Consider the following 144,179-nt stretch of genomic DNA (forward strand, 5'->3'; position numbering starts at 1 on the left):
ATGGAAAACTGCCAAAAACCCTTTATGAAGCAAACATTTCTCTAATTTAAAAAAAGGGCAGAGACGAAACCGACCCTGCAAGCTTTAGGCCAATTGCGCTTCAAAACTTTGATCGTAAAGTAATAACTAAAATCTTGGCTACTAGATTGAACAAATATTTGGCTTCTATCATCCATCTTGACCAGACAGGGTTTATTCCCAGCAGACTCTCTTTTTCTAATGTCAGGCGGCTGCTCAATACTATTTACTCTGATTTTAGTGGTACTAATGGAGCTTCTATTTTGTCCCTTGATGCACACAAAGCTTTTGATCAGGTCGAGTGGCCTTATCTGTTCGAGTCACTACGCAAGTTTGGATTCGGGGAAATTTTTATCTCTTGGGTGAAACTGATATAAGCAAAACCGTGCTGTTCTGTACTGACGAATGGTGATCGGTCAGCCCCTTTTTTTTTGCAACGCTCGGTTCAGCAAGGCTGTCCATTGTCTCCGGCGCTCTTTGCTATTGCACTGGAACCTCTTGCTGTAACAATAAGAGAGCACCCGCAGGTAAAAGGACTTCAGATTGGAGGGGTGGAAACGCTTATCAGTTTATACGCGGACGACGTAATATTGTATTTATATAATGCTGAGGAGTCAGTTCCCCCTCTTCTTGAGTTGATTGAGTCTTTTGGTAAAATATCAGGTATATACGATCAACTGGTCAAAGAGTGAATTTGTGCCTCTTTCCAGTACTTATTCACCAAGTATTCCATTCAGAATAGTTAATGATCATTTCACCTACCTTGGTCTGACCATACCCAAGGATCCAAAACTAATAATTAAATTAAATTTCGCAGAATTTATTTCAAAATTAAAACAAAATATGTTGTAAAATTCTTCCCTTATCAATGATTGGACGCATAACCTCAATTAAAATGATCTCCCTTCCCAAATTTCTATACCTATGTCAAAATCTCCCCATTTATCTCACCGCAGCCTTTTTTAAAGACCTGGACTCAATTATCTTGTCCTATATTTGGAATGGCAAAAGTGCCAGAATTTCGAAGACACACTTACAGAAGTCTAGATCAAAGGGAGGTTTGGACCTGCCTGTATTTAAACACTATTACTGGGCTGCCAATGTTAAGACATTAATTTTCTGGCAGCAGGGATCCCTGGATAATCAGACGCTTACAACCCCTTTGTGGCTTAAGATGGAGGCCAACTTTGTGAATAATTCTTCATTGCCAGCTATGTTATTTTCCAAGTTTGAAAAGCCAGAGTCCTATAAGAATTTATGCTTTGTGGTAAAACAGTCAGTAAGAATTTTGAACCAGGTTAGGTGCTTTCTAAAACTACCAAGTACATCAGTACAAACACCTATATGTTTTAACCATTGTTTTCTGCCTCCCTGGCATGACATATCGTACCATGAGAAAGAAGGGCTTGGTTTCAGTTAATAATCTGTACATTGACGGTAAATTTGCGTCATTCAACCAACTGAAAGGAGAATATAATCTCCCTAATTCCCATTTCTTTCGGTATTTGCAGGTTAGACATTATACCCAATCAAAAATTTAAGATTTTCAAAATCTACCCCTGGAGCATGAAATTTATGATATTTGTAAGAGCCCTCCTTTCACCAAGCATCTTATTTCAAGAATTGTACGTCTATTTGATGACTGTATTGTTGCGCACACTGTGAAAACTAGGGATACTTGGAGGGAAGAGCTAGGTTTGGAACTATCTGAATCCATGTGGAACACCTGTTTGTCTAATATTCATTCCTGCTCTATAAACAGCAGACATCAATTAATTCAATTTAAGATTGTCCATCGCTTACATTATTCCAAAGCCAGATTAGATAGAATATATCCATCAGTTTCCCCAGTGTGTGACAGATGTAATATGTCAGAAGGTACACTGTCCCATGCTTTTTGGGCCTGCTCTTCATTGGCAAATTTTTGGTCTAGAATATTTGACTGGTACTCCAACGCATATCAAAGACCCCTTCAGCCCGAGGCTGGACTTGTTATTTTTGGCTGCTCACAAACAACAAGGACAATTCCAACTATAATGCAGCAACCATTGGAACTGGGATTGATAGTTGCCAAGAGACTGATATTGAAGGAATGGAAGTCTCCCACTCCTCCTTCCTTTCAGGCATGGGTCATTTATATGCTATCCATAATACAAATGGAAAAACTCTGCACTAATCAAATGGACAAATTTTTCCGTTCTTGGAACCCATTCTTAACAAATTTTGAAAAAGTTAAACTACAGTACACTAATTGTGTTCCTGTATTAACAACCTTTCCTCCTGCCGCTGTACTAAATGTGACTGTAAACAACTGGCAATAGCTGCATCTGAGCCCTGTTTGTTTGTTTGTTTGTTTAATTTGAAAATGTAAATAAAATGTTTAAAAAAAAGAAGATTATATTAGAAGATTATACTGTATTTAGTGGCTGTATTTTAGAGTAATAATTAATTTTTGTCATATAGCAGTAATGTTAGGGATATCATGTCATAGTAAAAAGGTGTCTGTGCTTCATACATCAGATGTTTCGCAGCTGTTTGAACATATAAAAAGAGTGATAAAATGATAAAATAATAATAAACATCAGGAATACATTCGCTGGACGTCACTCTGACAGCAGATGTCTCTGTGATGTACGTGTGCTATCTGGGTAAGTACATCAGATTCTTGTTGTAGAAATTTTAATACTCATTGATCAGTAATAGTCATTGCAAAGGAATGCCCCTGTATCTAAGGAATGTAGAGGGGGAGGATCTGCTTCTGTTGAAGACCTTAATAAAAAACAATTCAGCCCTCCCTGACAGCATCTGAGTAATTCCTGTGTCCTTCTTGCAAGAATAAATTCTTTTAAAAGACTGTTTGATTCAGAGTGTCTCTTATGCAGTGATAATGGTTGGTTAATAATTTTTTTGCCTCAACAATCTGGTGTCAGAATAGTGGGATTCCTTGGAAGTTTCTTCTGGACCTGAGAGCGGACGGTGTTTGACCACATGGACTGAGAAGTTCCAGCTATACCTCGTAAGCTTCAGAGAGAGGGACCGACCGCATCAGGGCCAGGAGAAACTCCACTGGAATCAAATGAAAACGAACCCGTGGCAACCCATATATCTCTGATAAGAGACGACTAAATTAATTTCTTTTGGTATAAGAGTGAGTGAACCATAGTGGCTGAGACTGTTTTCTGTGGTGCGAGTACAAGAGGTTCTCGAGCAGAAACTGAGACCTACGAACAGGTCAAGAGGTTTTCTAAACAGAGACTGAGTTCTCGCAAAAATGGTTTAATTAGGTTAGCTAAAATACTGAGTGCTGGAACGTACTCCAGAGAAAGATTTTGAGTAAAACGTAATTAACAAAGCACTAGGGAGTGCACCCTTATCTGATCTTGGGTTAAGAAATCAGATCTGTTGGAGACGTCCGACAGATTATTAGATGTGCGTAGAACGGTAAATCCACAGAGAAACAGAAACAGCCAGTATGGGGAAGTCTCAAAGCAAGCTTGCCAAATTTGATACACCGGTTTTCTGTTAAATGAGAAAAACTATAGCAGGACATAGAGAAACTGATCAAATACCATGATTTCCCCAGGGAGGGAACACTGTGCACGACTAGACTGAGAGTGGTGCGAGAATCAGTGGAACAGGGCAGCGAGGCACAAAAAGGTTGTTGTGGCTGCGTTCAACATGTGTGTAAAAAATGTGAACAGACAGTGGGCTGTTGGCTTAAGGAAGCAGATAGAAGAGAACGAAAGCAAATGCAGAAAGAATTAGCATGTAGGATTGAAAAGTGTAGGAAAAAACTAAAATAAAATGTGTGAAAGATCTGTTTGTGTGTCAGCACCACCAAAACCGACTAATGAAAAGTATGTTTGTGTTTCCCTACATGCAACGGCGATTGTGCCGGTGCCGCCGGTGTATAATCATCACTATCCCGTGGCGGAGCTGAAAGCGCTGAAACTGAACCCCGACCTCGACTGCTCTCCACCCAGAAGACAAGCACCACAAGCTTCTCCCGACTCGGACAGTGAAGGAGACCTGAATGAATTTTTTTCTGAGATCGCGCAAGCGGTGAAAGCAAGTTACATTGAATGGAAGAGCGGGCGGCTGACCTCCACCCTGGCGCACGCTGCACACGCAGAGGAACAGCTGCTGACAAAGGAAGACAAAGTCAAGGCAAAGGGGGAGAAAGATCTTCAGCTGGCAGTTGTGCGACTACAATATGTCAGCACATCGAAACCGCAGCAGAAATGGGCCGACAAAAAGAAGAGAGTCTACAGAAACCAGCGGAAGTGGAATTGCGGCTTGTGTGAGACTGATGACCATGAGTTCAGAGAATGCACAAAATGCAAACTGTGCAAACAAGAGGGACACTGGGCTACAGACTGTTCGGGGAAGAAAAAGGCAGACTAAAGCAAGCAGAGCGGAGAGCAGCGAGGAGGGGGTCGAGCTGAGGGTGATCAGCTGCTGGCTACAGAAAAGGGAAGTGAACATTTTTTTAACCACACACACATACAACACGCACACATACACTGATTTCCATACTGCTCTCTGCAATGAAGACAATGCTTGCAAATCTTTGAATGTGACTGATGAACATTTATGTGATAATGTTTCGGATGAATGTTTGAGAATGTACAAAAGTTCAGGGTTTTTACAAATGCAGAGATATCAAATGTTAGTTGATGGGACATTAGTAGTTCTCTTACGAGAGGTTCTCTCATATTGCGTAAGCTAGCTTACGCTACGGGAAAGATGAATCTTTTCTGAGCTATTGAAGCCAAAAAATGATCCTTAATTTTGTATCCATTGTCAACGCAGTGCGGCAGCTGCAGACCTTGAGCGGGCTAGCTAGCGAGCTCATTGGTTGCTCTGCGGCAACTGCTGCAGCCTATAGACAAGCTTGGGGGAACTCGCATCCAATGAGAGGCGTCTGCGCGCTCACTGCATCAAAGCCCGCCAAAACGGGCGTGACTAGAGTGCATATAAGCGTAGTTCATAGGCTGGAACCCTGATTTTCATCTCTTCAGCGAAGCTCTTCGCATCACTGAACCGGAAGCCGCGTCGCCGTTCGAGGGGCATCAAGCAAGCGTGGACAGCGCTCGAAGAAGCCGGCCGTCTTCGCCACCTTCAGCCGTCCTGCGAGCTACGCCATCCGGTGACGTATCCTTTTTAAAAGCAAGCTAGTTCTTAAAGAACTTCACAAAAGAGTACGAGCGTCTTTTTTAAGATGCCTCGCTCCACTTGCGCCTCATGCCGCGCTTCTCTCAGCACCGGAGACCGCCACATCATCTGCGCTCTCTGCCTGGGACTGGGGCATGCAGAGCTCGCCCTCGCCGAAGGCGGATGCGATCTCTGCGAGGAGCTGCCGATGTCGACCCTGCGGGCTCGACTCGAAGCGCTCAGGACCGAAGCCGCAGCGCCACCTTCCGTTCAGCCGCGCAGAAAAAAGCGCCGCTCTCAAAGGCTGCCGGAAACAGTGGTAGAAGCGATTGCCTCGCGCCTCCTCCTCCTCGGCCCAGGAATCCAGCAGGACCCGTGCCGGAGTCGAAGGGGAACTAACACGCCTCCTCACACAGGCCGTCGACCGCCTCGGGCTCGAGTGGTCACCGCCCCTTGAGCAGGCACCCAACAGACTTGACGGCTGCTTTCTACAGAGCCGCCGCCGCGCAGCACCCGCTACCCGGGCCGCTCCCTTCCTGCCGGAACTCCACGCCGAGCTTTCCAAATCATGGAACGCACCTTTCTCGGCCAGGGTCCGATCCCACGTCTCCACCTCTCTTGCTTCGGTGGACGGCGCCACTGAGAAGGGCTACGCTTCCATCCCTCCGGTCGAGGATGCGGTAGCAGCACACCTTTGCCCGCCCTACGCGAGATGGCGGTCTAAACCAGTGCTCCCGTCTAAGGCCTGCAGAACAACTTCCGCCTGTGTTGGCCGTGCCTATTCTGCCGCCGGCCAAGCTGCATCTGCTCTGCACTCTATGGCCATCCTACAGATCCTCCAAGCGGACCTTCTGCGGGAGTGGGATGAGGAAAGCAGGCATCCAGAGGCGGTTGCAGACATACGGAGTGCTACGGACCTCTCCCTACGCGCTACCAAAGATGCAGCCCAAGCTATAGGGAAGTGCATGGCCGCGCTGACTGTGACTGAGAGACATCTGTGGCTAACGCTAGCCGACATGGGAGAAGCAGAGTGCTCTACGTTCCTCAACGCACCGCTCTCTCCATCCGGTCTCTTCGGCTCCGCGGTGAGTGGTAGGTATCATTGACCGGTTTTCAGAGGTCCAAAAAGCCACACAAGCCATGAATCTCTTTCTGCCTCGTCGCGCTAGCTCCTCTGCAGGCCGCTCACGTAAGCCTCCTGCGCGAGCCTCTTCACAGCGCCCAGCTCAACAAAGCCAGACTTCTCAGCGTCGACAGGGCGGCCGCCCTCGATCGCGCTCAGACAGCCGCCGCAGACCGCCGCCCCCCCGCGGGCCTCGGACTAGAATTGCGCTGAAACCTGAACAACCGAAGTCCTCCTAGCTTTGTTGACAAAACGACGGATCAGTCCCGCTGCGGCCGGACCACCGTCAAAGCTTCGCCCCCTGTCAGTCCCCTTCCTTCAGGCTACTACAGTGGTAGATTCAGCAGCCAACAAGCCGGTGTTAACGCCCGCTTGCCTGCGCTCAAACGCCGTTTTCACGGCGACCCGCCGTTTTGCGCGCTCACTGCATCAAAGCCCGCCAAAACGGGCGTGACTAGAGTGCATATAAGCGTAGTTCATAGGCTGGAACCCTGATTTTCATCTCTTCAGCGAAGCTCTTCGCATCACTGAACCGGAAGCCGCGTCGCCGTTCGAGGGGCATCAAGCAAGCGTGGACAGCGCTCGAAGAAGCCGGCCGTCTTCGCCACCTTCAGCCGTCCTGCGAGCTACGCCATCCGGTGACGTATCCTTTTTAAAAGCAAGCTAGTTCTTAAAGAACTTCACAAAAGAGTACGAGCGTCTTTTTTAAGATGCCTCGCTCCACTTGCGCCTCATGCCGCGCTTCTCTCAGCACCGGAGACCGCCACATCATCTGCGCTCTCTGCCTGGGACTGGGGCATGCAGAGCTCGCCCTCGCCGAGGCGGATGCGATCTCTGCGAGGAGCTGCCGATGTCGACCCTGCGGGCTCGACTCGGCGCTCAGGACCGAAGCCGCAGCGCCACCTTCCGTTCAGCCACGCAGAAAAAGCGCCGCTCTCAAAGGCTGCCGGAAACAGTGGTAGAAGCGATTGCCTCGCGCCTCCTCCTCCTCGGCCCAGGAATCCAGCAGGACCCGTGCCGAGTCGAAGGGAACTAACACGCCTCCTCACACAGGCCGCCGACCGCCTCGGGCTCGAGTGGTCACCGCCCTTGAGCAGGCACCCAACAGACTTGACGGCTGCTTTCTACAGAGCCGCCGCCAGCAGCACCCGCTACCCGGGCCGCTCCCTTCCTGCCGGAACTCCACGCCGAGCTTTCCAAATCATGGAACGCACCTTTCTCGGCCAGGGTCCGATCCCACGTCTCCACCTCTCTTGCTTCGGTGGACGGCGCCACTGAGAAGGGCTACGCTTCCATCCCTCCGGTCGAGGATGCGGTAGCAGCACACCTTTGCCCGCCCTCCGCGAGATGGCGGTCTAAACCAGTGCTCCCGTCTAAGGCCTGCAGAACAACTTCCGCCTGTGTTGGCCGTGCCTATTCTGCCGCCGGCCAAGCTGCATCTGCTCTGCACTCTATGGCCATCCTACAGATCCTCCAAGCGGACCTTCTGCGGGAGTGGGATGAGGAAAGCAGGCATCCAGAGGCGGTTGCAGACATACGGAGTGCTACGGACCTCTCCCTACGCGCTACCAAAGATGCAGCCCAAGCTATAGGGAAGTGCATGGCCGCTGACTGTGACTGAGAGACATCTGTGGCTAACGCTAGCCGACATGGGAGAAGCAGAGTGCTCTACGTTCCTCAACGCACCGCTCTCTCCATCCGGTCTCTTCGGCTCCGCGGTGAGTGGTAGGTATCATTGACCGGTTTTCAGAGGTCCAAAAAGCCACACAAGCCATGAATCTCTTTCTGCCTCGTCGCGCTAGCTCCTCTGCAGGCCGCTCACGTAAGCCTCCTGCGCGAGCCTCTTCACAGCGCCCAGCTCAACAAAGCCAGACTTCTCAGCGTCGACAGGGCGGCCGCCCTCGATCGCGCTCAGACAGCCGCCGCAGACCGCCGCCCCCCCGCGGGCCTCGGACTAGAATTGCGCTGAAACCTGAACAACCGAAGTCCTCCTAGCTTTGTTGACAAAACGACGGATCAGTCCCGCTGCGGCCGGACCACCGTCAAAGCTTCGCCCCCTGTCAGTCCCCTTCCTTCAGGCTACTACAGTGGTAGATTCAGCAGCCAACAAGCCGGTGTTAACGCCGCTTGCCTGCGCTCAAACGCCGCTTTCACGGCGACCCAAATAAATCTGGTAAAGAGCAAGCATGCCATATGTGTAGAAAATGTGCCCACAACCCAGTGTTCACCTCTACACACAAGCATTACACATCCCGTGTCCATACCAGAGAGCAAACATGTCTTATGTGTAGAAAATGTGCTCACAATCCAGTGTTCACCCCTACACACAAGCATTACACATCCCGTGGGCTCTATCACGGCACACTCACATAAAGCGGTTACTGAACCGCTCGAGTGTTAGGGTTAATAAACGCACCCACGAATCCGTGCGCGCCCATTCTCTGGCCGCTCTGTCACACGACCAGCCTTATGTGTAGAAAATGTGCCCACAATCCAGTGTTCACCTCTACACACAAGCATTACACGCTCCGTGTCCCCATCAGAGCACACTCAAAAGCGGTTACGAACCACTCGAGTGTTAGAGTCAATAAATGCGCCACGAATACGTGCACGCGCCCATTCTCTGCCCGCTCTGTCACACGGCCAGCAAACACTTCTCTGTATGTAAGTCCCGTGTCCGTGACTATGCTTGCGTATCACTTAACAGACGTGACTCTTTCCCCATTCACCTCAATCGGAAGTCACTCACAGAACAGCCTGTCCATGCTGTCTGCGAGCAGTCCAGCATAAGCACAGTAAGCGCTCACACATTCTGTTCAGCGCGCTGTGTGCGGCAATCAGAGCGATTTGGCCACTCACCCTCTAACATTACGCTTCAAAGCGTGGGAAGATATTCCAGGGATATCCGAATGGGTGTTAAGCACAATAAAACAGGGCTATTTGCTACAGTTCGATCGCCGTCCTCCTCGCTTCAGAGCGCGGCTCGAAACTACTGTGAACACGGAAGCAGCGTGCATGCTTCGTTCAGAAATAGCAAACCTTCTGTGCAAAAGGGCCATAGAGAGAGTGGGGCGTGACTGAGGAGAACTGTCCTGTGAGACAGAAGCTCCGTATGTGATTGTGCCGCCTCCCCTGAGCGAGTCGGGGTTTTACAGCCGTTATTTTCTTGTTCCCAAGAAAGACGGCGGCCTCAGACCAATATTAGATCTCAGGGTTTTGAACAAAGCGCTTGCAAAAAGATAGTTCAAAATGCTTACAACCAGCAAACTCCTCGCGAATGTGCGCCAGGGGGACTTGTTTATTTCTCTCGATCTGAAAGATGCATACTTTCAGATTCAGATAAATCCCCGTCACAGGCCATTCTTGAGATTCGCCTTCGACGGCCAGGTTTATCAATACACCGTCCTTCCGTTCGGCCTGTCCTTAGCACCACGTACTTTCACGAAATGCATGGACGTGGCGCTCGCACCCCTGCGGAGTCAGGGTTTGCGAATTCTGAACTATTTGGACGATTGGCTGATTTTGGCACAATCACATACAGAGCTTCTGTCTCACAGGACAGTTCTCCTCAGTCATCTGAACAGTTTGGGCCTTGCAGTCAATTGGACCAAGAGCTCACTACAGCCCAGTCAGACAATTTCCTTCCTTGGAATAGAACTAGACTCAGTGGCAATGACGGCTCGCTTATCTACACAGCGCGCGCGCCGTGTGCAGCGACTAGCCGCGTCATTTCAGATGAACAGCCTCACACCTCTGAAGAAGTTTCAGAGAGTGCTAGGCTACATGGCCTCAGCCGCAGCAGTACTTCAACTGGGTTTACTGCGCATGTGAGAGAGCCTGCGAGGGCTCTCCGGTTTTCGGCCTATGGTCAGTTCAGGAAAAGCTCATTCACATAAATTGTTTGGAAATGATAGCGGCCGAGTACGCGCTCATGCGCTTCCTCCCGATCATTCAGGGTCACCACGTCCTGGTCCGCTCGGACAACAGGTCTGTGGTATCCTATCTAAACCGTCAGGGCGGTGTCAGATCCAGGAACCTCTTCCATCTGACGAAACGCATACTGAGTTGGTCCCAGCGCCAACTGCGCTCGCTGAGGGCGACGCACGTGCCAGGCCACCTGAACGACGGCCCAGACAGACTGTCCAGAGACAATATTCCCCAAGGGGAATGGTCCCTGCACGCTCAAACAGTCCAGACGTTATGGCGCATATTCGGCAGAGCAGAGATAGACCTCTTTGCGTCAGAAGAGAACTCTCACTGCCCAATATTTTTCTCGAAAAGCGAGGACACGCTGGCCCAGGACTGGCCCAACCGCCCGCTTTACGCCTTCCCTCCCATCTCGCTATTGCCACAGGTAATGCAGAGGATCAGGGAAACGCGCCATTCGGTGCTCCTCATAGCCCCGTGCTGGGAGAATCAAACATGGTTCCCGGAGCTTACGCAGCTGTCACTGACAGCGCCGTGGCCCATCCCAGTGAGAGCAGATCTCCTCTCGCAAGCTCGCGGAACAATCTGGCATCCCCACCCAGAGCGCTGGGCGCTACATGCGTGGGTGATCAACGACTACCCGTCGCTTTGCCAGAAGGAGTAATAAACACCATCATACACGCTAGAGCCCCCTCCACGAGAAGACTCTATGCGTCAAAATGGTCTGTGTTTTCAAAATGGTGCACCGACAGAGACCTGGACCCACGGACATGTGGGGTGTCGCCGCTGCTCGTGTTTTTACAAGAGCTGCTGGATAAGGGCAGATCCCCATCCACACTCAAAGTGTACGTGGCGGCCGTTGCGGCGTTCGCTGAACCCCTGCACAGCCAGTCACAGGGTAAAAACGAGCTGGTCATCCGCTTCCTCAGGGGAGCTAGAAGGATGAACCCTCTGCGCCCCCCATCGGTTCCTATCTGGGACCTTTCTTTAGTTCTCGAAGCTATGAAAGCCCCCTTTCGAACCGCTTCAATCCGTGGATGTGAAACACCTCTCACTTAAAACCGTTTTTCTAACTGCCCTATCATCAGTTAAACGGGTGGGAGACCTTCACGCGCTATCTGTCAGTGCTGTGTGTCTTGAGTTTGGACCAAGTGACTCCAAGGTCATTTTAAAGCCTAGACACGGCTACATCCCCAAGGTGGTCGGTACTCCTTTCAGAGCACAGATCATTTCCTTGTCAGCGCTACCAGCATCTGATAGCGAACGCGACGCCAATCTCCTTTGCCCAGTCAGAACACTGAGATTGTATACTGCGCGCTCCGCATCTTTCAGAAGCTCTGAGCAGCTTTTCGTTTCGTTCGGAGGGCGCACCAAAGGTCTCGCCGCCTCGAAACAGACACTGTCCAGATGGATAGTGGACGCTATTGCTGCCACGTACGCGTCAAAAGACCTACCATGCCCGCTAGGCATTAAGGCTCACTCCACTAGAGGCATGGCCTCCTCGTGGGCATGGTCCAGCGAGATTTCCATTCACGACATGTGTGGCAGCGGGCTGGGCTTCCCTCCACCTTTGTCAGATTTTACAATCTGGAAGTACCCGCTCTGCAAGCTAAACTGCTAGCGGTTTAATACGCTACAGCTCCCCTGGTGAGCTGCATTAATGGGACACAGTCCACACAGACCGGCACCGCCGCTCTGTCTATGTGCTTATGTACTACACACACACTGGCCCGCACTCTTGCCGGCCAAATATTAATTCCCCACTCACAAGGGCTCCCCCGGGTCCCCCTTAATTCCCTGGGGCTCATGCAGTGGATGCTTGGTGCGCACGGCGCTGACAAAGGGTTCCCGTGAGCGTAAGCTAGCTTACGCAATACGAGAGAACCTCTCGTGAAGAGAACGAATCGGTTACTAACGTAACCTCGGTTCTCTCTAGATGAGGGAACGAGTATTGCGTGAACGGCCGTGCTCGCGCCACGAGCGATTTTTCGCTTCATTCAATGAAAACCAGGGTTCCAGCCTACGAACTACGCTTATATGCACTCTAGTCACGCCCGTTTTGGCGGGCTTTGATGCAGTGAGCGCGCGGACGCCTCTCATTGGATGCGAGTTCGCCCAAGCTCGTCTATAGGCTGCAGCAGTTGCTGCAGAGCAACCAATGAGCTCGCTAGCTAGCCCGCTCAAGGTCTGCAGCTGCCGCACAGCGTTGACAATGGATACAAAATTAAGGATAATTTTTTGGCTTCAATATCTCAGAAAAGATGAATAATTCCCGTAGCGTAAGCTAGCTTACGCAATACTCGTTCCCTCATCTAGAGAGAACCGAGGTTACGTTAGTAACCGATTCGATTTTTTGGTAGATTCTGTGGCTGGCCATTCTATGATACGACCATGTGACTTGGCATGTGTACCAAAATTGACAGGTTCAGTGCATGAGAGCACTTTGGCCTCGAGCCATTTGATTTCTGAAAAATTCACAGTGCCCTTGGAGTGTGAGACGGTGAAGGGGAGAACATTTAAACATGCGTTTCTGTGTTCACCAGCTTGTCCGGTACCTCTAATGGCCAGAGATTTAATGTGTGAATTGAATTTGACACTTACGGCTTTGGGATTAGCATTGAGGAAGAACCACAGATATGTTGTTCTAAATTTGAACCGTAGTGGTCATATGAATGGCATGTGAAAAATGATGATTGGGCAAAAATGATCTTGAAATTGGCAAAAGATCGAACAATGTAATTTAACACAGAAAATATGATGCCTGACCAGTTGTATTGCATTTACATTTTACATTTACATTTATGCATTTGGCAGACGCTTTTATCCAAAGCGACTTACAGAGCCCTTATTACAGGGACAATCCCCCCCGGAGCAACCTGGAGTTAAGTGCCTTGCTCAAGGACACAATGGTGGTGGCTGTGGGCTTTGAACCAGTGTACTTCTGATTACAAGATTACCAGTTATTTGCTTAGACCACTAAACCACCACCACTCCATTGCACGTCACATGTTGTAATTGAACGGGAACCACAATATGAGGAGGGGTGGTTTAATGGGGTAGAAAATGAGACTGTGAAATTTGATACGATTTTCTGGACAGAAAATGTGTGTGTGCGCGCTCTCAGTTTGCCTGACAGAAAAACAAATGCAGTTCTATTTGATAGCAGGAGACGCTGCGCCACACTTATCAGTGACCAAGGCCAAAGAGCAGCTGTGGGCAGATCCGGGCCCTTTTGTGAGAGAATGCATGAAAGCAACAAATTGGGCTGAAATAAGTGCAGAAGTGAAACACAGCAAAAGTGTAGGAGCATTTATGTCAAAATGTGATTTTGAGATTGAAGTACAATATGTGGATGATTTGTTGATCTGTGCATGTGATGAAGCTACGTGTGTGGCTGACTCTGTGTCCCTTTTGAAGCACCTAGAAGGAGAGGGACACAAAGTCAGTCTCTCAAAATTGCAGTTTGTGAAACAGGAAATAAAGTTTTTGGGACATGTTATCAGACCAAACAGTAAATCCATCTGTGACAAACGTGTACAGGGCATAAAAGATGTGCCAAAACCAATTACGAAAAAAACAATTATTGTCATTTTTAGGAATATGTGCTTATTGTCGTACATTTATTCCTAATTATGCCATTCTTGAACAGCCTTTACGAGCCCTGATGACAGGGAAAGGGCTGAGGTCATGTGACAAGCTTGTTTGGACAAGCGAATCCGAGGAGGCATTTGCTTACATGAAAGTACAAATGGCTCTGGCTCCCACTTTGGGTCTGCCAGATGTAAATGGGTTTATGACTTCTGTTCTTTTGCAGACTCATGGAGACAGACTGCGACCTGTGGCATATTTTTCAACCAAACTTGATGCAGTAGCAGCAGGTCTACCACACTGTTTGAGGTCTGTGGCGGCTGCTGAACTGGCAGTACTGGCATCCAGGGAATTTGTGGGGTATTCTGATTTAACTTTAATGGTTCCACACACAGTCTCCATGATTTTGCAAGGACAGAGAATGTCACATTTATCTACAGCCCGATGGCTGAGGTACCACACAATTTTATTGGACATGCCAAACATAACTGTTAAAAGATGCACAACTTTGAATCCTGCCACCCTCCTACCCACAGAGGAGGATGGCGTGGAACATCACTGTTGTCTGTCAACGCTTGAACAGGTGTGCACACCGCGTCCAGATCTATTAGACACGCCATTAGACAATTGTGACAATATCCTCTTTGTGGATGGTTCGGCTTCCAAAGATCCACAAACAGGAAAGAATAAGGTTGGTTACGCAATAACCACTGAATTTGAGGTCGTGATATCTGGCAAACTGCCATCAAATTATTCAGCTCAGGCAGCTGAACTGGTTGCTTTAACAGAAGCATGTAAACTTATGGCAGACAAATTTGTGACAATTTACACAGATTCACGTTATGCCTTTGGGGTAACACACGATTTTGGTGCTTTATGGAAGCACAGAAAATTTCTGAAGTCAGATGGTCGTCACATATTAAACGCATCTCTTGTGTCTGAGCTTTTGGAGGCCATTCTTTTACCAGACTAGGTCGTGATTTGCAAATGCGCAGCGCACACTAACGATAACAGTTCAGTCTCAACAGGAAACGCACGAGCAGACGCGGCAGCGATGGAGACAAAAGAGACTACGTGTGCTTTGATATCTGACAATAACCTCGACATTTCTTCTTGTTTACAGAGCATGCAAACTTTTTCCACAGGTGAGGAGAAAAACAAGTGGAAGGCGTCTGGCTGTAGTTTTAAGGAGAATGTGTTGATGAGCTGTGATGGCATGCCTTGTTTACCCAAGCAATTCTTTCCTCATTATGGAAAGTTGATACACGGGTTAGACCATGTATCAAAAGCGGGGATGGTTGCGCAAATGAAAGAATTGTGGTTTACAAAGGGTTTCACGATATTTGCTGAAAATTTTTGCAAAAGATGTGTCATTTGTAACACACATAATGTGGCAAGAGGGATAAAAACACCTATAGTATCTCAACCACCATCAGGGGGGCTTTTTGAGCATCTGATGATGGATTTCATCAAGTTAACCCCTTGTGGGAAACAGAAATACTGCCTGGTGATGGTTGACATGTGGTCCAAATGGGTTGAGGCCTTCCCAACCTCGAAAGAAGACTCGGCAGCAGTAGCGAAATCTCTTTTAACCAAGATTGTTCTGAGATGGGGAATTCCAAGAAAAATCAGCTCGGACAATGGGACACACTTTGTCAATGAAGCAATAAAGCAGGTGGGTCAGTTTTTGGGAATTGACATGAGAACACACTGCAGTGGAGGCGCTTTTGAGAGGGAGAATCAAACAATCAAGAACACATTGGATAAGTGCTGTGAGGGAACTGGGCTCACATGGGTTAAAGCACTCCCAATTGTGGTGATGTACACCAGAATGAGAAAAAGAGTCAAAATAAATTTAAGTCCATTTGAAATACTCTTTGGTAGACCACCATTCATGGGAATAGAGGGGGGGAGACAAAGGCTGCCATCAACAGATCTGTGTGAGAATGACATGTTGAATTATTGCAAAGAAATGTCTTCTATGTTGTCCAATGTTTGTGTTCAGGTGAAAGCCGCTCAGGGGAAGGTTGCTGAAACCTTCCTGCATAAAATCAGGCCTGGCGATTTCATTGTGATTCGTGACCTGAGGAGAAAGAGCTGGAAGGCGAAAAGGTGGCTGGGACCATTCCAAATGCTACTGACGACTCACATGGCAGTGAAGGTCACAGAGAGAGCTACGTGGGTTCATGCCAACCACTGCAGGAAAGTTCCGCCCACATCGCAGGAGAATCAGCAACAGGAGGAGATTGCACCGAGTGAATGTCAATAAACGCCGAGGTCAAGTTTGAACACCAAGTACCACTATCAGTGGAAGAGCAAGGCCATCCACAGAGAATAACTCGGCCTGTGTGCAGAGTGAACCCCATCGTGCAGTAATCATCGTGAAAAGGTACAAACTGAAAAGAATTCAAGAACAATGCGAGACTGTTTAAAACAGGATGGTCTGACTGCAGGGTCAGAATCAACGTGAAGGACAGAACAGCGGACAACAGCCTTCATCAACGTCATCAACTTCACATGCCCATTCAGCAAGCCACAGGAAACTTCACCTGTAGCAGTGTGGGTGTGTGGCAACAGGGCATTTCACTGGATGGCAAAGAAATGGTCAGGGTGTTGTTATCCAGCTTTGATGAATGTGGGTACATCTGTGTATTTGCCAAATAAGGCACCTGGGGTGGGAAGACAAAAAATAAATGTTGAAATTTTGCCTGGGGTTTTACCAAAGCACTATGCAGGGTACACATTATCTGATCCGTGGACTACGCCTGGAGCAAATATGGGGTGGTAATTGTTCTTAGGGGTGGGTACAACGGTAACAATTAATAAGATAAATGGGCTAGCATGGACAGTATTAGCAATAGCTAATAGCACAGAAAATGCTTTGACAATGATAAATGATGAAATGAAACAGTTAAGAGATGCAGTCATTCAAAACAGGTTGGTTCTTGATATGTTAACTGCCAAGAAAGGGGGAGTTTGCAAAATGTTGGCAATATTCCAGATTACAGCGACAACATCACGAATGTAATTGAACACATGAGAAAAGCCGTACAGGAGCCAGAACATGTTGAGAGTACATGGTTTACTTGGTTTATTAATCTCTGGGGAGGATGGGGGTATTGGCTGTTTCAAACTGTGTTACCAATTGCAGTGATAGGATTGTTGATCACCATGTATCATGTTTTACCATGTATCATAACGTGTGTTTCCAGCTCAGTACAGAGACTGGTTAAAGCAGGGATGTCTGTTCAATTGGTAAAAATGACAGTCTATCCAGAGGATGATGAACACAAATATGATGATACAGAGTAGCGAGAGCTACTGTGAAATGTGTTAAAATGAGGTATGTCTTCCCTTTCTGAGAATGTTTTGATATGTAAAGAGGGTTATAAGCAGCGGTCATCCGTGTTACAAGATGACGTACAAGGAGAGGGTTTGAAATGAGGGATTTTATTATTCTTTGTATTTTTATAGCCTGCTGACATAACCAAGAGATGTGACATAACCAAAATGTTAAATTGATGTGTTTTTCCTACTTCATCTGTACACTATTTTTTGTTTATACTGAGGTGACTGAGGGTCTGATTGTATGTCGGAAGTGCAGTAACAGTGTTTACTCATTTAGCCCGGCTTCAGATAAAGTCTTTACTTGCTTGCTAATACTTAAGGGATTATCCCCACAAAAAACAGCCTAAGCTTTTTTATTTTTTCCAAATGTTATTTCACAAATGTTTAAGAGAGTGATCATTTATGTGAAAATCAAAGATGAAGAGTGTAAGTGTGATGATATGACTTAAAATTTGTCTTATTGTTTATTATTGTGATTGAGTAATCTGAATGATAAAAAGCGGGGAATTGTTGTAGAAATTTTAATACTCATTGATAATAGTCATTGCAAAGGAATGCCCCTGTATCTAAGGAATGTAGAGGGGGAGGATCTGCTTCTCTTGGAGACCTTGGGGAAAAGAGGTATAAAAAAACAATTCAGCCCTCCCCGACAGCGTCTCACTCATGGCACAGAATAATTCCTGTGTAATGACTGGGTCCTTCTTGCAAGAATAAATTATTTTAAAAGACTGTTTGATTCAAAGTGTCTCTTACGCAGTGATAATGGTTGGTTAATAATTTTTTTGCCACAACAGTCTCTAGTTTGAGAAATAGACACCTCACATGTGCTCAGCTGACAGCTTCATTGAATTCTACCTGCTCAACACCAGTTTCATGTACAACAGTAAAGAGAAGATTCAGGGGTGCAGGCCTTATGGGAAGAATTATAAAGAAAAAGACACTTTTGAAACAGAAAAACAAAAAGAAAAGGTTAGAGTGGGCAAAGAAACACAGACATTGGACAACACATAATTGGAAAAGAGTGTTATGTATCTTAAACCCATTGAGTTTTTGAGGAATCAGCTAGACTGTATGGTGCGTGAGAAGTGCCCAACAAGTGCTACAGGAAGTGTGGGGCGAAATGTCACTTGAGTATCTGGACAAACTGATGGATAGAATGCCAAGGATCTGAAAAGCTGTCATTGCTGCATGTGGAGGATTATTTGATGAGAAATCTTTGAAGTAGTTTAAGTTCTGAACATCTTTTTCAAATTGTAATAGTAATTTGTCATGTTATTAATGTCCTGGCTATTTGTGATCAGTTGAATACCACTTTGGTGAGTAAAAGTACATAATTTCTTTCCATAAGAGCAAAATCTGTACATTATTCCAAACCTTTGGCCACCAGCGTATTTTCAAATGAACTGAATATTTTGGAAACAAACTTTGGAAGGTGAATATTTATTGTTAATTTTAATAATGAAATTAGTTGTGAAATGTTTCCAAATGAAATATTCAATGTTTAAAAATTAAACCATGTTAAATTTCAGCCTCCCAAAATGCAAGGATTACAGGCCTAAATTAAACACAATCAAATGAAAGCTCTGATAATACAATGCTTTTTTTTTCTCGATTAGAGCAATTCAACATGCTTTTATGCTTCAAAGACTTTAGTCATGAATTTAGCTCTATAGAACTCAAAATAATAATTTAGAAGTGAGGGAAATGTGAACCGCAAGAGAGCAGTATAGTTTAGTTAATAAGGTATTGCCATAGAAAAAATCGAATAGAAAGTTAGTCATAGAACAAAATAGGCGGAGTTAGTGGACCTGAAGTTGCATTATAGTTCAGCTAAATAGCATTTATCTTATTGTAATTCTTCACCTGTGTGTTTTCAATTCAATGTATTTTAAAGTTTGAAGGCATCATTTTTCAGGTGACGGTGCTGTCACGTGATAAGAGCAGTTTTTCTCAGCGCTAGTCAGGATAGACCAAATCAAACCTGTGTGATTACCGTCGATGAGTATTGTATTATCAGTCTTTTTTTAGAGGCTGCAAATGCGTGTTTTTATTAGTATATCAGAGAACAATCCTTGCAATTACTAGACAGAAACGCTTTCATGAGCGTCCTGACGTCTGAAATTAATGACCCGTCAAGCGCCCCCTGCTGTAAAACAGGTAACAAAAGCATTCGCCATTCTACACGCGATCACTTTTCACTCGGGTGGAGCTCATTTGAACTTTTCTTCAGTTATTTTCGGCCCAGTATGCTTCGGTTGTCATGTCTACAGATAGAATCGAGCCGATGAATTAAGCGTAAGAAGTTTTCCCTTCAATGAGGACAGGTCGTGATAGCTTTGAACAGTTTTCTTCTTTTAGACTATAAGAAGATTTTAGTCTTTGTCTGACAACCGGCCATTAAGGTAAGAAGTGAGCAGAATTTACGGTTTCATTGGCGTGTTTTGGTCAGTCGCAGTTATTACAGTCCAGTTCGCCGCTCTAAGTGTGTTTGTTTCCTTCTCAGTTTACTTAAAGTTGTGATTTTATTCCGTTTAATCATCATTCATAAAGCGAAGTAGTTAAAGAGTGTGTGACTTACACTGAGCAGACGAGTATGCTTCACTTATAGCCGGAGGGAATGAGATTTGTGCCTCAGATATCAAACAGCCAAAATACAACAGAATAAATCGAAAATCACGTCAAAGTAATGAACGTAGACATACAATGACAAAAGTCTGTAAATACATTTCAGAAAATAAAGCAATCTGATCAGTATAATGGTCAAGGTATGAACCACGTGAATAAACGTGTTCTGCTGCAGTCACTTCATTTCATTTAAAAGTTAATGATGGTATATTTAGCTCTTCACATGAAATCATAATCGTGTATTTTAAGTGTGCTTTTGGAGCTGTGCGAGTTACTTATGTTGTATGTTAAGTTAGGCTAGAGTTGAGAGCCATTGTGGGCATGTTCAGACAGGCGGTGAGAGAGAGAGAGAGAGAAACATTACAACATTAATTTCACGTTGACGAGTTAGAGCTGTGCACTGCATCTGCAGTCAATTCTATATACTTTCTCATGAAATGGTGTGAATGTGCTGACCAAATAGTCATTTTCATTTCAAATGAATCCCTACAAAAATAGTACCAGCTGTTTTTTTTTTATTATTATTATCATCAATACCATATAAATATTTAGGTGATGTCTTTAAAGCTGTTCACTGAGGGTTTTACAAGACAATACAGTATGAATTTCTGCAATGTTGCTTTGAAACAATGTTTGTGAAAATAACAAATCATTTAATATATATATAACTTGACATAAACATGTTTTATCATCAGAGTTCAATCATGAAAAATAATGTCCATCTAAATTATTTTCGATGTGCTACACAATTTAAACCCAGAGGTAACTTAACACCTTTTCAAAATGTACAAAAAGAAAAGACGTTTTAAATGTGCAGGTCGCCTTAGGTTTTTTTTAAATAGTTCTGTGTTCCCTCTCATATCCATCCCTTAAGAAATGTAACAGTTTTTATTACAGTATCTTTAGTTCAGGAATGGCATTTGTGGTATGTATCCACAAAAGTTACATGGTTTTACTACAGTAATCATATTTTAACAATTATATTGGTTCTATCACCATTGTAATAATACAGGAAAAATAAAACTATGGTAGTTGGTATCCTAATCATTCAGCCAAAAAAACACTTGGTTCATTTTACTATAGGAACACCATTTGTGTTTTTAAAACCATGGTTTTCAGCACAAAATATGATTACATGGTTACTGTAGTTTTATAATAGTTTTTTTGGTGGAAACCATGGTTTTAAAAACCGTACTTGTACCATAAGTTAACCACAGTTTCACTATCGTAAAACTATATATAATCATGTTTGTGTTTTTTTTTTTTTTTTTTCATAATTTGTATTACTATAATTTTGGTTTTACTGTTTTTTACTATGATTTTACTATAAATATATAATGGTCAAAATTGTATTACTGTAGGAAAACCATGAAAAAAGTTTCTGTTTTTACAACAAACACCACAATTCAGCGGTTACTGTAGTTGGACTTTATTTGTAACTGATGAATAAACTTGGTGTAAGGGAACACGACTTTTTCAGAAACAATATTTGCTACTTGTCCTCTAATAGGCTTCGTACAAATCAACTTAAAGACATTAAAGAATTGAAAAGAAAGAAAAATGTATTGTGCACACGGGCTTGACAGCAACATTTAACCCAACATTATTCATTTAGCCAAAAGTTCATGTATGTGTTTGTGCAGATGGGAACAAATGAAGAAAAGCAAGAAAAATGTGGAACCATCTGCCTGAAGTACCTGCTCTTCACATTCAACTTCCTGTTTTGGGTGAGTATTTGTTAGAACACACTCTTCATCTTTTACAGCGCATGTAAAAAGACATCATACTGTCAATTACCTAAAAAAAAATATTTCACATTTGTTGTAAAAACAAATACAATTTTGTCAGTAAGGCTGAACTGATAATCAAAATAAAATCGAAATTGCAATATGACCTAGTACCATAATCAAACTGCAGAAGTTGTGATATTTAATATAAACAGTCTACGCTCGCTGCTGTTCTCTCTAGTGTATTTTATACATACAAAGTACGCATGAGGCTAATGAGGTAAGCGCGTTGTATTTACAGGGCTTGATTCAACGTTTGTGTATTTCCAAATATGCTTGGCCACTAAAAGTTACTATCCAAATTTAAAGTAACCTCATAAGACAGGATTTATTTGGACAGAAGAGTGAATGAGAATATTTCTCTGCATTAAATGGCCATTGTCAACTTTACTACATGTTTCAGTGTACCCCCAAGAAAAAGGCCAGCATAAATATGTACGTGTCATTTTCTAAATGTTACCATTCATTTGCATATTACAAATAAGCATATTTTTGAAAAAACAAAATAAAAAATTCAGAACCTACACTTTTAAACATGAAGATGAGAATGTGACATAAATTGTAGGCAGATTGCTGCCATCTGGTGGACAAAATATAAATAACATTATTTGGTCATGCCAGTAGATGACTATAGACACATACTGTGTAGTCTGATGACATGTGATCTAATTTCATATTTTATCACAAGATATGCATCTGGATATATATTTAGACATTATCAAACTATTACTTTATTTCAAAAGTTAAAATTGATTTGAAGTGTCAGTTTTTGCAGTTAATGTCATTATGCTTGTTGTCATCAAACCTGTCCATGGTGTTACAAAGAGAAAACACAGAATACACCATTTATTTTACCAATAATTTATTTAAAATATAAAAATGTAGTAACTCAAAGAAAATGCATAATAATGTCAAGAAAATGAACGTCAAGAAACAGAAATTAACTGCAAAATTCAATTAGAGTATAAAACTGAAGAATCAGAGTAAACATTTAGAAATTTCAAAACTTTCTATAGTAAAAATGTATTTAGCAAATGTGTGTCAGATTGCTGTCATCAAATAGAAAACAACAATGACTTGTAATGCCAACAATGACCAAAATAATTGCTGTTGAGTTCCACTTTTTAATTGTGTGTGTGCGTGTGTGTGTGCGTGTGTCCGCATTGTGAGTGTGTTATCGTCTTACCCCTTCATTTCTGTGTGTGTGTTCAGCAATGCGACTGAATATTTTTGTTTTGTCAAATGTTAAAAAAGAAAAAAAAGTTTTTTTTTTTTTTTTTATGACCACTTGGACTTATCTTATATGCCCAATTTGTTTTATATGTTCAGATGGCAAATGGAGGAAAAGTCACCTAGTCTTGTACTGTTCAGATAAAGGAAACAATTTTTATTAAATTTGGAAAATGTATTTTTGTCAAAAATGACGGAATTCCAAAGGAGGGTTAAAAGAAATATTACGTGAATATAGGACTGTTTTATAATAATTATTGTTAAAAGTACAAAAAATATATTTTTCCTTTTCAATATAACGTCTTTAATAATAACTTATTATTGGGTTCCAAACAATAACAATGAAAAGTGGGCTGAGACACTATCACAAAGTCAACAAAAACAGGTACATAGTGAACTGATTCAATGTATAGGTGTTGTGAATCTGTTTGGTTTTTTTCCTCTATAATTAACTTTATTTCTAGTTATTTAGTCTGGTTCTTTTTAAGAGGACTCCAGTCCAAACACCCTTTCTTGAACCGTATTTGTATTGGTAGCAGAGCGTCAATATCAAAAGGAAAATTGTTTTTTAAATGTTAATAATCATTTTGTAGTTAAAATCGCAGTTGCAATATTTTTCAAAATAATCGCAATTAGATATTTTTGTCCAAATCATTCAGCCCTACTTGGTGGTCCTGATCAGCTTACGCTACTACTGCTGTACAGTTACATTGCACATTGTAATACAAACAATCTTCTTGAAGCAGATCTAGACCAGTGGTGCTGGAGCGGAGGAGGGTTCAGAGAAAAACTCTCATAGCACGCTGCAATGAAACCAGATTATCGGCAAACAAATATATGGCATAATGTTGATTACCACAAAAAAATTTAAGTTTCCTTTTCTTTAGAAAAAGCAAAAAATCTGGGTTGCAGTGAGGCACTTACAATGGAAGTCAATGGGGATATGCGTGTTAACATGATTTTAGTGTGATAAAATCACTTATTAACCTTTTGTTTAAAATGTGTACAATTTTACAACATTATTCCATGACGACACAACGCTGTAAACCCTAATATATATAAATATAAAAGAGATGATTTAACTTTAACTTCACAGCTTAAATAATACACAAGTTTTAACCAGAAGAATTAATGTAAATGCTTTTATAAAATTATAAGCATGACAATTCTGCCTTTTAAACCCTCCTAAAACTGGCCCTATTCACTTCCATTGTAAGTGTCTCACTGTAATCTTCATTTTTGCTTTTTTAAAGAAAAGGAGGGATGAGTAAAAATAAATGTTTGTGGTAAGCAACATTATGCCACAAGTGCTGTCGGTTGAGCTTAATTTATATTGATCCAGGAATATTCCTTTATGTTGGGTGTGTGTGTGTGTGTGTGTGTGTGTGTGTGTGTGTGTGTGTGTGTGTGTGTGTGTGTGTGTGTGTGTGTGTGTGTGCAGTTGGCAGGAGGTGCTGTGATGGCAGTGGGCATCTGGACATTAGTGGAAAAGAGTGACTACATCAGTTTGCTCTCATCAAAGATCTACGCTGTCTCTGCTTACATTCTGATCGTGGCCGGAGCGATCGTCATGGTAACGGGGGTGTTGGGCTGCTGTGCCACTTTCAAGGAGCAGAGACGTCTATTGAGAGTGGTGAGTTGTTTCTACTTCCTATACGTTCCTCAACATAAATAGAAATGCATGAGAGTACAGTGGATCAGTTTACAGAGTGAGCAGTGGCCAAAAATTCTAAGCACATTCTAAGCTCAATTCTAAGCACACATAACACTGTTTTCTCCATTTTACAGCTATAGTTTGTCTGAGGAAAGATGACATTAAAGTGAAACTGTAAAATGGGTAATGAAAGGGTTAATTCACCAAAATTCATTGTTTTGTAAACTACAAGTGAGAAGGGCAAATGTGCCAAAATGTTAAGACCAAATCACACTGAATTCGCTTTTATCCAAAGCCATTTACACATATGGAAAAACATAAGTAATTAATCATACAGGAGCAACAATATTAGCAGTAGCATAATACTGAATATGAATAGTAAAGCAGAATAGTACACCGCTAGAGATTTGTTTGTATAATTAGGCTGGTTTCACCTGACCTCAGTCAGACATGCTTTATCAGGGCATGTTTACATCAGATGTGTTCTTGCGTTCAGAAACAGCTGAATGGAGCGCATTGGAATTGAATAGAGTGCAGATGTTTCGGTGCAGATTTATTTTTAATTTGACACCATTTTAAAGGTTTAGTACACACAAATCTCTCACCTTTTACTCACGCCCATGTCACCCCAGATATGTACGTCTTTAACACTTTAAAGCTACTAAAAGCACAGACAATCATTGTAAAAGTAAACTGTTTGACTCCAGGGGTTAAATTAATATCTTCTAAAACAAAACAATGGCATTGTATGAAAAAAATATCAATATTTAACTATAGTTGGTAACTTCCGGCCGCTCTGCGATGCTCCTCCATGAGGGGACTCCGTTCAAGCTGCCTCTCGCGTGACATAAGCATGTTGGCATGTTCACGTGAGAACTAACATTATACAACCATAAGTGCAGCTTGATTTGTTTACAGGAGAATGCTGTTCATAAGCTTTATTGCCTTTACTTTCATTAGAACATGCCAGCATGCTTATGTCATGCGAAAGGCAGCATGAACCGAGGCCCTTGTGGATGCATAAACAGTTATAGTGGAAAAGACTTGATCTGGTCTTTTACACCCAATGAGATGGTATCGTTTAAGACATTAGTTTAACCAATGAAGTTGTATGTATTTATTTTATGATTGTCTGTGCTTTTTGGAGCTTTAAAATTGCTGATCACCATTCACTTGCATTGTATGGACTTAAAGAGCTGAAATATTCTTCTAAAAATCTTCATTTGGGGTCTGCAGAAGAAAGAAAGTCATACACATCTGGGATGCCATGAGGCTGAGTAAATGATGAGAGAATTTTCATTTTTGGTTGAACTATCCGTTTAAAAACACAACATAACACTCAGGGCAGAACGCTCAATAAAATTGCGTGAGATGCGACACAGTGCATCCGAAGATATCTGTGTTAATGTGGATGGCTCTATCAGGGTTACCGCGGGTCTTAAAAAGTCTTAATTCGGACCAACAAGTCTTTAATTCATAAACTCATGGCATTAAATGTTGAGGGATTGTTTTCTTGTTGCGTTTATGTAGAGTGACCAGATGTCCCATTTTAAAGAGGTGTGTCTCGACAATTCTCTAAACATTGTAATTATGTCCTGGTTTCAGCTCACTGATTTTTTTCTACTTACATTTGATGTACTTCTTTTCCTTCTCGCTATTGTCTTTGGTATCGTTTGCAGAAAAGAGATGTGATTTTGAAGCGTTGCACATTGATTTGACGATACTTTCATTCTAGTCTTTTTGCAAATCTGCTGAAATGTATCTGGATACCATGGCAATGAAGAATGCACAAGAATGCAAAAAAATGCACCAATAAAAAATGTGTTTTCAACAGCGAGCTGAAAGAAGCCGATCTATTTCTTCGTGCAGCACGTGAATATGTAAGCAAGTATTTTACTGTAATGTGCATTTCCCACAAGCACAGAGGTAAATCAGAATGAATGTGAAAATGTTATTCCATTGTTTTCAGAGCCGAGATGACAATGGTTCCTCAGTGCGGAGTCTTCTCCGTAAGTTGCTAACTAGTTTGTCAGTGTAGTCAATAACGTAGCAGATTGAAAGGTAAGCAGAGCATCTTTTTGCAGGTCAGCAGACAACGGTGCGGTGGTGGATTGTGTCTGTTGAGTGCTTACTTCACACTACGTTGTTAAATAGTTGGTTAGACTCAATGTTGGAAAGTAAAATAGACAACTTTCATCTTTTACTCTCCGTGACAACGAGCTCATGGCTAACTAGCTAACCACGAAGCTACTTTCATCCCTTGTCAGCTGAGTGGAAGCTAATATGTAAACTGTTTTGATCAGGAATCACAGTTTGGTGCCCCATTCAACCGAACAATTCCAGTCATTGCATTTACAAAATGTAATATTTAAAAGTCTGGTTTTCTACCGTTGAAAGTTTCACTTGAACTTGTATTGCAGAATACGGTGTAACACCGCTGTTAGATTCGGCAGGTGTAAATGCTTATTTATTTACAAGAGTGGAAGCGGTTACAGCAGCTTACTGCTTTAATTTTGAAATTATTTTTTTTTAACAAGACACAAGAGTGTCAGTGAGTTTAGACAATGATTCCTCTCAAAGGGGTTCAGTGGGGTTCAGGTCTGGACTTTGTGTAGGAAAGTCAAGTTCTTCCACAAAAAATACTCTTCAATTACTGGAATAGTTCATTAAGACCAGTTAATTCTTCAGAGATGTCCACATACCTCTGGCCAAATAGTGTATGTCTTGACAGACTTTGCTAGTGAGTATTAATTATGTAATGTCTCTTGTCTTTCTCTGTCATGTTGTCAGTATTTTGTGTTGCTGCTGTGTATTTTTATGCTGGAGATTCTGGCTGGAGTTTTGGCGTACATTTATTACCAGCAGGTGAGTTACTGGATGTTTTATATAAATCAGCTTCGAAGAGAATTGGAATGCTTTCTTTAACATTCATCTCTGCGCTTAGAGTCATGTTTCTGTCAAATTTTATCTGTTGTAGCTGAATGAGGAGCTGAGGGAGAACCTGAGGGAGACCATGGTTCAGCAGTACCATCAGCCCGAGCAGGATCATGTGACAAAGGCTGTAGACAAACTGCAGCAGGAGGTTAGATAGCAGTGTGTTTATATGTGTTTTATACTGCAGCAGTGTCACACTTTACATTCGTGTCTCTCCCCATCAGTTCAAGTGTTGTGGCAGTAATAGCTCGTCTGATTGGACAGATAGTGTGTGGATTCGCTCCATTGCGTCTGACGGTCGGGTCGTCCCGGACAGCTGCTGTAAGAGCCCGTCTGATCGTTGCGGTCAGAGAGATCACCCCTCAAACATCTATAAAGTAGAGGTGCGTTCAACACAAATCATATTTTACAAATTTTACATGCGAGTTTCACAGTGAAACAGGGGATTTTATGAGGTATTACATACATGCAAGGTATTGTAAATACATACATCGGGTCTCTAAAGACCCGATGTATGCATTTAAGTGTTAAGTAATATACTGTATATACTGGATAAATAATGATATCGTTTTTTTACAGTATCAGTAATACCAATTGCAGACTCCGTTTGGTGCCCACATGCTGTCTGGTAGCTGCTTTCTATCAAGAATGCGTTTGTGTGCACATACAGTACATGATGAGCAATTGCAGCCATGTGTGACTGGTCAAAATGCCTTTCTTGATGAGATAATGAAGATGAGATATTGTTGACTTGGTCCATCCAGATGCAGTAACAAAGAGTAATATACAGATGTGCCTGAGGATTTTGCAAACTTTAAGACACAAGACAGGACATTTGTATTTTTTGCAAAACTCACATTTCCATGAACCTCACAAACTTTGGCAAATCCAGCAACTTAAGTACTTTTTCTCATAAGCACATATTTTAGCCTGATTACAGCCTGTTTAAACTTCTAAACCAACTAAAACATTTGATTAAACAATGATATGAAACTTGTCAATTGTCCATTTTTTTTAAATCAGATTTTGAAGTACATAGTGGTAAAAGCACTTAAACTTCTGTGCCCATTTTCTCAAAGATTTGATCTTCACACTAGGAACTTCACAAAAGTGCACAAAAAAAGGGAAAAAGAAATAATCAAAAATTTCAGTCCATTGCTTTGAGTGCTTGCTTTTTCCTTTTTTTGTGCACATTCACTTTTTGCTTGTGCACTTTTGTACACTTTTCTTTTGTTTTAGCACGATGTATCTTGGATTTTTTTCAGTGAACTTTTCCTCTGATTGGACTTCTAGCCTCATTCTTTTTTAATCTGAACTGGTCTGGTGTGCGGATTCCTCTTCAATCTTTTGATTTTATTATTCAAAGACATTAACTCGATTGCAACATTGATTGATGACAGCAGCCATGCTTCGGATTGTCTTTGTGACACCTTATAAATTGTTCAAGGTTTGGGAGCTACTTTTAGCATTAAAATGCTCCGTGAAGTACTGTAAAATTCAAAATGGATGAATCCTAAAATCAGGAGGGACGTGCCCATAACTGGGCGTGGAGTTGCTTCTTTGTGAGCACAGGCCCTGTTCTGTTGTGTGTTTCTGAGGCTGAGACAAACGTGAGGCCTTTTTTTTTTTTTTTTTTTAGATTTACTCTATACAGTTGACACCTTGCAGATGTAAAATTTTAACTTTCTAATACAGTGTATTATAGTCCAATATTACATCAAAGGATGGCCCTGTATGTCTGGGCTAAGCCCTGAAATTTTTGCCCTGATTTCCTAAAGGTTTGAGTGTATAAAATACATGCAAACTTGATGGCATGTGCAAAAATTGTCTGCGCTGATCTATTAACAGCCTTCTGAGATCCTCAGATGGCAAATTGGCCCGTAATCTGTGTATTTTTCATGGCACTCTTTATTTTATGATGGGTGTAGTTCCAATATTTGAATGCATAGAAGAGTGAAACAACTCATCTTCAGCAGTCTGATTTGTGACTTTTTTTTTTTTTACAGCTAAGTTTTTGTCCTTCAACCCTTAAGTTTGCGATTCGGGAAGGTGAAAAATAAGCGCTCTTCACTTTTAACGGCTATTCCCAATAATCACATTGTCTGGTTTCATGTAGATTCACTAGTTTAAAACTTTCACAATCACTTTCTGTATTATTTCCGGTTGCTTGAAATGTATCATTTCCACAATTTTTTGAATAGATTGTGAATCTGAGGTAAGGACTGAGAGACAAAAGTTAGAATTCTCATGTCATGATGGTCTGTTTACACCTCTTTTTTTTTATTATTATTATTATTATTATTATTCAAGTCTTTTTTCTTTTTTGTTAGAACCTAAATCTTTCACACTATATTTATGAAGCCAAAGTTTTGCCAAATCCAAGTTTGTCTGAAACTAGTGGTTTACCCTAAATATAGGCAGCATGCTTTGAGATAACATCAAAAGGGCTCTAAAATTTATATTTGCTCTAGGCAATGACAAGACTGTTTGGAGCCAAACAGCGATATAAATTTGGACAATTTGTGTAGGTTTTAGAAATCAAATATGGTCTAAAAATAAGTATTTTCTATGATAATTTGTAGTGTTTCCTGTGTCTCATCAAGCTCAGCTTATTTATCATGGTCAAGATATTTGCGGTTTGAAATTTTAGATTTAGTTTTAGTGTATATTATTCATTAGTGGTATGGTGCGATGGCTTTATTTGTACTAAATATTGAATTTTCTTTGTGAATTATGAGTTGAAGTGATTTAATCCGCAATCGGTGTGAAACATTTCAAGAGCAGTGTCATACATGTGTATTCTTATCAACTACTCTTACACATGCTAAATTGCAGGGATTTTACGATGATATCATGCATTCATATGAAAAAGTATATTTATAATAGGGCTGGGAAATTGAATGTGTTAATTTCTCCAAGTAATAGCTGACTGTTTAACACGTTAAAAAATAATAATGCAATTAATACAGTATAGGTTTTTTTTTTTTTAACTTCCTGAAACTTCACTAATGTTTTGCCCACATACTGTAGCTAAAATTGGCACATATAAATTCCTAGGCGGTACACAACCGACAACTGCACATCATAGCACAGAACTGATAGTGTAGAGCAGTGCACTCTTAAGTTATTATGTGCGACGCATGTCCCGGGCATTAAAAAAGACAGGTGTGGATTTACTGTTTGGAGAATGCAAGTTCACCTGCAAGTGGGTGATTCAGCAGTGGGACATATACAGACAAGCTGTAATATATCTTGCATTGCCCCAAAAATGTTCACTCTCACTGTTATTTGAACCAGTGTCAAAAGAGAAACCACATGAGAGAGACCCAGCGTGTGTGTGTGTGATAGAAACAGCAGCCAGAGAAAATAATCGTTTTGAGATTTAAACTAGAGCATTCAATTTGTATCCATATCAAAAGTGTCTAATAATGCATTGGCAATGTACTGCAAGTTTCTCTTGCCAATAAAGGCAGTAATATGAATTGAATCTGTCCATTTGATCCTATTATTATTATTTTTATTTTTAAAAAGTCCACTAAAAGTTGGTGAAAATCTTCTTCCATTTTTCAATGACTGCATTTCCACTGAGTTTATGGCATGTCTTCATACGCTGATCAGCCACAACATTTAAACCACCTGCCTAATATTGTGTAGGTCCCACTCGTGACACCAAAATAGTGCCAACCCGCATCTCAGAATAGCATTCAGAGAGGATATTCTTTTCACCAAAATTGTACAGTGACCGTAGACTTTGTCAGTTCAAACCAGTCTGGCCATTCTCCATTGACATCTCTCATCAATGAGGCTGCAACTAATGATTATTTTGATTATCAATTATTCGACTATTCTGCTATTATTGCAGTGATTAATCATTAGCTCTTAACTGATTATTCAGCTTGTGTCCTGACTTAAAAGGTTGTATTAAATGTCCTTGTTAACAATAATGAGGACAAAATTATCTTTTAAAAATACCTCTAAATGACATTCACTGAATTAAATTTATTAATTTATTATGTTTAATTCATTAAAGAAATCCACTGCAAAAAAAACTTTTATTGTTATCAAGTGTTTTTGTCTTGTTTTCCATTTTAAAATGGTCTAAAACTACATTTACTTGAGGAACAACATATAAGATATTTAGACTTGCTTTAAGAGAATGTATCTTAAATAAAAGTGTATATTGTATATGTGTGTTTTTTTAACTTGTTTATACTTCTGTGAGCTGCAGTGCTGCATTCATGCATCATCATGAGTTTAATGTGATCCCATGTTACGTAAAAAAAAAAAAATCAAACAACTATTCGTCAACGCAAACTAATCGTTTCAGCTCTACTCATCAAGGCATTTCCATCCACAGAACTGCCCCTCATTGGATATTTTTAGTTTTTGGCACCATTCGGAGTAAATTCTAGAGACCGTTGTGTGTTTAAACTCTGCCAGAAAAAATTATATTTTAAATATGAAAATGTACAGAATATTGATAATGTAGCTGTGCTTCACCAGCTGTCAGTCTGTTTTCAGCTAGCTGGATGCTTTTAATCAATTGATCACATTGTGTGATTTTCAGGGCGGCTGCATTACAAAACTGGAGAACTTCATTCTGAATCATCTACAGATCATTGGTGCTGTGGGAGTGGGTGTGGCCTGTGTGCAGGTCAGCCAATCACTGTAGTCTATCACTCTTTGTTCATATGAAAATGTGTATACACTCACCTAAAGGATTATTAGGAACACCATACTAATACTGTGTTTGACCCCCTTTCGCATTCAGAACTGCCTTAATTCTACGTGGCATTGATTCAACAAGGTGCTGAAAGCATTCTTTAGAAATGTTGGCCCATATTGATAGGATAGCATCTTGCAGTTGATGGAGATTTGTGGGATGCACATCCAGGGCACAAAGCTCCCGTTCCACCACATACCAAAGATGCTCTATTGGGTTGAGATCTGGTGACTGGGGGCCATTTTAGTACAGTGAACTAACTCATTGTCATGTTCAAGAAACCAATTTGAAATGATTCGAGCTTTGTGACATGGTGCATTATCCTGCTGGAAGTAGCCATCAGAGGATGGGTACATGGTGGCCATAAAGGGATGGACATGGTCAGAAACAATACTCAGGTAGGCCGTGGCATTTAAACGATGCCCAATTGGCACTAAGGGGCCTAAAGTGTGCCAAGAAAGCATCCCCCACACCATTACACCACCACCACCAGCCTGCACAGTGGTAACAAGGCATGATGGATCCATGTTCTCATTCTGTTTACGCTAAATTCTGACTCTACCATCTGAATGTCTCAACAGAAATCGAGACTCATCAGACCAGGCAACATTTTTCCAGTCTTCAACTGTCCAATTTTGGTGAGCTCTTGCAAATTGTAGCCTCTTTTTCCTATTTGTAGTGGAGATGAGTGGTACCCGGTGGGGTCTTCTGCTGTTGTAGCCCATCCGCCTCAAGGTTGTGCGTGTTGTGGCTTCACAAATGCTTTGCTGCATACCTCGGTTGTAACGAGTGGTTATTTCAGGCAAAGTTGCTCTTCTATCAGCTTGAATCAGTCAGCCCATTCTCCTCTGACCTCTAGCATCAACAAGGCATTTTCAGCCCACAGGACTGCCGCATACTGGATGTTTTTCCCTTTTCAAACCATTCTTTGTAAACCCTAGAAATGGTTGTGCGTGAAAATCCCAGTAACTGAGCAGATTGTGAAATACTCAGACCGGCCCGTCTGGCACCAACAACCATGCCACGCTCAAAATTGCTTAAATCACCTTTCTTTCCCATTCTGACATTCAGTTTGGAGTTCAGGAGATTGTCTTGACCAGGACCACACCCCTAAATGCATTGAAGCAACTGCCATGTGATTGGTTGATTAGATAATTGCATTAATGAGAAATTGAACAGGTGTTCCTAATAATCCTTTAGGTGAGTGTGTATGTATATATATATATTATATATTGAATTAGTATCATGTCTTAATGTGTCTGCTTTACCTGTGTGTGTTTCAGATCGTTGGCATGGTCTTCACGTGTTGCCTGTACAGGAGTCTGAAATCGGAGCCGTACTGAACATGCTCCGCATCCTCCACTTCATTATCATGTGCCACACATGTGCTTTAAACAGGAGGTTTGACAGCCACTTCCATTCTGCTGAGAGTCTCCTTTTGATATAATACTTGTTACTTCATGATTATGTATCAAATCAATGTTCACTACAACTGACACACACGTATAAACTGTATGTTATATGCACTGTTTTTATAATTCGTGACACGCATTTCAAATACTACTGAGATTGAAATATTATTGATTGGAGGGATTTAAGGAACTTCAGCACATTTTGTTGTTTTATACATGAAAACCTATATAAAAATGTGTTGTTTCATCTCTCTCTGTGTGCGCTTGTTTTTTTATGAAGATCATTACTGTTATTTGAAATATTTAATGTAGAACGACATTATCTTTAATATGAATAAAACTGGACTGTCCATTCATCCATCAGAATGTAATATATCTGCTGTCAGTTTTTGTTAATGTCAATTTAATTATAAAAAGATGAGGAAATAAGAAAACAGACCAAAAACTGTTGTCAGTACACTCCTGAGTTTGTATGAGTGTACAGTAGCTACTGTAACCTGCTAAACCAGTATAGATACTGTACATGAGGGTGGGGTTGTAAGATTCATCTAATTCCATTCACATAACGCAGTAAAACTGACGAGACTAAAGTAGGGACACGCTGCTTTTACAGCCAAATATGTTTCTTGGAGCAGCATTTCAATAAGCGCCGACCCTGTAGTATCATGATATTCTGTGTTTCAAGAGCATACTGGGGCTGCGTCTCAACTTGCATTATATCCCTAAATATTATGCAGGATTACAATTAGTGCATCCCAAATCAATGTTAGAAGTAGTATTCCAAATTTTACCAGATTCCAGTGGACTTAAAGTGTGAATGTGTGCATGCTTTTTCACCTGAAATTACACAACCACAAGAAAGGTTTAGCACAGTGGTATCAAGACATTTTGATGACTTGGCAGTATTAATTAAAACCGGTGTAATAAAAGTGCACTGTCCATCAACAGAAAATCCATAATTTATTAAGTACCTAAAATGATGTTCTGAATATCTTTAGAAGATTTGATGTCACTTTGGCAACTCCAGTGATTATTTAATTCTCAAAAGCTCCGCTCATGGGGTAAATAAAGGCCCCTTCAGAAAATGGTGCACCATTTCCTGAGCAATTCAATCTGAAGTATTCTATAAACAAATGAATCTCCATTGTGATTGGATCAGTAATGTGAAGCCCACTTCAAACATCCCTTACAACAAATCTGTTCCACCCTCTTAAAGGTACACTCAGTAACTTTTGTCTTTATGTCATCTTGGACTTACACTGACACCTAGTGTTTTGGATGCAGCATCATTTCAAATCAATAGTTTTCAGTTTCAGATGTCATAGAAATGTGTTCACAGTCAGACATGATTACTTTAATCAATAAGTGAAAGTGTCCAATAACAGGACGGTTACTGAGATTAAGTGAGTAGTATTCGGCTGGTCATGTGATTGTAACATGTGTGGACCCTCTTCATGTAGAATAAAACAGCTTTTATAAGATTTCTGATATGACTGGAGTCTTCATTTCTATGTGAGTGGTCATGATTTTCAACATATTGTAAAACTACAAATCATTTAGTAGTTAAACGTTTATATATTTATGCAACATTTATTGGTAACATTTTACAATAAGGTTCTATTTTATAACATTAGTTAACATGAACTAACAATGAACATTAATGTTTTTATTAACCAGCACTAGATTAATAAATGTAAAAAAAGGTATGTTTTTAAAATGGGTGTAATCCAATTACAAAGGAAATGGTTTCTGTAATTACCCCAACAATGTGTGTGACAATAAAAATGAGGAAATGTAGACATTTGATGTTGTTGAGCAAAAAACTTCTAATAAAGTAATTACTAAAATAATCTGTCTACAATATTAGTCATTTGTAGTGGATTACATTTTATATAATTTACCCAACACTGTTTATGCTCAACAGAAGAAAGCAAGTCAAATGAGAATGTAATGACATAAAGTTGAGTAAATGATCTAATCTAATCTTACTTTACATTTTTACATTTTAGATGATTCAGTTGTACTAGTTAATAAAGGGAGATTTACAAAAAGAATACAATATCTCATAACAGTTTAAGTTTAGCTTGTTAAAATGAAAACATGGAAGATGATGATGTTGATATTCAGTATTCATGGTATCCAATAATTAAATTCACAAGCAACATCTTGATTTACAGTAGACTGGAAAATTTAAAACAACCGGTTTATTTACAACCTATTAATTTGTTTATGGGATGTACAGTATAATCTTATCCCTTCTGTTATGTTTGGGTCATTTTTAACCTGTTTAAGAAAACACTTCATCTTATTCTTGAAATGGGTAAAAATGCCAGATTTCTCTACAACAGTAAATTAATAAATAAAAGAAAAATAGTATTTTTTTTATTTATTTTTTATGCTACTTTTTTTTTGTGGGTGGTTGCTAGGGAATTACTAAATGGTTACTTACTGGCCCAAGTCAAAAGAGACTATCGCTAAGATATCTACAGTAGAAATACTGGTGGCCAAAAGTTTTGAATAATGTACAGAATTTACTCTTATGGAAAGAAATTGGTACTTTCATTCACCAAACTGGCATTCAACTGATCACAATGTAAAGTCAGGACATTAATAATGTTAAAAATTACTATTACAATTTGAAAAAAAAAAAAAAAGAGTTCTCATCAAAAAATCCTCCATGTGCAGCAATGACACTTGACAGCTTTGCAGATCCTTGTTATTCTAGCTGTCAGTTTGCCCAGATACTCAAGTGACATTTCACCTTCCTGTAGCACTTCCCATAGAAGTGACTGTCTTGTCAGGCACTTCTCACACACCTTACAGTCTAGCTGATCCCACAAAAGCTCCATAACACTCTTTTCTAATTATCTATTGTCCAATGTCTGTGTATCTTTGCCCATTCTAACCTTTTCTTTTTGTTTTCTGTTTCAAAAGTGTCTTTTTCTTTGCAATGCTTCCCATAAAGCCTCCTGAATCTTCTCTTTACTGTTGTACATGAAACTGGTGTTGAGCGGGTAGAATTCAATGAAGCTGTCAGCTGAGGACATGTGAGACTCTGATGTATTATCCTCTTGTTTAGTTGTACATCTGGCCCTCCACGTCTCATTCTGTCCTTGTTAGAGTCAGTTGTCCTTTGTCTTTGAAGACTGTAGTGAACACCTTTGTATGAAATCTTCAGTTTTTTTGGCCATTTCAAGCATCATATAGGCCTCATTCCTCAAAACAATGATTGACTGATGAGTTTCTAGAGAAAGCTGTTTCTTTTTTGCAGTTTCTGACCTAATATTGATCTTGAGTCATGCCAGTATAATGCATACTGTGACAACTCAAAAACAAACACAAAGACAATGTTAAGCTTCATTTAACAAACCAAATAGCTTTCAGCTGTGTTTGATATAATGGCAAGTGATTTTCTAGCACCAAATTAGCAATTTAGCATGATTACTCAAGGATAAGGTGTTGGAGTGATGGCTGCTGGAAATGGGGCCTGTGTAGATTTTAACAAAACATAGGCGCAAATCGTGGGGGTGTCCTTGCAAGTACAATTTTGCCTGTATTATTGGTGTCCCCTTCAAAAATTCCTCTTGAGAATTGTTATGTTTATTGTCCCCCCCCCCAACATTTGGATGACATTTTTGCCCCTGGAACAAAAATTATTTATTTTTAGTGATGGGGCTGATTTTTTACATCAGTAATGTCTTGACTATATTTGTGATCAGCTGAATTCCACTTTGGGGAATTAAAGTACCAATTACCTTCCGAAACAGCTAAATCTCTACATTATTCTATACTTTTGGATGTCAGTGTAAATGTGGGGACCTCTTCAGTGGAAGTCAATGGAATTTTTCGATGATATAAACATCAGATGTTCTGTATTTGTTTCAAACATATACAATTTGTATTTTAATTATCATATTTTTTTTTTTTTACTGAAAATGACGGGTTTACTGTATATATACACTGTAAAAGAATAGTACCCCCACTGACATATAGATGGCAATCTTTCCAGATAAAATGCTACTATAAAAGATTGTGTAGAGTGCGGAAAAACAAACTTATATCAATGTTCATGTTTATAATCAAAAGTAAGGTGTGCTGTATCTCCTGGAACAAAATGGTTAGGGATTGTCTCTAAAACAGAATGGTAAAGAAAAAGAAAAAAGATATTATGATTGTGATCTGTCAGTGCTGAAGTGTCCTCCAGCTGTGTTTGGCATAATTTTCACTGTAGAAGAGCACATGATGCGAGTATGAACACAGCCAATATCAAAGCATCAACCCACAATGCAGTTCTGTCCGGAGCTGAAATACACAACAACACAGTCAGTGTGAAATAATCTGCCCTCATGTACACGACACTGACATTATCTAGTATGTACTTACCTCGAGAGGCAGTGGTGGCTATTAACTGGCTGGTGGCGGGCTGAGTGACAGGTTTAGCGTTTTGTGTTGATTTAACAGTGGTAGTGCTGGTTTGAGTGGCTTTGTTAATGAGCATCACCGGCCCTGAGCGCACACTATAAGTGTGAGTCATGATGCTGTCTATTATCGTCTGGTCAGACTGTCCTGCACAAGGGTCTGAACATTGCTGGCTTTGTTTAGAGGTCACACACAGATGCACCTCACACTCAACATACATCTAAAGAGAGAGATGTGCAAGAATTATCCACCATCTATTTGAACACTGAATGTACACATAGAAGCTACGAAGAATAATTAGAACATACTCTGTCTCCCTTTAAATTAAGAGAACCCAGAGATAAGCGGTAAATCCGAACAGTTGATGTTGATGTCAGGATCTCTGTAGTGCCATTGCTAGATAAACACCTGAAATACAAAACAGGCAGGTCAGCAGAAGATGGATAGAATCTGTTGATACATCCTAATTTAACATTCAGTCATGCAACCTGGTCTTACAACAAGATTATCAAATTTTATTGCTGATTTGAAATATATTCTTTCATCGTAATCTTAACCAACCGTTTTTGAGATTTCTGTCTTTCTCCATCCAAAGATGGCCAACAGTGGATTAACTTGCTAGAAAGACTTTGGCTAAACCACTCTTTCATATGAATCTTTAGAACGTCCGATTCATTTTAGTGAGTCGGATCATTTGGAAGATTCATATGTATGAAGCTCACCAAAACCGTTTTCTCCCTCTCATATGAAGCATTGGGAAGTTTGATTAATTTTAGTGAATCAGTTTGTTTGGAGGATTCATTTACATGAATTGTATTAAAGGACGATTCATTTGAGCTTCATGCCAAATACCCAATTTTCATGTTTACTTACTACTTATTTGTTGGTGCGCTACTGTTCACCACTGTTTTCGACTAATTTATTTACATGGGTTTGTTTACATGATCTCTTAAAATGCTGTCTAATACTTCTAGTTATAGATTTTTTTTTTAATAAAGATAATACTTCAGTGTAGTAAGGCCCTTTTGTTAATAGCTTGTAGTGTAGTCACTATTTTTTTAAATGGTAGCTTCAACTCAAAATTGCTCAGGGACACATTAATATATTAAACATATACAATATAAAATTATTGATATTATTATTTGAATTAAATATATGCTGTTCATGTTCATTTCCATGGACATTGACCAGATTATTTTCAGAATAAAATGCCCTGTCCTTATCTACCAGTGACTAAGCTTTACTTACACTGAACTATAACTTATATTATTCAGTATTACCTGTAAGAGACTTTAAAAATAACAACATGAGCAGGTCAAATTTTTTTAAAAGATGAATTTGAATTTGTGAGAGCATTTTTGAAAAGCATTCACTTTTCACTTTCGCTGTCAAAAGCGCCATCTCAGTGTGGACAGATGGACAAATCAGAGAAAAAGACGCGTTTTCAAACAAAAACGTATTAGTGTGGACGTGGCACATGAGTTGACACGTGAGCCATAAGTGTCACAGAAGCACCTGAAAATGACGTAGTTGTGTTTTTCATCACACATTTGCCACGCAAGAGTTTTACCTTAAAAATCCCCCAAAATGTAACTGGCTTTTAGCGCCACACAGTGGACATGATGTTTGATGTTAAAACACTTTCTTGTATCCCACTTTTTGTTTTTGTAAGTTTGTTTCTATGATATTATCATGTCTCTATGGTATTGCTGGTACCCTGAGAGCAATTAGAACAACCAACTTTCGCAACTTCTGCAGAGATTATTGAGTGTTTCTGACTGAGCAGATGTTGATACTGACCCCTGGTTCAGCAGAGGTTGTGTCTCCATGAAGTCTTGTGTTTGTGACTCAACGCAGCGCCCGACCATGAGCTCCACACGAGCCAATGAGCAGTTAGAAAACACATGCAGGTCCAACGTGTCGATCCTGCTAGCGCGAGTGAGCGCTCGTGCCGCACGCACCGGTTGAGATGAGCGTAACCGAGACAGGCGCGTCTCAGCAGCCAACGGGCCTTCTCCAGGACGATGAAATTCAATCCAGAAGCTCACAGCACCAAAAATCTCCACTTCTGAGGGTATAGAGATCCTAAAGCTCGGACCTTTGGCCTGTTGACCGGGAATCCTGCAGGCTAGTGGAAGAACTAGAGATGCCATACGGCTGATGGTGAAGTTTGGATTGACGCTGCGTAAAGTGTTAGTGTACAGCAGTTCTGATCCCAAATGCTGGAGAAGATCAACAGAGATAAAATCAAACAATATAAAAAGGAAGTGACTCAAAGGCAAAGCATTGTAGATGGCACAATATTTAAAGGGAATGCGCTTTATTTTACAGTGTCTTTGTTGCACATCTTACATGTATTGACTAAAGTAATAACAGTCAATTATGCATAATTACAAGCAACTAACCCTAAGCCAAACCCTGCATGTTGTTAATTAGTAATAATCAGTAATTACTTGTTTAATTACACTGTAAAATAATAGATAGTTCACCCATAATGAAATCTGTCTTCATTTACAGTATGTCATGCTGTTCCAAACCTGTATGACTTTCTATGGAACACAAAAGAGTATATATATCAGAATGTGAACATTGCTCTTTTTCATATAACCTTGTGTGACCCCATGTCCACATGCGTATTTTGTATTTTGGCTTCGCTATACACTGCATAATTTAAGTTTATTTAAAAGACTCTAGACTGTAATATAATGGTTAAACATCTGTTGCACCAAGTCATGTGACACAACAACATGACGTCGATTTGATTCTAGAGGCGCAGAGCCAACAAAAGTGCTTAAGAAATCTCTACGTTTTTTCATTGAAACATGTTTGGTCAAGAAAAGAGTCTCTTCTGAAACATATCCGTTCGTTTCACGTTTGAATCAGAATTAATTATGCCTATTTCTGATGTCTATAACATCCAAAAAAACATGAAAAACTAACAACATCCTGGAAACATATTAAACAGTTTGGTGAAAACATCTGAATTTCCATAGCTTGGTATTAATTAAAACTTAATCCCGCTGTACATATATGAGGACATTTTTTTGGCTTGTTTATTAGATGCTTCTAGTCACAAATTAAAAAGGGAAATGGAAAATGCACACAGCAGTACCCTGGGGTCTCAAGAGAATATAAATTTTTGGATAAACGGAAGTACAAATGAGATCTGAGAGCTGAAGATTATCTGTATATAGCGACTTAAACTTGAGTCTGTTCCTCACACAAAGCTATTGTGTGACTTGTTATATACTGTACGAGTCATTTGGACTACTTTTGTGATAATTTTATGGTGCTTTTTGTCCTTTTTGGAGCTTGACAGCCCCTGGTCACTGTATGCTTTCATTTTATGGCCTAAAGCAATGTGAACATTCTTCCAAACATCTGCTTTTGTGCTCCATAGAAGGAAGAAAGTCATACAGGTTTGAAATGACATGAGTGTGAGTAAACAATGACAGAATTGACACTTTTGGCTGAATTATTTATAGTTTTGAGCATTTATGCGTCTTAACGTCTAAACAGCTCAGTGGATTTGCAAAGTCAAGTTAAGTCAAAGTTAAACATACACCAAAATGGTAAGAAATACTATAAAAAAATAATCAAATAATCTGTGTGACAGTAATGCTGGTGGTTGATGTGAGATGTCATACAAGTCTCTTGGTGCCACAGGCGTTCAGTGAGAATGTGCTGGTGATGTGTGTTTTGTTGTGAAATACTGGGCATGAGGGGTCGTTCAGCTGCAGGTCAGGCAAAGGCACATTCTCCAGGAAAGACAGGGGCAGAACTACAGACATCTGCAGCTCATGCTCCAAACACCTCAACTCTAACATGACAAAACAATCAGAATGACATGAGAACAAGACAGAGCTTGTGAAAAGATGCATTCGAAGACTTTGTAACTATTACCTGTTCCAGGGGGCAAAGGGTTTGTTTGCACTGAAAGAGAGGGAGAGAGAGAGAGGGAGGGAGAGAGAGAGGGAGAGAGAGAGATTATAACAATTAAAGATAAGATGTTGATATTTCTCTTTTCATCTGTGGTTTTTAAAATACAAATGGAAAGATAGTGTAGAGTAATATAATCTTACTAAGTTGCAGCCACATACACCGGACCTCAGACTGCAGACTGTAAAACAAACAATACAGCATTTAAACTGAGCTGTCAATCGTTAATGTGCTTCCTTGAGCTGTTGAAATGAGATGCTGCTGACCTCTGAGTGTTTGCAGTAAAACAAATGGAGATGAGACGAGATGACTGATCAGGACCTCTGACCCACGACAGACTGACAGACATCTGAGAGTTTGCACCCGTTTCCATGGGTGATATGAAGAGACCTTCTGGACCAATCACAGCGATTTCAGACACTCTGTATGTATGAATGAATGAACATTACATTTATATAGCTCTTTTCTGACACTACACTCAAAGCGCTTTACACAGTGAACAGGGGACTCTCCTCAACCACCACCACCAGTGTGCAGCATCCACTTGTATGATGCGATGACAGCCATAGTGCACCAGTACGCTCACTACACACCAGCTATTGGTGGAGAGGAGAGAGTAGAGTTATAGAGCCAATTAATGGATGGGGATTATTAGGAAGCCATGATTGAGAAGGGCTAATGTGGGGAATTTGGCCAGGACACCAAATTCCACCCCTACTGAAGATTTTTAATGACCACAGAGAATCAAGACCTCAGTTTAACATCTCATCAGGAATGATGGTGCCTTTTTACAGTCCCCATCACTATACTGGGGCATTAGGACTTACACAGTCTGCAGGGTGAGCACCCTCTGATGGACTCCCTAATACCTCTTCTAGCAGCAACATTAGTTCTCCCATCCTGGTAGTTCTCCCATCCTGGTACTGACCAGGCTCTGTCCTGCTTAGCTTCAGTGGACAATCGGTCTTGAGCTACAGGGTGATATTGCTGCTGGCATGCTGTTTCATGCAGCATGACAAAGACCAGCTGACACACTGATTTATTCATTCTGATTAAGAATCGTTGTTACTGTTGCTCTTCATAGTTAGGGTTTGTGATGTGATCAATTGTGCAAATGATTACTTTAGTGTGTAACTCTCCTCACATAATTTGTGTTACGGACATGAATGTTCCTAATGCAGATTATTTGTTTATTTCTTTTTTGGCTATACAACAGTTTTGCAGCATTCACAATTGAGGCTTTTACTTTAAGAATTATTTTATTATTTTATTAGTTATTTTATTGTATTATTTTAAAATTAACCTCTTTTGCTCATAACTAAGGTTGAGATTTACTCTGGGTTGAAGAAAACACATAATGCTTATGTGTAAGTGTGCTGTCTTACATCTGTTCTGTTGAGTGAGCTGTAATATTGACTTTGATCTCCTCAAAGGGCAGCACACGGACTACATCACCACCTATTGGACTCACACCAGTGAACTCTGGCACTGCAGGGCAACCTGATCCACTTTCAACTAAAACACAATAACATAGTATTATACACATACATATAATAATAACACAAATAAACACTAGAAATGTGCATGTACAGTCCAATCTTACACAACTCCTGATTCATGTCTATTCATAAGTGATAGATATAGACACACTTCATTACAATTATGTGTTTTATGATCCTGAAACCTGTTGATCTAAAGGTTGCAAAGTTCGCCAAGGGTGGAAACTTTGAAGAGGCTAAAATTAACATTTACAAACATTTTTGGTCACTCTTTACATGCATAAATGTTCCTTTTGTAAAGGGGCTATAAAGAGGTTATAAAGGGGTTAATTAATGACTAATAATTCACTTACAAATGCATTTTAAATAACTAATATGCATTTATAACAACATGCATAAAAAGGGTGACTTTCACGCAATACTTGTGAAATAGTGAGCCATTTTACTTCACATGTTATAAATACTTAATTACACTTATTCAACATTATTGACCAATTAAACTGTATTTTAATTTAAAGTGGACACATATGAAGTATTTATTAATATACATAAAGTTCAATATGGAGCTTTTCACAACACACATCGTTTCAAAGCTTTACAGAAAATGAAGCTGTAATGTCTTAAAGTCCTAATTAAGAACATTTCAATGTTTCATTTAAAAGCATGATTGAAAATCATGTTTTATACAATTATTATATAATTTTATTATCATCAGGCTTTATTGCATGAAACTGTATATGCTGTGAAGGAGCATATAGAACAACACAAATGTGTTTTTGCAGAGGACTTTATGTAAGTAGGAATAGATATGTTGGGAAACCGCTTAGAGTGGCACCATTCTTTTGACATCAACTTGACAAGGAAGTGACAACACAGCTGAGATAAGACATTACAGTAATGAATCTAAACACAAAATGGCATAATCCCTCCTTTTAATCTAGTATATAATAATAGTCTATTTTTCCTGCATTGTGACATAAATCATGCATTCATTTAAACTCTGTGGACCCGCCAGCAGGTCCAAATGTGGAGTGCTTTATTGCAGAAAAAGTTTACACTTAAAATATTGAAGTCTCCGTATATTTAAATCAGGCACAAGAGTTATCATTTGAAATCTTAGAATCTGAACTTCTGCATTTATGTTACTTAAACCACAAAATAAAGCCTTAAAACATTCCCGCAGAAAATTAGCGACCTCCAGAGATATGGGGTAGAAATATTAATATGAAAATAAAATTCCTTCACATAGTACATAAATGGACAAGCCATAAATCAAATGAAAGCTCTTATTCTCAGGAAAATGACTGTCAAGTCAATTTTGTAGCCTTAATATCACAATTCAAAAGATTTTCAAAATAATCACAAAGTGAAATATGATTTCTCCAAGTCATCAAATACACGTCTCTTTTATGCTCCGATAACAGCTGCTGTAAGCCCCAGATAGCTAAAAATGCTTTATGTCTGCTTTTACCTTTTTATTTGTATTTTTTAACTTGTCTGTGAGCTTGCTTTGCTGAATAATCCAATGTTATATCTTAGATGTACAGAAGACTATATACCTTCCAGAAAAAAACAAATCATCAGAAAATATGTTTTTGAATATTGACAATAACATTTTATATCAAAGGGGAGGATCTCATCTTTCTAATGAAACCTAAAATGAGCTTCTAGTCCACTCAGAGGCCGACATATTCAATGAAACAACAAGGGTGGTGCTTGAACTTTGAAACTTGAAAAGATTAGACTAAACCGAGCACATCTGTGACAGTTACAATACATTAAAGTGCCACCAACATTTCAGATCTATTATTTATGAATAATTGGAGTCTTGTTTTTATTTGGGCAGTTCTCTGAAAATTGTAATTAAATATATATATATATATATATATATATATATATATATATATATATATATATATATATATATATATATATATATATATATTAATGTTGTTATAACTGCATATCAATGATTTATAATGCATTTGTAAATTACTTAGTCATTAATGAACCTCTTTATAAACCCATAACGAAAGGGAACATTAATGTGTTACCCATAATTCTCATACTTTTTGTTATTTCATATTTTCCAACACAATTGTATTTTTGCCTGTGTAAATAAATGTATTTGCTTCAAACAACAGTAGAAATTCTGTAATTGATTGTGTATGTTGCGAGGATGTGCTCACCGATTATTGAGAGCTGCAGAGGAACAGTGGAGAACGGCATCTGCTCCATCTGAGGAAAATCCTCCACCAAGATCTCCACTGTATACTGACCCACAGCTGCTCCACCTTCATACACCAGTGTACATGTCTCCTTTCCATGGAGAAACACACATTTACAAGTCTTGCAAGAGATATTTCCATTATATGTAATGGTTTGATTGAATCAATTGTTAAAGACCTTATATCATGAGGAATCAAATGTTCCTTGATCCTTAAAATAAAAATACTCAAAATACTTTTAAGTTAAAGTTTAAAAAAGCATTTATTGAAACAAAACTGCAAAAACAATGTGTTCTGAACTGCTGCAACTTTCTGACATCAGACAGATGAATAAACAGATGGTGTACATTGAAGTCTTAATTAGCACATCGGCAAAAATTACCAATTTGGGGGACACGTGACACCATGCAAGAAGCAGATGTGTGAGACACGAGCTCTGTGCACTTTTCTAGATTTTTTGTATTATTTTCATGTTATAATCTGGTGAGAATAGATACACCCAGTTACATACTTACTCTCTGAGGTAAACATGGCAAAGAAGTCCTCAGACTCTAGAGACATTAAAAGGCTCTTACGTGTTCAAGCTGAGGCCTCTGTCAGCCCTGCGTGCCAGGGACTCGATTTGGAAGGCATGTCTGGAGAAGAAATTCAGTGTCAACTGTCCAACATCTTGGTGATGCTGAAGAAGGTTGTTGCTGACTTGGAGGATCTCGCTGTAATACGTCGATCGATTACAACAATGGAAACAAAATTCACTGAGTTGGTCACAAGAGTGGCAGATGTTGAGAAATGGATGGATTATCTGGAGTCATCGGAAAGGGAATTATCCGCTAATTTGCCCGCGTCCAAAACAGACATGTAACACATTTTGGAAAATCTCGAAAATATGAGCCGAAGAACTAACATACGGATTGTTGGAATTCCTGAGCATGAAGAAGGCAGAGATATGGTGAAATTCCTTGACGAGCTCTTCCCGAGTTTGCTTGACATTAAAGGCCATAAACTGGAGTCCCGGCACGCAGATCTGCTGAGGGAGACAGACCCGATCAATTCTGGCCAAATTTTTTAGATCATCCGATAAAGATCTCTTGTTGCACCAGGTGAGGAGCAAAGGAAAGCTTTTTTTAGAAGAATCACAATATTTTGCAAATTCGAAAGAGAGAAATGCGATCGGTTCATGGAATGTAAGACACTCAATGGAAGATCGCTTTTGCACTGATGTTTTCGGCCAAACTGAGAATAAATACCAAGGACGCAGCAAAGTATTTACATGTCCCAAACTGGCACTCTCCTTCATAAATACATTGGAGTGAGACATTGTTCCCTGAAAAAAGCAGAACGAGATGCTGCGCTTTGCTAAGCACTTTTGGGAACAATCCTGCTTTGTGACCTGCTGTGAATATGTGTGTAACACGTCAATGAACATTGACCGGAATTTATAGCCTCGGCTGGTGAGATCATTAGATGCACCTGTGGCCAGGCTATAAATAGATGCGTTACCAGCGTGTCGTCAGATATCTTTTTCTGAAGAGCAGTCCTGGGACGTCCCAGTGCGGCAAAGAAGCGCAGCATCTCGTTCTGCTTTTTTCAGGGAACAAGGGTTACACATGTAACCCGAGACGTTCCCTTTACAAAAAGCTTCACTATGATGCTGCGCTTTGCTAAGCGCTTTTGGGAATGCAATACCCACGACGCCGCACTGGGGCTGTCCGGGCCCCTACGGTTGTGAAGTGTGCACACAATAACGTAGTCTCAGACATGAGCTTGAGATGTCGACTGCCGCATCACAAACTTGTTCAGGCATGAGCCTGCCATAAAAACTGATGAATGTGCATGGAGTGGACCAGCCTGCTGTGTCACAAACTTGTTCAGGCATGAGCTTGAGATGTCGACTCAAGGACGTAAGAGCCTGGAGTAGCATGAACATCCAAACTATAAAATCTGATGAATTTGTTTGGAGAGGACCAGCCTGCCGCATCACAAACCTGCTGCAGAGGGACCCCTCTAGCCAAGGCTTTAGAGGAGGCGACCCCTCTGGTGGAGTGAGCCCTGACACCTACTGGCGAAGCTCATAGGCCAGGGCAATAGCATCCCTCACCCAATGTGACAGTCTGCTTGGTAGCGGCCCCCATAGCAGACAAATAATTGCCCTGACTTACGCCACTGGCTAGTGCGGTGGACATAAGTCTGAAGGGCACGGACTGGGTAGAGTAGCGGGGCATATGCCTGCTGACAGTTTTCCCTGCAGAAAGTCCAGAACTGAAACAATTTGGCAGTTAACTGGATCTGCACCATGTGAACTGCACCACTTTTCGAAGATACCCCATTTATTGCTGTAGATTCTTCTGGTATAGGGAGCCCTAGCACTAAGAATGGTCTCAATAACCTGTGTCCCTCAGTTGGTACCCTTCAGGGGCCAAACATGAAGTTTCCACAATTCGGGCCGGGGATGAAATATCGTCCCCTGCGCCAGAAGGTCCCTCCTGTCCGGAATTGCCCAAGGCGAGCCGTCGAGGAGAGATATCAGCTCTGAGAACCAAATCCTGTTCGTCAGCTATCAGCTGGCGAACTCTGGCCAAGACTCCCGGGAGCAGAGAAACCAGGGAAAAACGCATACAGAAGCATTCAGGGCCATGTATGCGCCATCGATTCCAGACCCAGGGGGGCTGGGTGACTCCGGGAAAAGTAGAGGAGACATTGCGCTGTTCATAGTGGTGAAGAGGTCCTCTTCTACCCTGTAAAATCTCACCCAGATTTGTTCCACTACCTAGGGGTGGAGTTTCCACTCACCCGTCGGTATTTTCTGTCTGGACAGTAAATATGCTCCCACATACAGGCATCCAGGGATATAAACTGCCCTGAGTGACAGGGGCTTGCCCTGGGCCCCAAGGAGAATCCGACATGCCAGAAATTTAGCTGACGTGAACGTGAACCCTTATTAGCCCTATGGGACTGGCCCTTGGATGAAATCCCCTGGCTTTTAGCCACAGCTGAATCGGTCTCATATGGAGCAGGCCCAAAGGGATCACCGTGGACGCAGACGCCATGAGACCTAGTAATTGTTGATACTGGTGAACAGTACAACCTTGACCTAGCCTGAGTTTTCTCAGGGTGTTCTGTGGCAGAATTCCAATATGGAAATATGCGTCCTTGAGATCGATCGTGATCAGCCAATCTTAATGTTGGATCTGAGACACGACCGTCTTGACAGTTAGCATATTGAACTTGAACACCCTGACCGAGCGGTTCAAGCCTGAAAGATCTAAAATCGGACGCAACCAATTTCGACACTTCCTGTTGAGAGGATGTCGAGTGTTCCACATCCTGGATAAAGGCAGGAAACAATAGTACACCCAACTCTTTGTTGGAAGCCTCTGTCACCCGAAACACCAGAGGCGGTGGGAGTGAAGAGGTTTCGTGAGGGTATCGGGAGGGCCGAAGTGGATGGTACATGCGCCCCGTCCCGAGAGGAACCACCCCCACAAGGCTGGGTACAAGACCATCAGGGTTTCTTTCTTTTCTGAAATCACGACCCTGAGGTCCTGCTTCGGGGGCGATGAGCCTGTCCCCAGTCTTTACGAGGGGGAGCAGGACTCGCCACGCTCTGCCTAGCAGAGTCGGGGCGGGACTGGGAGGCCAACGGCCCCGCCACCCTGAGTTCGGCGAGGAAAAAAACTGCCTGAAGGCTTCCTCGTGTCTTTTCACCTCCTGGAATCTGGAGATAACCGTATTCATGGCATCTCCGAAGAGACCGGAAGGCGAAACAGGGGCATCAAGTGTGAAAACTCTGTCCTTATCGTTTAGGTATAAGCCATAAAAGCCAATGGCACAGGCTGTCTGCTTGGTCGCACAGAGAGATAAATCTGTGGCCCGACGAAGATCAGTAAAGGCTTCTTAGTTGAGAGTTGCACCCGCACTCAGGTCTTTCAGTAGGTCAGCCTGGTACACCTGTAACACGGCCATGGTGTGCAGCGCAGCACCAGCCTGACCTGCCGCTTGATAAGCCCTCCCCACTAGCATGGAGGTAGTCCTGCATGGCTTAGTGGGGAGAGCGGGTTTCTTGAGTGATGATGCCGAACCCGGTGAGAGATAGCCCGCAAGCGTCTCTTCGACCGGCATTGAATACCCCCGTGTCTCAGCACCCACGATAGTCGAGTATAAAGACGTCGAGGGTACGTGAACACGAGAAGTATATGAGTTCCTCCATGAGTGAGAAAGCTCGTCATGGAAGTCATCAAAGAAAGGAAGGGACTAATATAGCGTTCCACTTTTTTTTTATTATCATATATATATATATATATATATATATATATATATATTTTTTTATATATAGTTTGGAGTGTTTGGTGGTGGGGGGGTGGGGGTCTCTTGTTCGCGTGGCCAGTCTAGCTGTAGTCTGGCCACAGCCCGAGTAACCACCTCGAGTAATTTCTCAGCCGCTTTATTATTATGCGTGAAATGTACAAAGGTTCAGCGCCCCCCTCATGAAATGAAGAGCTTACAAGAAGGATCAGCTGGATCTGGAGAGAGAGCGAGCGATAGGGACGGACCCGTCTCTCGCTCCTCAGCCAGATATATGCGAGAGCCCCACGATGAAAGAGTGGGTGCTGACTCCCGGAAGTAAGCAAGGCGAGCGCAAAGCATTTCGCCCGAAAGTAGGTCGCAATGTGCGCACTCGCCCTGCCCCAATGCAAGAGCAGCATGCTCTTCCCCCAAACAAACAAAACAAAACTGATGCGTGTCCCTGACAGTCATAGAACGTTGACAGGGAAACACGCATCGTTTGCTTTGCTTCTCCGACATTTTTCCACCTTTTTCTTTTCTATTTTATATATATATATATATATATATAGAAAGAGGGAAAGGAGAAAAGGTTCACTGCGCACTGCCTATCAAATTCTAAATCCTAGCAGAGGAAAGAAAGTTTCTGACAGGCTTGTGAGACACAAAGCACAGTATGCTCTGAAGAAAACGGATCTGACGACACGCTGGTGACACGTCTATTTATAGCCTGGCCACAGGTGCATCTAATGATCTCACCAGCAGAGGCTATAAATTCCGGTCAATGTTAATTGACATGTTACACACATATTCACAGCTGGTCACAATGCAGGATTGTTCCCAAAAGCGCTTAGCAAAGCGCAGCATAATAGTGAATCTTTTTGTAAAGGGAACACACCTTCGAGATAGTTCTATGAATTAATCTAAATGCTCTTTGTGTTTATTTTGCCTGTTGGGGTCTGTTTTACAAAGTATTTTCTGCTATGTAATTTTGCCTCACAAAATTTGTGCAGAAGCACTGGACTTGAGCAATCCGATGGCAAAGTTATCACATGAACCTTTTGAGTTTAGTAGGATTGACGCCAGTTAGCGCTGTTTTTGTGTGGGGTTAATGCACATATTTTTCTTTTTTCTGTTTGTTTTGTTCAGGAGGAAGTTTGGGGTTTGATTGTTGCACTAATGGGGAATGTGGTCTGTATAATATTGTTTTTTACACAATTTATTTTACTATATCAATATGTCAAATGTTAATATGAGTAGGTTATCTCTCTCCACATGGAATGTGAATGGGTTGGGGCATCCCATAAAAAGAAGGAAGTTTATTTATGTTCTTAAGCATTTTTTCTAGAAACACATCTTTCCCCGCAGGATGAAAAATTGGGTAAGATATGGGGTGGACATGTTTTCTGTAGTGCTGGCTCATGTAAGAGCAGGGGAGTCATTATACTGATAAATAAACCTACAATTCAAATGTCTTAAACAGAGTAAAGATACATTAGGAAGAGTCATTGTTGTTTTAGGAGAAATTCAAGGGCAAATTCTGATTTTGGCTAATATTTATGCACCTAACACTATAATATTGGGAGGAGACTTTAATCTATCGATGGACTCAATCCTTGATCATAGTGTGTAAGCCCCCTAGAGCAACATTCATGCATCACAGGATGTGTACAAATCTTAGTCTTGCAGATATCTGGCGACTTTTGATCCCATCTGGTAGGGACTATACATTTTCTTTATCAGTTCATAAGATTTATTATAGATTTGTATCTAAGTCCCAAATTTCATCTGTTGTGGATTGCTCAATTGGAAACATCTTAGTCTCAGATCATGCCCTGGTGAGTTTAGAGATGTAGCCACATACAGCGAAAAAGAAATCATATAGTTGGTGCTTTAATGTATCCCTTTTGCAAAATCCTGATTTTCAACATATGTTAAAAACTGTAATCAATGTTTATATGGAGACCAACTGGTCCTCAGTGTCCTCTGTGGGTGTGACATGGGAGGCACTTAAGGCGGTTCTTAGGGGTCGGATCATACAGTATGCCTCATTCACCAAAAAATACAAAGCACGTTAACTCGTGGAGTCAGAGGGTAATATTGAAAGTGCAGAGGCAGAGATGAAGCACCGAATGATGTCTGATAGCCTCAGAGAATCGACCCAATTGAAATACAGATATAATACTATTTTGTCGCATTTTGAGTTTGGATGTTCAGGGCAAGACTGTCATACTTTGAGTTGGGGGACAAAGCAGGGAAGCTTTTGGCTAGACATATAAAGCAGAGAGATTCTTTTTCTACTATTCCCTCAGTGAAATCTGCTGGTGGTGAAATATTTACCCCAGCCATTGATATTAATAATGCTTTCAAAGAGTTATATCTTGATCTCTATAGTTCTACGTCTTCTTCTACTGATGAACATAGAAAATTTGTGGAACCATTAGAACTCTTTAAACTTACCATTAAGCAAAAACTTGTCTTGATTCTGAGATAACCTTGATATCCAGACGGGTTTGCCGCTGTATATTTAGATCTTATGCTACAGCTCTGGCTCCACTTTTTTTCTCAAGTTTTTCGAGCTATTTGGGCAGGTGGGCTTCATTACATTTATCGATGATTGGGAAGGTTAATGTTATTAAAATGAATTGTATTCCAAAATGTAACTACCTGCTACAATTTCTCCCTGTAGATGTCCCCCTCTCTTATTTCAAGCAATTTTATAGCATAGCTAAGTCCTTCATTTGGAATGGTAAGCATCCCAGATTGCATTTCAATAAGTTACATAGGCCAATTGATAAAAGGTGGGCTACACCTACACACGAGTTAGTTTTATTACAATGCATTCAGACTCAGACATTTGGCTCATTGGTCTCTTCCACCTGAGAGAGAGCCCCTCCCTGGTTTGGTATTGAACAGGATGTTCTTGCCCCTATTTCGCCATTGCCTTTCTATCAAACTAATCAGAGAAGTTAAGTCACACCCTGTTATTTCGCATGTATACTCGATACAAGTGTCCAGAATGTTAAATCAGGCATTTATTTAAATGTTGCCTTGAGCATATGGCAGAAACCAATATTGTGTATCGGTAAGTCCCCTTTCTGCTGGTCAGAGTGGATTGGAAGGGGGGTTACTACACTCGGTGACCTATATGAGAGTGGAGTGCTGAGACTGTTTGAAAATCTGTTTCAACATTTTGGGATCCCCAGATCTCAGTTTTATAGGTATTTACAACTGTGCCACCTGCTTTGTACTGTTTTTGGATGTAGCACATACATATATATATATATATATATATATATATATATATATATATATATATATATATATATATATATATATATATATATATGTTTTGCATTTCTTTGTTATTGTATGATTTAATAAAAAATGTTAATTACAAAAAAAATGACCAATTTAATTGTAAGGGTCTGCGAGAGCGTGGAAAATGAAAAACTAGTCAAACCAAACTTACAGAGAGCAGCAAGCACAGAATGAGTAAGAAGCCGTTCACACAGAATGTAAAAGCAAGAAATAAAATAAACCATATATTTACTTCTAAAGCCATTTTTGTAACGTTTATTCAATGCTTTACTTATAAGCAACATTAATGTAATGTCTTTGAATTATCTTTATTTGTGTGCTTAGAAAACATTGATATTGTGATTAATTCAAGTAGTTTGCACATATATTCAATTTGATTAAAACATTTTATTGATTGACAGCCATCATAAGACCCTCAATTAAATAAATGCAAGATTAAAAAAGTACAACATTACCCCTACACGTTGTCTTTGAAGGCACAGTAAAGATGACATACTTTATTAAGCTGCAGAAATTGAGTGAGCTCCATCCTCCCATAACGACAGCGAACGACATCTCCATCTAAATCCATCACATACACAGGGATTTCCTGATGACATCCGGCACGCACTCTGACACAAACACATATACAGGCATTACACATTTATCCTATTTTTTCTACATATGTGCTGGGCAGTTGAAATGTGTGTCACCTGATTGGTGGAGGGAGTGCAGCGTGTGGAGGGTGGTTAATGCGCTGTGTGTCCGCTCTGATGGAGAGATCGGCTTGTGTGTACAGAGTCACACTGTCAGATCTAGATTGAATCAACACTACATGAGATTTGATCCTTCACAGCTCATGATGATGTACAGTATCTGAACACAGTGTGTGATTTCTCACCCGAGCTGCAGTGTGGAGGTGTAGCTGCTGGAGATGTTTGTCTCCCACTGAAGGAGGCACCAGCCTGGTGAAGGGAACAGTCCTCTGAGAGGAGTGGAGGAGATCTGAGCCATGCAGGTCACCTCATTACAAACCTGATCCAGAGCAGGACAGGGCAAGCTGGAAAGCACACTATAATGAGCACTCACCTGCAAAATACACATTCATTCAGATCACTTATTTTATAAGTTAGATATTTATCACTGTTCAACCATTATAAAAAAAACTTTAAACAAATATTTCTTAAATCAATAAGTTACTATTTACTCATCCTGAACACACACAAAAAACTATTTTCCACACAAGGACAAATGATAGTATACACCAAAATACACTATAACACAAACCAAAAAACAACCCCCAACCAGGCAGATCTATCGCCAAGACTTGTGTACTGATGCTGCTCCGAAAAGCCATGTGCACCGAGTGTATGCTAGCTAGTTGTGCTTGGCCGAAATGCTTACATGGCTTGAGACCTGACTTATAATGTAAACCTTGACCAGGAGAGCTCAGAGATTCTTCAACTAGTGACTTAGACTAGCTTTGTGTGGATTTATTTAAACTAATGTCCTAAGATACACCTCACATTGTTAAAGACAAGCTTCAATATGCAGTAGCCAAAAGCAGACCTTACCGTAAATGCTGATATAGCAATCACCTGAGCAAAAAGCATTTTTAAAGAAAACTCTTACACCACGCTGCAGTGAAACCGGCTTACTTGCAAACTAGGCACATTTAAATGTTAGGCAAAGAAAGAGAATGCAAGTTGATTGGCTACCCAATTACACCTCAAAGGACCAGCTTAGACCATGTGAGCCGGTTGGCTTGTCAAATCACATGTGAGCGAACTGATTGGCTAATAACAAGTTCAAAAACCTATCAGCTTGCACCGTATAGAGATTCATAAATTCAAGTAAATTATGCAGTCATAAAATAAGTCTTCTTCTAAAATGCCCTTATTTACTGCACTACCTGTACCCCTAAAAACACCAACAACATAAGACGGTTAGAGTAAATGAGTGACTTAAGAGGACTAGGAATATATATGGATATAGTCGTTAGACCAGAGCTGTGTCCGAAACCGCCCCTATCCACTAAATTGTGCACTATTTTGGGTGTCAGACATTTTGCAGTGGTGTCCGAATTAATTCCCTACATCTCATTCCCTACATCGGTTCACTCATTTTACCCACAATGCAATCTGATTTCTAGGGTACATACAATGTATGTATGCATCTCTCTTACCCCTATTTCCCATAATCCAACGCAGAGCCGGCGGCAGAGTGAAACAAAAAAGATTGCAAATGGCGGACACAAACACCGGAGGCGGCAACTTTTACAAATGTAAGTAACTATTTTATTAATAACAATACATCTGTATCAAGATATAACAAAGTAAAATTATACATATTGATGGATTAATTTATGATTGGCCACTAACTCTGCTTAAATGCAATTTTTGACTCGTACCTAGCAAGGGTCATTTTTACGGGCGAGATTTCACGCAGCAAATTATAATTTGTTGGATTGTTCACATATATTATTTATCACATGTAAATTCTGTATTCGCATACACCTTACAAAATTATGTACCGAAGATTTTCTATTGTTTTAGGGACGGATGAAGATGTAATGCGTCTCATAATGAGCAGGATAGCCAATGGGCATCTCTTCTCTGGGCACAGGAATGCAGCCCAGATTGGATGGGAGTGAGTTTATAGATTACTTTTCCTTAGAAATTAGTAGAGTTCAGTTTCATTTGATATGTCTAATTAGTAATATTTTAATCATTATGTTATATGCACTACTGAACTGTACTGAAAGACGTTGGTTTGCTTGGTCTGGTAACCCCTGCCAAAAAGTGTGGAAAATTGAAGAAAACCTACAAGGTAAATTCATCTTAATATTATGTACAGTTCTGCTTGTAAATTTACATCATTTGCAGCATCTGCAAGAAGTTTTTATTTTAATGGAAATATGACGTCTGTTTGTTCACACAATGCAGATGAATGGTGACCAAATCTTTTAGCTCCAAAAAGGGACATAAAGGTAGTCTTCTGAAGCGATCCAATTTGTTTTGTGTTAGAACAGAATAAACTGTAACTCCTTTTTCCCTATCTATCTTGACATCAGCAGTCTCCAAGCCAATCATGATTTCAAGCTCAATTATACTTCATAGTGCTTAATGCATGTCATAATGCTAGATGGTGCCAGGAAGTGCAATCAAAACTTGAAATTTTGGAGACTTGAGCTTGAAATCTAGGGCTTATGTCAAGATTTATAGTGAAAAGAGTAACATTTTAATTTAACTGTTTGTTGTATTCAAAAAACTATTAGTTTACACATAACCATTTTTCCGCCTTTATGCCTTGCATTGTTTGTAGATAAACAGATCATATCTCTAAAATATTTTATTTGTGCTCCATGTAAGAAAGTCGTACAAGTATGAGAACACTTAAGGGTGAGTAAATGAAGAGTAAATTATAAATTATAATTATACTGAATGACTATATGCTGTCAGAGCCTTTTTATATGAAAATATCATGTATCTCTGGAAGCCACCCACCCTCCTCATGAACTGCACCAGATTTGCCAGTTCTTGCTGTGAGATTTTACCCCACTCTTCCACCAAGGAACTTGAAAGTTCCAAGACATTTCTGGGGGGAATGGCCCTAGCTCTCACCCTCCAATCCAACATGTCCCAGACATGCTCAATGTGATTGAGATCCAGGCTTCTCTGGCCATGGCAGAACACTGATATTCCTGTCTTTAAGGAAATCACACACGGAATGAGCAGTATGGCTGGTGGCATTGTCATGCTGGAGGGTCATATCAGGATGAGCCTGCAGGAAAGGTATCACATGAGGGAGGAGGATGTCTTCCCTGTAACCCACAGTGTTGAGATTGCCTACAATGATAACAAGCTCAGTCCGATGATGTGACACACTGCCACAGACCATGACAGACCCTCCACCTCCAAATCAATCCCGCTCCAGAGTACATTCCTCGGTGTAACACTCATTCCTTTGACGATAAACGCGAGTCCGACCATCACCCCTGGTTAGACAAAACCACGACTCGTCAGTGAAGAGCACTTTTTGCCAGTCCTATCTGGTCCAGTGAAGGTGGGTTTGTGCCCATAGGCGACGTTGTTGCCGGTGATGTGTGGTAAGGACCTGCCTTACAACAGGCCTACAAGCCCTCAGTCCAGCCTCTCTCAGCCTATTGTGGACAGTCTGAGCACTGATGGAGGGATTGTGTAATCCTGGTGTAACTCGGGCAGTTGTTGTTGCCATCCTGTACCTGTACCACAGGTGTGATATTTGGATGTACCGATCCTGTAATTAAACGTGCCCTGGCCTCATGCCTCCATGCAGCATGACTAAGGCACGTTCACACAGATGAGTAGGGACCCTGGGCATCTTCCTTTTTGTGTTTTTCAGAGTCAGTAGAAAGTCTCTTTAGTGTCCTAAGTTTTATAACTGTGACATTAATTGCCTACCGTCTGTAAGCTGTTAGAGTCTAAATGACCGTTCCACAGTTGCATGTTCATTCATTGTTTATGGTTCAATGAACAAGCATGGAAAACATAGTTTAAACCCTTTACAATAAAGATCTGTAAAGTTATTTGGAGTATTACTAAATTATCTTTAAAATACAGTGTCCTGAAAAAGGGATGTTTCTTTTTTTGCTGAGTTATATATATATATACACATACACTCACCTAAAGGATTATTAGGAACACCATACTAATACTGTGTTTGACCCCCTTTCACCTTCAGAACTGCCTTAATTCTACGTGGCATTGATTCAACAAGGTGCTGAAAGCATTCTTTAGAAATGTTGGCCCATATTGATAGGATAGCATCTTGCAGTTGATGGAGATTTGTGGGATGCACATCCAGGGCACGAAGCTCCCGTTCCACCACATCCCAAAGATGCTCTATTGGGTTGAGATCTGGTGACTGTGGGGGCCATTTTAGTACAGTGAACTCATTGTCATGTTCAAGAAACCAATTTGAAATGATTCGAGCTTTGTGACATGGTGCATTATCCTGCTGGAAGTAGCCATCAGAGGATGGGTACATGGTGGCCATAAAGGGATGGACATGCTCAGGTAGGCCGTGGCATTTAAACAATGCCTAATTGGCACTAAGGGGCCTAAAGTGTGCCAAGAAAACATCCCCCACACCATTACACCACCACCACCAGCCTGCACAGTGGTAACAAGGCATGATGGATCCATGTTCTCATTATGTTTACGCCAAATTCTGACTCTACCATCTGAATGTCTCAACAGAAATCGAGACTCATCAGACCAGGCAACATTTTTCCAGTCTTCAACTGTCCAATTTTGGTGAGCTCTTGCAAATTGTAGCCTCTTTTTCCTATTTGTAGTGGAGATGAGTGGTACCGGTGGGGTCTTCTGCTGTTGTAGCCCATCCGCCTCAAGGTTGTGCATGTTGTGGCTTCACAAATGCTTTGCTGCATACCTCGGTTGTAACGAGTGGTTATTTCAGACAAAGTTGCTCTTCTGTCAGCTTGAATCAGTCGGCCCATTCTCCTCTGACCTCTAGCATCAACAAGGCATTTTCACCCACAGGACTGCCGCGTACTGGATGTTTTTCCCTTTTCACACCATTCTTTGTAAACCCTAGAAATGGTTGTGTGTGAAAATCCCAGTAACTGAGCAGATTGTGAAATACTCAGACCGGCCCGTCTGGCACCAACAACCATGCCACGCTCAAAATGGCTTAAATCACCTTTCTTTCCCATTCTGACATTCAGTTTGGAGTTCAGGAGATTGTCTTGACCAGGACCACACCCCTAAATGCATTGAAGCAACTGCCATGTGATTGGTTGATTAGATAATTGCATTAATGAGAAATTAAATTGAACAGGTGTTCCTAATAATCCTTTAGGTGAGTGTATATTACTATAGTATAAGGTAATGTGTGAAGGGAAAATGTGTTAAATGTGTAAACCATTCTTCTAGGCATTAAAAATAAGTTATTTATTTAAACATAAGTTCCACTGACATCAATGTATTATTCACATCAACTTTGAACACTATCTTTTATTTATCTTATGTAGAAAAAATACATTCAACAGCAAACTAAAAACTGAAGTCTAAGTTTTTTCATATCCTGCAAGAAATTTTCCAGGAGTTCAATGGATCTATTCTTCAGTTATTTAGCTAAATGTATTTTGTCCAGATAACTTCTTACCGATGGGTGGCGTCGACGAGCCAACAATGCACGCCTCAAAGTTGTTGCTCTTTGTGTAATACGGCTTTTTCTTCTCAAGAAAATACAATTCACCAGAAACAAAACCAACAAGACGGAGTACGTTTTTGCGTCAAGTTTGCCAGCGGACTCGGATGGAGGACACCGATAAGATGAACCCCGCGAAAATGTGTGCTTGTACACTTGTGTTAGTTTTTGTTCGCAGTTTATTTTCTACAATTTGTTTTAATAATAATAATAGCGTAGGACTACAGTAGCGATTCTTTTTATCTTTAATGACATAGAGTAAACACTTCTATTATATTTTTATGAAAAATAAAATATTAACATGACAAATTGAAGTATTTTCTCTTTATTATTAATGTATTACACTTAACAAATGTACAGTTTGGAAAGATTAACTGTATTATGATCATTGATTTATGATTCGCTTTTTATTAAATAAAACATGCCGTGGTATGCATAGTAAAACATGTATTTGCCTATTATAAATATATATATATATATATATATATATATATATACAGACATCCCAAGTCTATTCATATATACAGACATCCCAAGTCTCCCGGAAGTTCCGGGAGTCTCCCGCGTATTGATAGCGGCTCCCTGATGCCCGCAAATTAGTTAAAATCTCCCGGAATCAAGAGCGAGCGAGCAATAGCGGTTAAACTGTGCTCCAAACCGTCTAGCGCGCACGGCAGAGAGGGAGAGAGCGAGAGACCTTGCGTGTGTGTGTGCTTGTGTGCATCAAGAAGTGAAGACAGAGAGCATCCTGATTGGCCTGTTTCGGTAAGTCAACCAATCAATTGTCAGTGTGGGAGGGCTTTTATCTCTTCTCCCGAACAGGGTTGCCAGATTGGGCGTTTTCCCGCCCAATTGGGCGGTTTTGCAATCTTTTTTGCGGGCAAAAATGGGTTTGGGCGGGTGGATAAAAATTGGGCTGGTTTCGGATCAGTTCGGCGGGTTTTTGTAGCCGAAACATCGGTACTTCAGATCCTTCTTTCGGCGACTCTCTGTTCAGTAGCCTACTCTCTCTCTCTCTCTCTCTCTCTCACACACACACACACACACACACACGCACACACACACACACACACATACTACAGGTCTGGCTGACGTGCCCCCTAAAATCACAACAGACACTCCCTCCCTTCCTTTTCTAACGCCTAATTGAATAACGAAAAACGTATCGGTTACCTAACGTAACCTCGGTTCTCTCTAGATGAGGGAACGAGTATTGCGTAAGCTAGCTTACGCTACGGGAAAGATTCATCTTTTCTGAGATATTGAAGCCAAAAAATTATCCTTAATTTTTGTATCCATTGTCAACGCAGTGCGGCTGCTGCAGACCTTGAGCGGGCTAGCTAGCGAGCTCATAGGTTGCTCTGTGGCAACTGCTGCAGCCTATAGACGAGCTTGGGCGAACTCGCATCCAATGAGAGGCGTCCAGCGCTCACTGCATCAAAGCCCGCCAAAATGGGCGTGACTAGAGTGCATATAAGCGTAGTTCAGTAGGCTGGAACCCTGGTTTTCATTGACTGAAGCGAAAAGTCAGCTCGTGGCGCGAGACACGGCCGGCTACGCAATACTCGTTCCCTCATCTAGAGAGAACCGAGGTTACGTTAGGTAACCGATACGTTCTCTTACGAGAGGTTCTCTCGTATTGCGTAAGCTAGCTTATGCTACGGGAACCCATTGTCAACGCCGTGCGCTCAAGCATCCACTGTATGAGCCCCAGGGAATTAAGGGGGACCCGGGGAGCCCTTATGAGTGGGGAAATAATATTTGGCCGGCAAGAATGCGGGTCATTGATTGTGTAATACATAAGCACATAGTGGGAAGGGAGCGACAGAGCGGCGGTGCCGGTCTGTGTGGAATGTGTCCCATCAGTGCAGCTCACCAGGGGAGCTGTAGCGTATTAAACCGCTAGTAGTTTTGCCTGCAGAGCAGGCACTTCCATATTGTAAAATCTGACAAAGGTGGAGGGGAAGTCCATCCCGCTGCCACACATATGTCGTGAATGGAAATCCCGCTGGACCATGCCCACGAGGATGCCATGCCTCTAGTGGAGTGAGCCCTAATGCCCAACGGGCATGGCAGGTCTTTTGACGCCGTATGCAGCAGCAATAGCGTCCACTATCCATCTAGATAGTGTCTGTTTCGAGCGGCGAGACCTTTGGTGCGCCCTCGAACGAAACGAAAGCTGCTCGGAGCGTCTGAAAGCAGCGGAGCGCGCAGTATACAATCTCAGTGCTCTGACCGGGCAAAGGAGATTGGCGTCACGTTCGCTATCCGGTGCTGGCAGCGCCGATAGGGAAATGACCTGTGCTCTGAAAGGAGTACCGATCACCTTGGGAACATAGCCGTGTATAGGCTTTAAAATGACCTTGGAGTCACTTGGTCCAAACTCAAGACACGCAGCGCTGACAGACAGCACGTGAAGGTCTCCCACACGTTTGACTGATGACAGGGCAGTCAGAAAAACGGTTTTGAGTGAAAGGTATTTCAAATCCACGGATTGAAGTGGTTCGAAAGGGGGCTTTCATAGTTTCGAGAACTATAGAAAGATCCCAGATAGGAACCGATGGGGGCGCGGGGTTTCATCCTTCTAGCTCCCCTGAGGAAGCCGGATGACCAGCTCGTTTTTACCCCATGACTGGCCGTGCAGGGGTTCAGCGAACGCCGCAACGGCCGCCACATACACTTTGAGCGTGGATGGGGATCTGCCCTTATCCAGCAGCTCTTGTAGAAATACTGAGCAGCGACGACACCCCACATGTCCGCGGGTCCAGGTCTCTGTCGGTGCACCATTTTGAGAACACAGACCATTTTGACGCATAGAGTCTTCTCGTGGAAGGGGCTCTAGCGTGTATGATGGTGTTTATTACTCCTTCTGGCAGAGCGACGGGTAGTCGTTGATCACCCACGCATGCAGCCCAGCGCTCTGGGTGGGGATGCCAGATTGTGCCGCGAGCTTGAGAGAGGAGATCTGCTCTCACTGGGATGGGCCACGGCGCTGTCAGTGACAGCTGCGTAAGCTCCGGGAACCATGTCTGATTCTCCCAACGCGGGGCTATGAGGAGCACCGAGTGACGCGTTTCCTGATCCTCTGCATTACCTGTGGCAATAGCGAGACGGGAGGGAAGGCGTAAGCGGGCGTCTGGGCCAGTCCTGGGCCAGCGCGTCCTCGCTTCGAGAAAAATATTGGGCAGTGAGAGTTCTCTTTGGACGCAAAGAGGTCTATCTCTGCTCTGCCGAATAGGTGCCATAACGTCTGGACTGTTTGAGCGTGCAGGGACCATTCCCCTGGGGGAATATTGTCTCTGGACAGTCTGTCCGGGCCGTCGTTCAGGTGGCCTGGCACGCGCGTCGCCCTCAGCGAGCGCAGGTGGCACTGGGACCAACTCAGTATGCGTTTTGGCAGATGGAAGAGGTTCCTGGATCTGACACCGCCCTGACGGTTTAGGTAGGATACCACAGATCTGTTGTCCGAACGGACCAGGACGTGGTGACCCTGAATGACCGGGAGAAAGCGCACGAGCGCGCACTCGACCGCTATCATTTCCAGACAATTTATGTGAAGGAGCTTTTCCTGAACTGACCATAGGCCGAAAACCGGAGAGCCCTCGCAGACCGCGCCCCAACCCGTGTTGGACGCGTCTGACGAGATGACTTTTCGGCGAGATACAGCTCCCATTGTCACTCCCCGCTGATACCATTCGGCCACTGTCCAGGGCTGCAGAGCTGATATGCAGGTCTGAGTCACCTTGATGGGCTGGCGGCCTGTGGCCCAAGCCCGGCGAGATGCGCGGGTGTTTAGCCAATGCTGAAGCGGGCGATGTGCAGTAAACCCAGCTGAAGTACTGCTGCGGCTGAGGCCATGTAACCTAGCACTCTCTGGAATTTCTTCAGAGGCGTGAGGCTGTTCATCTGAAAAGATGCGGCTAGTCGCTGAACACGGCGTGCGCGATGTGTAGATAAGCGAGCCGCCATTGCCACGGAGTCTAGTTCTATTCCCAGGAAGGAAATGGTCTGACTGGGCTGTAGTGAGCTCTTGGTCCAATTGACTGCAAGACCCAAACTGTTCAGATGGCTGAGGAGAACTGACTCTGTGAGACAGAAGCTCCATATGTGACTGAGCCATAATCAGCCAGTCGTCCAAATAGTTCAGAATTCGCAAACCCTGACTCCGCAGGGGTGCGAGCGCCGCATCCATGCACTTCGTGAAAGTACGGGGTGCTAAGGACAGGCCGAACGGAAGGACGGTGTATTGATAAACCTGGCCGTCGAGGCGAATCTCAAGAATGGCCTGTGACAGGGATTTATCTGAATCTGAAAGTATGCATCTTTCAGATCGAGAGAAATAAACCAGTCCCCTGGCGCACATGCGCGAGGAGTTTCCTGATTGTAAGCATTTTGAACGGTCTTTTTGCAAGCACCTTGTTCAAAACCCTGAGATCTAATATGGGTCTGAGGCCGCCGTCTTTCTTGGGAACAAGAAAATAACGGCTGTAAAGCCCCGACTCGCTCAGAGAGGGTGGCACTTTTTCTATGGCCCTTTTGCACAGAAGGCTTGCTATTTCTGAACGAAGCATGCACGCTGCTTCCGTGTTCACAGTGGTTTCGAGCCAGCTCTGAAGTGAGGGGGCGGCGATCGAACTGTAGCAAATAGCCCTGTTGTATTGTGCTTAACACCCACTTGGATATCCCTGGAATAGCTTCCCACGCTTTGAAGCGTAACGCTAGAGGGTGAATGGCCAATTCGCTCTGATTGCCGCACACAGAGCGCTGAACAAAATGTGTGAGCGTGCTTAGTGTGTTCATGCATGATTGCTCGCAGACAGCATGAACAGGCTGTTTTGTGAGTGACTTCCGATTGGAATGAATGGGGAAAGAGTCACATCTGTTACGTGATGCGCAAGCATAGTCATGGGCACGGGACTTACACACAGAGGAATGGTTGCTGGCCGTGTAACAGAGCGGGCAGAGAATGGGCGCGCGCATGCATTTGTGGGCGCCTTCATTGACTCTGACGCTCGAGCGGTTCGTAACCGCTTTATGAGAGTGTGCTCTGATAGGGGCACGGGATGTGTTATGCTTGTGTGTAGGGGCGAACACTGGGTTGTGGGCACTTTTTCTACACATAAGACATGTTTGCTCTTTACAAGATTTATTTGGTTCGCCGTGAAAACGGCGTTTGAGTGCAGGCAAGCGGGCAGTGTCACCGGCTTGTTGGCTGCTAAATTCACCACTGTAGTAGCCTGAGAGAAGGGGACTGACAGGGGGCAAAGCTTTGACGGTGGTCCGCCGCGGCGGACTGAGCCGTCGTTTGTTCAACAAAGTTAGGAAGACTTCGGTTGCTCTGGTTTCAGCGTTACCTTAAATCGAGGCCCGCGGGGGGGCGGCGGTCTGCGGCGGCTGTCTGAGCGCGATCGAGGGCGGCCGCCCTGTCGACGCTGAGTTTGTTGAACTGGGCGCTGTGAAGAGGCTCGTGCAGGAGGCTGATCACGTGAGCGGCCTGCAGAGGAGCTAGCGCGACGCGGCAGGAAGAGGTTCATGGCTTGGGTGGCTTTCTGGACTTCTGAGAAGCGGTCAACAATGCCACTCACTGCGGAGCCGAAGAGACCGGTCGGAGAGAGCGGTGCGTTGAGGAACGTGGAGCGCTCTGCTTCTGCCATGTCGGCTAGTGTTAGCCATAAGTGTCTCTCGGTCACAGTCAGCGAGGCCATGCACTTCCCTAGAGCTTGGGCTGCAGCTTTGGTAGCGCGAAGGGCGAGGTCTATCGCGCTTCGTAGATCAGTAACAGCCTCTGGGTGCCTGCCTTTCTCATCCCACTCCCGAAGAAGGTCTGCTTGTAGGATCTGTAAAACGGCCATTGAGTGCAAAGCAGATGCGGCTTGGCCGGCGTGAGAACTAGCTTGCTGAATAAAAGGATACGTCGTCGGATGGCGTAGCTCGCAGGATGGCTGAAGGTGGCTGAAACGGCCGGCTTCTTCTAGCGCTGTCCACGCTTGCTAGATGCCCCTCGAACGGCGACGCGGTTTCCAGGTCAGCGATGCGGAGAGCTTCGCTGAAGAGATGAAAATCAGGGTTCCAGCCTACGAACTATGCTTATATGCACTCTAGTCACGCCCATTTTGGCGGGCTTTGATGCAGTGAGCGCGCGGACGCCTCTCATTGGATGCGAGTTCGCCCAAGCTCGTCTATAGGCTGCAGCAGTTGCCACAGAGCAACCTATGAGCTCGCTAGCTAGCCTGCTCAAGGTCTGCAGCTGCCGCACTGCGTTGACAATGGATACAAAAATTAAGGATAATTTTTTGGCTTCAATATCTCAGAAAAGATGAATCTTTCCCGTAGCGTAAGCTAGCTTACGCAATACGAGAGAACCTCTCGTAAGAGAACATGCTTTCTTCTTTATTCGTTTTTAGACTGGTGAAACGATATTCACAAACTTATTTTCCTTATATAATGCTTAGATATTTAACTTCACATATAAAAAAGAAAGCCTAAAACAAAAACATTTCAAAAACTGTAAAATGTTAAATTATATAAAAATAAAACATTAATAAATTATTTTATGATACACATATTACTGTCTTAAGTGAACTCATTTATAAACGCCATTAATAATTGTCATTATTATTATTAGCCTAAAAATCACCCACAGCCTAAATCACCTCTCTGTATTGTTCCAGAGACATGGCTCTTCTCATTCACCGCGGGAAAAATATAATTTCCGGGTTTGGCCTTAGAATACCAGTAAAATCGAAATGTTTTCCATATTAATTTGTGAATATTTTAAATGTTTAATAAAGGGGCAAAAAGTAATAAACAATATGTCAAGATTTTTTTTTTTTATTTGTTAGGCTATATAAAAATAAATATTTATTATATATTTATTTTATTTATTATACAAATATATATATATATTTTTTTTTAACTGCAGCATTTGCAGTTCAAATTCAAATTTTGGTGTTCAACTAAAAATACAACAACCGTTCATTTTTGATTACAGGTTAAAAAAGGAAAAACGAATGGACGCAAAGTACACGGACCAATGGGTAATTTTAAAACTCGTTATATTAATGATTATCATGTGTTTAAACGAGAAACCACAGCGAGAAACAAGCCAAAACAAATTTGGGCGGTTTTTTGTGCATTCTCGCGGTTTTTAAACAAGTTTCATTTCATGTGCATATTATTCATGCCGGCTAGTTACCTAGGCTACATGAAAACAATAAACTCCTTAGACCTGTTTAAAGTTGCAATGGAATATAAATAAAAGCAGTTTACATAAATAGTATAAGTATACAAGTAAACTCTTGTTCTGTGGTGATATGTATTTTTGCAGGTTGGGATGCCTGTATATATATAAACTATATAAAGATTACAGAGAATATACAATTCATGAAGCCACATGACAGCTCCCGAGTGCTCTCTGACGCATGGAATTTACGTCAGCGTCTGAAATCGCTTACTCATTTAGTTCACTCACTGCTGAAATATAGTGCACTCACTGCCATTCACTAGTGGGCGATTTCAGACACAGCTCATGACTCGCTCAGGAAACTGCAATCAGCACCCTAACAGGAAAAATCTATTTTGGACATTTTAAATGTGGAAATTGTACTAATTGTGCACGGATGCATTAAAACATTTAACATTTTGTGTATTTGTCAAAGACATTGTAAAAATGAAGTTTGAACTAAAAAGGTAAAATATTTGACGCTATGTCCATGTGGAAAGTTTATGTTGGTGAAACATCTCAGGCCCTAAAAGACCAAGTTACAGAACACACGCGTTCTTTTACGAAATGTGTCATGACTATCGTTGTAACAAGACGTTTAAGGCACTTAATCATCCTATGTTCTCCTTCTGTATTCTGGGTATTAAACATACAGTATACAACTTCATGAAAAAGGTTGACAATTTTTGGAAGAGGAGGGAATAAGATATTTAGATTTTTTTATTACCTGAAACCAGTTTTTCTCTCTGTTCATTTGCTTTCTTTAAACCCTTTTAATTAAAGGCCGAAATAAAATTCTCTCAACAACAAGGGCCAATGTAATGCACCCTTTTCAATGGGTATTTTACTACAAGACACACTGAAAACGAGTGATCCTACCACAATTTACTCAAGTCATCTATTCAAATGAAAGTTTATTAATTCTAAACTTACTGTGAGCGGATTGAAATATTGTGGCATTGTAGGGTTGGTAATGATACATGACTATTGGTCTCAGGCTGTTACATTTTATGTTTTGGGGTAAATAGTTTAAGAAAAGAAAACATTATTTGACCACTAATCTAAATAGTGGGGGGACGTGTCCCCCTTTTGGTTGTTTCCGAGTTCTTATGGTGGTTGGTACCTTGATACTTTGAGAATAAAATTTCAGCAGTAAGCTTTTTTTTTATTGTTTATGAAACTATCATTAAGGTCCAAATGTTTCCTAAAACGATTCAGCTCCTCGAATAATAAATGAGGCAGATGATTTGCATTTAGAGAATACTGCCCACAGGAAACATGTATTTATATATAAATAATAAGAAATTAAGTTTGTTGTTTTAATATAAAGATTCCCACCTGCTCTGATCCAGCCTGATCAAGCGGCTCAATATTCACAGCTGCTCCTAAACCGGATCCCTCACTGATCCGGCTCAGAAGAACCAGAGACCAGAGGGCCGATCTCAGATTCACCCACATCCCTGTGAAGTCATGACAAGTGCTAATCCACAAGAGAACACAAATGATTGATAATATATCTTATATTACAAATATATATATATATATATATATATATATATATATATATATATATATATATATATATAAAAAAATCGAGTTACACATTAAATATAAACTATACTGTATGGAATGTGTACATTTAAGATAAGTCTGTCCATTGTGATTCCGTATCAAGTGCTGTTCATAATGAGCTTTGTGTTTCAATAGGATAGGAAAATAGGCATGTTCGTTAAACTCATAATACATGACAATGTCTCCTTCGGTGTCCTTTTTTTTATTTTAAATTAATTTAGGATTGATTACTACATAAGTTGTAACAGACACATCTAATATTTCAAATCTCTGACCGTGATTAAAACTAATTAAAAAAAAAAGAAATCATACCCAATTTGATAATGGCCACAGTCTCGTGCGGTCTCCTGCTTTCAGAAAGAGTTCCCTTTGTTGTTATTATGGTTTTATAAACGATTTGGTTCCAACCTCGGTATTTTTGGATGCATTTAACAAAATCCAGCACTCATTCGTTTCCTGGCAGCAATGCGAAAGTAAACTGGTGTACAAAAATGATGCCAAACTGGCTTGACAAGCAATGTCAAGGGTTTAAACTTCATTGTTAAAAGATGACACGTCTTAAGAGTGAATGCCCAGAAAATCAGCTCTATTGAATATACACAACAAAGAAAAAGTTCCTTTTTTTGTTAGAGTCTCATTGATCTATTATTGCTATAGTGAAAAAACAATTAAGTACCAACATAGATCTAATCTACTCCTATGTCAGCATTAATATCTTACATGTAAGAATTCTATGGAATAACTCTGCAATTTATTGCAAAATACAAAATAAATCTTTATAAAATGTACTACAATTCAAACACTTGTGCCAATTTAAACAGAAGTATTGACTTGATTTGCTTTTGGCCTACTGACACAACAACCTGAATAAGATTAAAAGGAATTTTACAGGTTCATTAAAACATACATTGATACAGAAAGCAGTGGAATTGATACTCAGCTGAGGAAAAGGTTTTTAATTATTGGAAACAAGATCAACAGGTTTTCATTATTTGTGAGGGTGACTAGGTTAGAAAACTGAATACTGATGCACACACCCACATATGAATTTATCAGAAAAGTATAGCACTAGTGGGTTGCAAACTAGTTCTACAGAAAACTAAAAAACTAAAATCACACAATCTGCAGGTCTGTGTTGAGTTAGTCTGGGCTTGTGGTTCCATCCGAACACTGCATTAAAAGGTGTAAAAAGTTTAAAGAAAACCTTCTCATTATTTGGAATGGCTTACAAATACAGCACACTGTATCTGTTTAATGTTTAAGACTAGAGAAGTTCGGCTTTGACTGCTGATGGTCAGCTGATCAGAGTTGATGTGGAGAGTGGGAGTGATGGGATTGGTCCTCTAAGGTTTCCCTCTTCTCCATTACTGGCCATTCTTCACATTCAACATCCTTTCCTGAAACACACAGACAACACTCAGGTGAACATGCACCTCAAAAAGAAATAATACAACACTTTTTTCCCCCCCCGCTCCCTTCAAAAAGCACTTACCTAATATAATATATACAGCACAGGAATTGTTCCGATTTTAAATTAAAATGGTATTTGAAAAAAAACACACACACACCCCTTTAATTTCATTAAAGTGATCACAAAGTATAGTCAGAACATTAATGTAAATTACCATTACAATTAAAAAATCAGATCTTAAACTACTTTCAAAGAATAAAAAAAATCCTCCATGTGCAGCAATGACACTTGACAGCTTTTCAGATCATTGGCATTCTAGCTGTCAGTTTGTCAAGATACTCAGGTGACATTTCGCCCCACACTTCCTGTAGCACTTGCCATAGATGTGACTGTCTTGTCGGGCACTTCTCACACACACACACACACACCTTACAGTCTAGCTGATCCCACAAAAGCTCAAATGGGGTTAAGATCCATAACACACTTTTTTTTTTTTTTTCATTTTTGACCTAATATTGACCTCAAGACATGCCAGTATTGCATACTGTGGCACCTCAAAAAACAAACACAAAGACAATGTTAAGCTTCATTTAACAAACCAAATAGCTTTCAAATGTGTTTGATATAATGGCAATGATGATTTTCTAGTAATAAATGATCAATTTAGCATGATTACTCAAGGATAAGGTGTTTGAGTGATTGCTGCTCTCTAGATTTGATCAAAAATTATTTTTTTCAAGTAGTGATGGGGCTGATTTTTTACATCAGTAAGGTCCTGACTATAATTTGTGATCAGTTGAATGCCACTTTGGTGAATTAAAGTACCAATTACATTCCAAAACAGCTAAATCTGTACCTTCCAAACTTTTGGAATAGTTTAAGTATATGTATAATATATCTCATAACCAGCTAAATACGTCACTTCATCGCAGTAATATTCCAGGTGTAAGTGTAAGATTTATATCTGCAGTCATCATACATTAGAGCATGTTGAACATTCAACATTTCCTTCTTTAAAACGGTTGTCAATAATACAAATGTCCTTCCAAAAGGTTTCAAATGTTTTACATTTTCCAAACATACGCATCATGACCACTTTTAACATGAATGTGTGCAGACATATAGAAAATCTACTGTCAAACTCATAATTAAATAATTTCCCTTCTGAAATCCCACTAGCACAGATTCATTTAAAAAATATTGTTTAATGTGTGTGATTTTATAAAGACTCAATAGCATTTCATGCATTGTCAGATATTAACTTTGCATGAAGGGGAAATTTCGTACTTGGTTTTTACCTTTAAAAAGGAAATATATTTAATATTTTTAAACTACCATATTTAGTAGTTTTTTAACAAAACAACAATTCCTTACAGGGGCATTTTGGGCCACCTCAGTTGATTTTCGGGGCATTTGTCACTTTCGGGGCTATGCCCCGTCCCTCGCTTAATTTCTACACCTATTGCCATGACAGAGTTAATAAGCACTGTGTGTTTTGCACCTTGATCATGCTCTCGAGTTTGATGGAGTCAGCAGCAAACTTGCGGATGCCATCGGACAGTTTCTCCACAGCCATGCGGTCTTCATTGTGCAGCCAGCGGAAGCTCTTTTCATCCAGATGCATCTGCTGCAGGTCACAGTCTTTTGCTGAAGCACACATCACAGGTGTTCACATCAGATCCAGCAGTTTGATAGTTTAAAGGGGTCACGACATAAGGAATAACATTTTCCTTGATCTAACTGATGATATAGTACAATGACATAGGAGGTCATTGTACTATAAAAACATACTGTTAAGATTCAGAACTGAAAAGAGTGTTTATTTAAACCAAAATGCAAAAAAGGCTAGTTTGGAATAGTGGACACAAGGACCAAATACATCTGCATATGCAACACCTAATTTTCCGTCATTGCACCCTTGACCCCGCCCACTTGTGCTCAGTCATTCACACAAGTGAAGGAGATGGGCAGAGGTGGGTAGTAACGTGGTACATTGACTTATTTTTTGAAAAAACATATACGAGTATATTTAAAAAGGTGGGTACTTTTCACTCCAATACATTTCTAATGAAAAAAAAAAAAAAGTACTTCTACCTTGTTACAATGGGTGACATTATTGATGTTAATTTAATAAGTGTAAATTAATAATTTGAGAGACTTTTGAAAGGGACGTTTACGACAGTGAATCTTTACAGCTGCGCTCGGTCACTGGAGTCGAGTCCACTACAGCAGCAGCAAGTGCGCCAAATAAACCCTTTCTTCACTCCACACCATGAAAAACAGTAGTTTTGTCATGCAGTGCCTTCATTTTACACCAAGACAAGCAGATATTTCAAGATTAAAATAGCAGCAAGGTAAGTTTTGGCAATTGTAATAACGTGGTCTTGTCAGTCTCATTGTCATTTACAGGATTCTGTATGGGCACTTATGACCTCAGCTTATAAGTATACATCTTTATATCAGAGTTGCAATATAGCAGTTCCCAGTTCCCCTTGACACTAGGGGTCGCTTCTTGGGAGCCCAGACATCTCTGATCTTGATAAAAGGCCAATGAAAATTGGCGTGCGGAATTTGCATGCCACTCCCCCGGACATAAAAGGAGTGCATATCAGATATCTTCTTCGGAGCCAAGCAGTCAAGGTCACTGAGCTGAATTCCTCCTGTCGTCTCCATTCATTTCCCTCTAGGCTGTTGGCTCTACGGCGCATTCCAGCAGTCCACCCCCTCGCACACCACGATTGTGCTGAGCAAATACCCCTGGGCGCTTCAGCAACAGAAAACTACGGAGTGAACAACTTCGAGATAAATATATACAGGTCCTTCTCAAAAAATTAGCATATTGTGATAAAGTTCATTATTTTCCATAATGTAATGATAAAAATTAAACTTTCATATATTTTAGATTCATTGCACACCAACTGAAATATTTCAGGTCTTTTATTGTTTTAATACTGATGATTTTGGCATACAGCTCATGAAAACCCAAAATTCCTATCTCAAAAAATTAGCATATCATGAAAAGGGTCTCTAAACGAGCTATTAACCTAATCATCTGAATCAACTAATTAACTCTAAACATCTGCAAAAGATTCCTGAGGCTTTTAAAAACTCCCAGCCTGTTTCATTACTCAAAACCGCAATCATGGGTAAGACTGCCGACCTGACTGCTGTCCAGAAGGCCATCATTGACACCCTCAAGCAAGAGGGTAAGACACAGAAAGAAATTTCTGAACAAATAGGCTGTTCCCAGAGTGCTGTATCAAGGCACCTCAGTGGGAAGTCTGTGGGAAGGAAAAAGTGTGGCAAAAACGCTGCACAACGAGAAGAGGTGACCGGACCCTGAGGAAGATTGTGGAGAAGGACCGATTCCAGACCTTGGGGGACCTGCGGAAGCAGTGGACTGAGTCTGGAGTAGAAACATCCAGAGCCACTGTGCACAGGCACCAGAAACAGTGGCAGAAGCGCCTGACCTGGGCTACAGAGAAGCAGCACTGGACTGTTGCTCAGTGGTCCAAAGTACTTTTTTCGGATGAAAGCAAATTTTGCATGTCATTCGGAAATCAAGGTGCCAGAGTCTGGAGGAAGACTGGGGAGAAGGAAATGCCAAAATGCCTGAAGTCCAGTGTCAAGTACCCACAGTCAGTGATGGTCTGGGGTGCCATGTCAGCTGCTGGTGTTGGTCCATGGGTTTTATCAAGGGCAGAGTCAATGCAGCTAGCTATCAGGAGATTTGGGAGCACTTCATGCTTCCATCTGCTGAAAAGCTTTATGGAGATGAAGATTTCATTTTTCAGCACGACCTGGCACCTGCTCACAGTGCCAAAACCACTGGTAAATGGTTTACTGACCATGGTATTACTGTGCTCAGTTGGCCTGCCAACTCTCCTGACCTGAACCCCATAGAGAATCTGTGGGATATTGTGAAGAGAAAGTTGAGACGCAAGACCCAACACTCTGGATGAGCTTAAGACTGCTATCGAAGCATCCTGGGCCTCCATAACACCTCAGCAGTGCCACAGGCTGATTGCCTCCATGCCACGCCGCATTGAAGCAGTCATTTCTGCAAAAGGATTCCCGACCAAGTATTGAGTGCATAACTGAACATAATTATTTGAAGGTTGACTTTTTTTGTATTAAGAACACTTCTTTTATTGGTCGGATGAAATATGCTAATTATTTGAGATAGGAATATTGGGTTTTCATGAGCTGTATGCCAAAATCATCAGTAGTAAAACAATAAAAGACCTGAAATATTTCAGTTGGTGTGCAATGAATCTAAAATATATGAAAGTTTAATTTTTATCATTACATTATGGAAAATAATGAACTTTATCACAATATGCTAATTTTTTGAGAAGGACCTGTATATATATATATATAAATAATCTCTCTCTCTCTCTCTCTCTCTCTCTCTCTCTCTCACATAAGAGTTTAATTTCCTCTAAAAGAGTGGCGCAAACAAAAAACGTCTTTTTCAAGATGCCTTTTCGTTTGTGTATGTTTGCTGGTTGTGATTGTTACCTCTCAGCTTCCCGCAGCCACTATCGCTGCCTCTCGTGTTGTCCCCATGCACGGACAGCGCTTGTGGATGGATCATGCTCTCACTACGAGGGCATGATTCTGGCAATGTCGCGGTCGCACTCCAGCGGATCCCCGACTCGGTCCTTCTACCCACGTGTATGAGGTGGGGTCGGTTGGCACTGGGGGTGATTTTGGGATTTCAATGGGAGCTTCTCCGCCGGGAAACCCCCCACGGATCTCCCATTCCCCAGCAAGCTCATTTGCCCCAGAGAGTTCGTGATGAGATCGCCGGCTCGTCTAAGGGAGAGTTCGCGGCTCGCAAAGTGGATGAGCTTTCGATTTTTACAGCATAGGAGAGTGGGTTGGGTTCAGTCTGTCGCCATGCTTGCCCAGGCAGCTGCGAGCGTCGGGATGGAGTGGAATCCTCCAATCCCCCCTGAAACCTCGATGCCCGGTGATAGGTCACGGGGCTCAGAGCGCCGCTTACGGCAGCGCCCTGCCCCCTTACCTTTCTTCCCGGAAGTGCATGATGAGCTCACGCGATCGCAACAAGCACCTTTTACTGCTCTCACTACCCTCGACAGTGGGGCGGCCAGGGGGTGCTCGGTGCCAGGTCAGTAAGGCGATCGCGGTGCACTTGTGCCAGCAGAACGCCGCCACATGGCAGAGCCGTCAGAGTCTCCCGTCCAGGGCCCGTGGGTTTACATAGTCACTCACGACAGTGCCAATGGACAGGCCGCCTCCGCCCTGCACGCAACGGCTCTCCTGCAAGTGCACCAAGCTCTTTTTCTGCTATGGTATACCACGCCCAGCATATGCCGCCCCCTGCTGGACTACGAGCCCATTCTACCAGGGGTGTTGGGCAAAACCTAACACATTTGCAAGGTTTTATAACCTCAGGTTTGAGCCAGTTTCGTCCTGTGTGTTATCAGTTGACACAAACAGTAAGTTCGGGTCAGCTGGCCGGGTGTATCACTTATGCATAGCGCCTTTCCCCTCCCTTGAGGCGAAGACGTGCACTCTTTCCCCAGTTGCGTTCGCAAGTGTGAACCCTGGACGTTCTTCCTCCCTAGCCTAGCCTCTCCGAAGACTCGTCTGCCGCTCGCTGCCGCCCCTGTACGGGCATCACCCAGACCCCCGTAGGAATCTAAGTGCTCCACATGTGCTGGTTGTCCCTCTAGGCAACCCGTGTGATGTATATTCCGCAAAATGGTTTCCCCGCCGGTAAACCGCGTCTACTTTGGGCAGAGGGCCCTCTGTCCTTGGTCGCAGTGTTTGTAGTAACTCCTCCCCCCCTCGGGTAGGATCTACCACAGCGCTGCTCCGCACGATGTGCTTCCACTCCTACCAGGTAAGACAGTGTGTTGTATTCCCCTCTCGGGGCTGGGTGTGATCTCTGCAGTGTCCTCCTCTTTGGAGAGACACCCCCCAGCTTGGACCATATATATGGCCCCCAGTCGAATGATTTCATTCCTTTTTTGGGGAGAACAATAGAGAGAAGGCCATGGCTGAGCAAGCCAGTCCTTATACGTCTGAGCAGTTAGCCGTTCCCCAAGGTGTAGGGGACCGCTTCATGCTTGCCAGTGTATTGGGGGTAGTTATGTAAAAATAGGGCTTGCTGCGCTGGCTACGAGGCACACAGAGGTCTGCCCGTCTCGCACCGCCAGTCTGCGAAACTCCGTTCAGCTCTTGTGGCATTTTCCATTGGGACCCCTAGTGTCAACTCATCAAGTGGCATGCAAATTCCACACGGCGATTCTCATTGGCCTTTTCTCAAGATCAGAGATGTCTGGGCTCCCAAAAAGCGACCCCTAGTGTCAATTCATGTCTCGTTCCCTCCATCAGGGAACAGAGGTTACATCAGTAACCGAGACATTCTTAAATCCATGTAAACATCTGCATTAAGTGTAAATGTCTTAAGCTTTTGCGGATCGCGTGCTTTACTTCTGAAGCACAAGCTGACAGTATGTCTGTGCCTGCACAGCATTTCTGCATTTGACAACAGAGCTCTGAACTTAAATAAGCCCAATAGTTACAATAGGAAGTAAATAGTTACTCGTGACTTCAGTATTCCTTAAAGTTGAAATGTAAAAAACTACTCCAGTAAGAGTAATAAAGCATCCAATTATAGTAATTGTACTTTTACTTGAGTAAAAAGTACTCTACCCACCATTGGAGATTCATCCAAAGTGGATTACACATGGCACCTTCATGTGCCTATCTGGATTTAAATGTTTCTATATAAACATGCACAACCAGAAGTCTTTTACCACTTGATACATATCTCGGGCCGTTTTTAAAAGATGCAGTGTCAAGTTACAACTCTGAATAGGAGAATGCATCATGGATGCGTTCTTTTGCCCATCTGGGCTATTTTTAGTTGTTGGTGTATGAAAATATAGGAATGATACTGAAAACTGGATGTGTCTTTTAGAGTGGATTGTATGTTAGGCTCATATCAAACCCTATGATTCAAGCTTTGCAAAGGAACTGTTATTGAAGGATGGGGCAGTTAAAACACTTGGACAAGATTGCAAAAACCAACAGTTTCATTCATTAATATTTCATGTCATGAAATGTTTTTATGGTGAGTTTATGCTAATGAATTTGTTTACACCAGGCGCGTCGTCACAAACTTTCTAAACCATTTATTTGTATTGTTGGCAATAGTAAAGGCACAGTGTGCAGTGCAAAATGGAATGGGACATCACTTTACTGGGGGTGCAACACAACGGATGCTTCTATGGTAGACAACATAATTGATTATAATGGGTTCTATTGCTTTTGATGCGACTCTTGAGTCCGGTGTAGACAGGGTGCGAGTGTTAACAGTAGTTGAGATGCACAGAATAAACTATTAGAATGCAATGTATAGGATTTGCATTGTGTGTAAACCCTTATAATGTTGAGCAGATTCATTCTCTTCCTTTGCTGTATTCGATGGGCTGCATGGCGTTAGCCAATGATAACAGTGGGCGTTTACATTGATGTTTTAAGGAGGCACTTAGGCCGAAATGGAGCATTTCAGACAGAGGTCCAGAGACAGGGTGCAAAATGATCATGTATTTCAAAATTTTATGCAAAAAGGAAAAAAAAACAACACTTACTAACAAAATAGATGGATAAAAAAAAAAAAATAACCCTTTAATAATGCTGTGATCATGTAATGTATTTGCGCTCACCTCCATGTGGCGTTAGTGAGCACTTCACTGCACTGTGGTCCTGACTCAGCTCTCCCAGCAGTCCGGGTGAGATGGTGAGCAGATCGCAGCCCGCCAATGCCTTCACTTCTCCTGTGTTCCTGAACGACGCGCCCATCACCACTGTACTGTAGTTAAACTTCTTATAGTAGTTGTAGATCTTGGTCACACTCACCACACCTGAGAGACACACACACACACACACACACACACACACACATACATACACACACACACACACACACACACACACACGCGCTGACTGACAGCTGCAGTACAAACATGGATGTGATGGAAACATTGGACAACTCTTAATAAATATATACGGAATAAAATATCAACCAAAATTAATAATTTCTGGGAACACGTTTTTGCTGCCTTTTGATTGTGATTAGGTTTCTTTTACTACACATTGTCATTTGAACAACCAGTAATTACAGACTTCAGTCTCAACATCCTTCATCTATAGTCTGATCCCTGAATTAATGACTCTTGAGCTGAATAGACTTGAAGATATCGTTTACAAACAAACGCAGATGGTGGCACTTCTGGTTTCTTTTGGGACCCCAGAAAAGAACTGCTTTAAATGGGCACTTGGTTAAAATTGAGCTGAAAATATGCCAAATTTGCAGAGTTGAAACATCCAGATTTTGACAGATTTGGGCTTCTTTAGATTTCCATCAGGATCAGAGGATCGGACAAACTCAGATTTCACGGATCACAGTCATTGTTTTGTGTCTACTCGTTTAAGACCCATTTGCCCTGCAGCTGCTATTGGTAAATTTGACCTCTTCATAAAACGAAATTGCACAAAATCCCATCACAAATGGCTGTTTTTAATTTCCAAAGTGCAATCGGTGACAGATATCAGGTCAAATATGATGGTACTACCAATGGGACTCTGCCTCTTGCACCGCAGCACATTCTGGCCATTTATAAACAAAAATAAATGTAACCTTTACATGTTGCAAGCTGTAATCAAGCTTGAATACTGAACAAGTCAAATTTTAGCCTGTTATTTACTGTATATGAACATAACTTAAGCAGTGAAGATGCATATTGCATGTCTGATGGTAGTTTTCATTTTTATACGCCACATTTCTATGGCATTAGAAGTGTGGCAAGCATGTGAGGATTTAGAATACATGCAGTAACAGACAAGGGACGGGCGAGGAGGAGGGAACCAGCTGAACAGTAAACAAATTGAATAAGAAACTCAACATAAAACAAACACAGACAATTCATGTGCGGCCATGTGCAATTCTCTCTCGAACTGGCATCTTCGGCTCCCCTTTATCTCACTCTCCCACTGATCAGTTGATTCAGCACCAGCCGTGCATCATCACAGCCCAGTACAGGCCCTCCTCATCACACATACCTACTGAAATGATTGAAAACTGGTTGTCGATAGTTAAAAAAGTACGTATATATCTATTCACTGTTAATAATATATTCCTTCAATCCTTACAGTCAACACAATAGAAAGATGTGTTGTGTATTGATTGTGTTTGATAATAGACTGGGCACCCTGAAATAATACAGAGGAAATTAAATGATGCAAGCTTTGGAGAATATCAGTTTCATCATCTGAGAACATGCCTGGATCTTCGTGGGGCTCGTAGTTTTTGCGGTCTGTATTTTCCTTGTGCCAGTCCAGGATTCGACCCACAAAAGGTGAGATGAGGGTGACGTGGGCCTCGGCGCAAGCAACCGCCTGAGCAAATGAAAACAGCAGTGTCATGTTGCAGTGGATGCCGTAATTCTCCTCCAACTCCCTGAAGACAACAACAACAAAAAAAAAAGACATCAACTGACGAGCTCTCACACTTAAAGGACACAAATGCATCTGGAAGTCAGGAATTTCACGTTGTACATTTTCACCATGACGGTGTACCAGACTGTACAGAAAACACTTACTGTCCGGCCTGAATGCCCTCCCAGGTGGAGGAGAGTTTGATGAGTATCCGATCTTTCTTGATACCAGCCTCTTCATACAGAGAGATGAGTCTCCGAGCTCGACACACCATCTCATCTTTATCAAACGACAGCCTGAAAATTAAATCACATTAAATAAGCCATTTGTCAAAAACACAAGCATGCAACACACACATTGCAATTCTGCATTATATTTACAGTGCAATATAAAAGACTGAAACTGCTCCACATTAATGCTCATCTGCATGAAAATCACAATAAATAGAATGGAAAACTAAAACATCAAATAAAGTTGTGCGATTTGTAGGTACACTAGCTAGGTTTCCATCCAAATCGCAATAATAAATGTTTGAGCAAAATTGGAATAATCATAAAGCCAATCTGCGAATAAATCTGTATTCCCATCCCAAATCGTCACTACAGGGGAAATGGTCACAAAATGTGAAAAAAAAAACCCCTTCACAATAACATTTTTTGAAATTTTATTGCAATTTAGAAAAAATCCATAAAGTATTCAGAAGCAGATGCACTAAACATCCACGCCTGCAGTAATATTCTCTCAATGCATTGTAATAACCAAAGCCTAAAGCTGATGATCTCCATCACACAGCCATGAGGCTCATTTCCTGTCTGTTGTATGGCACAGAAAATCTCCAGCTCTGCAGAAAGACCCCGGTGCACTGGTCACTGTGTGAATAATGATGTCATCTCCCAGCCACAGACATGATATTTTTAAATCAGCAGTGAGTATTGTTTTCATCCTTAGTGATTGGTCAAATAATACAAAGTGCAAAAAATGTAATCGTGTGTATTCAGCATGCATAAAATGTTACTAATGAAATAAGTATTAGCAAGATAGACAAAGGAGTCGGTGGTTTTATTAAAATAATAATAATTTAAACTTCATTTCCAGCACATAATACTAAAAAACACAATACAAAATTTGAGATGTGCTGGAAATGACACTGGTGGAAAATGTCATGACTTGAATGAAATTCAATTGGAGATTGTTAGTAGACAAATTATTATTGTTCAAGAATCACAAACTAGCATTTTTTCAAGATAATAGTGCATCTAATGGTCACATCTCTTACCTTGCGTCAACCTCAGTGGACACCCGTCCAGGAATCTTCTTTAAGATCTCCAAACCAAAGCTCACAAACAGCTTGTCCATTGCATTGGTCACCTGCTCTTCCTCAGTGCTAGAATTGAATGATTTTTTTTTTTACTCTACAGCAGGGCTACTCAACTTTGGAAAGCTCAAGGGGTCACAAAGCAGGACCACTAAAGCTGTGAGGGCTGCACTCTTAATTGGAGTAATTTTTATAAGATTTATTCATTTTATAGCAAGACATTTACAGTAAGAGCTAAGTTTTGAAGTATACAATATAAAATATTTTAGTTACAATGACCATGGTCTATTGGCAGAAACAATGGATTTACTATATTAATGTGTTAGGAACCATGACTGTTAATGATGTTTGTTTCTGGCAGTAATATCACCGTTTTCTACAGTAATATTGCATTCATATAGTAACCATAGTATTATTGTAGCAACCATGACTGTTTTAACCATGGTTTGCTTTGTGGTTACTATGGTTTAACTACAAGTACCATGGTTAAATTGTGGTTACTACAATAAAACAATGGTTAAATTTTTCTCAGGAACTGTCAAAGACACCGTCAAACAATAGAAAGAGTGTTCAGCATCACACAAACTTAAGATGCGCTCAAAAACAAGAGATTTATTTAATGTCCTTTTCTGCATATCGCGGCGCCGTTTTGTGGTCCGTTTTGCATAACATGGTGGCTCATATTTGCTTATTGCGGCATGTTTCGCAGACGCACCACCGGCCAGCTCTGTTCTCCCACTGGCCAGTCCACCCATGATCCGCCCAAAAAGTGTACCGGCCCACCGGGAAAATGCCAGATTACCAGTCCAGCCTTGGTTGGGGGTGATTATTCATAGCATGGAACTTTCAACTTTAAAATACACCAGGGACTCTCATTTTGAAATGCTTACACTTCACTGCTTCCAGCAGGTCATTCAAAAAAAATAAGGGATAAAAAAAATGTGTGCACTCCAACAATAATCTGCAACGTATTACAATATAAACAATTAAAAGTAAACATTGTCATATTTCATCAACACCATTTCATCATTAATCAATTGTCATAAATTGTCTAATGATTGAACTGCTCTGCAACAGCAGCAAACTCACAAATCCCACGTGCTTGGAGAAAACACAACAGTCCACATTTTCACTATGGAGGACACAGTGCATGCATTGAATTAAATCGTATTCTTTTGAAGTTTGATAATCACATTAGTTCATATCAAGATTACGGTCTTTCCTACCCCAAATTCAAGACCTCTTTAAATTTTGTTGTATAATTTAAGGTAGGGAGGTGCACGAACAAATATTCATTCTGCAATAATTATTTGAATAGTAAAAACACTATTTGAATTTGAAAAAGTTTTGCTTTACTGGCCATATATACAGTGAGATGCATGTTAAATCCTGAACACACAAACTAAAACTGACAGTTATAACAGAATGCACTTGGTGGCGTGTTTGAGTGTGGACCCAAGTTGATCACATTTGTTGAGCAAACGGTTCTGTCAGTACGTTCAGATGGACACCAGAAAAGTGGGTTATTGTGAGAATGTGGCTTACTGTGATAAAGCTGGGTTCCTGGTTAAATATACTGTATAAGCAGTGTACACTTTACTCCTGTATATGTGCAGCTCATCAGAAAGCAGCGTCCCCGTAGCAACGTAATCCCCGCAGCGCTTCAGTAAACAACAAACCATGGCATCCTAGAAAGACTATGCTAGCTGAGGTAAACTGGTGTATAAATGAGTATAGTTTACTGAGCACATGGATATGCTTGTTTTTCCTCAACAAAAACATGACATACAATATAAACATGATAACTATATGCCGAGGGTTTATACTCGTTTATACTGCGTCAGTCTACTTCATTAGTGGTTTCTTTTTCTTCGCTTGAGCTTAAATGCTTTCATTCTATTCTTTTTTTGTTTTCACGCATTGCTTGTTTAAATATAAAAAAAAAAAAAAAAAAAACAAGCTTGTTTTGAATACAATTAGCTTTTTGTTTCTTATGGTGGCAACCTTTATGACTTAAACTATACAACATCTCTTCCTCATTAATTACCTTCATTTAAATAATAGAATATTCAAATATTCTATTCAAATATCGTTTTTTATGAGCTTAAATATTCGAACATTGATGGATGGCCATTCCTAATAAGGCTTTTTATGACCTTACATTTTGAAAAACTGAATTTAAGACATTAAGATTTTAAGGATCCGCGGGAACCCTGAAAATAAACATTACCTTTTTCTCTTATCGTGACGATTATACATATATGGTCAGCTATTCAAAAGAGGTTGACACAGACACGCACTGTGATAAGTGACTTGAGCACATTTGAATGACAGTGCGCATACTGACCGCCACTATCATCTAACATCAGCTATACTCACATATTCCTTGTTGTTCCATTCATTAATTACATTCTTGGCAGTTTTTTTCACAATCAAATTGTTCTGCAATTCAGAGAATTACCATAAATATTCTTGAAAACGGGCATCTCGATGGCCACATGTAGCCAGTGTGTTGAGTAGTGCTGCTCTACCGTATAATGAGCACATGTGTGTACTATGGCCCCATTTCTAATAATCTTTCATCAACAAAAATCATAGCACAGAGTAACTGAATTCTGATCATTGTTTAAAGTAAAAGCTGTATCCTCACCCGCCATTGGCCATGCCGTATTTTATGGCCTGGTCAACGAGGTGCTGGTACACAGGCATTTTAGCCGCAGCCAGGATGAGAGAAGGGTTGGTTGTAGCATCCTGTGGTTTGTACTCTTCAATAGCTATGGATGAGAAAAAACAAGGTACACTGATGTTACTTATGGTACAGTCTCATGTCATGTTCACCATGATGTTAAGTGTACTTATATGTGTCTGAGTCAATGGAGAAGGGAGTTCATCCTCATCATAATACAGCAGAAAGCCACAGAACACTGTTTCATCAAATGTTGTTTCCTTCTCTAAAACAAACGGACTGTGAAATCACCCATGAGCAATGGCCAGTTCCACAAGACGCTCTTAAGCAAGTTGGATCCGCCCATTCGTCAAAGATAAATGTTCAATATCTGGATTTGATCAAAAACTGATTTCTTTCTGTAGGTCAAAGTTAAAACAGCACTTTGTTTCAGAACAACTTAGGACGCTTGACAAAATCAAGTCTACATGTTGAGCTTTCACAAGTGATTCTCATAACATACTTGTCCTGGTCCTATTTTACTCCAAAATCAAAAAGAAACAAATACATGATTTTGCTTAAAAAAAAAAAAAAAAACATTAAGCCTATTTTAAGGGCCATTAAAAAAAATTTTGCATAGTAAAAATTCTCAAGACAGTTACCTCATGTCACTATTACAAGTGACCCAGCAACAATGTTTTATAAAACATTTTTGGGATTGTTTAAAAAAAAAATATCCTCAAACGCACATTACTCCTGACTTTCATTGGGAAAAAAGCTAAAGCTTGTCAGAAAAATGGCAGACAGCAACAGTAGCCAAGATAGGATTGGTCAGAAACGTTCTGAAGGTGGGGTTTAGCTTAGGGTCAATTCTTACTATGGCGACACAAAAAGTGGTTCCGATAGTCTCATTACTGCAACATAAAAAAATATGATTTTATTTAAATCATAGAATACATGTTGTACATTAAATACAACAGAGTAATACTCCCTTGGTACTGCATTTTATTTGCACACAAAAAAAAACATTTTTGGGTTAAAACATGCTTAATAGGAATATACTGGGTTCAATACAAGTTAAGGTCAATCAACAGCTTGTGGCATAATGTTGATTACCACAAGAAGTTATTGACTTGTCCATCCTTTTCTTTAAAAAAATAAATAAAAAAAGAGAGTTAAATCTGGGTTACAGTCAGTGAGACACTCGCAATGGCAGTGAATGGGGACAATTTGTTTTGGTACAAAAAAAAAAGCACTTACACTAATTCTTCTGATAAAACTTGTGTATTTTTTAAGCTGTAAATTTGTTTACCTAAATTTAGGCTTTGTTCTCTTTATACAAAATGTAAAATCATACTTGTTTTGCAATGATTTGGGTTTAAACGTGACCAGAACATTTTCATTGAAAGGTTTGAGAATCACCCTTAAATAATTGTTATGCTTCTGTACAAGTATGCATTTGTGCAAAGGTTTGCAACTTTTATCTAAATCATTTTATTCGTATTACATATGTGTGAAGTACTAGTGGTTTCAACTAGGTCTGAAACCATTAGTCAACGTTATCGACAAGTTGTCTAAAATAAAAATTATTGACAAAAAAATTGTCGAGGAGTTGTTTGATCTCATTTAACGTAACCTGGGATCACATTAAACTCATGATGGTGCTGCAGCTCACACCTGACTGATGAAGAAGAATTACACAGATCACAGTCCAGATGCACTCTAAACTTTCCAAACAGCTTCAGCTGATGTAGATTACAAAGTATGAGGGAATTACAATACAAAAATACCAAATAAGTAAATACAGAAGCACTCCTGTTGTGGAATAATTTTAAGGAAAGTTCTGGTGTTACATCTTTAATGTAGCTATATTTAATGCACTATATCTTTATTAAAGTTCAAATAATACAGAAGCAGAACATGTAAATAACTATAAACTCAGAAACTAGCATTTCTCTGTGCTGTCAGTGCATCTTCTATGAGTTCCACGAATGTCCCGATCTAAGGGGGAGAGATTGAAACTGCTTCCGGCTGAGGCACACTCTGTCACGGGGACGCTCGTCCCTCGAGCATGCAGGCTTAATGAAGGTAGATTATAACGTGATAACTCAACTTATTGTATCATAATGTCACTTTGCATTTGTTATCGTGAAGAATTTTTCAAGATATATTCACCTGAGAAGCAGCATATAAGATATTTAGACTTGCTTTAAGAGAATAGATCTTGAATGCAAGTATTGAATTGCAGTAAGGACAAAAAAAAAAAGTATAAACAAGTAAAAAACACTTGTATACAAAATACACTTATTTAAGATACATTCTCTTAAAACAAGTCTAAATATCTAATATGTCGTTTCTCAAGTAAATGTATTTTTAGACCATTTTAAAATGGAAAACAAGACAAACAATTGATAACAATAGAATTTTTGCAGTGAATTTCTTTACTGAATTAAACTTCTTTCCCTTTAATTCAGTGAATTTCATTTAGAGGTATTTTTAAAAGAAAAAAATTGGTAGAAAGCACGTTTAATACAACCTTTTATGTTGGGGCACAAGCTGAATAATCTGTTAAGAGCTAATGATTAATCACTGCAGTAATAGCAGAATAGTTAAATAATTATTTTCTAATAATTGTTAGATTCGATTATCAAAACAATCATTAGTTGCAGCCCTAATAACAACATCTTTATTGCAGAACATGTATAAGAGATCATATTTACCAGTCTGCCCAGCTGTTCAACTGGAGCCAAATGCAGATAAATTACAAGCCCTGATAAAATGTTTCCTGTTGCCCTTGTTACAACATGGCTGCACCAGAACACTGGACGATGCACCCTTTGGAGGCTGTATACAGAGTCAGGACGAAAATGAGGTGCTATTCAAACTGTTCCAAGACCAGTTCGATTTCAAAAATGCTGTTGGTTAAGCCATTAACTGATTAGGCAGCTAGACATCTCACAATACTTAAGCGATCTACACACAAATCTCAAAATAGGGTCATATTTCTAACAATTCAATAATTTTATTTATCATCAGCATTGACAAGGGTACAATGTGACATAGGTCTACATTTATCTGTCTTTCAACACAAGTGAATTAAACACAACAGTCAATTAAAACTAGTCCGCTAAACTGCACAGCCTGCATCAACAACCAATGTAAAATGGATTTCAGGTTTAGGTATGTTTGGTAAATCTACTCAAACCTCAGGCACTTCACCACCAACTGAAGTGTGGAAAGATATTTACTTCAGTGTGGCAGTGTTTTATGAAATCACCAAGCAAAATATGAATGGGAAAAATACTTCCAGAACCAAGACGGCTGAAACATTAGGTGGGAACAGTAGCGCTCAATCCACAATATTCCTTAGTCCAATGACACTTTGCGGGTGATGTGGACGGAACTTCCAGTTAAACAATCGTTATGTTCTAACGAAGCATTAAAAATTACAGAAACTTGAGAACATCCGATCACAGAATTATGGTGAGGCGCTATTGTTCTTTCTCACCAATCTGTTAATGATTATGGGTTTCAGGATGACGGCAAAATATCGCAAATAAAAGCATTGGATAAAGACAAAATAACTACATTGATGAAGAACCTGAGCAGAATAACCTGAAAAGCTCTGTAGACTATTAGTGCCTTCACAGCTGTAAAGTTGGATATGTTTTGAGAACTGTAGATAATTATGCTTATTTTAAAGCATATTTTGAGACCATTCAGAACGTTAAGAGTTTGTTGTTCTGAGATTATGCACTTAATGCAGATACAGGGGATCCAGACAGCAGGATGCTCGTGTATTACAGGACTCAGGTGATGAGATGGACATGCTGCCATTTTTCTGATAAAACAATTATTTTGTGGGAGATGACTGTAGTAAGCTCAATCTAGCTTCATAATTGTTAGTTTACATACATAATATCCTATATATACACACCTATAACCTACATTAAATGTTTTGGTGTTGACTTAACAACTGATCCTCTTGATAGATTGAATTTATTGTTCTTGTGTAGAAAATAAAGACTTCTTAGCAGCAACACTATAAACTATACCATACAAAAAGAACTACATGCAATTAGGGCTGGGAGATAAAACGATATCAATATTTATCACTATAAAAAAAAATTTAAAAAACCTCCACGATATCGACGATAAGTTTGGAGTAATTCTCGATATTTAGCCTGTGTTCTACATCTAGACATGCGTGTTGACAAAAACATTAGCAGTTTGGCTTTGTCGTATGTTATGATTATAATATTGACAGCAGCGCGGGGCAAACGGTTCCCTAGCATTGGGTGTGGCTTTGAGCGGATTTCTTCCGCTTCAGTGGAAACGCAGCCTCAGACAGTATGAAGTTGCTATTGGCCCCCGCTACGCAGGTCACGGTGTTCTGGATCAGGACCCCAGATCGATTCCATCTTGACTGCAAGACATCATGACGATGGTTACACCCTCTCATCGTCTCTAGTGAGCAGCACGACAAAACATTAGTGCCGGTTACATCATATCTGATCTTTCTGCACTGCATTCTTGAATATTTTTCTCTAGCACTGAAACACGCTTCACTGATGCCCTGTCCCGGGCTGCACCTGCATCCTCTTTTCCCCACATGTGAGTAAACATGAGGTGCGAGTTTCCAGAGTGCCTTTAGACCATAAAGTTTTTTTCTTTCTAAATTTAGTTTTATTAATCAGCATGTTCCAAGCCTTTAATAATAAACAAATAGATTTCAGTTCTAATTTTGTGAAATTATTCAGATTTCATCATCTCTGACAAGGATGAAAGACTAAACAATTACTAGATTGTAGCCTAGTCTCTCACTTTAATGAAAATAGAAAAATGGTCCATTCAGACTTTTATATTTTCAAAAGTTTATATCTGGAGATACCCCTGAAGCCCCATACAGAATCATTTCTTAGTCGCAAGGGCTTCTATGCCATCATGTAAAGAAATATGAAAATAATGTGTAAAAAAAATATAAACATTTTTTTTTTTTTTTGGTGGGTCTTCGCAGTGGTGGGGAGCATTTAGTGTTGTGTCAGGAGGCAAAGTTGCGTCCTGAGGCATGTGTGTTGAGAAAAAACTAAAAGTACTTACCTTGCTCCGTGTACCCAGCACGGGGCGGGTTAGTGACTGAGGAGGTCGTCCCAGTGAGGTATTCTCTGGACTCGTCAGAACCGGCCGGCCAGGGTTGTGAACATTGTACAGTCGTGGATGTGAAGTTTCTATGTCCAGAGTGCCACTTTGCCTGTAAAGGTTTAATGCCGGGGCGCAATGAGACCAGTGTTTGCGGGAACCGGCTAGGTGACCCAGGGGATGAAGAAATTCCTCTTTTGGCAAATAAAAATAAGGAAACAAAGGATTCTCCTCCCGGCCCTCCACTGGGGAAAGGAGTGGTCTGGCTACCAGCTCCTGCACGAACATCTCGTACCCTGGGTGGTCCGTCTCAGGAATGCTTGGGAGCCTTCCGGGACCTTGAAGAGGGGGGCGTCCACTTCCTGTAGGTAGCTCTACGCTGAGGCGGAGAGCTAGGCCCTGGTTGAGGTAGAGCTACCTGCTTGTTTCTTGCTGCCGCAGGGGGACACCCTCGGCGGGCAGACGGGGCTTGGCTGGGTGTAATCCGGCGCAGAGGTAAGATGTGTTGGATGGCCTCAGTCTGCTTTAACCGCTCAAAACTGCTGGGCAAAGTCTTCAATAGTGTCGCCGAATAGACCGAGCTGGGGGCATTGAGAAAGTGGGTTTTGTAAGTTTCCCGCATCTCAGCCATAGATGACGTTCCTGGACCACGAGGGTGGCCATCGCCTGTCCGAGTGCCCACGCCGTGACCTTCGTGGCCCGGAGGGCGAGGTCAGTAGCGGAGCGCAGTTCCTGCAGCACATCATGATCCGGACTACCCATGTGCAGATCTTTTAGTGCCTTGGCCTGGTGAACTTGCAGGTGAGAGCGGACGAGTAAGGGGGTAGGTTCAGGGCAGTAAAAGGTGCCCTCTACAACCTCGTTAGCTTGTTTTGCACCTCCGGGAAGAAAGGAAACGTCTAGCTGTGAGGGTTGAGGGGAAGACAGAGGATTCCAGTCCAGCCCCATGCTCACGGCAGCCCGGGCAAGCATATCGGACATCTTGGTGTCAGCCTTGAACTGGGTGGGCAAACCCGAAAGCCGCGGCGACGTCATCATCCTGCTCCATGGCACCAACGGAGACATCAAACTGGCAATGAGGAGAGCCGGTCTCACGTCAAGCCCAGAGAGATGCAATCAAGTGTGCTGGGGGCAGGTGTTTCGATGGGATTTACCCGGCGATATCGCGCCTGCTGTACTCCCCAAATCGCTGGAGTGGCGTTCCCTTTAAGGAAGGAAAGCCGCGACCACAACAATGCCATGGTCAAGTTCTCGGAATGAGTACATGAGCGATCCACAAATGCTGCCTCGGTGTGATCGTGACCCAGACACACAAGGCAGCACCTATGGTCGTCAGAAGCAGAGAGATATCTGCCGCATCCAGGAACAACGCAAAGGCGGAAGGGCTTCTTGAAAAAGACACGTCTTTAAAAAGATGTTCGACGCCAATGCGTTAACTCTTTTAGAGAAATTATTGCTCTTTTATAGGAGTTATAGCTCTTTTAGAAATCTGTCGAAGCACCCAACCACCAGAAAGCCGCTGCCAATGCGCCGTAGTTCAAACAGCAAAGCTCTCTAGAGGTGAGTGGAACAGTAGTGGGTTTCTCTCTTAGTGAGAATCTGACTGAACAGATGCGGGACATGCAAATCCTTTTTCATATTCAGAGGTATCCGAGGCTCCCGACAGAAGCCCCTTCGGTCACTATAATCACAACATTGAGTGAGTGACAGAAGAGGAACTGAATATTTCTGAATCAGAAAATTCCTCCCAAAAGCAAGTCTTGTGCTATATAAAGAATAACATTCTGAGTGTTTTACAGTTGGTTTCATGTCTCTAGCTCAAACGGTCATAGAGTTTAAATGGAATTTGATTATTACAAACATTTACATTTCTATGTTTTCAAATAATATAGTATGTAAATTCCACAAACAAAGGGATATTTTTAAGAACATTTCATATTTGTTGTGATTTCATAATATCAAATGGTTTAATTGATTTAAAGAGTTATGTATATGAAAAACAAATTGTTGGGTTGGCTTGAAAATGTTATATGCACGGAGAGTTTGAGTATTGTCGCGAATATCAAACGAATGTCAAATATAAAACTAACTTTACCGCACTCAAATGCAATGTCACAGGAGACACGACATGAGGTCCGTGGTCTTCTCTCCCATTGGTAGTCGCTCACAAATGTCGCTTGTCATTTGTATAAATGTAAACGAGGACTGTCCCATGTCAAGAAAATCTGGGCTTCACACGGACAGTAAGCGTAGACTGTGCGGATAACAACAAATTGGGTCATGAATACTGTGCACAATTCAGAACGCAGACAACCCGAAGTATACTTAAGACTAGCTTTCAAAGATTTTTTTAAAAGCCAAAAGAATACCTCACAACACCGTATGCTCTACAACACTGTCTGCAAAAATGTATGTTTTCCTAAGCAAAACAAATAATTATCTTCCTTTCGCGAATTTAAAGCCCACTAAAAGTAACTAAATAAATTACGCTTCCTGGAGCGTCCATAACCGTAACCTGATTGATTAATATTAATGAGCAGCTCACTAACTTATGTCTGCTTTTTGGCCAATCAAGCAGACCAACCGAAAGAACGTCAACACTCAAGAATATTAATAAAAACAACAAGATTCATACATTCGTTTCCGGGTCTCGGCATGATATAATCTGAACCAATAAACGTCATCGTTCGCCGATAACTCCTGTCTGGTCAGTGCACACCCAGTGTCCTAACAAACAGGGGGGTTTCCTTATCTACCTCCATCAAGTCCACATTAAACCAGTTATCGAAACCACATGACTCTCAATGGTTAACACCAGAAGAGACACAATTACAACAGCGGGATGTAGCTCATGAAATCCACAGAGTTCCCCTTTTAAATTGCAATGTTCCGCCTAATCTATGCTTTTAGACTAGTCGCTGTACAGCAGTTCCCCACTGCGAGTTATTTGTGTGAATCAACCAAATCGTGTCGAAGGGTGTGGGAACGCTCAGTTACGGTTCAAATAAACACATCATGGGTTTGAATGTTGACTAGCGGTTGTCTAGTATCCAGATGATTATCGCAGGTGTCAACATGGTCATGGTTTAGTAAGCTCCGTGTGGTCGAAATAAACAATAGACCTATAGCAAATAAATCTGTAACTGTCGCGTGCATACTTGTACACAACACGTTTAGAAAAGTTTAGCGCGCCCTTAACGCAACATTAGAACGCAGTAATCGTGCACCGCGTGCTCTGCGCAATCTTTAACAAACTCACCGTTAAAATCGCCGGTGTCTGCAACGACCACCGTGTATTTCTTGAGCTGCACAAGCGCAGACTCCATCTTCCGCCGTTTGTCCGGTGACACAGACATGGTGCTCGTGGGAACAGAGGGGCTTTTGTACCGACGCGTGGAACAAGGAGAGTAATGTAAGAAAGAGAGAGAGCAAACGAAATATCGTCTGACACCAGCGGAAACGCGTCTGCGTGGGGGCGGGACTACTGTGCCTGACGCCACCGCAAAGCAGCTAATGAGTGACGGGGTTGATCCACACACCTTCTTCTTCTAGATTTTATTGGCAGTTAGCAAACTAGCTCATGGTGCTTCAGAATAATTCTGAAGGTCAACCTAGAGTCCATCCAGACACCTAGATATGACATTGACTTGTTCAAGTACTTGCACATAAAATTTCACTTTTGCTTCTGGAATTCTGTTACTTTTATTTTAGCTTTATTAAAAGTCCCTCTATCCAAAGCATAACATAAGCTTTCTCTATGTCAAAAGCCTTTTTTATATCTACTTCCAAACATTAAGCAGCATCCATTGTACTACGCCCTTTATGAAGCCATTCGGATCTAGAGATATAAGTCATTTCATTCCCAGCACATAATTCAGCCTGTATATGCTCCACTATCACACATAGGCTATTGGATGTCAGTGCTATTGGCCTATAACTCTCTTTAGATCTATCCTTACCTTGCTTTTCAATTGGCACACTAACGTATCGGTTACCTAACGTAACCTCGGTTCTCACTAGATGAGGGAACGAGTATTGCGTAAGCTAGCTTACGCTACGGGAAAGATTCATCTTTTCTGAGATATTGAAGCCAAAAATTATCCTTAATTTTTGTATCCATTGTCAACGCTGTGCGGCAGCTGCAGACCTTGAGCGGGCTAGCTAGCGAGCTCATAGGTTGCTCTGCGGCAACTGCTGCAGCCTATAGACGAACTTGGGCGAACTCGCATCCAATGAGAGGCGTCCGCGCTCACTGCAACAAAGCCCGCCAAAATGGGCGTGACTAGAGTGCATATAAGCGTAGTTCGTAGGCTGGAACCCTGGTTTTCATTGACTGAAGCGAAAAGTCGCCGTGGCGCTGAAGCACGGCCGGCTACGCAATACTCGTTCCCTCATCTAGAGAGAACCGAGGTTACGTTAGGTAACCGATACGTTCTCTTACGAGAGGTTCTCTCAGATATGTAAGCTAGCTTACGCTCACGGGAACCCATTGTCAACGCCGTCGCGCCAAGCATCCACTGTATGAGCCCCAGGGAATTAAGGGGGACCCGTGGGAGCCCTTATGAGTGGGGAAATAATATTTGGCCGGCAAGAATGCGGTCATTGATTGTGTAATACATAAGCACATAGTGGGAAGGGAACGACAGAGTGGCGGTGCCGGTCTGTGTGGAATGTGTCCCATCAGTGCAGCTCACCAGGGAGCTGTAGCCTATTAAACCGCTAGTAGTTTTGCCTGCAGAGCGGGCACTTCCATATTGTAAAATCTGACAAAGGTGGAGGGGAAGTCCATCCCGCTGCCACACATATGTCGTGGAATGGAAATCCCGCTGGACCATGCCCACGAGGATGCCATGCCTCTAGTGGAGTGAGCCCTAATGCCCAACGGGCATGGCAGGTCTTTTGACGCCGTATGCAGCAGCAATAGCGTCCACTATCCATCTAGATAGTGTCTGTTTCGAGGCGGCGAGACCTTTGGTGCGCCCTCGAACTAAACGAAAAGCTGCTCAGAGCATCTGAAAGCGGCGGAGCGCGCAGTATACAATCTCAGTGCTCTGACCGGGCAAAGGAGATTGGCGTCGCGTTCGCTAACGGATGCTGGCAGCCCGATAGGGAAATGACCTGTGCTCTGAAAGGAGTACCGATCACCTTGGGAACATAGCCGTGTCTAGGCTTTAAAATGACCTTGGAGTCACTTGGTCCAAACTCAAGATCACGCAGCTGACAGACAGCGCGTGAAGGTCTCCCACACGCTTGACTGATGACAGGGCAGTCAGAAAACGGTTTTGAGTGAAAGGTATTTCAAATCCACGGATTGAAGTGGTTCGAAAGGGGGCTTTCATAGTTTCGAGAACTATAGAAAGATCCCAGATAGGAACCGATGGGGGCGCGGGGTTCATCCTTCTAGCTCCCCTGAGGAAGCGGATGACCAGCTCGCTTTTACCCCATGACTGGCCGTGCAGGGTTCAGCGAACGCCGCAACGGCCGCCACATACACTTTGAGCGTGGATGGGGATCTGCCCTTATCCAGCAGCTCTTGTAGAAATACGAGCAGCGACGACACCCCACATGTCCGCGGGTCCAGGTCTCGGTCGGTGCACCATTTTGAGAACACAGACCATTTTGACGCATAGAGTCTTCTCGTGGAAGGGGTTCTAGCGTGTATGATGGTGTTTATTACTCCTTCTGGCAGAGCGACGGTAGTCGCTGATCACCCACGCATGCAGCCCAGCTCTGGGTGGGGATGCCAAATTGTGCCGCGAGCTTGAGAGAGGAAATCTGCTCTCACTGGGATGGGCCACGGCGCTGTCAGTGACAGCTGCGTAAGCTCCGGAACCATGTCTGATTCTCCCAACGCGGGCTATGAGGAGCACCGAGTGACGCTGCTTCCTGATCCTCTGCATTACCTGTGGCAATAGCGAGACGGGAGGGAAGGCGTAAAGCGGGCGCCTGGGCCAGTCCTGGGCCAGCCGCCATCACTTGAGAAAAATATTGGGCAGTGAGAGTTCTCTTTGGACGCAAAGAGGTCTATCTCTGCTCTGCCGAATAGGTGCCATAATGTCTGGACTGTTTGAGCGTGCAGGGACCATTCCCCTGGGGAATATTGTCTCTGGACAGTCTGTCCGGGCCGCCGTTCAGGTGGCCTGGCACGCGCGTCGCCCTCAGCGAGCGCAGGTGGCACTGGGACCAACTCAGTATGCGTTTCGTCAGATGGAAGAGGTTCCTGGATCTGACACCGCCCTGACGGTTTAGGTAGGATACCACAGATCTGTTGTCCGAACGGACCAGGACGTGGTGACCCTGAATGACCAGGAGAAAGCGCACGAGCGCTGCACTCGACCGCTATCATTTCCAGACAATTTATGTGAAGGAGCTTTTCCTGAACTGACCATAGGCCGAAAACCGGAGAGCCCTCGCGAGACCGCGCTCCAACCCGTGTTGGACGCTGCCTGTCGAGATGACTTTTCGGCGAGATACAGCTCCCATTATCACTCCCCGCTGATACCATTCGGCCACTGTCCAGGGCTGCAGAGCTGAAATACAGGTCTGAGTCACCTTGATGGGCTGGCGCCTGTGGCCCAAGCCCGGCGAGACGCTGGGTGTTTAGCCAATGCTGAAGCGGGCGATGTGCAGTAAACCCAGCTGAAGTACTGCTGCGGCTGAGGCCATGTAGCCTAGCACTCTCTGAAATTTCTTCAGAGGTGTGAGGCTGTTCATCTGAAATGACGCTGCTAGTCGCTGCACACGGCACGCGGCTGTGTAGATAAGCGAGCCGTCATTGCCACTGAGTCTAGTTCTATTCCAAGGAAGGAAATTGCCTGACTGGGCTGTAGTGAGCTCTTGGTCCAATTGACTGCAAGGCCCAAACTGTTCAGATGACTGAGGAGAACTGTCCTGTGAGACAGAAGCTCCGTATGTGATTGTGCCAAAATCAGCCAATCGTCCAAATAGTTCAGAATTCGCAAACCCTGACTCCGCAGGGGTGCGAGCGCCAGCGTCCATGCACTTCGTGAAAGTACGGGGTGCTAAGGACAGGCTGAACGGAAGGACGGTGTATTGATAAACCTGGCCGCCGGCTGAATCTCAAGAATGGCCTGTGACAGGGATTTATCTGAATCTGAAAGTATGCATTTTTCAGATCGAGAGAAATAAACCAGTCCCCTGGCACATTACGCGCGAGGAGTTTGCTGGTTGTAAGCATTTTGAACGGTCTTTTGCAAGCGCTTTGTTCAAAACCCTGAGATCTAATATTGGTCTGAGGTCGCCGTCTTTCTTGGGGACAAGAAAATAACGGCTGTAAAACCCCGACTCGCTCAGGGAGGCGGCACTCTCTATGGCCCTTTTGCACAGAAGGTTTGCTATTTCTGAACGAAGCATGCACGCTGCTTCCGTGTTCAAAGTAGTTTCGAGCACGCTCTGAAGCAAGGAGGACGGCGATCGAACTGTAGCAAATAGCCCTGTTTTATTGTGCTTAACACCCATTCGGATATCCCTGGAATATCTTCCCACGCTTTGAAGCGTAATGTTAGAGGGTGAATGGCCAAATCGCTCTGATTGCCGCACACAGCCGCTGAACAGAATGTGTGAGCCGCTTACTGTGCTTATGCTGGACTGCTCGCAGACAGCATGGACAGGCTGTTCTGTGAGTGACTTCCCGATTGAGGTGAATGGGGAAAGAGTCACGTCTGTTAAGTGATGCGCAAGCATAGCCACGGGCACGGGACTTACATACAGAGAAGTGTTTGCTGGCCGTGTGACAGAGCGGGCAGAGAATGGGCGCGCGCACGTATTCGTGAGCGCATTTATTGACTCTAACACTCGAGCGGGTCGTAACCGCTTTATGTGAGTGTGCTCTGATAGGGACACGGGACGTGTAATGCTTGTGTGTAGGGGTGAGCACTGAATCGTGGGCACATTTTCTACACATAAGGCTTTATTTTGGGTCGCTGTGGAAACGGCGTTTGAGTGCAGGCAAGCGGGTAATATCACTGGCTTGTTGGCTGCTGAATCCACCACTGCAGTAGCCTGAGAGAAGGGGACTGACAGGGGGCGTACGGGACTTACATACAGCTGGCCGTGTAACAGAGCGGGCAGAGGAGGGGCGCGACGGGCTCGTGGGCGCGTTTATTAACTCTAACACTCGAGCCGGTCGTAACCGCTTATGTGAGTGTGCTCTGATAGGGACACGGATGTGTAATGCTTGTGTGTAGGGGTGAGCACTGGATTGTGGGCACAATTTCTACACATAAGGCATGTTTACTCTTTACAAGATTTCTTTGGGTCGCCGTGAAAACGGCGTTTGAGTGCAGGCAAGCGGGTAGTATCACCGGTTGTTGGCTGCTGAATCCACCACTGCAGTAGCCTGAGAGAAGGGGACTGACAGGGGCGAGCTTTGACGGTGGTCCGGCCGTGGCGGACTGAGCCGTCGCTTTCTCAACAACGCTAGGAGGACTTCGGTTGCTCAGGTTTCAGTACAATCTTAGGCCGAGGCCCGCAGGGGGCGGCTGTCTGAGCGCGATCGAGGGCGGCCGCCTGTCGACGCTGAGAAGTCTGGCTTGTTGAGCTGGGCGCTGTGAAGAGGCTCGTGCAGGAGGCTGGTCACGTGGGCGGCCTGCAGAGGAGCTTAGCGCGACGAGGCAGAAAGAGATTCATGGCTTGGGCTTCGGAAACGGTCAACAATGCCACTCACCGCGGAACCGAAGAGACCGCACAGAGAGAGCGGCGTAGTGCGTTCAGCTTCTCCCAAGTCGGCTAGTCAGATCTGAAACAGCCTCTGTCTGTAAGACGGCCATGGAATGCAGAGCAGATGCGGCTTGGCCGGCGGCGGTATAGGCGCCGCCAACACAGGCGGAAGTAGTTCTGCAGCCCTTAGACGGGAGCACCAGCTTAGACCGCCATCTCGCGGAGGGCGGGCAAAGGTGCGGCGTGGAGTCTGTTGGGAGCCTGTTCAGGGGCGGTGACCACTCGAGCCCGAGGCGGTCGACAACCTGTGTGAGGAGGCGCTTAGTTCCCCTTCGACTCGGGCGCGGTCCTGCTGGATTCCTGGGCCGAGGAGGAGGTGAGGAGGAGTGAGCCTGACCACTCCTGCTGTCCGAGCCATGATGGAACAGCCCTTATCCTCCGCTTCTTAGTCCGAGATGGCAGCAGAGCAGCCGCCGGCGGCAACTGCGCTGGCCCCGAGTGGGCGGGGAGGGTGAAGGCGATGCTCGAGGGAGGGGCTCCGGCGAGGCAATCGCTTCTACCACTGGTTCCGGCAGCCTTTGAGAGCGGCGCTTTTACTGCGCGGCTGAATGGAAGGCGCGCGGCGGCTGGTCCTGAGCGCCGAGTCGAGCCCGCAGGGTCGACATCGAAGCTCCTCGCAGAGATCGCATCTGCCTTCAGCGAGGGGAGCTCTGCATGCCCCAGTCCCAGGCAGAGAGCGCAGATGACGTGGCGGTCTCCGGTGCTGAGAGGGGCGGCATGAGGCGCAAGTGGAGCGAGGCATCTTTAAAAAGACGCCAGTACTCTTTTGTGAAGTTCATAAGAACTAGCTTGCTTTAAAAGGATACGTTGCCGGATGGCGTAGCTTCGCAGGACGGCTGAAGGTGGCGAAGACGGCCGGCTTCTTCGAGCGCTGTCCACGCTTGCTTGATGCCCCTCGAACGGCGCACGCGGCTTCCAGTTCAGAGATGCGAAGAGCTCGCTGAAGAGATGAAAATCAGGGTTCCAGCCTACTGAACTATGCTTATATGCACTCTAGTCACGCCCATTTTGGCGGGCTTTGTTGCAGTGAGCGCTGGACGCCTCTCATTGGATCGCGAGTTCGCTCAAGCTCGTCTATAGGCTACAGCAGTTGCGCGAGAGCAACCTATGAGCTCGCTAGCTAGCCCGCTCAAGGTCTGCAGCTGCCGCACTGCGTTGACAATGGATACAAAAATTAAGGATAATTTTTTGGCTTCAATATCTCAGAAAAGATGAATCTTTCCCGTAGCGTAAGCTAGCTTATGCAATACGAGGGAACCTCTCGTAAGAGAACTCCATGCTTCCATGAAGGAAGTCAGCCTATCCTCCATACTTTATTAAACAGATGCAGTATTACACTTAAAGATATATCAGACAGGTTTTTGACCATCATATAACAAATCTCATACTTTCCTGGAGACAGAGCTGAGCTCCCCAAATAGCTTTTAATTAATTCAATGAAATTTCAACATAAAGAGAATCTACAGAAGGCTTTCTTCCCACCATAATATCTGGGTTCCTCCACCTATTTTGTTCTCTGTATTCTTTCTTTTCTTCCAATACATTATTGTGACTATGTATTTTGGTAAAAACATCAGCTAGCATTTCTGCCTTTTCAATATTTGTCACAGCTATTTTTCCTTTACTATGTAGTAATAATAATAATAAATAATTCCTTGCATTTATATAGCGCTTTTCTAGGCACTCAAATGTCAGGGCAATGTATCTGTGTATCTAACTGTACAAAATATCTTGGGCATATCATTACTGACAAGATGGAAGATGATGCTGACATGTATAGGCAAAGACGAATGTTGTATGTACAAGCGAACATGTTAGTCAGGAAATTTCATTACTGCTCTGATGATGTGAAAGTGCACTTGTTTCGTGCTTACTGTATCCCTATGTATGCCACCCCATTATGGGTCAACTACAGAAAGGAGACCATGCGTAAACTGCAGGTAGCATATAATGATTGTCTGAGGATACTGCTGAAGAAGCCCAGGAGCAGCAGTGCAAGTAAGCTTTTTTTTGTGACTTGAGGCTGACTTTACAGGCCCTCTTGAGGAACCTAATGTTTAAGTTTATGGGTCGACTTGATGAGTCAAGAAACTATATTATAGTAAGGCTCACAAGTCGCAGGTGTAGCGCGGTCCGATATCAATCACACCTATGGAAGCATTGGTATTAGTGCCTTTTAAGATTTTTGTGAAAAAGGGTGTATTGTATGTTTTTTTTTTTCTTCTTCTCTCTCTTTTTTTTGTGATGTATGTCCTGTTGTTGGCCTAGAGCCTGTAATAAAGTTATGTAGCCAATTCAGGGATGGAGATTAATACGATGCCATGGTAGATGGGGCATATTTGGCCAGGACACCAGGGTTACACCCCTACTCTTTACGAGAAGTGTCCTGGGATTTTTAATGACCACAGAGAGTCAGAACCTCAGTTTAACATCTCATCCAAAGGATGGTGCCTTTTTTACAGTATAGTGTCCCCGTCACTATACTGGGGCATTAGGACCCACACAGACCATAGGGTGAGCACCCCCTGCTGGCCTCCCTAATACCACTTCCAGCAGCAACCTTGGTTTTCCCCAGGAGGTCTCCCATCCAGGTACTGGCCAGGCTCAACCCTGCTTAGCTTTAGTGGGCAACCAGGAAAGAGATGCAGGGTGATATGGCTGCCAGTAATCTAAAATTACTCCCATTTTCCTGATCATGCCCCATATTACAATAATATCTACCTCCTCACCAAATCCTTCATTATTATTATTATTTTTTGCAGTTCTAATTACCCTCCTTACTTGTGCTTCCACTTTCTCTACAATTTCAGTTATATCCATACCTATTTTACAAAATATTGGAAAGTGTACCAATTTACCAATTGTACCAATTTTAGTGTCTTCCCAGACATCCCATAAACATATCCCTGCAATACATCCTGACACCAGTGTTAAGTCTATAGAGGAACTACTACCCCAAGCAACATCAATTCTAGTGGCTTAACCATCGTTAAGACATACTCATCCCTTCCAGTCTATAAATTCCTCAACTATATTTCCAATATTCTGTGCTTTATATCCCATTTCATTTTTAATAAATGTAGCCAACCCACCACCATTGCATTATCTGTCTCTCCTTATTGCTATATATCCTTGAAGCACAAAATAATCGAAATGTGATAAATGTGATTTGTACACATATATTATGAGGCTTGCATTCTTCATCAATAAACATTTTGAATTATTGCTCATTTGCAATTAGACTCATTGCATTCCGTTGTAGAATTGTCAATACCATTAAGAAGTATCCCTACTAGGAGCCTGCATACAAACTATTTGGATCTTAATTTTCTTGCTGATTTGCTCTATAGTGATACCTAGACCTAGATGTTTTTCAGCCACTTTGATATGAATTCTAATCCTCTCTGTTCAACTATCGGTTTGTGCTGAACAATTCACTACCTCCACCATAAAGGAAATTAAGTTCACTTTTCCAACTACCAATGAGTTTCCATTTACTTTACAATTTGGTATAGATTGTTTAACTTTTGAAATAGCTATTTCACCAGTTATTACTGGTACAGCTCATTGCTCTTTTTTAAGGACCTCAGAGTATGACATTCCCTCTGATAATCTCACATTTTGCACTTCTACTGCCTTCTTATGTGCTACACATAGTCCACAGCCAGTGCTATGTTCGCCTCCACAATTACAGCATTTGGGTTGTGCCCCTTATCACATTTCCCATATTCATGATTGCCACCACATATAGCACAACATTGAGTCCCTCTACAGATTGTCGCTGCATGACCATACCTTTGACATTTAAAACATCTGGTTGGAGGAGGTACATTTGATCTTACTACATACATTGCATCTGGAAAGTATTCACAGCACTTCACTTTTTCCACATTTTGTTATGTTACAGCCTTATTCCAAACTGATTAAATTCATTATTTTCCTCAAAATTCGACAAACAATACACCATAATGACAATGTGAAAAAGTTTGTTTGAAATCTTTGGACATTAAAAAAAAAAAAAATCACATGTACTTAATAGCCTTTGCCCAATACTTTGTTGAAGTACCTTTGGCACCAATTACAGCCTCAAGTCTTTTGTGTATGATGCTACAAGCTTGGCACACCTATTTTTGGGCAGTTTCTCCCATTCTTCTATGCAGGACATCTCAAGCTCCATCAGGTTGGATGGGGAGCGACGGTGCACAGCAATTTTCAGATCTCTCCAGAGATGTTCAATCGGGTTCAAGTCTGTGCTCTGGCTGGGCCACTCAAGAACATTCACAGAGTTGTACCATAGCCACTCCATTGTTATCTTGGCTGTGTGCTTAGGGTCGTTGTCCTGCTGGAAGATGAACCTTCGCCCCAGTCTGAGGTCCAGAGCGCTCTGGAGCAGGTTTTCATCAAGGATGTCTCTGTACATTGCTGCATTCATCCTTCCCCTGATCCTGACTAGTCTCCCAGTTCCTGCTGCTGAAAAACATCCCCACAGTATGATGCTGTCACCACCATGCTTCACTGTAGGGATGGTATTGGCCAAGTGATGAGCGGTGCCTGGTCCTCCAGACATGACGCTTGCCATTCAGGCCTAGAGTTCAATATATGTTTCATCAGACCAGAGAATTTTGTTTCTCATGGTCTGAGAGTCCTTCAGGTGCCTTTTGGCAAACTCCAGGCGGGCTGTCATGTGCCTTTTACTGAAGAGTGGCTTCCGTCTGGCCACTCTACCATACAGGCCTGATTGGTGGAGTGCTGCAGAGATGGTTGTTCTTCTGGAAGGTTCTCCCTCTCTCCACAGAGAAACGCTCTGTCAGAGCTCTGTCAGAGTGACCATCTGGTTCTTGGTCACCTCCCCGACTAAGGCCTTTCTCCCCTGATCACTCAGTTTAGCCGGGCGGCCAGCTCTAGGAAGAGTCCCGGTGGTTCCAAATCTCTTCCATTTACGGATGGAGGCCACTGTGCTCATTGGGACCTTCAGTGCTGCAGACATTTTTCCCTTCCCCAGATCTGTGCCTCGATACAATCCTCTCTCGGAGGTCTACAGACAATTCCTTTTACTTCATGGCTTGGTTTGTGCTCTGACATGCACTGTTAACTGTGGAACCTTATATAGACAGGTGTGTGCCTTTTCAAATCATGTCCAATCAACTGAATTTACCACAGGTGGACTCCAATCAAGTTGTAGAAACATCTCAAGGAAGATCAGTGGAAACAGGATGCACCGGCACTCAATTTTGAGTGTCATGGCAAAGGCTGTGAATACTTATGTACGTAAAAATTTGGCGGTTATATTTGATGCAAATGTAACATTTGATCCCCATGTCAAGAATTCTGTTAAAACTTAATTCTTCCATCTCAGAAACATTGCAAGACTGCGCCCCATTTTATCTTTTTCGGTGGCTGAAAAACTGATCAATACTTTAGTTTTCTCGCATTATTGCAATGCTTTACTTGTAGGAGATTCTAAATCAACTGTAAATAAATTGACGTATGTGCAAAACTCTGCTGCTAGAATCTTGACAGGGACCAGGACAAGTGATCACATCACTCCTGTCTTGGAGTCCTTGCACTGGCTTCCTGTCAGGTTTCGTGTAGACTTTAAAATTCTCATGATTACCTACAAGGCTTTGCATGGTTTGGCCCCTCAATACTTGCCTGAACTTTTAACCCCTTACACTCCAATGCGTGATCTCCGCTCCTCCGAATCTGTTTTTTTTAACTGTTCCTTCTACTCGTCTACATTCTATGGGTGACAGGGTGTTCTCTTCTTTTGCTCCAAAACTGTGGAATTCTCTTCCCTCTGAGGTTAGACAGGCTGAATCTTTTAGTATTTTAGGTTTTCTCTTAAAACTCACTTTTTTAGGGTTGATTTTCTGTGATTTATTATTGTATTATTTAAATTTTTTGTAATTGCATGTTTTCTTGTATTAATGTATTTCCATTTTTCTCTTGTAAAGCACTTTGAGATGCAAATGTATTATTATTATTATTATTACTACATGTGATTTTTTTCATTTTTTATTTTTAATAAATTTGCAAAGATTTCAAACAAGCTTCTTTCACTTTGTCATTATGGGTTATTGTTTTCTGAATTTTGAGGAAAATAATGAATTTAATCCATTTTGGAATAAAGCTGTAACATAACAAAATGTGGAAAAAGCACTGTGAATATTTTCCGGATGCATTGTAGCTGACAAAATACTCTATTTAGCATTATTTCTTCATCAAATCTTAGCATTACAGACAGACTATCCACTCTTTCTTTATTTCAAATGCATTTGATTCTTTTTGCTTCAGTCACCTTAGCCCCCATAATGCTGCTCTTTATTTTATCTAATACTTTGAATGGACCTCCATATATGACTCCCCTAACCCAAGGCTTTGTATTAGGTATCCTGCCTGTCCAAGTAATGACTTTAAGCCTTGCGCTATCTTTACATAGAATTAGGAGATTATCATTAAGCAGAGTCTTGGCCCCATCTATACTTCCTATAGCTTTTTTCAGCATCTTGGTAAGCTTTATTGGATTCATTACCTTAACATTTTCAGAACGTTTCAACAAAACCTTAAATTCCTCCTAGGTTTTCCTTGCAGGTCCACTATCCCTTTCACTATCTGTTCCTGATCCAAGATTATTATTTTTTTTCCTTATATGACCTGACTCCAAACATTCTCTCCGCTATTACCGCCAATGATTTCATCCTCCATCTCACTTCAGGAACTATCATCACTGCCTCCAATCAATGCTCCAGTCACTGTCCAGTATTGCCACCACAGTTCACAAACACGTGCCTAAGGGTCATCTGTGCAATCGAAGGTCGAGGTCCGGTTATGTCGTGCCCGACAGCTCGATCTACACAGCTCAACTCAAGCAGTTCTTTGAAAGGTACCTATGCACCCGTTAATACAGTTTTATTTGGATTTACACAACGATTTGTACAACGGAACGTATAGCATTCTTCTTAGTCTTTTATGACATACTGTGTAATTATATATATATATATATATATATATATATATATATATATATATATATATATATATATACACAGTGGGTACGGAAAGTATTCAGACCCCCTTAAATTTTTCACTCTTTGTTATATTGCAGCCATTTGCTAAAATCATTTAAGTTCATTTTTTTTTCTCATTATTGTACACACAGCACCCCATATTTACAGAAAAACACAGAATTATTGACATTTTTGCACATTTATTAAAAAAGAAAAACTGAAATATCACATGGTCCTAAGTATTCAGACCCTTTGCTGTGACATTCATATATTTAACTCAGGTGCTGTCCATTTCTTCTGATCATCCTTGAGATGGTTCTACACCTTCAATTGAGTCCAGCTGTGTTTGATTATACTGATTGGACTTGATTAGGAAAACCTGTCTATATAAGACCTTACAGCTCACAGTGCATGTCAGAGCAAATTAGAATCATGAGGTCAAAGGAACTGCCTGAAGAGCTCAGAGACAGAATTGTGGCAAGACACAGATCTGGCCATGGTTACAAAAACATTTCTGCTGCCCTTAAGGTTCATAAGAGCACAGTGGTCTCCATAATCCTTAAATGGAAGACGTTTGGGACGACCAGAACCCTTCCTAGAGCTGGCCGTCCGGCCAAACTGAGCTATCGGGGGAGAAGAGCCTTGGTGAGAGAGGTAAAGAAGAACCCAAAGATCACTGTGGCTGAGCTCCAGAGATGCAGTCGGGAGATGAGAGAAAGTTGTAAGTCAACCATCACTGCAGCCATCCACCAGCCGGGGCTTTATGGCAGAGTGGCCCGACAGAAGCCTCTCCTCAGTGCAAGACACATGAAAACCCGCATGGAGTTTGCTAAAAAACACCTGAAGGACTCCAAGATGGTGATAAATAAGATTCTCTGGTCTGATGAGACCAAGATAGAACTTTTTGGCCTTAATTCTAAGCGGTATGTGTGGAGAAAACCAGGCACTGCTCATCACCTGTCCAATACAGTCTCAACAGTGAAGCATGGTGGTGGCAGCATCATGCTGTGGGGGTGTTTTTCAGCTGCAGGGACAGGACGACTGGTTGCAACTGAGGGAAAGATGAATGCGGCCAAGTACAGGGATATCCTGGACGAAAACCTTCTCCAGAGTGCTCTGGACCTCAGACTGGGCTGAAGGTTCACTTTCCAACAAGACAATGACCCTAAGCACACCGCTAAAATAACGAAGGAGTGGCTTCACAACAACTCCGTGACTGTTCTTGAATGGCCCAGCCAAAGCCCTGACTTAAACCCAATTGAGCATCTCTGGAGAGACCTGAAAATGGCTGTCCACCAATGTTTACCATCCAACCTGACAGAACTGGAGAGGATCTGCAAGGAGGAATGGCAGAGGATACCCAAATCCAGATGTGAAAAACTTGTTGCATCTTTCCCAAAAAGACTCATGGCTGTATTAGATCAAAAGGGTGCTTCTACTAAATACTGAACAAAGGGTCTGAATACTTAGGACCATGTGATATATCAGTTTTTCTTTTTTTAATAAATGTGCAAAAATGTCAACAATTCTGTGTTTTTCTGTCAATATGGGGTGCTGTGTGTACAATAATGAGGAAAAAAAATGAACTTAAATGATTTTAGCAAATGGCTGCAATATAACAAAGAGTGAAAAATTTAAGGGGGTCTGAATACTTTCCGTACCCACTGTATATATGGGGCATTCTACAGAATTGGTTCAAAGTCAGAGTTGGAAACATTGTATGTATGCAAATTGTATAATATCCAAGATACAAATTTCTAGTAATTGTGCAGTTAATTCTCATATTGTAAGAAAGTTTTGGAATATTGTTCCTCTCCCCAAATTTGTCACTGCCGAAACACAATAATATATAATTTAATAAGAAGAGTTATATTGACCTATTAAGATTTTGTTTACATCTACCTTGCTAATATATTTTTGCCATTTTATTAAAAATTACAATACAATAACAATTTTAATATTTCAAGTGTAATTTATGAGATTTGTTGTATTTTTAATCCAATCTTACTTTGTAAAAGGCAAAAAGTTGATGATACTGATTTCAAAGTTAAGGATTCATTAGTTTGAATATACATTGACACTATCATAACATCTTAGTTGATAATTCAATATACTTTATTTTTGACAAAACATCCCACGTTTCGGTCGTGACAGCACATATTCGGTAGTGACAATAATGTTTTGGTTGTGACCACAAGATTTAATTTGCCACCGCTGAATCAGACTGTCGACATTTTAAGTTAATACAAATAACTAACTATGTTGCACATGTGCAGCCAGCACATATAGCAGACGCACATCTGACAATAAATATCTGATAGGAACACCTAACTGAAGAGCTATTCTATACCTGGGGTCTTGAGGAGAGTGCAAGTGAGAAGAGGTATGCACATAGATGTTTCTACTTAAAAAAAACATCTTACAATGTAGACTGTTTCAGGATCACTTTAAGTTTTATTTTCACAGTCCATTATAATAGACATACATATATATATATATATATATATATATATATATATATAATACAGAAAGTACTGTCCCAGCAAACAGGGGATGTTGGCCATTGTCCGCTTATGTCAGCATTTGGTCATTTTTGTAACGTTAACTGCAAGACGTTCCTAGGACATTTTGGATGTTCGCAACAGGTCCCATTTTCGTCCAGGCAAAACGTTCTGAAAATGATGTCCAGAGGACTTCAGCGAACGCCTCCGTTTCGTCCCTAAAATAACATTAATCTTTCGTCCCACAACGGAGGTTTTCACAACTTTCAGTGATCTTACAAGAATGCTTTTAATTGTAAGGATGCAATTTACAGATTTACCTCCAAACATGTGTAAAACACACCCATCCGTGTCCGTGTTGCCTTCTCTTCTTCTTCTTCTTGTTATTTACGGCGGATCGCAGACATATAAGTGCATTACCGCCATCTATAACCCAAATGGACCATTGACACTCTACTTGCACTCTTCTAATTTACCTTACTCCACCAATCTACATACAATCACCCTTAATTCTTAAACCCGCATAGAGGCTGAGGATTCGTCCGGCGCTTGCGTGTTCAGTTCCTCGGTTCCCACACTCAGCCCCCATGGAGGGCAAATAAATGAAAATTAATTCATAAAAAAAATATTATAATAATTTTTCTTACATACTTATATTGATTGCTTTATTATTATCCCCTTAGGGAAATTTTTGTTGCTTGTGTTTCAACATGCGTACATATAAGACCAACAATATACATGTAACAAATATGCAGATTTATATATAAAATAAATAAAAACAAATTCTAATCTTCACTGAGACCCGCTCAGTGAACACCCACACTACTATCATTTAATAATTTTACTGCGTGTGGCAAGAAGGAATTTTTCCCCCTGTTTTTAAAAATTGCTGGCATCCTGAATCTTCTACCTGAGAGTAATATCTCAAATTTATCAAACAGAGGATGTCTATTGTCTGATATAATTTGTCTTACTTTACTAAGGCATCTAGTTTTATAAATTTGTTCAAAACCTCTTAAAGGGATACCAATTAATTTACTCGCAGTAATCAAGACCTTTCTAAGCGAACTTTTTTGCTTCACTGTGACATTTCCAAACCAGCAGGTGATGCAAAATGTAAAAACACTTTCAATAAAAGAATCATAAAATACTCTTAGGATTGAAACATTTACATTAAATGTCAGCATCTTCCTAAGGAAGTACAGCATTTGCTGTCCTTTTTTGTTCACAGCTTCAGTCCATTTATCCCACCTTAGTTTGTGATCAAAGACTACCCCAAGATATTTATACTCATTAACACTCTGTATTGGTACCCCTTTAATAGTGGTCACACTCACTGAAGACTCCTTCCTAAAATCAATACTCATCTCCTTTGTTTTTGAAATATTTAACTTAAGGTTTGACATGTCGCACCAAGTAATAAATTCATTTAAAACAGGTCCATGACTGTCCTCATCCCCCTGGAGGAGACTAACTAATGCAGTATCACAGGGCCGGCCCAAGACTTTATGGGGCCCTAAGCAGAATTAGATTTGGGGGCCCCTTGGTGCCGCCAATATGATTGAATATTGTCAATGCTTGTTTATTCACACACTATAAATCTATCACACCCCTTATCAATTTTATTAGTTGTAGCTGTGTTGCTTACAACATACCAATGTCTGCCTGGCATGATTTTACCCTTCTATGGTTTTAATTGTAACAGTAGCACACCTATATTTACCCAATCTTGTTATCCCTCTGTTACCAGTTTTGTGGACTTCCTAGAGAACAATTTGCAGCAGAAGCTGTAGACTGCATCATTTCTTTTTGAATAAGTGAGCCAGCTCCACTTACATTATTTCCCTATTAATTTATTTTCTGTAGGTGTTTTCAGGGAATGTGAAGTTTTCCTTTACAGGCAGTGGCCCTCTGCTTACCAGATCAGTCCTTTCTGAGTCGGACAGGATAGATGACAACTCCGCTGGGTCAACTGGAGGAGCTGCTGATCCATGGTGTAGGCTGGAAGTTGCTAAGGGGGTAGATGTGACATCGATCCCAATGACCACAGAAGTAGAAGGACCTATATGGAAATTACATTAATAATTTTAATTAGAAATATTAATCTCAGGATATTCTACAGTAAACTGAGCAAATACAAAGGCTGCTGTGCTATTAACTTGCCACATCCGCTGAGGTTGAAACAGACATGGAAGGAACAGTAGGATCAGTGGATGCACTTGATGAAAGATATATAAAATAATAAAAGCTAGCCATGTTAGATGTCATATTAGAAGGTAATGCAACTGTCTGTCAAAAACAAAGGCATGGTTTATCCATATAAATATATTGATCTGGGATTGTTGAAAAATCATTATCAGCTGTAGCGCTGGCACTTGGGGCAGGTGGCATCGGTTGTGCCCCACGTCCAAAATATTTCAACAGTGCTCCTTGGGAAGTTTCATAAGAGTACATATTTGACAGAACAGAATGTTATTTTCTCAACACAAACTATTATACACAGCAGCAAGTCATCTCTTAATCTATAACAGCTAACTGAGGCATAATGATATTCGGATATGATAGCAAAGACCCCAAAATGGTAGACTAATGTAAATAATGTTAAGTTGTTATCAGTACCAAGTTTATGGAACAGAAGCTTATTTTTATTACAAAAAATATATACCCAGGAAAGTTATTTTTACACAGAAGGCAAAAACTTTAATCTAAAACTAGCTAAGTAATATGTTGTACTATAATATATTAAGATGTCAAGGCTATTTATGGATGTTTACTCAAACTTTACTAAAAAGGAAGATATGCTACATAGGCCATGTTAACTAACTAGCCAGCTAATGTTAGCTCGTAACATAGGCTAGCTACAACATACCTTTATCTTGCTGTTTTTCTCTTCCTCTGTTTACTTCTTTTTCCTTTTCTCTGCACCAGAGGATATGTCCTTTTTTATGACACTGCTGTTTTGCTGTCTGAATGTGCTTGCATCCTGCAGCCCGTTAACATAATATTGCGTTTTTGTATAATTACCATTGTCCATTGACATTGTATACCACAAAAACAAAAAACAAAATCAAGCTGTCATTTAATGTGCTCTTGGGGGCCCCCTGGTGGTCATGGGGCCCTAAGCAGCCGCTTAGTTCGCTTATGCCTTGGGCCGGCTTTGCAGTATCATCTGCAAATTTGATTAAATATCTCCTTGGATGGGTACTTATGCAGGTATTTGTGTACAATATAAACAGTAGTGGTGAGAGGACACAGCCTTGTGGGGATCCAACATTAGTAATTTGTTTCTCCGATAGTGATCCACCCATTCTCACTCACTGAACTCTGTTCCTTAGAAAATCCCGCAACCACAGAATAAGTCCTCCATCCAGGTTAAACTCTATGGCTAATCTTTCAACCAACACAGTAGGCAGTATGGTATTAAACGCCGACGAAAAGTCAGCAAATAGGATTTTCACGTGATTTTTGGGAACTTCAAGATGCGAGTAAACAATATGCAACAATGTTAATATTGCATCGTCCACTCCCTTGTTTGACTGATATACATTTGTGCAAACCTGTACTTCCCAAATACTGTAACAATAATGGAGTTATGTTCTACCAAGATTTAATACATTTTTAATTGTAAACTGCTTGCCCTTTTTTTACAAGTTCATACTTCCACTCATTCCTTTCAACAGTATATTTCCTACAGTGCATTAAAACATGTTCAACTGTTTCATTAACACCACATATCTCACATAGACCCGTTGGATGTTTGCCTACTAAGTGCATTGTGCTGTTCAACCTTGTGTGCCCCAATCTTGAAATGATGTTTTCCTCAAATCTGCTCCCACCTGAAAGTCTTCCCTTACCCACTACTGACTGTACCATACAAATGTCCCAATACTGTTGCCATAATTTCATAATATACTTTTTGATTATTGACTTTATTTCTGACCTAATGAATCTGGATATCAACTATCTCTCTCTCTATGGCCTTTTTTGCTAAAACATCAGCCTCTTCATTACCTCTCACTCCAATATGAGCCGGTACCCACAAAATCTGTACCTTTATACCATTTTGGTGAAGAGAATAGAATTCTCGAGAAATCTCTATTATCATATCTTGTTTAGTTTCTGACTTCAGCTCATTCAGATTTATTAGAGCTGAACTAGAATCTGAGCATATTATTGCTTTAGATATTTTAACTTCACTGATCCACCTTATTGCTATAATTACTGCAAACATCTCTCCAGTATACACTGATAGGTAATCTGATATCCTGTCATTTTTATACACTTTTAACTTTGGTATTGTGAATGCAGCACCCACATGACCAGTTTTGGGGTCTTTCGAAGCATCTGTATAAATGTGCAAATAATCCCCATATCTTGACCCCACATATTCCCTTACATCATATACCTCAGCATCATATGGACCTTCCTCTTGCCTTCTTTCTAATAATTTAAAATCAACTTCTGGTTGGGGCAAAACCCACACCCATTACCTTTTACTAATTTCCCCACACTCCATCCAACACTCTTTCTTCTCATATTCCCAACTAGGCATCAGTACCTTTTTTGTAGGGTGATGCCCACTCTGACCTCTTAGATTTACCCAATAAGAAGCCATTAATTGTTGTCTTCTTATATGCAGAGGCATTTCACCCATCTCTACTTGAAGTGCTGAGACTGGAGAAGTCAAATATAGTGCTTGAGACTGAATTCTATCCAATTTAATTCAATTAGATTTATTTGCAGAACCATACACTATGCAATCATAATCCAATATAGATCTTATCATAGATGTATATGTAGTTTTTAAAGCCAACCTATCTGCACCCAATCCTGTCCTGAAATACACCTCATTACATTCACTACTTGCTTACATCTTCCCACCATCTTTCCTATATGTTCTCTACAGGTTAATCTACTATCAAACCATACTCCTAGAAATCTTATTATATTAACACGTTCCAGTTCTTGTTTATATAATTTTAATTTAACATCCACCTTCCTCTTCATATTTGTAAAAATTATTATTTTTGTCTTTTCCACTGAAAACTTGAATCCATTATCCCCCGACCACTTTTCTACTTCATTTAAGGCACACTGCATTTTCTTTATATTATATTCTATATTCTTTCCTTTAAACCAGAGTGCCCCATCATCAGCAAACAATGATTTCCCCATACTTGTATGTATTCTTGAGAAAACATAATTAATCATAATGATAAATAAAAGTGGAGTTATTACACTACCCTGGGGTGTTCCACAATCAATCACACCACTAGAGGATATAAACCCGCCAACCTTCACCCTAATTCTCCTCCTGATTAAAAAATCTTTAACCCAATTCTACATTCTTCCTATTATATTCATCTTTCCCAGCTTTATTAATAATCCCTCCTTCCACAGCATATCATACGCCTTTTCTATATCAAATAAAACAGCAATGACGCTTTCCTTATTTATAAATGCCTTCCAGCTTCTAAAGATACTATTGGATCCAAAGTCCCTCTTCCACACCTAAATCCACTTTGATAAGGAGAAAAACAGCTCCCTTTTTCCAAATGATAAGTCAGTCTATCAGTTATCATTCTCGCCATTACCTTGCATAAATGAGAGGTAAGAGCTATTGGATGATAATTTATGGGATTACTTGGGTCTTTCCCTGGCTGTTTAATGGGTATAATTAATGCTTCCTTCCAACTTTGAGGAAGTATACCTTCTTTCCATATTCTATTATAAAATGCTAAAATCACCTTTATAGAGACTTCACTTAAATACTTCATCATACAATAACTAACTCTTATTGTTTCATTCTTCTCACTGCCCTCTTTAATTGACTCATAGAGAATGGGGCATCCAACAGATTATTAACTGTCTCTTTCTCCCCCATTTAATCTGGATATTCTTTCAACACATCCTCTCTTATTTTCTTACTCTGATCTGTCAAATTTTCTGAACTATTTACTTTAATAAACGCCTTTAGAAACATTTCCCCATTCTCTCCATCCTCCACAACTGTTTCTCCATTCATGCTTAAAACTGGATATCCATTATTCTTTTGAATTCTTCCTAACTCGCTTTATCATACCTCCATTTACCCATATTTCCCTGATTCACATCACTTCTTCCTGCATTTACTTGCACTGTTGTTAATATAGGATAGTGATCACTTCCTATAGTGTCTTGTCGCATTATTTCCCATTCAGTTCTCCCTGCAATTGAATAAAATGTTAATGTTAAATCTAAAACAGATTCTTTCCCTGTATCCACATTTACCCTTGTGTAATCTCATCATTCAAATACACCATAACGTACTATGTGCATTGAAGTCCCCGCACCAAATCACCCTATCTCCATTTTGGCCCTCTATTTGTTCTAAATCCTTCAACATTAATTTCTTAAAAGGATTAAAAAATTTATTATTACATAGTTTAATCCATTCACCCACACCTCCACTACCACATACTCTTTTGTTATACCTTTACCTAAAGTTCTATAATGTAGACCTTCCTTGATCAGAATAATACAACCCCCCCATTACCCTCCCCATGATCTCTTCTCACACTCACATAACCTTTTATAACAAAATCAAATTTGCTTGTATACATATCAGATCAGGCTTAATTTCCATCTCATTAATAATACTTTTAAATTCCAGTCCATTAGCCACAAGACTTCTTGCATTCCATTGTAATATTAAAATCATCACTCCTATCCAAACCAAGTTTCCTGACTCGACTGTGTCTCATTCACCAGCCCATCCCTAATCATTACCCATGATAAACCTTCTACTCCTAAGAATCACTCTGCTGGCCTGATTATAATTTGAATCTTAATTGTCTTCTTTTCTGTTTGCGCAGTACAATTAATTACTTCAGCTATGAACAGCAAGAAATGTACTTTGTTCACAATCATCGTATCCTCTGTGATCCTACCCTCCATCTCTGAACCTAACTCATTCCTTCCCTCCATTTGCACGTCTCTCTCTTTAAGTTTCTCTTTATTCTTTGCATCAACCATTTTAACTGCTTCTGCAAATGTAATGTTCTTCTTAGCTCTTTCGTTCTGCACTTCAATAGCTCTCTTCCTCACCGTACATCCCCCAAACGCAACACTATGTTCTCCTCCACAGTTACAACAACGGAACATATAGCATTCTTCTTAGTCTTTTATGACATACTGTGTATACATATATATATATATATATATATATATATATATATATATATATATATATATGGGGCATTCTACAGAATTGTTTCAAAGTCAGAGTTGGAAACACAAATTTTGTATGTATGCATATCCCCCCCACCACATCTTGCACATCTTTTCTTAGACTTACACACCAAAGCAACATTCCCATACTTTTGGCAATTATAGCATCTTAAGGGAGGAGGTATATATATGGTCTCACTGTGTAACTGATAAATCCAAGTTTGAGCTTTTCCAGAAAAATAACTTCAAAATATAAGCTCTACTGAGAGACTTTCTATTCTATTCCCTTCTCTATTCATAAACAATTGTCAGCACCAACTTTATGCGCTCCATTTATGTGATTTTTAAGCTCTTCCATAGACACTCCTAATTTACCCACTGCCTCTGACCTACAAGTTTGCTACTCACCGCTTCCTGTTTGCATCACTTTCATTTTTTGTTCTTCATTGTTACATACTACCAACACATCTCCATTCTTTAACACTCTAGCAAGCTTATCTTTCCAACTACTTTCCTCAACTCTTTCGTTAATGCAATTGGACTTACCTTTTGTAATCCACCTTCCTCTTTGAATTTCAGTATTACCTTCAACTCATCCAAATTTTCACTCCTCGCTTCTTGTTCATTTCCACTCTCCCCAGAACTTCTTACCTCCCTTTCCTGTTGATTTTTCTTTCTTTTCTTTGATCCTGCATCTTGCTTCGTATCTCAGTTTCCCTCTATCCTACCAACATCCATTTGATCATCCTCCTCATGTGATTCATCAATACTAACTAGTGTCTCTGGTCCATTTACATTACGATTTTTCCTATATTTTGTCATTATTGACTTCGCTGCATTCGCCGCCATCAAACACGCCGCCGATCAGGTTAAACCAAACCAAACCTCTGACCGTGACGACTATCTATTCTACATACCCGGTCCCTTATCAGGCTAATCAAGCCTCCGAGAGGGATAAAGGCCGACTGCGGAAGATGGTGTGGGAGAGAGAGATCGTTTATGGGCATGTCCGTCATGTGTGTGTTTGTATCTTTTGTTTAAGTTTATCATTAAATCTATTATTTATATTGTCAAGCCGGTTCTCGCAGCATCCTTTCCATTGAACTGCGTTACATACATTTTTCAGTAAATTCTTTAGCTGATTACAGGGACAAAACATTGTTTTAGTTTCTCCCTATGACCGTCCACTCCTGGCTTTGTCTTTTGGAGTGATTATAGGGCATAGGGATGATCACTTACGATTGGAATTCGCCCACAAACACAACCACTGTCATACAGACACGACTAAACACCTGTTCTGCACATGTGCAACTTTTAAATCTCTGAAGCCAACAATCATTCAACATGTTTCTGGGAAAAGGTAAGCATAAATATATTTTTATTCATAATTGTACACAGAGCTTTGTACATATATCAAAGAGTATCACTTTATAGTTTAAATGTTTTATCCCTCAGTGTTTTAAAAACTTTACATCATTTTGTAATTTTAAATGGCTTGTTTGTGGGCCTGGACAGCTCAGTGAGTAAAGATGCTGACTATCACTCCTGGAGTCACAAGTTCGAATCCAGGGTGTGCTAAGTGACTCCAGCCAGGTCTCCTAAGCAACCAAATTGGCCTGGTTGCTAGGGAGGGAAGAGTCACACGGGGTAACTTCCTCATGTTCGCTATAATGTGGTTCTCTCTCGGTGGGACGCGTGGTGAGTTGTGCATGAATACTGCAGAGAATAGCTTGAAACCTCCACACTCGCTATATCTCTGTGGTAACGCGCTCAACAAACCATGTGATAAGATGTTTGGTCCATGTGATAAGGTCCTATGACATGTGCGAGCCTGCATAGTGAGTCAATAACACACAAGGTGAATATGTCATTACTTTCTCAAAAAGACCATGTTTTATCTAAATGCTTAAATATTATCTTGATGATTAGTAGTAGTACTGTTTAATAAAACTTTTTAATTATTTTACTGTAACAAGGAGTAGGGCATCTCCTCTCTCTCCCCCTCGCTCTTTTCCTCTCCCCTCTCCCTCCCCTCCCCTCTCCCAGGGCTCCAGAGAGGCAGGGAAGACCTGCCGGCAGATGGACGGCCAGAAAAGCAACACCTCCCCTCCAGGAAGGGAGGGCCTGAATCAGGCGGTGGAGGAGTGTGATGAGGAGTAGGGCGTGGCTGGGCTGTGAGGGTGCAGGGCCGGCGCTGAGTCACCTAATCAGCTGTGAGGGGGATAAAGACGAGCCAAGGTGCCAGTTCGAGAGTGAGAGACACACACGTGGCCGCTGTGCGTGCGTGCGTGCGTGCGTGCACGCGCGTCTATGTGTTTTATGCTATGTTTCAGTTATTTTATGTTATAAAGTTATGTTGACTCTTCTGCTGGTTCCCACCTCCTTGCCCATTCTGAACCTGTTACAGTCACTTGTATTTCTTCATTTCAGAGAGTCTTGCAGTGCCTTAATCCTGTGTCATTTGCTTCATGCTTCAGAATGATTTTGTAAAAATCAACTTTGCAAGCTTTTGTATCTAACCAGAGGGGATTTGTAAATGCATGAATGAAGCATACATGTTGCAGAGTAAAACAACAGATGCCAGTGGAAATTAATGTTGATTGCACACTAACATTCATAGAAATAACTTCAACATAAATTACTTCTTTGTAGAAAAAATACTTATACAATATTTTGTAAGCCTGCTGATCATTAACCCTTAAAGAAAATTCCGGGTTCAATACTAGTTAAGCTCAGTCGACAGCATTTGTGGCATAATGTTGATTACCACAAAAATGTATTTTGACTCGTTCCTCCTCGTTCCTCCTTTTCTTTAAAAAAGGCAAAATCGAGGTTACAGTGGGGCGCTTACAATGGAAGTGAATGGGGGGATAATGAAAGTGTACATGGCCAATTTTTGGAGATGTTTTCACAAAAATTTGAAGATTATAATTTTATAAAAGTAATTCCATTAATCGTTCTGTTTTATTGTCATTATAGGGTTTTAGGGTTTGTTGATATTACATCATCATGGTAACCAAGTTGTAAAATTGGCTATAACTTTACACAGAAAAGGTTGGAAAGAGATTTTATCAAACTAAAATCATGTTTATACACATATCCTTTTTGTCTTGTGGCTATACTTCTGATACAGGGAGTATTTTAATGTAAAAAAAAAAATTGACCCATTCACTTCCATTGTACGTATCTTTTTATTTTAATTTGTTTTGAAGAAAAGGAGGGATGAGTCAAAATAATTTTTTGTGGTAATCAATTTTATGTTACTAAAGCTGTATATTGAGCTTAACTTGTAGTGAACCCGTAATATTCCTTCAAAAGGAAAAAACATAAAATACCTCACAAATTAATTTATAGAAACATGTTTTTTCTTCTTCAAAGTACTGCTTTTATTGTAAATTTTACATCATGGATCTTTCATGAAAACATGTAAAAGGTAGGAACATTCACAACAAGGTATTTGGACTCCTAAAGCCCAAAGAATACTTAGATTTTTTAGTATACAGTCGAATGTGAGCCTGTCACACGTGTCTTCAAAAGTACATTCAAAGTATGCTCCATTTGACAGTGTGCACATACATAGGCGGTTGGCGCATGCGCACTATGAATATTCTTGTTTTTACCTTCGTTTCCTGTTATTTACTGGCGATTACATATTCTTCTAGCCATTCTTCATGACAGCAACGACTCAAATGTGAGTATTGCCACCTTGTGGATCCACTTATTCATGCAAATAATTTCAGGCGCATGCGCATTCAAAGAGGTGTGTTTAAAAACATCAGGCTATGTGCGTTCAGTGCTCGAGCACTCTGCTAATGATGAGATTTGTGTCATACGTTCTGTGAGTGTCCTTGTCTGACCGAAGTTCAGTTTGGGCCTAAAGGAATAGTTCACTCAAAAATGAAAATTCTCAAGATTTACTTTAAGCCATCCCAGATGTGTTTGACTTTTCTTCTACTGCAGAACCGAAATTATGATTTCTATAAGCAGATTTCCAGCTCAGTTTATCCATACAATGCATGTAAATAGGTGCCATCAGTCTGCTGGCTGTTTGATGGTCCAAAAGGCATATTTAGGCAGCATACATGTAATCCACACAACTCCAGTTGATCAGTTAATGTCTTCTGAGGCAAATCGATAGTTTTGTGTAAGAAACAAACTGATAATGAATTTTTTTAACTTGAAGTCGTTGCTTCCGCCTAGCGCTGTATTTCTGTTTGAAATGAATTAACTCTCGTGTGTCGTTTGTTCCTCTGTTGTTTACAAAGTGTGCGTTTCCGACTTCTCGCGTGAATAAGCTATTGCGCTTACGTCACTGATGCGTTAATTAAAAGTTAATGAACTTTTAAACACAAACCTATCAATTTGCTTCAGAAAACATTAATTGATCGACTGGAGTCTTGTGGATTACTTGTATGCTGCCTACATATGCCTTTTGTACCATCAAACCGAATTTATATGCATTGTAACGATAAACTGAGCTGAAGTCATTATAAAAATCAACATTTCTGTTCTGCTTAAGAAGGATTCATATACATCTGGGATGGCTGAAAGGTAAGTGTAGAGTGAAGGAGGAAGGGGCTGAGCTGGAACAGTGCACACCGGTCCCCAATCTGCCTGATGGGGGCGCACAAGTGATAAAGGCGGCCAAGGATGACAGTTCGAGAGAGAGAATTACAGGCAGCTGCCCTGTATGTGTTTGTGTGTGTCTTTTTATTTAATTAAATATTATTTACATTGTTAAGCCGGTTCTCACCTTCTCTTTGCCCATCTAAACCCCCTTACACTGGTGCTGAAACCCAGGAGGGAGGAGGGATGCCAGTAGTAGAGTCCTCGACACTGCTGTCCACTGTCGATCCGTCGGGGGACAGAGTAGCCCGACCGCCCAGATGTAGGGAACGGCAGCCGTCCACGAGGGGTTGGGACTTCCCTACCGCCTGGAGTCATGGAGTTGCTGCCAGGGGTGGAGGAGTGTCCCAACGTGCCACCAGAAAAGTGGAGGGCCGTTCTGTCCGCTGGGGGCCAGAGGTTTACTCCGGTCTGCCCGGGGAGGAGCGGCTGTCATCCACTTGAGAGGGTGGAAGAGTGATCGAGGACCGCGCGACGGCGCTTCAGAGAACCGGTGAGTGAGCGTCTTTTTCTCTATCTCCTATCTCTCTTGCCCTGTTGCTCCATCTTGGCCTTTCCCTCACCTATTTTGTTTTGCCCTCCTTATTTATTACACGATATCTTCACATCAAACAACCTGGACTTTTTATTTATTACTGAAACTTGGCTCAGGGCAAATGAGCTAAGTCCTCTATCTGAACTCTCCCCTGCAAACTGTAACTTCTTCAGCTGCCCTAGAACTTCCAGCAGGGGTGTGGGCGTTGCATTTATTTTTAAGGAATTGTTTACATGTAGGCTCTTGCCAGTTGATGTTTACACTAGCTTCAAGGTTTTATTATGTAAAGTCGAACTAACTAGTCCTTTGCTTTGTGCTCTGATATACAGACCACCGAAATCAAACAATGGCTTTTTAAAGGAGTTTTCAGACTTTTTATCCTATGTTTTTTCAAGCTCTGATAACCTGCTGCTCTTGGCAATTTTAATATACATTTATGTTGTCCTTCAAAGCCTCTTGTAAAAGATTTTGTACAACTCTTAGACTCTTTTAATCTCACTCAATCTATCTCAGGTCCTACACATAAATTGGGTCATACACTAGATCTTGTCTTATCATCAGGGGTTTCCATTACAAATATCATTGTAAATTATGTTGGTTTGTCCGACCACTGGCCGGTTATGTTTGACTGTTTGATTTCCTGTTCATATCCTGTTAATCAACCATCTACTTACCTCTCCCGGTCTATTATCCCCAATACAGTAGTATTGACAGCACAGTTTTTAGATGTTGAGGAGTTGGTAAAGAGCTTTAATACCTCCTGTACAGCGATTTTAAATGTAGTTGCCCCTCTCAAAACCAAGAAAACTAAACTGAAAAAACAGCCTTGGTTTAACAATGATGTTTGAGCTTCATGTAAGGAATGCAGAAGTGCAGAAAGAAAATGGAAAAGGGATAAATTACAAATTTCATATCAACTTCTGCAAAATACTCTGTCTCAATTCCAGGAAGCTGTTTCTTTGCAAAGGGCAAATTATCTCTCCAATTTCATCTAAAAAAATTCTCACTGCCCTAAGATTCTGTTTTCTACTTTAAATTCTGTGTTAAATCCTACTAGTGCAGCTGGTCCAGATCCAAGTTTAGAGTCATGTGAGAAGTTTTGTAGCTTCTTTATAAATAAAATCACTGGCATTAAATCCAAGATTCCTTCGAAATTACCCCAGAATTTCCAATATTCAAATATTAGTCATTCCTGGTTTTCTAATTTTGACTCTATAACACACTCTGAGTTGTTGGACATTATTTCCAGCATGAAATCAACCACCTGTTCTCTTGACATTATCCCTACAAAGTTGCTCAAGGTGGTACTGGATTCTGTTGCACCTACTGTGCTCTCTATTATTAATGGATCCTTACAGAAAAGTATTGTTCCATCCTGCTTTAATCATGCTATGGTCCAGCCTTTACTCAAAAAACCTAATCTTGATCCTTTTGACCCCAACAATTATAGACCCGTCTCAAAATTGCCATTTTTGTCTCAACTGATCTCCATTTTACTTTCAACTGATATTCTGGATCCTTTTCAGTCAGGCTTCAGAGCTAAACACATTACTGAGTCTGCTCTTTTAAGAGTAGTAAATTACCTTTTACTATCTGTAGATTCTGATAACTGTGCCATTCTGGTATTGCTGGACATAAGTGCAGTCTTTGATACTGTGGATCATCGTATCCTTCTAAATAGGTTAAATCTCGAGGTCGGTATCCGTAATGCTGCATTAGAGTGGTTTCTGTCTTATCTCACTAATAGGAGTTTTTCGGTGGAAATCGGTGACTTTTCATCGAGTATAGCTCCCATTACCTGGGGTGCCTCAGGGCTCTATTCTGGGTCCAACATTATTTTCTTTATACATGCTCCCTCTCCGTTATATTTTTGAGTAATATAAGGTATCCTAACATATCTATGCTGATGATACCCAGCTTTATTTTCCTCTAAAAATGGGTTCGGATTCAGTCTCCACCTTGTTAGCATGTTTAAAGGACATTAAAGTCTGGATGGATGATAAGTTCCTCCAGTTGAACCACAAAAAGACTGAAGTCATTTTGTTTGGCCCCCCACAGCAATTAGAAAAATTTAGCCCTTCCCTGGGACCCTTTCAAGAAAATACCTGTGACCATGTTAGAAACCTGGGGGTTATTTTTGATCCTGAATTATAATTCTGTAGTCAGAGACAGTTTTTTTCAACTAAAGTGGCTTTGCAAGCTTACAAGTTCTTACTTTCAATGATTTGGAGACCGTCATTCACGCATTTATCTCAACCAGGCTGGACTACTGTAATGCTCTGTATGCCGGAATAAACCAGTCCTCACTCTCACGTCTACAGCTGGTACAGAATGCCGCAGCCCATTTTTTGACTGGGACAAAAAAGAGGGAGCATATTATGCCTGTGTTAGCATCACTTCATTGGTTACCTGTTCAATTCAGAGTTGATTTTAAGATTTTAGTATTTGTATTTAAAGCACTGCATGGACTTGCTCCTGCTTATATTTTGGATCTTCTTCATCCCTATTCTTCTCAGAGAATGCTAAGATCCTCCTCTCAGCTGCTATTGACTGTTCCAAAGTCACACTTAAAAACCAAAGGTGATGGGGCCTTTTCAGTTCGGGCTCCAAAGCTTTGGAACACCCTACCTCTTTTTATTAGATCATCCACAACTCTATCTATATTTAAATCATCTCTTAAAACATACTTTTTTTTCTCAGGCTTATTCGTAACTTGTTTTCACCATTAGTACAATTATTATTTAATATTAAATATTATAATTTTTTCTCTCCTGTCTGGTGACACATTGTATTATGTTGATATTTTCTTTTTTCTTATTTCATTTAATGGGTTTTATTGTAGGGGGATGTGTTATTTTATGACTGTTGTACAGCACTTTGGTTAGCACTCAAGGTGCTTTTAAGGTGCTATATAAATAAACTTGACCTTGACCTGTGAAGATCCAATGTCAAATGAATGAAGATCCAAGATTCATGCAACAACGCAAACTCGGCTTGCTGCAGAGACCAGGCCTCCAGTCCTCGGCGTCGCCTGATGCCAGTGCCCGGGGGGAGGGGACATCGTAAGCGGTGTGCGAGGAAGTGAAAGCGCAGCAAGAGGGCAGGGGTCCATGCTAGGCTAAAAACAAACCCTAGCCGGCCGTCTCTCCCGACTATCCTGCTCTCAAATTTTTGCTCCCTGGACAATAAACTGGACTACATCCGACTCCAGCAGACTACACAGTTTGAGCTTAGAAACTGTTGCGTCTTTGTTTTCATGGAGACGTGGCTCAGCGACAGAGTTCCGGACGCTCGCCTCGTTTCACGCCGACACAAATACAGCTCTCTGCGGTAAGACTCGCGGCGGTGGCTTGTGTGTTTACATCAACACGGAATGGTACAATAACTCTATGCTAGTCTCTAGTTACTGCTCATCGCTGGTGGAGCTTGTGACTTTTAGATGCAGACCTTTTTATTTACCACAGGAATTCACAACTGTTATTATAACCAGAGTTTACATTCCCCCCAGCGCTAATGCTAAGGAAGCGCTCTGTGAACTGTATGGGTCTATGAGCAAACTGCAGAATGCTCACCCTGATGGACTGTTTATTGTCGCCGGAGATTTCAACCATGCAAATCTCAAAACAGTACTCCCTAAATTCCATCAGTATGTGGACTTTGCAACGAGAGGGGTGAACACGCTTGATCTTGTTTACACAAACATCCCAGGTGCATACCGGGCGGAGCCCTGCCCCCACCTCGGCTACTCAGACCACATCTCTGTTATGCTAATTCCAGCATACAGACTGCTCGTCAGATGTACAAAACCGCTCCAGAAGCAGGTGAAAACCTTGTCAGCAGGAGCCATCTCTGCTCTTCAGGACTGTTTTGAGTGTACTGACTGGCACATGTTCAGGGAGACTGCAACATATGGCGACTCTACCAACTTATATATAGGAATACACAGCATCAGTGACCAGCTACATCAGCAAGTGCATTGATGATGTCACCTTCTCCAAGGCCATCACCACACGCTGCAACCAGAAGCCGTGGATGACTGCGGAGGTGCGTGCGCTGCTGAGGACCTGGGACTCTGCCTTCAGAGCAGGCAACAAGGCTGCCCTAAGAACAGTGAGGGCCAAACTGTCCCGGGCCATCAGAGAGGCAAAGCATGCACATGCCCAGAGAATCCACAGTCACTTCCAGGACATCTGCGACACGTGGCGCATGTGGCAGGGCATCCAGGCCATCACCAACTACAGGACAACATCAGTTGCCTTTGACAAAGATGCCTCCCTTCCAGATGCACTGAATGACTTCTACGCTAAGTTTGAAGCACAGAACGACGTGGTGGCGAGGAAGACCACCCCTCCTCCCAACGACCAGGTGCTCTGTCTTACCACGGCTGATGTGGGGAGTGCTCAGAGGATGTACAGACCAGCTGGCAGATGTTCTTACCGACATCTTCAACATCTCTCTGAGCAGCGCTGTCCTTCCAACGTGCTTCAAGGCCACCACCATCGTCCCCATGCCAAAGAAGTCTTCAGTGTCCTGCCTCAACGACTACCGTCCCGTCACACTCACACCCATCATCATGAAGTGCTTCGAGAGGCTCGTCATGAGGCACATTAAGACCCAGCTGCCTATGTATCGTCCAAACCGTTCAACAGACGCCGCCATCGCCACCACCCTCCATCTGGCACTCACGCACCTAGATAAAAAGGACTCATACGTTCGAATGCTGTTCCTAGACTTCAGCTCGGCATTCAACACAATAATTCCTCAGCACCTGATTGGAAAGCTAAACCTGCTGTGCCTGGACACCTTCCTCTGCAACTGGATCCTGGACTTCCATGCCGATGACATGACCATGGTGGGTCTCATCAGCAAGAACGATGAGTCAGCGTACAGAGAGGAGGTGCAGCGGCTAATGGACTGGTGTAGAGCTAACAACCTGTCTCTGAATGTGGACAAAACAAAGAGAAGGAGAAATTCCTTGGTGTTCACCTGGCGGAGAACCTCACCTGGTCCCTAAACACCAGCTCTAATACCAAGAAAGCCCAGCAGCATCTCTACTTTCTTCGAAGGCTGAGGAAAGCACATCTCCCACCCCCATCCTCACTACATTCTATAGAGGGACTATTGAGAGCGTCCTGAGCAGCTGCATCACTGCCTGGTTTTGGACTTGCACCGTTTCAGACCGCAAAGCCCTGCAGAGGATAGTGAGGACAGCTGAGAAGACATTTACAAAAAACACTGCATCCGCAAAGCAACCAGCATTGTAGATGACCCCACACACCCCTAACACAAACTCTTCATCCTCCTGCCGTCTAGCAAGAGGTATTGAAGCATTCGGGCCCTCACGGCCAGACTGTGTAACAGCTTTTTCCCCCAAGCCATCAGACTCCTCAATATTCAGAGACTGGATTGACACACACACTTTTTAGAAACTGTCATGTTTTTGCACTACTGTGTACTGGTCGGCGCTGCACTGTCTCTCACTGTGCCTATTGTCCTGTACATTTTTTGTCATTTATTTTACTGTCCCGTACTTTTTGCACATGTTTTCATATGCACTTTATGTTATTTAGTCTGTGTAGTCTCATGTGGTTCCGTGTTTGTCTTATGTTGTTTTATGTAGCACCATGGTCCTGGAGGAACGTTGTCTCGTTTCACTGTGTACTGTACTAACTGTATATGGTTGAACGACAATAAAAACCACTTGACTTGACTTGACTGTCTTCCCAGGTCGAGGAAGGTGGGGATGACCTGCCCCCATCCTGGTTCCTTTCTTCCCGGAGGTGCATGACGAGCTGACGAATTCATGGAGGGCACCTTTCACTGCCCGAAACCGACTTCCTCCGCTCTCACTACCCTTGACAACGGGGCGGTCCACGGGTACATGGTACTGGTGTCCAAGGCCTACAGCGCTGCTGGATAGGCTGCCTGATCTCGGTGACCAACCTCACCCTCCAGGCCACAGCACACACACTTGACAGGCAATGGCCACCCTCGTGTTCCAGGAACACCACCTGTGGCTGAATCTGGTTGCGATGCAGGACTTTGACAAGGCCCCCTTTCTCAACACCCCCATCTCCCAGATAGGCCTATTCGGCGACACTGTTGAGGACTTCGCCCAGCAGTTCTCGGTGGTGAAGAAACAGACGGAGGCCATTCAACATCTTGCCCCGCCGCGGCTCATGATCCTGCTTCCCGTCTACTCACCGAGGGCATCCCCCTGTGGCAGTTAAACCCCAGGCAGCTCCGCCCCAGCCCGGGCCAAGCTCTCAGCTCCAGCTTAGAGTTCCCCGCAGGAAGTAGATGCCCCCATCTCATGAATCACCTCCTGGACCCGGAAGGCTCCCAAACGCTCCTGAGATGGGCAACCGAGGGAGAGAGACATCTACCACGGAGCTGGTATCCAGACCACTCCATCCCCCATTGATTGGCTGGGTGGAGAATCTTTTGTTACCTTTTCTTTTTTTGCCACACCCCCAACAGGCTGTGGTCCCCACATTGTCACAAAGAAAGCAGTATCCTCACTCCCTGGGTCACTTAGCCGGTGCCCACAACCAATGTTCTTCCAGTGATCAGAAACCGAGCATGATCATCGGGCCCCCATGAATGCGGACCTTCCACCTTCACGTGCCAAACTGCTCCACACTCGCACCTCAGTTTGGCAGGTGGTGATGAGTCCAGAGGTTGTCGCTACAGAACCTCCTCCTCAGTCACCACCTGCCCCAGGCCGGGTACGTGGAGGGAAGTAAGTGCTTCAAGCCTCTCCTCAGCACAACCTCCTCGGGACGAAGCAACGCTCCATGGTGAAATGTCGCCTGCTCCCCCCCGCCATGAGGCCTCACCTCCAGGTATTTCTCATTGGCCTTTCCTCAAAGATAAGAGGTAACCGAGGCTCTCAAGAGAGACCCCAAGTGTCACTACATTGACACATCGTCTCGTTCCCTCCATCAGAGAACGGAGGTTACGACAGTAACCGAGACATTTTAATACAATTCACAAGACCTTAGTATTTGCAGGGACTCCATTTTCAATCATTTTCACAGAAAAAAATTTCTAAAATGAAAAATGGGGACATTTCAAGTTCAGTGTTCAATAGGAATTGGAATTTCATGTTACTTATTAAAAAAGGGGACAAATCGTATTTTATGTATTTTGACCATCTTAAATGTAGTAATGTACTGAACTATGCACTGCAAGAAATATTTTTGGTTAAACTTTAAAAAATTAAGTAACCTGGTTACTTTTGAAATAAAATTTGATAATAAAATAAAATAAAATAAATAAATAATAATTTGAATTAAATGGCCTAGAAATTTTTTTTAGGAATTAATGTTTTTTTTCTTTCTTTTTTTAATCATTATATCAGTGCATTGCCATTGTGCCATTAGTTTACTCAAAAACACAGATTTACTATTTTCTTCAGATAACATATGAATCTAAGTTGATTGGGAGATTCGGACGTGTGAACAACGAGCTCTGCCTACTTTGCAAATTCGAATTATTTTTATGTCACAAACTGCTGAGATTCGATACACCCTGCTACAGTCTAACAGTTCTAAGAAGTAAACATGTTAAAGAATTAAAAATCCTCTAGCTCTGGAAACATTAAAAGACACTTACATGCTCAATATGTTACCTCATACAGGCCTGCAGACCAGCGACTCAGTATGGATGGTGCGGCAGGAGAAATTGAACTGTCCAACATATCTGTAATGTTGGCGAAATTCGTTGCGGACCTGGAAGATCTTGCTGTAATACATCGATCAATTACGGAGATGGAGGAGAAAGTCTCTGAGTTGGCTCTCAGGGACGTCGAGCGATGGAGTGATTGGAGAGGGAATTAGCTGCTAATTCTTTGTTCTTATCACTCCTATTGGCCGGAGTTTGTTTTATAGATTATATTCTGTTAAGTAATTGTGTCTCACAAAATTTGTATAGAAGCACCGGACTTGAGCAATCTGATGGCAAAGTTGTTGCGTTTTTCTTTTTTCTGTTTGTTTGGTTCGGGGGGGGGGAAGTTTGGGGTCTGACTGTTGCACTAATGTTGGAATTTGGTCTTTATAATTATATTTTTGAAATACAATCTATTTTTTCTGATATGTCAAAATGTCAAATGTTAATATGAGTAGATTATCTCTCTCCATATGGAATATGAATGGGTTGGGGCACCTCATAAAAAGAAGGAAGGTTATTTCTTTTCTTTAACGTAAGAAATTTGATATAGTGTTTCTTCAAGAAAAGCATCTTCCCCCTCAGGAAGCTGAAAAATTTGGGAAGATATGGGGTGGACATGTTTTCTTTAGTGCTTGCTCAAGTAAGAGTAGGGGTGTCATTATACTGATAAATAAAAATCTACAATTCAATTGTCTCAAATAGAGCAAAGATAAATTAGTAAGAGGTATTATTGTTTTAAAAGAAATTCAGGGACAAAGTTTGATTTTGTCTAATATTTCGCATCTAACGCTGATGATCAGGGCTTTTTTTTATAGATCTTGAAGGGATGTTGCAAGGCGCTGGCACCCCTCATGGTATAATCTTGGGAGGAGACTTTAATAGTTTGATGGACTCACTATGGTCCTTGATCATAGTGAAGCAAAAGTGTGTAAGCCACCTAGAACAACATTGACGCTTCATAGGATGTGTACAAATCATGGTCTTACAGATATTTGGAGACTTTTAAAACCATCTGGGAGGGACACTCCACTCTCATACAGGTCACTCTCAGGTCACCTAGTGTAGTAATCCCCCTCACAATCCACTCTGACCAGCAGAAAGGGGACCTTTCAATACATAATTAATGATTCAGCCATATGCTCGAGGCAACATTTAAATAAATGTCTGAATTAAACTCTCTGGACACTTTTGTCCATACCTTGTGAAAATGCGAGATAACGGGGTGTGACTTACTTCTCTGGTTAGTTTAATAGAAAGTCTTTGTAATGGCACAATAGGGGCAAAAATGTCCTTTTCAATACAAAACCAGGGAGGGGCTCTCTCAGGTGGAAGCGACAAATGACTGAATGCGTAATAATAAAACAAAATCTTGGGTAGGCCCACCTTTATCAATTGGCCTATGTAACTTATTAAAATGTAATCTGGAACATTTACCATTCCAAATGAAGTCTTCGGTATAGACCATTTTACAGCCCACGTGATCAAATAGTTGCACGCGCATTTTGGCAACGGAAGTGGTGTTGTTTCCCACTGGCTCTTACGTGTTAGCAACTCCGAAAGTGTATCAAAACGGTTTCCCAGCATCAAAATGTCTGGTTGTTGCCTTTACGGTTGCACTAATCGATATTCCACCAAGGGGCTTAAGTTTTATTGGATTCCGACAGGATCACGGCCATTTCAGAAGAACCAGCAGCGCCTGTGGCTGCAGGCGATTAAACGTGTTGATTGGAGCGAGGACATAATAAAAAATGCTTGCATCTGCAGCGCCCTCTTTATATCAGGTAAGTTTATCTATGTACTCTTGAGTTTAATGGAAAGCATGGTTTACATTATTGATTGTCTGTAGCCTACGGTGTAGTTTATCAATGCAGCTGAAGTTTGATGACCACATGCAGCTAGTTTCATAAGCTGGTGTTGGATTTGGCTAGTAAACAAACTGTGTGTGTGTTATTTGCAGATGAAACATTATTGGACTCTAGTAATCCTCGTTTACATTAGTGATTGTCTGTACGATGTAGAATAATATTCAAACGCAGGTAAAGTTTGATAAACTGGCGGTAGATTTGGCTAGTAAACAAACGTGTGTGTGTTTTATTTGAAGGTGAGGCGTCATTGGACTCTAGTAGTCCTGATTTTGTGCCTTCTGTGTTTGTGTACACAAAACCGAGCCAGAACCCCGAAGCAAAGTTGGAGAGGTAAGAATATTTAATTTCCCCCTCTGTTCTATTTAGTTTGTTTTTCTCTCTTGCATAACTGTACATTTCTGCTGTTTTTATTGTAGGTACCATAGGAAAAGGAAGAGAGATGATAGACCTATAACGGCAGCAAATCTATGTGTTTCTTCTAAAACTGTGAAACAAGAATGCAGCATGGATCATTGTCCAGGTATGAATATATTTCATCTTTACTGATTGAATGTCAGGGTGTGTGTGTGCTCCTGCCAGGCATACTGCTCTAATTGCATATCTGTATATGAGTACACAGGCCCCTGGATGAGTCAAATGCAGACGAAAAATCTCACCCTGTGATCAATAAAGTATCTTCTCTTCTATCATCGAAAAGTTTTGAAAAATCATTGCTAAAATGTGTGAGAACCCCCAATTGTGAAATTGTCTGCATTGGTTGCAGCACATGCTAATTTTTCACTTTTCTTTATTAAAGCTGAAGACGACATCCCAGTTACAAAGAGGGAATATGATGACCTGAACCGGAGACATTGTCAGCTTCAGGAGGACTATGTACACCTGTGTCAGAAGTTTGAGGCACTACAAGCAGAAAATGTAACGCTGAAAGAGGAGCTGCAGAAATCTACATTTTCCTACACAACTGTTAAGTGCAGCATTGGACAATTGTTTTTTCTTACTGGACTGACCTCCGTGCTCTTTGAGTGGCTAGTTACAAAAATAACAGGCAGCTTAGAAAGAATTATCCAAAAACTTACACTAGAAGACCACCTGTTGGTTATATTGATGAAATTAAGGTTGGGTCGATGTAATACTGACTTGGCATATAGATTTAAATGATCAAAAACAAACGATTTCAAATATTTTGCGGAGCTGGGTCCCTGGTATGGCCTTGGTCCTTAAGCCACTCATTAAATGGCCAAGTAAGGGCGCAATACTTAAAAATATGCCAAAAACATTCAAGCGGAACTTTAAAAACTGCCGGTGCATAATAGACTGCACATAAATTTTCATAGCTAGACCCAGTAATCTGACTGCTAGGGCCCAGACATGGTCAAATTATAAACACAACAACACAATTAAATATTTAATCGGCATCACTCCAGCTGGTGCAATTTCATTTCTATCTCCTGGGTGGGGTGGACGGGTTTCAGACAAGCAGATCACAAAAGAGTCAGGTTTCTTAGAACTTTTGGAGCCCAGGGATGAGGTTTTAGCCGACAGGGGATTTCTCATCAGAGACGAGCTTGCAGTTTATGGTGCAACCCTTCGTATCCCTCATTTCACAAAAGGAAAAAAGCAGCTTTCTGCACAGGAAGTTGACACATCTAGACAACTTTCTCGTGTGAGAATCCATGTGGAGCGAGTTATTGGTCGGTGGAAAAACTTTAAGATTTTGCAAACAGTTATTCCAGTGTCGCAGGTTAACATGCTAGACGACGTTGTGACTGTATGTGGTGCCCTCACAAACCTCTGTAAGAGTGTTGTTTCCAAATAAGTAACACATTACCATGTATTAGTTTTAAAGTGATTTACATTTGTAAAACCTATTTACTGTACATGAAACATAATGCATTATAATAAACCTCCCAACATTGGCTGCCACTGGTGTGTATAATGTACTTCCCCCAAGATTATCTCAACAATTCACAGTGCTTTTCAATTTCATTTGTAATTGTTATTAGTAGTTTAATTGCAATGTATGCAAGCAACATAGTTACTATTAAAGTACTATAGCATTACAAAATAAAACTTTAAACAGAAGTGCGTCAACACACAGCAATCAATAACAACAACATAAAATGTAAGGAAAAGGATAAATTTAGGTCTGGGTGAAGAATAAGAATAAATGTAGGAAAGAATGATGGAAAATAATGAATGTAGGGAAAAAATTAAGGAAAACAATAAATGTAGGTCTGGGTAATATGGACCAGATTCATAACACAATACAGAACATTTCCCAGTCCTAAATTTAATAATTCAAACATCAACTCTCAGACATTCCCTACATAACCATGTTGCTGGCTTCCTTTTTATGTGTGCACAGGTGTAGTGAACGTGGTTGCTGCATTTGAAACAGATGATCATTTTTCCAAAATCTGCCTTTCACAGTATTTGCAGGCTCTCTGTGATACCAAGACAGGGTCATGTCTTCTTGTCAGTAGTTCAGGTAACACACTCGAGATAAAGAAGTCTTTCTTAGGAAACTCTTCATTTCTTAGGATACGTTGCACAATGAACTCCTTCTTGGACCACAGCACAAAGTCACAATATTTAACATCACACACAAACATGTGAAGTTGACATTGATAGTAGTATGTGTGTGAATGCTTCAATGCAAATGACTTGTCCAGACAAAACTGCTCATCTTTTGTACATCCTTGAAGGCTATCGCTGTATTTGTAGGGACACTTGATCTCTACCACCCCTTTGCCACAGCAGGTACATCTTGCTATCCCATCTGGTGATGATCCAAGGTGTGGCTCAGAAGGTTTCACTACTAAGCCACATGAGCTGACGCTGAAATCTGGATGGCTTTGGGACATATATGCAGTGTAGGCTTGTCTTGCCGTTTCCTCCATGTTCTTACCCCAGAGCACAGATGGGACATTTAATTCTGTTCTTTTATACTGCATTACATCGTTTAGGTATGTTTTGCTGATCTTGTCAGTTGTGGTCGATTGGTGTAATTTAGTGCTTGTGATTCGACCAGCCCTATAGGTGTACCAGTCCTTTGACTTTGTCTGTTGCGGTGTCACAAATTCCAGTTTCTCACATTGATGAGGTTGTAGTGTAGTTTTAAGTCTGTGAAATGTATCCTCACATTTCACCTGCATTTCCTGTGGTGAGAGTTCCCTGAGTGTTACATCAAATAAAGCAGTCAATGGCTCAGGTAAGTCAGGATGCTCCTCTGAATCAGTGTCAGATGATGCGGTGTCTGTGTCACTATTTTCCAGGCTTGTCAGCACTGCAGCACAGGGGTCCACAACCTGCAGTTCCCGGATGTCATCATCTGTCAACACTGATAATAGAGCAACAAAAAGACACAGTTACTGTGCTGCATAATGTTCACATCAGAGCTTAAAACACACAGGTGTACAATATACAACAAACGAATGTCATTTCTAAAAAATAAGTAACCTGAAGACAAACACAGACCTATTCAAACCAACATAAATTATAGTGATAAAAATTAAACTGTGTCTGTAGGCATTTTCATCTCTGGATCACCAAGTTACACCTTTCTCATGCTACATTATCGTGTCAAAACACTATGGCAATAGGAAGCTTATCTAGGCTGTCAACTATTACATGCCTCTGGGTGTGATACTATTTTTCCTAGCAGATGTTAAAGGTGCTTGAAGCTGCCTGTCTAGCCTCTTTGGTTTGTGGAAGCTGATTTCCCTCAATGGAGCTGGTCTGACTTCTTTCCTGCTGATGTCTTTTCACATGCACACTCCAGATGTAACTGCTGCTTTCTCAGTCCTTCCCATCCTAACATGCTCAACTTTGAATAATATTGCAGCTGCATGACTGCAGCATGACCCAAGCCTGAAATTTCACAAAAACATAATAAACTTACTGGCTGATCAATAATGTTATGAACAGGGCTTGAAAGTAACATTTGCTTTCAGCCAAATTTCGTCTCGGACTATGAAGTAAGTAAACATCTGACTTACTACGCGTGTATACGACCTAAGCCTAAACAGGTTTTGAATGTAACTGAATGATATTGGCTGGCTGCTGACATTTTGAACACTGTTGGCACTGTGTATTTTGTGAAAATTGTAGTTTCAAACCCTTGTTATGAGAACATATGAGAATATGTTAAGGAGAGTAGGTTAAGCCTGAAAGGACAGTAACACTGAAGCATAACTCATCTTTGTATGTCAACTACAAGCCCACAACACCAAATAATAGCCTACTTACCCCGCCATACAGGTGCAGTTCGCCGTGAGGATGTAGTTCTCTCGTTGGTTGATAATAACCCAAGCCTCATACATCGCTGTCTTGTGTCCTTGTCTTTAACTAGGAAGAATTTCTGATTTCAACACACAAAACTCTGAGTCTATGTCATGGTATTTGACGTTCTGTACATGACCACAGACAACGTATTCATAAGCATCCAGTGATTTATATGCTCGTAATATCTCTCGGGTGTACACGCTCGGTTTCTAAACTAAATACGTATATATATCTGGCCACTGTATATTTGGCCATCTGCTAACGTCTTCTATCCACTCCACTATAGTACACGGATCTGGTAGCCAGATACCATTTGATAAAGTCAACTTTTTGAAATAACTTTCTCTGTCTGTGTTGCTTAATCCGCTCGCGTAGCTTGACACGTCATCATTGTGTACAAACATTAAAAGGGTCTATACTATAAAATTGCTTGAAATAAGAGAAGGGGACATCTAAAGGGAGAGAATGTAACAAGTAGTTAAATTCATTTTAATAACATTAACCTTCCCAATCATAGATAAATGTAATCAAGCCCACCTGCCCACATCGCATGAAAACCTTTTTATTTAGGAATTAATATATAGCATTATATCTGTATTTCAATCGGGGACATTCTGTGCTTCAGCTCTGCCTCGGCACTTTTAATATTCCCTTCCAACACCACCAGTTCTCGTGCTTTGGATTTTTTGGTGAATGAGGCATACTGTATGATCCGGCCCCTGAGAACCATCTTAAGTGCCTCCCAAGACATGCCCAGAGAGGATACTGAGGACCAGTTGGTCTCCATATAAACATTGATTTGAGCCTTTAACATTTGTTGATATTCAGGATTTTGCAAAAGGGATACAGTAAAGAACCAACTATATTCTTTTTTTCTCTCCGTATGTGGCAATACCTCTAAATTCACCAGGGCGTGATCCGAGACTGAGATGTTTCCAATTGAGCAATCCTCAACAGATGGATATTCAATATTGTATAATAAAGATAAACATAATTATTATAATGTTATTTTACCTAACTTTTTTGCATATCTCATATGGCCCTGTTTTTCTTAATTACCTATTATTGTGATCAAGTCTTATGCCTTTTGGTGCTCCTTTTCACTACTTGTTTCCCTGCAAAGTGCAAATCTATGCTATGACTTAGTGTACATTTCTTTGCAGGTATTTTATAATACATTTTTATTTTTCCATGCTATAAATGTCATATACTTATTTTAAATTTATTTTGGGTGTATCTTAATACAAAAAGTAAATATGTGAGAAGGTACTTTCTTAAGAGTGTAAAAATGACTAGTGTGATGATATACACAACACACACACTGATTAAAGATAAAATTATTGATTTTATTTGTTCATCTGCAAGGATAAATTTCACTACTTTTCACTTTTTGTTATAATATACATAACAATATAATTTTATAACATAAATAGCTAGTATATGCCTTACACTGAAGCTTATAACAATTATGATAATTCTCTTCAATTGCCTGATCCAGTACTTAATTTCAGAACTAGCCCGACCAAGTAATCAGTAAAGACGAACGAATTGAAGCTGCTATAGTGAACAGCCCCCTCTGTTGGTCAACATAAACAACACACGGTAAGCTTTGCTGCTTTACATTATTACATTTATGAGAATACTTTTGTGACCAGATGTGATAGATTTGAAATGAGCATGGCTATGTTTGAATTGTATTGTTTTTATTACAGGTTTGCTGTGAGCCCCAGCTGAAAACACAGAACTAACAGATGTTGACCTTAACATGTGTCAACCTGGACAGATGTCTATTCCAGTCCTACCTACACCACACCAGACTTCTCTCTGCTTTTATATGGATGGCTGTCTACAAGCAAGTTCTCTTTAGAAATAGATGTAAATATAACTCATGGATATAATGAAATGAAAATCACAAGAGTATAGAACTTGCCTTCAGTAATAATTGGAAATTGCCAAGGGAAATCATGTATCCATTGTTTTTCTCTGTCCTCTATTTTCAAGGGTAACATTTGTATCTATTGCTTTATATCTACCTTGTGAGTGATACTTTAATAATCCTGTCATCTACTCACACTTATGTTCTTCCTATGGATCCTTTTCTAAAATAGTTTTTCATGCCCTTGCAATACATTTTCCTTTTCCTTGCAAATACATTGAACATGGTTTTAATTTAGTAATATTGGAGTAAATATGGTTAATCTTGTGGTTATGATGTACCTAAAAATACCATAGTTAAACTATAGTTTCTGTAGTAAAACCATGTTTCATTTTCATAACAGTTAACCAATTTTGGGTAAGTTATTCTAAAAAAGTAATTAATTACTAACTACATATTCTACTGTGTAATTAGATTACTTTAGTGATACACTGCAGCTAACCACGATTTTATACAGTCATCCTAAGTTAACCTATGGTATTTTTTATTAACACCACTGAGGAACCTCAAATTATTATTATTATTTTTTTTTTTCATTGGTTTTCATTGTCCTGTATTATTATTTTTGTTGTGGTTTCACTACAAATATGGTTTCTATAGTAAAACCATGATAATTGCTTTTGTTATGTTTTACTACAAATACCATTTTTTAATAGCTGAAGAGGGAGCACAAAACTTATTGCAAGGGACTGCGCATTTTTAGAGAAAGAAAAAAAACCTCCCTGTACTCTCAGAGGGATTCCAAACCTGTACGTCTTTAGTGGAAGATATTGAAATATTCATTCTCTGTTACCATTCACGTTTATTGGAAAAAAGATGCAATAAAATTGAATGTTGACTGAGATACTCTGTCCTTTTTGCCTTTTACATTCCACAGAATAAAAAGTAACAAAGGTTCAGAACAACAAGAGGGCAGAACAATTAGCCTGTACTTTTATTATACAGTACATTCATCTGTGATTGCACCAGTGTGATTTGGCTGTTTACAGTAGATTTAATATTTATGTATTTCAGAAAAAGTTTACTCTAAAGATTTTTATGTATTTGTAAATGTATATTTTACATAAATAAAATGAACTACACTTCCTGTATGTTTGTTAAATGATTAAATAAATAGGCTGATTTATTCATTAAAGTATATGAGACTTTAAAATGGAAAGGGAAAATGTTTGATTGTATAGCATAATTTTACCTAACTGAAATCAACATAGATTCAACATATGGTAAGCAAACGATTTTATGTGTTTTCAATGGTGTTAATGACATTGATTCAACTTAACGTTCAAAGGACATCGAGAGGATGTTCAAATGACTGGTTGCAAACATCCCTTTTGACATCTAAAAGTTTGCTGGACAAATTTGTCATCTCATTTTGCTGTTTATTTTGTGCTATTTTTTTATGTAGAACTATGCATAATAATGCAATATAATAATGACACACAATCAACTAAAATTAACGGTAAACGTTTGTTCATTATAGCTGGAGTGGTGGTGTGGAGTGGATATGGATATGGAGTGGTGGTGTGGAGTGGATATGGATATGGAGTGGTGATGTGGAGTGGATATGGATATGGAGTGGTGGTGGCGTAGTGGGCTAAAGCACATAACTGATAATCAGAACTATTCAGACGGTTGCTGGTTCGATCCCCACGGCTACCATCATTGTGTCCTTGAGCAAGGCACTTAACTCCAGGTAGTTCTGGGGGGATTGTCCCTGTAATAAGTGCACTGTAAGTTGCTTTGGATAAAAGCATCTGCCAAATGCATAAATGTAAATAGCTGCTTTTCCATGGAAGAATAAATAAAAAAACATTCCCATCATGGAATTAAATTCTAATTCAAATACACTTTCAAACTTTAGCTTTTCATTTACAAAGAAATATTACAGTTTTTCTCAATCACTATGGCTAATTTTTTGAAACAGTCTTAACATTCTCTAAACTGTAAGTGCAATTGTCACAACTGTTTTATGGGACATAACAACTCTATTGCATGTCTGCAAAATGTATAACTCACCCAAAACATTTAATTCATGCTTCCAAACCTAGTTGTGTCAGTAAATTGCCCAATGCCACCCAAATGAAAAAAAATTTTTTATCGTGTAAGCCACACTGAACAAAATGTTTAGATGTTTTTTCACTAAGAAAGACAATCCTGGAAATGTTTGTTATATACAAATTAAATTTGTGTTCTACTTTTTTGTTGACATTGACTGCTTACTGTACTATTCTAGAAGGTCAGTTTTGTCTAGCTGAATACTATTGTATATCACACTGAACTTTTTATATACCGATTTCAAATGTAAGTAAAAGTTTACTGGGAAAATTCAATACTGTACAATACTGTAGTACACAGAAAAAGGATGAGCACATTTGTATGTATATAGTACATTTATTTTTGTAGCATTGTGTTAAATGTAAACAGAAAATTCACATTTGCATGTCCATTTTTAAAAATGTTTTATTACATGTTTTATTATATACAGTAAAACGAATTTGGCACAAAATGACATCCATGCAAAAAACAACAAAAAAACAACAACAAAAAACAGCAACAATGAATGTTTTTTATGGAATATACATGCATGTGTGACAAATTTTGATAATAGAATGGATCATTTTGCATGTGATGGCTCACACGATGAAATAATGTTTGGAAGTTGTGAAGAGTACGTCTAGGTTACTGTTGTAACCTCCGTTACCTGATGGAGGGAATGAGATGTTGAGTCAAAGAAGCGACACTAGGGGTCTCTCTTGAGAGCCTCGTGCATCTCTGAACTTGAGAAAAGGCAAATGAGAAATTGGCAGACAGAATTTGCATGTCCCGCCCCCGGACATACGAGTATAAAGGGAGGGAAATGCATCTGTTCATTCAGGATTTTGCCTGAGGAGCCGACAATGAGGTTCAGCCGTAACAGTGGCTCGGTTCAGCGACGTGGCTGGGAGGACACAACGTCTCGTTCCCTCCATCAGGGAACAGAGGTTACAACAGTAACCTAGACGTACCCCGTCTGTCGCTCACTTCGACATTGTGTTGAAGAAGCGACACTAGGGGTCCAATTTTAGGTACACCCGGTCAGTTGTTACCGCGTTACTGAGTTCTACCTTTCGGACCTGAGAAAACACGAGATGAAACCAACTCAACCCTGAGATTATAAAATCTCGTAAAGGTATTTGGTGTTGCCCACCCCGCTGCTCTGCATATGTCTGCTAAGGAGGATGCCACACTTCTCGTTGAGTGTGCTCGTAACAGAGGGCGGGCGCGGCCTGGGTGCGATAGGCCAATACTATGGCATCAACTACCCAGTGGGAAAGCCTCTGTTTGGAGACAGCGTTCCCTTTCCGCTGGCAAAAGCAGACAAAGAGCTGCTCAGAACGTCTAAAGCTCTGTGTGCGGTCCAAATAGATATGCAAAGCACGTACCGGACACAGCAAAAAAGGGGCTGGGTCTGCCTCCTCCCGGGCAGCGCTTGCAGGTTCACTACCTGGTCTCTGAAGGGAGTCGTAGGAACCTTGGGCATGTAGCCCAGTCGCGGTCTTAGGATGACATGAGTGTCTGCCAGACCAAACTCCAGGCAGGTGTTGCTGACAGAGAATGCTTGCAGGTCCCCGACCCTCTTGATGGAGGCGAGCGTGATCAAAAGGCTCCTGTTTGTGCAAGGCCCGGTTGAAAACTTGCGAGTCCAAGATCGGTCGTAAGCCGCCGCCTTTCTTGGGTACGATGAAGTAAGGGCTGTAGAAACCCTTCTTGATCTTGGCTGGAGGGACAGGCTCTATCGCGTCTTTGAGTAAGAAAGTCACGATTTACGCACGCAGGGACTTGACAGCGGTAAAGCGGACCCCCCTCTAGACTCGTCAGAACCGGCCAGCTGGGGGGAAACAGTCGTGGGTTTGGAGGTGGGAGGTCCGCGTCTGATGTGCCGGGACTGTTGAGGTGTGGCACCGGAGTGCCGTGAGAACGGCATTTGCTGGCCTCTTGACCGAGAGAAAGAGGAAATTGCTCCTTTATTGAGAATGTGGGTACTGCAACCCGAAGGGGGTGCAGCAAAGAAAACAAACTGAGGATTCTCCTCCCGGCCCTCCACTGAGGGACGGAGTGGTCTGCTTTCTAGCTCTGGAGCAAACGTCGCGATCTCTGGGTCGTCCGTCTCAGGAACGCTTGGGAGCCTTCCGGATCCTGGAGGGTGTTCGTGAGATGGGGGGCGTACGCTTCCTGAGGGGCGCCCGACGCTGGGGCGCTCAACGCTGGGGCTGAGAGCTGGAACGCCATCTACGGGCAGACAGAGCACGGCCCGTGCTGGTGGCGTGGCGGGGCATGATATGAGAGATGGCCTCCGTGTGATTCTTCACTGCTGAGAACTACTGGGCGAAGTCCTCGATGGTGTCCCCGAAGAGACTGAACTGGGAGACAGGTGCGTTGAGGAAGCGTGCTTTGTCCACATCCCGCATCTTGACCAGGTTCAGCCACAGGTGTCGTTCCTGAACCACGAGGGTGGTCATCGCCTGCCCGAGTGTCCGCGCTGTGACCTTCGTGGCCCTGCAGAGAAGGAGAAAGCCGCTGAAGTACGCCGTAGATCCAACAGCATACACTCTGAGAGATGAGATGAAAAGTCTAATGAATCGCAACTCGCTGGTCACACAACCGGTCGGCTCCGAAGAAAATTTCTGAATGAACAGACACATTTCCCTCCCTTTATACCCGTATGTCCAGGGGCAGGACATGCAAATTCTGTTTGCCAATTTCTCATTGGCCTTTTCTCAAGTTCAGAGGTGCGCAAGGCTCTCAAGAGAGACCCCAGTCAACGTCGAAGTGAGCGACAGACGGGGAATGACAATTTCCCTGAGAATCAACTCATCAGTTTTGATCAGCAAGCCATGTGCATTTAGTTGTTGTGCAAATTGTAGACAATTGACTTACTCTTTTGCACACATGTGCCAAAACACATGCAATTTGCTTAAATGAATAAGATGAATAAGATAATTCTAATCTGGTGTGAATAAGAAACTAATTGTTCAGAGATTTGAACTTAATGTTTAAAAAAAAAATTATTCTGATTCGAGAATTGAGTCAAAGCAATTCAGAAAAACTAGAGGTATTAGGGAGTCAGGCACTATACTGTAAAAAGGCACTGTCCTTCACAGGTCCTGACTCTCTGTGGTCATTAAAAATCCCAGGACACTTCTCAAAAAGAGTAGGGGTGTAAGGCCCCGGTGTCCTGGCCAAATTCCCCCCATTGGCCCTTATCAATCATGGCTTCTTAATAATCCTCATTGTAAGGCTGGCACCAGGATGTCGTAAAAGTCAAATAACTCTGCGAGAACCAACGTCATAAAACTCTTACACAGATGAGCCTGAGACAATGCACCCTGCTGATTAAGGACCATAAAACACAAATCTCACATCTGACCTCTAGCTCACCGCTTGCCAATTTAGTCCTGTTCCTGTAAAACTCACTTACATCTGCTCTCTCTCTCACCCCCTCACTTTAAAGATATAAAGTTATGACTTATTCTGTTCTGTAATGTAAAAGTGTTTTTTGATCATTCATGTTTGGTATAATTTAAAAGGTCTCAGTGCGACTGGTATAATGGTCTCTTTCCCATGTTGATAAATCTAATGGTAACAAAGTTACAAGGTTTTTGCCAAATTCTGTATAATTCTGGAGGTCTGTCCCCCTCCTTGCCTGTATGGTAATGAGGTATGACCCCAGGTGAGTAAAATGCACTTTAAATATGCCCATATTAGAAAATCACCATCTTATAATGATTTCTGAAGGATCATGTGACACTGAAGACTGCAGTAATGATGATGAAAACTCAGCTTTGATCACAAATTGCATTTTACAATATATTCAAATAGAAAACTGTTCTTTTAAATTGGATCTATTATATTTATTTTGGATCAAATAAATGCAGTCTTGGTGAGCAGAAGAGACATCTTCTAAAACTTTTATACAGTAGTGAATGTATAAATTTAAGTAAAGTCTTTATGTAACAAAAATATATAGTCAGATCACTTAAGTCACCTCACATTCATTCTCTTTCTGTCACATTCCTCAGTGATAGGCCCAGGGGAGGGGGCTTTGTCTCCTCAGGTGTGAATCACCTCAATATTCATGATAGTTCACGCCTCCTCGCATATGACCTTTCTTTCACTAAAATTGTCTTACAAAAGTAAAATTAGTATATTGTTTTGTATGAATGAGTGATCAGGATGGTTTTCACATTTATAGCAAAACCTCAAGATCCAGTTCTCAAAAGGCTTGTGGACAAATGTTTAGTATGTGTTATATGGCCTTATTTCAATGACTTAACATTTAATTTTTTTCAAAAACCACACATAAACGTTATTTTCTCAAAACTACAAACCTGTACATGTTGCTCACATATTATTGTAGCCTAGTTTGTGCTGAATACAGTGTTATCAGACTTTAGCCATTAATATGTTTTAAGCAAAACTTCTCCAGGGCCCAATACACCCTCAGACCCCAGAGGGTTAAGGAAATGTAACACATTGTTCATGGTCTCTCTGTAGCCAGATTGACCCAAACAGAAAACATTATGGTAATTGCAATTTGAGTTTCTTATATTTGGTAAATGTTTTTAATGGAGTGCAACTTTAATTATATTATTATGCTTGGTTTTGTAATGTAAAAATCAAAAAGTCCCAAAACAAAATATGTGTATTCTTTGTTGAAGGATTGGTTTTGTAATGTAAAAATCTCCTATTCCCCGTCTTTATTTTTATTTTTGTTTATTTTACTTATTTTTGTAATTTATTGTTTGGTATGTGGTGGAGAATATGATGTGTAAATTGAATCTCAGTCTTTGTTTGTAAATCTTTCAGGTACGACTGCCTTTCTGTTGATGTCCATACAAGAATAATAGCCTAATTAAAAAAAACTATAATAAAAAAGACTTTCGGAAAAGGTTAAATAACCAATGGCATTTTAGTTTACAATCAAAAGAGCAAAGCCCACCCCACGACTGCCAAAAACAAAAGTATCTGAGTGAGCAAAAGCAGCAGATGAGATTAAATATGAGCGGGAGACTTGTCTTGCGCCTGCTTTCAGGCATATCCTCGCGTGCGAGATCTTGTATTGCGCGCGCAGAAGATGTCATGCGCGCGCGGAATCTTCCCGTTTCCTCGTGCGGCAATGAACTACTGTGGCAAGTGGAGGGTTTAAAACGCGCGCGCGAGTTCTTCCTTTTTCCTCGCGCGGCTTACTCTATCGCACATATGAGCATCAATAACGCGCGCGGATTAATGGCGTTGAAATGATGAATTTCTGTTATGAAACAGTAAAAAGGCTTATTTTTACATTGTTATTATTAACAATAATCAACATTTCCCAAAATCTAACCTTTTTATGCTGCTTGTTAAAACTTATTTTGTAGCTTTGAAGATTTATGACAAGAACACGTGAAATGTTCCGTTTAAAATTATTCTGACAGTCAAACTAAAAATAAATGGCACAATGACTAAACACAGGGATGTGCATGTGTGAGAATGACAGTCATACTGTGTTTGTAACGTTTGTTGAAGTTTGGTGTGTAAATTATCCATTAAATGCCTTACAATAAGCCTACAATTTGCATGAAATGAATCGTATAATTTAATCACGCCTTCTAAAGCACACACATCTGAATGATCATTCATGATGTTCATGTCTTGAGCAACAAGCAACAAGTGTTTGGTTACCCTAACCCTAACCCTAACATTCATTATTGAGTTATATGTAATGCTTACGCATACTAATCACTTTCATACTAAATATACTTTATACTAAAACAAATACCAGAGAAATGTCTCATGTGCTGAGAATGTGCTAACGTGCTAACCATAAAAATATAAATCACAAAAGTTTAAGAACCACTTCATGGTCAGAATGGCGACCTTTTGAATCACACTCGTGCCAGAGAATTATTGCACCTCGACCTGTAATTGACCAAAATGCTCCGTCTGACTTTTCCGAGACCCTCTACTCTTCCCTGTGGAACACAGAAGCTTGATCTCTGACCCACTTTCTGTAGATCTGAATTTCTTATTAGAATATTGAATTTGGCGTTCTGAATTTGTTCTTCATCTTGAAAACTTGAAGCTGTATTTTTTAAAACTGAATATTTACAGTGTAAGAATTCAGAACCAAAAATTAGCTGTTTGAAAATACATATTTATAAAACTGTGCCATCAAAAAAACAATTCAATATGGTGAAATATGAAACGTCCAGGATCGGAGTTTAAAAAATTCCAATTCAAACCTATTTAAAATACAAAGTAATATTACATTTGGCAAAAATCACACTTATAATTCAAATTCAAAAGTCTATAATTCAAATTTACACAATTCAAATTCAAATTGTTTTGGCATATTTCTGGCTCCATATACATTGTGATGATGGATGGATGGATGGATGGATAGATGGATAGATAGATCATGGTCCATTGTTTCTCTACAACTTGAGATTCACACAAATCACGTGGTGTCCTTCTCCAGAAGATGGCGCCACAAGGCTGTTGTAATGCAATTCTGAAGCGAGAACATTCTGATTGCAGGCACGTGTCGTGACGCGGGAATAACACCTGTTTTAGGCAGAAGCAGGATAGAAGTAATGCTTATTTTTTCCCAGCATTCACGTCAACAACTTGTGTATTTACATCGGAAACAGAAGCAGCTCATCAGAGCGTGGCAGAAGCAGCACGTGAGCAGCAGTGCAGCGGGTGTTTCAGTGCAGAGTCTATTTTTGAATGTTGCTCACACAGAATTAAAGTGAAAGGGCACTATAGATGGATATCATGAAGATGATCTGACACAAAAAGTAGATATTGCACAGATTATGCATATCATTTATTTGTAATATAGTTTTTATTTTAATTACAACCTGTAGGGAATAAACAAAAAACCTAACAATTAATGGCACAAAAACTAAATGTAATTTTTGTAATAATTTACAATAATGTATTGTCCTTAAGTCCAAAAGGAACTAAAGTGCAAGTAAAAACAAAAGCAGTGCAATCTTATGCATTTTCAAGTAACAAATGAGTAAAAAATGAAATGGAAGTATACTTATATATGCAAATATTCTCTACAGAGGTGAGTGAGCATGACACCCATTACTGTAGCCTGTATGTCAATGTGCTCCTATAAATTGTGCCCTTTTTGGACTGCAAATGAGCCCCCCCCCTTTTGGTTGCTGTCACTTTCCTCAACTGTCAAATTAAAAATTATCTTCCAACTTCGGGGCAGAACAGAGGAGCGAGTTGTGTGTTTTTCACCACAAAGGCAATCCGTGAAAGAGCTGACTGGGCTCAGAATCTCTTTTACAGTCTCAATAACTTTAATGTCTGAATCTTTTGGCATGAGGTCCCATTTCTTCCGATTATCGGCTAGAACTGTACAGACCGCTTGCTATTGTTCTAGAAATCTCTCCACCATTTAATACGCCGAGTCCCAGCATGTGGGCTTATCATGGATCAGTCTGTGTTTGGGTAGTTGCAAATATTTTTGTTTCTTCTTCAGCTGTCGCAACATCTTTGGTGACCTGCTGAAAGCACTGTCACTTTCTTAACCTCAACAGTGCTCCAGACACACGGCCTATATCCAGG

General features: G+C 41.3%; 3 protein-coding genes across 3 annotated transcripts; 1 reads left to right on the top strand and 2 right to left on the bottom strand.

Annotated features, from left to right (window-relative positions):
* Positions 1-19,328: 19,328 nt before the first annotated feature.
* cd151l (CD151 antigen, like) lies at positions 19,329-34,988 on the top strand. The gene is made up of 8 exons (XM_052151967.1): positions 19,329-19,560; positions 21,427-21,510; positions 24,242-24,433; positions 27,245-27,319; positions 27,432-27,536; positions 27,613-27,771; positions 31,956-32,042; positions 33,395-34,988. Exons 2-8 carry the CDS (start codon positions 21,427-21,429, stop codon positions 33,452-33,454), a joined length of 762 nt encoding a protein of 253 aa, XP_052007927.1. The 5' UTR covers positions 19,329-19,560; the 3' UTR covers positions 33,455-34,988.
* Positions 34,989-37,052: 2,064 nt separating this feature from the next.
* LOC127661332 (uncharacterized) lies at positions 37,053-68,655 on the bottom strand. Its single transcript, XM_052151964.1, has 15 exons — positions 68,509-68,655; positions 67,963-68,084; positions 54,091-54,278; positions 53,903-54,004; positions 53,707-53,821; positions 45,570-45,699; positions 43,267-43,396; positions 42,148-42,303; positions 42,025-42,062; positions 41,846-41,875; positions 41,590-41,762; positions 39,743-40,164; positions 38,251-38,350; positions 37,907-38,162; positions 37,053-37,825 (listed from the first exon to the last, which is right to left on the bottom strand). Exons 2-15 carry the CDS (start codon positions 68,080-68,082, stop codon positions 37,746-37,748), a joined length of 2,040 nt encoding a protein of 679 aa, XP_052007924.1. The 5' UTR covers positions 68,083-68,084; positions 68,509-68,655; the 3' UTR covers positions 37,053-37,745.
* Positions 68,656-69,122: 467 nt separating this feature from the next.
* LOC127661334 (transaldolase-like) lies at positions 69,123-91,656 on the bottom strand. Its single transcript, XM_052151966.1, has 8 exons — positions 91,460-91,656; positions 83,047-83,170; positions 80,358-80,465; positions 79,246-79,377; positions 78,928-79,103; positions 77,311-77,508; positions 71,109-71,254; positions 69,123-69,593 (listed from the first exon to the last, which is right to left on the bottom strand). The coding sequence occupies exons 1-8, from the start codon at positions 91,554-91,556 to the stop codon at positions 69,561-69,563; spliced, it is 1,014 nt and encodes a 337-aa protein (XP_052007926.1). The 5' UTR covers positions 91,557-91,656; the 3' UTR covers positions 69,123-69,560.
* Between the last annotated feature and the right edge of the window lie 52,523 nt (positions 91,657-144,179).

The sequence above is a fragment of the Xyrauchen texanus genome, chromosome 21, assembly GCF_025860055.1.
Source record: "Xyrauchen texanus isolate HMW12.3.18 chromosome 21, RBS_HiC_50CHRs, whole genome shotgun sequence".
NCBI classification, from domain to species: Eukaryota; Metazoa; Chordata; class Actinopteri; order Cypriniformes; family Catostomidae; genus Xyrauchen; species Xyrauchen texanus.

What these genes read in the sequence shown, in the direction of transcription:
- cd151l (XM_052151967.1), top strand. Translation starts at nt 21,427, where the DNA reads ATGGGAACAAATGAAGAAAAGCAAGAAAAATGTGGAACCATCTGCCTG. An exon ending in AGAGACGTCTATTGAGAGTG is followed by an intron (nt 24,434 to 27,244) that starts GTGAGTTGTTTC and finishes TCATGTTGTCAG; the next exon opens with TATTTTGTGTTGCTGCTGTG. An exon ending in CGTACATTTATTACCAGCAG is followed by an intron (nt 27,320 to 27,431) that starts GTGAGTTACTGG and finishes TATCTGTTGTAG; the next exon opens with CTGAATGAGGAGCTGAGGGA.
- LOC127661332 (XM_052151964.1), bottom strand. Translation starts at nt 68,082, where the DNA reads ATGTGGGTGAATCTGAGATCGGCCCTCTGGTCTCTGGTTCTTCTGAGC. An exon ending in TCTGCAGCTCTCAATAATCG is followed by an intron (nt 43,397 to 45,569) that starts GTGAGCACATCC and finishes ATTGTGTTTTAG; the next exon opens with TTGAAAGTGGATCAGGTTGC. An exon ending in CCCTTTGCCCCCTGGAACAG is followed by an intron (nt 41,763 to 41,845) that starts GTAATAGTTACA and finishes TTGTCATGTTAG; the next exon opens with AGTTGAGGTGTTTGGAGCAT.
- LOC127661334 (XM_052151966.1), bottom strand. Translation starts at nt 91,556, where the DNA reads ATGTCTGTGTCACCGGACAAACGGCGGAAGATGGAGTCTGCGCTTGTG. An exon ending in TACGGCATGGCCAATGGCGG is followed by an intron (nt 80,466 to 83,046) that starts GTGAGGATACAG and finishes ATTCAATTCTAG; the next exon opens with CACTGAGGAAGAGCAGGTGA. An exon ending in CTCACTAACGCCACATGGAG is followed by an intron (nt 71,255 to 77,310) that starts GTGAGCGCAAAT and finishes TGTGTGCTTCAG; the next exon opens with CAAAAGACTGTGACCTGCAG.